This window comes from Kogia breviceps, chromosome 1 (genome assembly GCF_026419965.1).
Source record: "Kogia breviceps isolate mKogBre1 chromosome 1, mKogBre1 haplotype 1, whole genome shotgun sequence".
Taxonomy (NCBI): Eukaryota; Metazoa; Chordata; class Mammalia; order Artiodactyla; family Physeteridae; genus Kogia; species Kogia breviceps.
In genome coordinates, this window is record NC_081310.1 from 103120526 (window position 1) to 103264704 (window position 144179).

The window sequence follows — 144179 nt, forward strand, 5'->3', positions numbered from 1 at the left end:
AACGCTGCTGCTTCCAGCAATCATACCTTCCGCATTTCCTGGACTCTGGAGCTTATCATCCCAGTCCTTCCAGAGTCGGCCACCTGTGTCTTCTAGCTTGGCTGAATTTCCTGAACCCCTGACACATTGTCTGACCATAGATCTCTACCAAAGCCTTCTTCCCAGCTGCTACTGTGTACTGGGGCAATAACCCACTTCAATAGGTTCAGTGAGCAATTATAGTGAATACTTGCTAGCATAAGTTGAATTCTTTTTTATTATTTTGAAAAATTTATAATCACTGATACATCATTGGTCATTTTGAAATGATGTGTGGTGACTATAAATTTAGCTTTAAAATCTTTTAAATATGTTTATATAATAATATTTTGATATAGCTGACATTTGTTTAATTTTCAGCTCTATTAAAGCAATTTTGTACTATTCTCCATATATATGAGATGGTTGCTAAGGAACTCTTCAATGTAAATATCAGGTAATTCAGGTTTGGGCTTCAAAGGTCAAAGAGCTAAATTTGAGAGATCAGGGGAAGATAATAGCAGTTTCTCTTTTTTCCCCCCACTTGAAAATGCAGAGAGATATTCTAAAGTCTCCTTTTGTTTCTGTGCAAGATGAATCAGCCATGGCACCTGTGCCTTGCCTATCATGACACTCATCCCATCTTATGGTGATTGTTTAGCAGCTCTCCTCTAGGCTAAGTGTTATGCTATGTGAAGACTGCCTTGTGTACCCTCCTCAGTTTCCTGGCCCTGATAAATTCTTATTCATTTTTGCTTTAAATAGTCAATTATATTTTGAAGAATTTTTTTTTTTTTTTTTTCCGGTACGCAGGCCTCTCACTCTTGTGGCCTCTCCCGTTGCGGAGCACAGGCTCCGATGCGCAGGCTCAGCGGCCATGGCTCACGGGCCTAGCCACTCCGCGGCATGTGGGATCTTCCCGGACCGGGGCACGAACCCGTGTCCCCTGCATCGGCAGGCGGACCCTCAACCACTGCGCCACCAGGGAAGCCCTGAAGAAATTTTTTAAATGAAAAAAATATTTAAACAGAACACATATTTACCTTTTCCAGCACTTTTCATTTCTTTTTTAAGATCCAATTTCCTATCTAGAATAATTTTCCTTTTATCTGAGGAACATTTTTCTCATGGCACAGATATGCTGATAATTTGCTCAGCTTTTTTTGTCCAGAAAAGAGTTTCATCTTCCTTAACTTTTGAAAAATATTTTCTCTGGACATAGAATTCTAGTTTGAAAGGAAAATTTTTCAACACTTTAAAGATGTCATTGCAAATCAACTGGATTGCAATTTTTTCTAGTAAGAAGTCTGTAATCATTCTTTTTTTCCTCTGGCTGGTTTTAAGATTTTTCTCTTTATCATTGATTTTCCACTACTTGATTATGATGTGGCTTCATGTGGGTTTTTGTGTGTGTGTTTATCATGCTTGGTGTTTGAGTTCTTGAATCTGTGGGCTAATAGTTTTGATCAAATTTGGAAATTTTTCAGTCATTAATTTTTTCAAATATTTTCAGTGTTCCCTTCCAACTCAGAACTTCAATTACACATGTTTTAGACTATTTACTATTGTACGATGGGTCATTGAAGCTCTGTTCATTTTTTTCAGTCTTTTCTTCCTTCTTATATATCATTTTGGATAGTTTCTATCAATTTTTATGTCTTCAAGTTCATTGATCTTTTCTTCTGCAGTGTCTAAAAACTCCACTTAAACCCATCCACAAAAAGTTTTATTTCAACTATTATCTTTTTCAGCTCTAGAGGTTCCATGTGATTTTTTATTTCTTAGTCATGTATGTTATATGAAAATAATTTTATATAAAATAATCTTTTTATATCTTTTATTTCCATTTCATTATATTTCTGTTTTTTCTTAAATACTTGAGCATATTTATAATCACTGTCTAAGTAAATATCTGCTAAAACCCATCATATCTATAATTTTGAGGTATATTCCTACTGATTGATATCTCTCTTGTCTATGAGTCTCATTTTTCTGCCTGTTTTCATGTCTTGTAATTTTGTATTGAGTTCTGGACATAGCAAATTTTATGTTGTTTCATGTCTGTGTTTTGTTGTCTTTTAAAGAGAGCTGAATTCTGTTTGGTAGACATTTAAGTTACTTTTGGATCAATTTGGCTCTTTCATGATTTTTTTTGTAGTTTGGTCAGGGATGGTCAAGAGCAATCTTAACACTAAGGGCTTGTCTAGCCCTACTACTAAAGGATGACATTTCTGGGGTCTCTATTGAACATCCAGGAAATTCAATGAGGACTCCTTACTATGGCTTATTGGAACTCAAATATCTCCCAGCCCTGTGAGAGCAATGATCATTACTCAGCTTACAGTTTTTCAGTTATTCCTTGACCAGCTTTATGGAGTTTTATTCTATGCATGTGCAGCTCAGTATTCACCAGCAGACTCTAGGGTAACACTTGCAGACTTCTGGAGCTCTTTCTCTGCTCTCCTGCCTCTCCAGTTTCCCATCAGTTCAAATTTCAAGTTATTTAACCTCTCCTAAATTTGATATCTGTCACCTCAACTTAGTGAGACTGTCATATTGTGCTTTGCTTAACTCTTTCCTCACCATATTTCAGAAAGTGCCTTCAGACACAAGTTGGAGAGATCATAGGGCTCACCTCATTTTTTCCCTTTTCTCAGTCCTGCACTGTTTGTTGTCCAGTGTATGAAAACAGTTGTTTATTTATATTTTTTCAAGTTTTCTAATTTTTTTTTTTTAATTTTACTGGCAGGAGAGCAAGTCAGTTCCCAGTTACTCTGTATGGCTAAGGACACTAATGAGCCTAGCCTATATTCTCATCTGTGATTGACTTGTCTTGACTATTTACAAGTGAAGTTTCTGTTTTCCCCTGCTGTATTAGCCAAGAACCCTGATATCACTATATAGAAGTATGTTCAGTTTGATTACTCCTGAGAGCTAGAGATAGAACATAGCAATCTTAGAAGAAAAAATATAAAGAGTGGCCTACTCCCTGTGGACATTAATTCTGCGGTAGCTCAAGTACCTTTTCCATATTACAGCTGGGCCAGATGTCCAGACTGGTGAACTTTATTGCTACCAGGGACTCAGGATCTTGGCCATTATTTCTTAACTCGGTGATATTAATTTCATTAATATTCTTTAAACTATTTATGAACATTTGTGTATGGTATGGATGAAATATTTCACAATAAAAAATTAGAGTTTCATATTGCAATATAGTAAAAGACTTGGTAGATCAAGGTGAAAAAAAATGTAGTTTCTATCCTCAAGGACCTATAAGGTATGTGTGGTGGTATAGTTGGGACACCCAGGCTTACAGAGATGTTTAGAAAATAATAGATAAAAATGGGTGATGGAGAGCCCCGGGATATTATTACAGCAAAAAGGGAAAGATTTTTTTAGTGTAAGTGAAATATTAAATGACTCCAATAAAGTAAACAGAAATTAATTAGGCAAAGGACATGTGTGAGGCAGTGTGGTGTAGTGTGGGAAAGTTGGGAAGGTCATAAACAGGTGTAAACAAGGGCACTGAGGCAAGAATGACACGCTAGGTGCAGGAACTATTGGTGTCCTATTTGTCTGGAGCATAAAGTAGGAGACTGGGAGTGTCTGAAAATGAGGTTCGACACCATGAAGAGTTTGCATACCATGTGAATAAGCCTGGACTTTACCTACAGTGAAAAGGAGCCATTAAAGAATTTTAAGAAGGTTGGTTCCATATTCAGATCTGTCTTTAGAAAGATCCTGTGGAGTGTAGAGTTAATATAAATAAGAATAGTGGCTAGAAGAGTCAAAAGGTTATTATAGTAATTGAGTTAAGAGAAGATGCCTTCCGCTGAACAAAATTTAGTAATAGAGGAGGAGGGAGTCATTGAGAAATCAAGTACCTGGATGGTATAGCAACAAGGAACTGCAAGAGGACACTTCATCCTCAAAACTAGAGGAAAGGAGTAAGTGTGAATGGTTTATCTAAATTATTTCATGGGTGAGAGACCTGCAAGTTAAGAGAGATTGTATATTATGGCCTCAGTTTTCTCAACAAAAGTGGTCTGTGAGTGAATGGAGAATTTGATAAGACTTGTGCCAATTTGGAGTAGTAATTGAGGGAAAGGAGGCTAAGTATAACTCAAGGGATTAATAGGAGAAGCTGAGGATCTGATTGTTTTGAAAATATGGTTTTATGGTGGCAACATCTATAAGACTGGGAGATTTTTTTCACTGGTGACACTCAACTGTTCAGGTGTAGGAAAGAGAAGATGATAGACTGAAGCCTTGATTGGGGTTTTGTTGGGCTGAGTTGGGAGGATAGAGCTTTAGAGTTTTTTGAGTAGTGATTAAAAGCTTTCTTTAAATAATCAAAATCTACCTTTTAAAACTTCTCTCTCATACTCCTATAATGAAGAGGAGGAAAATGTATTCATCAGAATTCCTCTTGGGAAGAACAAAGTACAGTATTATCGGAAGAATTATTTCTTGGCATTTCGAATGAGTCTCCCCAAAGGCATGTTGAAGCAATAAATGATGCTCACTAAAACTACACGCCTGAGAGAGGAAGGACACTTTGTTTTGCTTCAACAGAGAGAAGAGAGACTACAAAATCAAGAAGAAAGAGAGAAGAAAAAGAAAGTTGTTGCAGAAGTCTAACCCCCTGCACAATATAACTCTTCATTCTCACCTCCAAATATTCAGGATTAATCTCATGAACACTTGGTGGAAACTGATTTATTATGTTAACTAAACAAGGGACTGAATTTCACATGTATGTTAGTGCAAGGTGTATTGATGAAGGAAATATAGACAGAGAAACTGGAGGCAAAGTAGATCATGAGAATCTAAGCTCCCAGGAGTGGCCATTGGTGATTCACACCAACTTTACGTTTAGTGGCAGGAAAGACCCCAATAGCTTCTCAAGGGCAGAATTCAAACTGATCCCTCTGTATCTCCTGTCTTGGCATACGCCTTACACATGAGGAGCATTCAATAGCTAAACTCTATTCTGAGTCATCCGTCTCAAGGATACCTGCTACCTTTTATAAGAGGAACAGGAGAGAAAAGAGTGACTGGATCTCTGACCTTTCACTGCCTTCAAATAAACAACCCAAAGCACAGCTCAGCGCTGTCATTTTCATATAACAAGGGCATGGCATTTTCAAACATCAGAGTACTAGGTTAGCACAGGTAAATTTTCTAAGAGAGGCTGGATAACCAGAAACATACTTGCATTCAGTACCTAGTGTAAATTTTTGTGGCTGGGCTGCAGGTAAAGCCACCCTTCTAACAACCCTGCACCAGAAGCCTTAGGCATCTATTCCTAAAGGTTAAGTGCTGGCTCTCTGTTCTCCTTTGGCTGGTCCAGGACATTCTCTGCAAAAAGCTTGTCAGGTTGGTTACTATAGTGGCTAGTACTGGATTGACCAATAATCAGGCTAACTTCATGCCTCGGATAAAAGCAAAGTAGGAGCACCATGGTTTTTTCCAGTGAAAGGCTTCCAAATAGTCACTAGAGGAAAATGTATTAGACAAGGTTTAGGTGTTTTTTTTCCCCTAAGTTTTGGATTAAATTGGGAGCTGGAAAGATGTGGGGGGAAGGAAAAAGTTTTCCTCAGCCCTCTTAGGGTCTCTGGATGGGTCTGAAAATCAAACTGACAAAGACAGATCAACAGGAGAAAAGCATACAACTTTTACTGAATTTTTACATGTACGGGGAGCCTTCACAAGAGAATGAAGACCTGAAGAAGTGACTAGAGTGGGAAGCTGTTATTCCTTTTAGACAAAGAAACAGTAAGTTTGTGAAGAAGTGACCAAAGCGGTTTGGGCTAGAGGTAATAAGTGGTGAAGAAATAACTAGGAAGGTAAAGGTGAGTTTAACAAAGTTTGTACAGATTTCTCAACCCCAAATTCCCCATCTCTGATAACAAGAAGTTGTCCTTCTTTCTGGTACAAAGAAAGTACCTTTCAGGTGGGAGTTTCAGAGAAGGGTGAGGGAGTGGTGGGACTTCAGAGTGACCTACCTGCTTCTGCCCTTTTCCCTAAATCCTTCAGCTTAAGATATTCAATATGCCTAGGTCACATAGTTTGAGTTAGTGTGCCTTGAACCCCATGAAATGGAAACCATAATTTTGTAAGTAATTATACCTTCAAAAAATCACTCAGGCCTACTTAGTGGATATTTTCAGCAGACATAATGTTGTTGCGTCCTAAGCAAAAAGGTACTAAACGAGAAGGGATAGTCACTGAAGAAAGGGGAAATGTCCAAGTTCATTTGACAAAGATGAAAGGCAGAAAATATTTCACTATTTCCCCCTATTCATTCTCTGTCAAGTCTTAAGCAACTCAAACTCTTCCAGCTAACAACATGTTAGCTAATAAAAATCCTTAGGGGACTGACTGAATGAATAGATAAGAATTATTCATAAATTAACCATAATTAGCATATCAATTGTATGTAAATTAACTACTTGTGAAGTACTTGAGAGTGTCGAAGAAATAGTTTAAAAACCTGTAAACTTAGAAATAGTTTACAGTTAATGTTACTTTAAACATTCTGCTTACACTTAGACAATTAAGTTGTACTGTTTGTAAGTAAGGAATTCTTTCAGGGAAGAAGAATGTTATTCAAGTCTGGCTCAACCTCAGAAGTTCTAAAATCCACAAAATCTGAATATTGTGGAGTTTTTTAAAAAAATGTTTTATTGTAGCTTTTAAATTCTCTCTTTTTTCTTTTTTTAGTGATTTTGGGAAGGAGATCCAGAAGATATGCCTACACTTGGTGAGTATAAAAAAAGGTCCAAAGATATATTTCATAAATTGTTAAAACCTTAGCTTAAAATATACCCTAATTGGTCACTTTGCATTCCAAAGCACATATAACATCAGAGTGGCCAGGCTGGCATCTTCTATTTAACTATATCCATGTGTCCGATGGAATGTAGGGAAGGAATAATCTCTTCCTCTGCCTATTTTAGGTTTTCCAACTAGGGCCTGTAAGTTAGACTGACAAAAGATAGATGAACAAGAGAAAAACAAACAGAAGTTTATTAACGTGTATATCCCACATATGCACGGGGAAACTCGGGGATTAGGAGCTCAAAGGGGTGGCTAGACCTTGGGTTTATACAGTATTTTAACAAAAGAATAATAAATTTTTAGGGAAGTAACAAGACAAAGGAAAACGACCTTGAGTCTCTAGATCTCAAACTGCTAGACGGTAAATATCTGGGTAACTAATGGTAAATAAAAGCTAGTCAGTAAACTTTGTTATGCTGATTCCTCACTTGCTGCCTCCAGGCTGATAAGGGTCTAAATTTGTCTCCAGTGGGGACATATTTGTAAACTGTTGTCTTGCTTTTAAACAAATAGGGAAAGAACAAAGAACTTTTCTTGTATCTGCTTCTTCTCAGTTGCCTTCAGCTCAAAATCATCCTTATGCCAAAGTGGCATATTTGGGGTGGCAAAATCTTTTACTCTTCAGGGGCAAGATTTTATTTGCTGCTGAAACCTCTCTGTATTGGTAGAAAACATGAAAAAGGGATAGCTTTTGATGAGATATAAATAAGCTATGCTTCTTGTTAATATCAAAAGAAAGTATTCGTCCATTGCATTAACCAAGGTAAAATCAAAATAATATCATATTATTAGCATTAATATTGTTACCAAACTCAGGTTAAGCGGCTCACCACTCAAAAGTCAATAATTTGAGAGGCAAGTGTCAGTAGAAAGGAAAGGTGCTTTAATCAGAAAGGCCTGCAAGCTGGGGAGATGGTGGACTGGCGTCCAGAGACCAACTCCGAAAGTTCTGCTCAGCCATGACAGTTTTTAAATGGGAAAAAGGGGGAAGAATCTCAGTTATGTTAAATAACTTAATTTTCATCAAGGCAGGAGGTTGAGTTCTGATCATTCTCCATTGAGTACAGACTGGGTGACTCTCTCTTCAGATGTTATCTTGTCTGAGTTATCTGCCTGCAGGATTCCTTAGGGAGCTGCTGGGAGTAGAGAGCTAATCATTCTTTAACTACTTAATTCTTCATTCTTCTTTTTATCTAGGGAAAGAATCAACAGGTTAGACAAGGCATGGTGTGCATCAGGAGAGCATAAGTCAGGAGTTAGTTTCAATTGCTTAGTGATCTCATTCCTATAATTAGGTTCTTTTAAGGTCAGAGAGGAATAGAAATGGGCAAACAGGAAAGGGGCAAAGGAGCTGCTTTCAATATCAGTGGAAAAATACCCAATTGGCCGATTATAGAAGCTTCAAATCAAAGACAGTTTCCAGGCTATACCAAGTGTCATGAAAGAGCTACTGACATAAATATCTTGAAGCTTTATGTATTTCAGTATTAAAGAGAAACGATGAATTCATTATATTGGCTTTTCCCCCCTCTTCTGAGATATCAAGAGTCTCAAGCGGGCAACAGTTTTATGAAACAGTCTTGTAACTTCCAAAAAGTTAAAATTGTAAATGTCTACCCAGAGTTTCTGCCCAAACATCTTGTAGGAACCTCATGTCCTCTGCTGCTTAAAACCTTCCAACAGTTTCCTGTTGCATTGCCTTTGGGATAAAGGTTCAAACTCCTTAGCTTCACATATACAGACATTTCAGTAACAGGTTCCCTCTTTACTCTCCATTCCTTACAACAAAATCTTCAACACCATTGTTACCTCTCTGTGTACAGGTTCCAAGCACTTCATGCTCTCTCCTGACGCCCTGTTTTGCACATGCTGTTTCCTCTATCTGTAATGCCCTTCCCTGTCTCATCTATTGGCAACTTGAGGATTGAAGCTTCAACCACCCAGAGACCCTCATCACCAACCTCTCCAACTCGCGTTCCCCCCAGAAATGTGTAGGGGGGCTCCTTTATGTTTCTGGTTAAACTAGAGCTGCACTGAATTTTATTTTATTTTTTTGCACTGAATTTTAATAATGGATTTTCCCATCTCCTCTCTCTACCAGAAGTCAAATTACTTGAGGTTGAGGACAGTTTGGTTGTGTTGTTTCTTTGCTTGTTTTCATTCTTATGGCTTCAATATCTCACACAGAGATTGAAACATGGTAAATTTTCGATAAGTTATATGTTAAATAACTTAATTTTCAAAAATTTTGAATAGCCACAGTCAACATATTTCTATATATTTACATATGGAGTATTATGCCTGCAGTCTCATACTGTTTTATCTTCTTTTATGTCTCTGCTTAAATCTTACTTTATCAGAATGGACTTCCCTAACCACACTTTTGAAATATATCACTCAATTCTCATTTATTACCCTCTTTGTACCCTGCCTTGCTATTTTTCTATATAGCAGTTATCATCTTCTCACATATATATGTATGTATACATGTGTATGCATACATGTATATATGTGTATGTGTATATATATGTATATATATATATATATATATATATATATTTTTTTTTTTACTGTCACTTCCTCTGGAATGTAAGTTCCTTGAGAGTAGTCTTTGTTTTGTTCTCTACTGTATTCCCAGTCCCTAAAACAGTGTCTGAAACATAGAAAGTGTAAATTCATTCATTTAACAAATACTTATTGTTAATAAGATTAATATTTTATAGATCCAGGTACTGTCCTAAATGCTTAGGATATATTGATGAGCAAAGTAAGAGCTTCCCCTTGTGAGTGTCGAGGGTGAGAGACTGTTGAGGAAGGAAGAAAGACAATAAAAAATAAACATAATACATAAGGAAGTCGTTTACTATATTGGAAGATGTTATGAAAAATGAAAGTAGGGTGAAGAGGATCAGGTGTGCTTAGGGGACAATTTACAATAGTAAATAGGATGGTCAAACAAATATTTATGAATAAATAAAAATGTATTGTGTGAATACATACTTGTTTAACAAATGAATGAATATCTCTTATTCCATGGGGTCAGCTATTTTATTTATATTTAAGCTTGCATTAGTTAAATAACTTTGGCTCACCACCAGCAACATGAATGGTAACTTCTAAAATGGAAACTTATTTTTGTTTGAGCTGGATATTTCACCTCATGCAAAAATGAACTGAAAAATCTATATTCTTAAATAAGATAACCTGATTAGAATCTTTATCGATCATAGAATCTGTACACCTCTAGTTATGTCATTTTGCAACATTTCTTTTAGTGAAAAGTAGTTAAGTGATACATCCCACCCAGTTTAGGCAACTGACACAAGAGCCAGCTCTCCTGAACTACAGATCCAGTATTCTTTCTATTATCTCAGCCTGGTTCAAATCCAAATGTTCATTCTGAATCGAACTACTAGCCTGTAAAAATGCAACACACTTTATATCGGTAGGTAAAGTCAAATTGTTTTTCTGTATTTCAGTCTTCTAAACTATGAAACAGGATAAGGAAGCAAAGATTTGCCATCTGTTGTGCAGGCAGATCACTAGAAGTAATAATGTTCCTAAGTAAACTTTCTTTTAACTTCCCACTTTAGCTCATTTGTCTTATATATCTAATCACTTATTCATATATTCAAATATTTTTATTGAGTGTCAATTCTGGTCCAAGTACTGTGCTAAGCACGTACAATAGAGAGATGACTACCACTTGATTTAACAAAATCTATTCATTAATTCATTCCATAATGATTTATTGACTATTTGCTTTGTGCCAGGTATTGTTCTAAGTGTTGGAAGAGCAGCAAAGGACAAAAAAATGCAAATTTATTACCTTCATATAGTTTGCATTTTGAGAGATGAGACAAATAATAATCAATTAAACATTTAGATATGCAATATAATGTTACACTGTTAATTCCTAAGAAGAAAAAAAGAAGTGAGAAAGGGAATAGAGTGATGGCAGAGAGTGGCTATTTTGCCTTTCTGAGGGACGGGGGTCACTTCTGAGCAAGACTTGAAGGGACAAAACCATGCAAAGGTGCCAGAGAAGAGTGATCAAAGCAGCGAGCCCAGCCCGAGGTTGATGTGCTTGGCAGTGTGTTCTAGATACAGCAAGGTGGCCTGTATCAGTGGTGTGTTGGAGACACTTGTACACACCCTCAAGAGCCAACTCTGCTCACCTCTTCCCATATCCATGTTTAGTCATGCTTGTAGCTTGAAATCAGCCATGGAGGAAGAATTTAAGTCATGCAAATCAACAAACATGACCAATGAGAGCTTTCTCCCAGTATTCTGTCTCTGTTCCCATGCACTGAGTCAGGGGAGAGTAGTAGTGGTGAGATCATCTCAGGGGACAGATCTGACGTCTATAAGACTGGTTCACATGGTGGAGACCTGGCAAAAAAGTGATGCTTGTTTTCTTATGTAGCCCTACAATCTCCCCCAACCTCAGCCCCTGAGGTGGAGAGAGTATCCCTTGTAGTTACTGCTCCTTGTAATTGGCAGGCAGTGTCAATGAAAATTCCCTTTGTCCCACCCTTGCACTTATGTACACTTATGTGCCACTCCTGCTTTTTAAAAATGTTTAGTCTTTAACACCTATTTTATCATTTCTACAGTACCACCACCAACAACTAAATCTGAAAGAATAAAAAAGCTAAGTTGAGGACAGGAACAGAAAATGCTATTGATAATACCACCCAAAGTAAGTAGGACATAAGAATGGCTTTAAGGTTCCCAAATTGAAATACATAGTACATTTGTAAAGTTCCAAAATACTCATTCTAGAACTGTTATCACATTTTTAAGAACTTTATGTCAAGCACTAATATGATGGTGATAAAGGTAAAGTAACTAATGCATTGCAAAAAATGTCATACTTTTTTTTAATTGACAGTGTATGTAGTTCCAATTAATGTGTAGAAAGAATATTATCTTTACCCTTTATATATAAATGGTAGATTTCCTTTATTACCCCAGAACCTATAAATGCAGATAAACAGTGGTTAAAAGAAAAATAAATGTTTATTGGGTGTAAGTAACAGAAAGAACCTGACTAGCTTACTAGCTTAAGGAGGGAGAGAGAGAGGGAGGGAGAGAGGCTCAAGCGTAGGAAAACCACTGGGCCTTAGGAATGACTGGAATAGAAACTGGAACGCCTGATAGTCAGGCAGTATAGACCCCCATTAAGTTTTGCTCTGTTTTTGCATCAGCTTCATTCTTTTATTCCCTCTACAGACCAGTTATCTCTGCTCATTAGCTCATATGGTAGAACATGGTTGTCCATTACTTCTGGGTTCAGATGTTACCTTTCTAATCACGTAAGAAGACCAGCTGAGAGTCTTTTCTCCTATCTCCAAATTTCTAGGTGGAAGGATCCAATTGATACAGTTTGCTAAGCTGCCCATTCCTGGTCTAATCAGTTGTGGCCAAAGGCACTGGGCTCTCACAATACAAATATGGCACATCAGAATACTTCAGACCTGATTCTAGAGTAGAAAAGAACTCAAAACATCACTGAATTCAATCCACTGCCAAATGCAGTGATCTCTTCTGTCTGCTCTCTGACCGATGGCTATATTCAGCCTCTGCTTAAACACTCATAATAACAGAGAGCTGACTAAAGCATGAGGCAGCTCATTCATGGGTGAGGCAGTTTTATTGTTAGAAGGTCCATTCTTACACTGAGCTGAAATCTCTGTAACTTCAATCCATTATACTTTGTGGAACAATAAATAGTATGCCTAATTCCTCTTTTTACTTGAAAGCCCTTTATTTATTAGAAGATAACTAACATGTTCTTCACTGGTTTTCCCCAGTGTAAACATCTCCAGCTCCTTCAAACGTTCTTTCTCTGGTAAGAATCCCCCATCCTTCCCTATTTTAATAATTAGTTTGCTTTCAGCTGTCTAAAAATGATATTTTTACTCCAAAGCATAAAGCAGTAAAGGAACCACCTTTGCTCACATCACTGGCAAGTCCAAAGTCAGTCTTCAGCAAGTGGGTGGTCCAGCAGCTCAGTTACACATTCATCCCTTAACAAATGCTTAGGGAGCACCTACTGTGTGCCAGACATCTGTACTAGGCATTCGAGGTATGTCAGGACCCAAACAAACTGCCATTCTAGAGCTTATATTCTAATGGAGAGAGACAGATGGTAAACAATAAATGTTTAAAAAATAAACAAACTATATAGAAGTTTAGAACGTGGTAAGTGCTTTTAATAAAAAAAAGTAGAACAAGGAAAGGGGGCTGAGATTGGGGGTGGGGTAGCAGGTGGCTGTATCAGGGTAACTTTAATTGAGATTTCAATAAAGACTTAAAGATGAAGACTTTATTGGGGGTGTACATAGGAAGTGGGAAAGGGGATATTTGAAGGAAGAGCCAAGAAACAGCTAAAGAGGAGACCCTAAGGCGAGACAGTGCCTGGAATATTCTAGGAACAGCAAAGGCCAGTGTGTCGGCAAGAAATGAATATAAAAAAAGAGAGTTATCTCGGATGAGGACAGAGAGAGGGCAGGGGACCAGATCATGTAGAATTTATAAACCTTTGTAAGGACCTTGCCTTTTACTCAAAATGAAATCAAGCTCCATTTCAGGTTTCTGAGCAGAGGCCTGACATGGTTTTGCTTACATTTTAAAGGAATCTCTCTGGCTCCTATTAAAAATAGATTGTTGGGAGGCAAGAGTTTCTTTCTGTCTTTCTGTAGGCTTTACGTTTAGGTAGGCTCCTGTTGTGATTTTAGTGTGGTTGCCAGCAATGATCAGAACTACATGCTTCCATGTTTGCCTCCATCAAGAGAGAGATGATCATTATTACCAACATCAAATGATGGTAAATTTCGTGCTGACAGACCCACCCTTGAACCAACACCTGGGTTCAAGGGAGTGCCATGCTCTGATTGGCCTTAGGTCTGGATTACCTGAAATTATCACTATGGAAGGGGGGGATGATTACTTTGATTGGTTTACCCCTGACCAAATTGCATGGCTACCTCATAAGAGAATAGAGCTGCTAACGATATTGCTCTCCACAATTATCCTGGTATAACTGCTATTTTTTTTTAACATATTCTAACTAAACATAATCTGTGGGGAAAATTTGAGTAGGACACAATGGAACTATTATATGGTTAATTCAGTACTTTTATTTCATTAACAAATCCTAATACTGTAATTGCTTTGGGTCAATGCTTCATGATTTCTTTATAAGGTGTATCATCAAACCGTGTATCCCCTAATATGCAGAGCATTTTGCAACTGATCTTTAAAAATCTAAATAGGAGACTCTACATTTATATTCCTGTTGCATTCCTTTCAGTATCATTTTGAATGCTGATTCTATCTTCCTAATATAAGTTATCTGTCATTTGCAAATTTGGTAAAAATACTTCATCATAAATATTAAATAAGGACAAAATCATATTCATTTCCCCTTTCTTAAAAAGATACTTTATTTCTCTAGTAGAAAATGGGTATAGGGGGTGAGGGAATTATAGACTGAAGTGACGATGCTCCAACAGAAATATCTATTGGCAAAATAATTAAGAGATTTAACCAAACCTGAACAATTTTCAGCTCTTATTTCTCAGTTTTTCATTGCCGGTGTTAAGGAGCAAATGTATTCAAATTACTTTGAACACTCTAGAAATATTAAAATATATTTTGCAAATGCTGATGGCTTCCATTTTTTATTTGGTTCCTTTCTGTGTGAAGTTATCAAAGAAGAATTTAGTTTGGAAGAGTTACTTATTCCAGGAATGAGCTTAAAAGCTTTATTTTTATTTGTAGATCACTTGTCAGTTATCATTTGTGTGGTTATTTGCATAAAGTCAAATAAATTATAATGTGGATTTTATAATACATTTATAGCATTTCATAATTTATATTATAAAGCAAAATGATGTTGTTTCTTTTGTATTTAGCATATTTTTCATCTTTTACTTTTTTCTTTACTTTTCTCCATTCATTATCCTAGTTTAGTTCTTTATGCATGATCATTCTAAAAACTGCTGATCCACTCAAACTATTGTGTTCTCTTCCAAGAATAATCTTTATTAAATGCACAGTATAGGAAGGACAGCCAGCTATGCTGAACTTTTTTCAGTGAACAAGTAGATAAGCAGTCACTTTTGCAGAATACAAAAGAGCAATATTTGTGCTAAAACAGTCCTTTGTTCACTGCCATCTAATCCTTTCTTTTTTAATGTAAAATTTATTTTTACCACAGTAACACATGCACAAAGCTTAAAAAATAAATAGTTCTGGAAGATTTATCATGAAATAAACAAACCCAAACTATACTCTTCTGTCTCACCCTTTTCTTTTCCCTAAGTATTATATCCCAGAAACAACAACTTTAAACTCTTCTTCCTGATTTTCCTGGTATTTACCTCCATGTTTCTGATTAATATGTTCATCTGCCATTTTCTCACCTATCAATTCTAGACATTATGTATTGGCTTCCTACTTAGGAATATGAGAATTTGTATTCCCATCACACAGACATATGCACACATCCCTGCTTTATTTCCATCCTCTCATGAAATTGTTTCACATCTTAATTTTATTAATATTCAGTGTTTACATTTTTATGAAGATGTAACTATTTTTATAACTGATCCACAAAGTGTACATGATTATATCTCCTTAAAACTTTATTTATCTTGAAGCTAATCTTTTAAAAGTTTCCATGTATCTTTTTTTTTTTTTCCATGTATCTTTTATTATTTTTTCCCCCTAAGTTTGCCAACAGTACTATAAAACTCTGCTCAATATATTCAGACATTTTTGGTCTATAAGTTCCATGTTTTTCCTTGGAGACATGTTTCCTGGAGCCCTCTGGTCTCATATTGCATTGGAACCCAAGGACTGATATATGGCTGTATAGCTGTTGGCCTAGGCCTTAATTCATTGATATCTAATTTACTTCTCTTATATGTTTGATCTCCGGTTTCCTGGGTACCACATCTTTACTGATGTATTCCTTCATTGGGACATGCATCTTCCAGAAGATTTCAAAGAAAAAGTACATAGGGAACAAACTTTTCTACATTTAGTGTATCTAGAAGTATCTTTATTCTATTTTTGCACATTGATAATTTGGAAAGGAAACCTTCTTCTCAGTACTCAGGAAGATTTGTGCAATGTATGCCTAAGGTGGAGGGGGAGGTGGGCATTGACAGGTGAAAAAGAGAATCTTAGTACAGTTTTACTTTGGATGTCTCTTATTTTAAGTGAGGCTGAACATTTTTGTTCTTACTTTTCTATAATGTTTGTTCATATTTTATTCATATGTTTTACCCCTGTTTAAAAATTTGGTTGTTGGCCTTTGACTTTTTTATTTTTAGGAACTCCTTGTATATTAAAGAAATCAGTGCTTTATTATGATAAGAATTGGTAATATTTTCCTGCAAGGACTCAAGGACCTGGAGGGTAATTTGATAGCATCTTTTAAAATAAAAAATGCATTCTACCCAGAAATTTAATTTCTAGTATCTATCCAGCAGATATATTCATACATGTGAAAAATGACTTAGAAACAGGGATATTCATCAAAGATTTGTTTGTAAATAGCAAGATTGGAGGCAACCTAAGTGTCCACCAATAAGATCTAGTTAAATAAATCATGACTCTTATTTGGTGGAATATTTTGCATCTATATATAAAGAATAAGATATTTCTAAATATACTTACTGATAAGGACAGATCTCTAAGATATATTTTTAAGTTAAAAAAAGTTACAGGACAGTGTGTACTGTGGTTACTACTTTGTAATAAAAACTATGTATGTATGTAATCAATTTATGCATTAGAATATATGGGGAAGAATATACAGTAAACTGGTCCTCAGTAGCTGGAGAGCAGGAGTTAAAAATATGTGCTTCTTCTTTTTGAAACAGCTTTATTGATATACAAGTTACATACTATGAAAATCACCAGTATTAAGTGTATAATTTGATGAATTTATCATATTTAGCATATTTACACCTATCACCACAATTTAGTTTTAGAACATTTCCATTAGCCTAAAAAGAAAATTATGTCCATTTAGTTATTCCCCATCCCCATTCCCAGCCCTAGGCAACCACTAATCTACTTTCTGTCTGTCTATGTTTGCCATTTCCAGGCATATTGTATATGCTTTTATATACTTTTTGAGTTTATATTTTCCATTGTGAATTTATACCCATTATTCAAAAATACATACCCCTCAGAATTATCTAATTGATCCTATGATTATTTCCTCTTCTCATAAGAAGAAAATGCAGCATAAAAAAGTTAAAGGAAGTCTTTAGTAATATAAACAGACAAGAAGTGAGGCTAGGAATAAAATCAGAGCATTATGAAAACGATCTTATCTCCTATTTTTATTGCATCAGTATTAGACCTCATTTTGGCTTAGCATACACTGAAATTTAGGTTTAATCATTGTTCACATAAATGTAAATCTCTGTAAAAGGTCAAAACATTTACCACTCAGAAGGGAAAGAACAAATCATTATACTGAAAAAAGATATGGGTATGAAAGTAATGCTGTACAGGCACTTCACTTTTTATTGCCTTACTTTGTTAGAAAGCCATAAACACTAATATAATCTTGTCATATATTACAAAGGTTGACCATCCGCTAATGTTGAGATTAATAATCTACCCCATGGTTAACTCATAAAATCATACAAATTTAGATTTGGATGAAGTTTTAGAAATTTATCTATGACATTTTCCCAGATTTATTCCACTAGATACCAGCCAATCTAATTATGTTAGTGGTGACATGTTTAACCTTTGTGAAAGTCTCTATATAGATTTATTTACATGAATATTGTTGCTGTTAAAAAATCCAAGGGCCAAATTTGTGACCTGTTCCTTCTCAAGTAAAAAATAATACTTAATAACAAAAATAATAAGGATGATGATAGCAGCCTTTATTGAGTATTTACTGTAACCCATCACTGAGCTAGAGAAGTGCTTTATGTACATTATGGCTTTTAGGTTTCACAATCACCTAGGATGAAGGCCCTATTTTTAATCCCATTTTCATTTTCAGGAAAGGAAATCCCATTATTTTCAGTAAATGAAATTTATTCCTGGAGGTTAATGAACATGTCTAGTGTCACACAGCTACTAAATGAAAAGAGCTCAGATTTGAACCGTCTTTAATCATGCTTTTGTGATATACATTGTTGCATTAGCCTCACTCCTGACTTCATGTTGTATTTTGTCCTTTTATTTCTTATTTCACTTTTTGTGTCTTGACTTGTAAAGAACCTTAAATCTTCTCTAGAAAGTGGTGGGGTTTAAATAGGCAAGCATATTGACTACTGTTTGTTTGTAGTCTTGTGCTTTATTAGGAGAAAAAAAAGAAAAATATGTTTTTGTGAGTATTATATTTTCTTTTGCCTCCTAAGGCCAGGTTTCCCCCCATGAAACAGTTTTTGCCAGGATAAAGCAAGAGCTAATCAATCAACATTGATTTAGTCAATGTAGGGAATACAAAGAATTATGCTAGAGCTCCTGCCCTTTGGGAGCTTACATATTTAATTGTTGAGTGAAAATACATGTATAAAACCACAAACACGTGAAAAGTGATTATTAATGGCACTGATAATGGGCACTTTATGTATCATAAGTCAATGATTAAGGCAAAGAAGGCATTGTAGGAAATGTGTTTTTGTTTTTTTTAAGGAATCCCAATCCCTGAACCAAATCAAGAATTTTTAACATTTGAGTGCTTTGAAGAGTTTTATTTGGACAAGATGCTCTATAAGGTTTGCCCAAGTTAAAAATAATATAATTTTATGAATCATACAGAAAGTACCATTTAGTACAGTGAAACTCCAAATAGTAAAAGGATAAGAGGTTTGTATGCAGGAGATACAGGAAAGCCCATAATAGGCATTGAGAATAACTGGAGACACAAGGGATGTGTGTGTGTGTGTGTGTGTGTGTGTGTGTGTGTGTGTGTGTGTGTGTGTGTGTGTTGTGGTTGGGGAGGAAGGGTGGAGGAGAGAGAAAACTGCTGGCAAAGCAGTTATCCACTGAGCAAATTTTTCAAAAATGGATGTCTTTCAAACGTTGTAGAGCCTCTGATAAAAACATTTTAAAGGAAATTTCCAATATGTTATTAAAAATAAAACGGAGACCATGAGAGATACTGTATAGAAAAGGGAGTCAGTTTGAGTAGCCTTTCTTAATGCTTCTTCCATCTCTAATCAGTGGTGAAGAGGGAGCTACCACTCCCATCCCCACTTGCTCTTTCAAGCCCCCAAATGGTAGATCCTACCCTTGGTACCAGTTTTTGTACCAACTCTTTAATACATCGCTCAACCTGTGTTCTTTTCCATCCAGGTATTGTGAATATTTCCTACGGGTCCGCACTAACCATCAACTGAGGTGAGAATCACATCCTTCTCCACTTGGAACTTCAAGTATCTGGAAGAAAAAGCGTATGTTTCAATCTGATGATGTCTACTTGCTTTGGAAATACTGTTTTTACTAAGCAGTGGTCTTGGTTAACGGGGTAAAGTGTCTATTTTTTTTTTAAGAGTATGGAGAGGTCTGTAAATAAAAGATGGCATAGAAAAAAAAGCTATAAAATAGTTTTTCCTTGGCCCGTCTAGGTCGAGGGGAGCCAACTTGGAGCTTGATTTGGAGGGAAAAGTGGAGGCTGCCTGGGGGCAGTCCTGCGGTCCAGTGACCACGCTCCCGAGGTCCAAGGCAGTGGGTGTGGAGGGTTGCGCGGTGTCGCACCCACAGCGCCCTAGGAGGTCAACAGGGACTTCGGAGAGGAACGTACAAAAGAAACGGAGCACGCCACACTGCACAGCAGCAGGCCCGGGCCCACGGCGCGGAGGGCGGAGGGCCTCATGCGCGCGGCGGCGCGTAGGAGGCGACGGCGGCGGCGCCCACTCCCCCTCGTCCCCGCGCCCAGCAGCTCGCCGCCCGCAGCCGGGCGCCGGCGCGCTCGGCTCTTTCCGCCGCCGCCGCTGCCGCGCGCTGCCCCGTGCGCTCCGGAACCTTCGGCAATTTCCGTCGGGCCCTGGCCGCCATTTTCTCTCCGCTTGTGTGTCTCGCCGGCTGCGTGGCTCGGTTCTTGTGAGCGAAGCTTTGTCCGGTTCGGCAATGGACGGGTAGGTAACGAGGCCGGCGAGGAGGTGTGCGAGAGGGGAGTGGAGCCCGCCTTCGGCCCGGTCCGGGGTCGGGCCGAAACCCACCGGCGGTCCCTCGCCAGGGCTGGGCTGCCGTTACCCAACCCCCGCCCCATCGCACACACCCCTCCTTGGGCTTCACCCTGGCGGGCTCTGGTCGAGAAAACGGGAAGAAAGCGGGCTCGTGGACACGGCAGGCGTTGGGGATACGGCGGGGCGACGACCCCGGAGAGGCAGCGGGCCCCGGCGGGGCGGCGGGGGATGGGCTCTGGGGGTCCCAGGATGTCTCGCCCGGCCCTGCCCCCTCTAGGAGCCATTTCGATCCGTAACCTGGGACCCGGACCGCGGGCGACCGGCGCGGCTCGGAGCGGGTGTAACGGACGGAGAGCGAGGCCTGCGTGGGAGGCTCCCCGCGGAGAGGAGAGTCCCCCCCACTATCTAGGCCCCCCCACAGCCGTCCCAAGCCTCCCGGGTCTCGCCCGGCCCTCCCCGCCCCGACTGGGGGAGATGCCGGTGGCGGGAGCTCCCGGGAAGGCTGAGTGGGAGCCGCGGGGGAAGGGGGGGCGGGGAGGCGTGCGGTGGCGGGAGGAAGGGGGAGGGCAGATGTCACACTCCTTTGTTTTCACTGGAGTCCGCTAGTGGGGGCGGGAGGCTGAAAAAACGCCTTTCTGTGTGGCCTAAGATCGTTCCAAGCTTGGCAGAAGGGCCCAGCAATTAAATCATCTCAAAAACGAAGTGTTTGTGGTCGACATCAGTCACATGGGCAAAGGCTAAGAGCCATGGCAGAAACAAGAGTAGATAGTCAACACAGGGCCATCTTTTCAGCTACTTTGACCAGTTTCTGGAAAAACAAAAACAACTCCAAAAAGCCAGAGCCGTGCTGCATCTTTGAGGCTGGCGATAGAGTGCTGAGTGAGGTGAGGCAAGGGCTTCGGGAAATGATACGGACCAGGGTTTCCCTGGTACTTAACGCTCCACATCTGAAAGGACTCTTTAATAATTTAACTCATTGTTAGAAAGGAGGCACCCTTTAGGGCGAAAATATAGCCATATTCATCCCGTTTGGGGGCATAGGAAAACAGTATCACTTAAAAAGTACGTTTATTGGAATCATTGACAGTATTTGAAGGGTCAGAAGTAAAATGTGAGTTTATTTTAAGTATCTGGAGTTCGGTATTTTGTGAAGAAACTAAGTGCAGGTCACATAAAAGTTAACAGGTTAACAAAATTTGAATCTTCCTAGAGGTTCTCTGGAGATTATTTTCCAGATGAAACAAATCTAGAGAAGTTCACTCTTTCCCCCAGATCAATATGGAAATAGATGGCAAAACTTGCCCTGGAATTCTTGTTTCCTGTTTCTATCAAGATTACTAAAGAGTTGAGTTAAGTTTTAAATTACTAATCAAAGGGTAAAGGGGCATTATAGGCTTTGGGGTTTTGTTCAGTTTGCTATTTGAAGTGTTAAAAAATACCAAAAGTGTGGTGAGTTTCGTCACACCTTTGAAAGTCATTTCTAGAAAGCCAAGTTGATTATGTGCCACTGACCATCTTTGTTTTCTGTCTGCATTGTGAGTGGAAAATTAATGAATGATGAACTACCCTAAAAAGTTTCAGTCAAACAATGACCATTTGAAAAACAAGAGGTTGAAAAACAAGAGGTTGAAACTTGTTTTTTTTCATTACAGAATTGTTACTGAAGTTGCAGTTGGCGTGAAGGTAGGAAAAAAGTTTAATGAAAACTGGATTCCTCAATCAACTGAGTATATTATCATCATTAGTGGAAACTTTGTTGGCTTTTGAAAACTAAAATACAGCTTACAAAATTCAAGTGTAAAGTGTTTTGTTCAATTTTTAAAGTTGGTTTATATAGATAGTTTTAACCTAAATAGACAACGACCATAAATTTTTTTAGAAAGGCAGTCTGTGAGAATAACATTTAAAAATAGTTATGAATGGTGTTCAAGGAATTAAAAAAGCTTTCAGACATGGCTTCTTGTGAATAGAAAATAACCCAATTTTCTGAGAGGAAATGATGGTTTTAAATGGACAGATAAGTGATTTGACCTAAATCATATAATTTTTGTAATCTAAGATTTTTTTCGCTCTGCTTTTGTCTTAGGAAGACTAAAATATTTTTGCCAGTAATAAGCCTCATTAGAAATCAGTTACTCTGATCTTTAAAGAGAAAAGAAACTTGTTTAGGCAGTTAGCTTCAAATTTGAGTCAAAAGTTATAAAGCTGGTTTGTGTGTCTGTTAAAGAAAGATAGGCCTTATGGTAGAGATTGTTTGAAATCTTTCCTCACTCACTATGGCCAGGAAAACTACTCATACTTTAAACCTTAGTTCTAGTGCTTAGGCCTTTCATTTCCTTGAATCCTTGCATATTTTAACATTGTGATGTATTATAAATTTTTGTTTGTAAGCCTTTCTGCCCTGTTAGGGCATGGTTCTTGTCTTAAATCTTAAATTTTCCAAGCCTGACACAACATCTTCCAAGCCTAGTACTAAGATACTTGTTGGATGCAATGACATTTCCCCCCTTCAAGTGTGAATAGTCTTGAGAGGCTGTGTGCTTAGTCCAGTTATGCTGACTGTTCCAAATAATTTTTGGAATTCTTAAAATTTCATCCATAACTGTGATATTATTGAGAACGCTTTTGGAGATATTTTGTGGTTTCTTATTTTCTGTCCTCTGTATCTAGTAAACTACTTGTCCATGCTTTAATATTTAGGCTTGTCAAGTTCATATTAATTAGATTGAGGGAGAAATGATGAGCTCTTTGTGGGAAGGTGTATTTATTTGGCAATGCTGTTTTCTAAGTTGAGAGTGCAAGATGTAGATATTATAGTTACCATCCAAACAGCCTCTGGAAGTGAATTTTTTTAAAGAATAAATGATTCAAGTGTGAGTTGTCAACTGTTATTGGATGAGGAGAAAAGGAACTCACAGGACCCCGAACAAGCAGAGACAAATGAGGATGCCTGGAAGAGGATGTACAGATTTGGTTTATTGGCAGTTTTCTGTATTAGTAGTTTGAAGAGAAAATATTAGAGAATGATATAAAAGTAATTGCTAGCTAATTTTTTGTCCAGTTTTTAATATAAAAGTTTTGATAACTAAAGTTATGTTTTAAATAATTTTCTAGGATAATGGTTAAGAGTTTTTGCTTTGGCGTCAGACTTAGGTACAAGTAATTAAGCTTTTATGAAATTAAAAAAAGAAAAATAATGTGCATGGTTAAAAAAAAATTTAAAGTGATAAGTATTTCTCCCTGATATCCAGTCCTGTTTCTTAGGTGTAGACAATTATGTTAACATTTTTTTTGGTGCGTTTTTTCCTGAAATTATTGGTTTATATATTAGCACACATATAAACATCCTTGTTCAGCAACACATGGATTCGTGCCGTGTGTACTGGTCCATATCTTGTCTTTAAAAAAAGCTTTATTGAGATACAATTTGACATAAACTGCATATATTTAAGGTATACTAGTGTTTTGAGATGTATACATCTATGAAACTATCACCACAATCAAGATAATGAACCCCAGAAGTATCATTTTGCCCTTTTGTAATCTCTCCCATCTGCCTTTCTTTCCCGAAGCAACCACTGATCTGCTTTCTGTCACTATAGATGAGTTTGCAATTTTTAAAATTTTAAACAAATAGTCATACAGTATGTACCTTCTTTTTGCCTGGATTATTCCACTCAGCATAATTATTTTGGGATTTCACCCATGTTGTGTATCAATAGTTCATTTATTTTTATTGCTTTGTAGTATTGCATTGTATGGATATACAGCAATTTGTTTATCCACTCAACTCTTGATGGACATTTGGATTGTTTCCAGTTTGGGGCTATAATAAGTAAAGCTTCTGTGAACATTCCTGTGCAGGTCTTTTTGTAAATGTGAGCTTTCAGTTCTCTTGGGGAAATACCTGTGATTGGAATGGGTAGATCATATGGTTAGGCATATGTTTAACTTTTTAAGAAACTGTAAACTATTTTCTAAAGTGGTTATACTATTTTACATTGCCACCAGCAGGGTATGAGATTTCCAGTCCATCTACATCTTCTCCAGTGCCTGTTGTCTGTTTTTCTTGATTATAGAGATTCTAGTGGATGTGTAATCTCTTTGTGGTTTTCATTTGCATTTCTCTAAGGTCTTTGGTGCTGAACATCTTTTCATGGGCTTTTTTGCAAGCTGTGTATCATCTTTGGTACAGTGTCTTTTTAAATCTCTTGTCCACTTTTTAAGTTGATTTATTTCTTTGAGTTGTCTACGTTTCTGGTTACAAGTTCTTTATCAGATATATGGTTTAAAATATTTTCTGCCACTTGTGTTTTCATTCTCTCCACAGTGTTTTGAAGAGCAGTAGTGCAGCAGTTTTTAATTTTGATGAACTTTAGTTTACCAGGTGTTCTGTGGTGTTTTTTTTTTTTTTTTTTTTTTGGTTTGGTGTGGTTCATGCTTTTGGTCATACCTAAGCCATCTTTGTGTAACCCAAGGTCACGACGATTTTCTCCTCTGTTTTCTAATAGAAGTTTATAGTTTTTAGTTTTGCATTTAAGTCTTTTCTGAGTTAATTTTTTGTAATATGGTGCAATGTATGAATCAAGGTTTTTTGGGTTTCGATATGGACATTTACTTTTTCTAGCAACAGTCATTGAAAAGACTTTTTTTCATTGAACTGGCTTTGCACCTGTGTCAAAAATCAATTATGTACGTAGGTATGATTCTATTTCTGTACTGTATTGTCGTCCATTGACCCATTTTTGTCTACCTAGTAGCCAAAAACGTACTGTCTTAATTACTGTAGTTTTTATATTAAATCTTGAAATCAAGTAGAACTTTTTTTTTTTTTTCAAAGTTGTTTTGGCTCTTCTGGGTCCTTAACATTTTCCTATGAGACAGTTTCTACAAAAAGGCCTGCTGGGATTTAATTGAAATTAACTTGAATCAGTAGAGCAATTTGGGGAAAATTTACATCTTAAAGTTGAGTTTTCTCATCCATGAACACAATTTATCTTTCCATTTACTTAGGTCTTTCATTTCTTTCAGCATTGTTTTAGTATTCACTGTATAGATTTTATATTTTTTTGGTCAGATGATTTATCCTAATTTTGTGTTTCTTGGTGCTATTTTAAGTAATATTTTAAAAAATCAAATGTGTATTTGTTATTAATATATAGAAATACAGATTATTTATGCCCATTGCTCTTGTATTCAGCACCTTTGCCAAACTCATTTATTAGATCGAACAACTATTTGGTAGATGCCGTCAGATTTTATATATACACTGTTCATCATATTTTTTATCTGGATGCCTTTTGTTTTTCTTGCCTATGGCATCTAGTATAATATTTAAATGATGAGAGCAGGCCTTCTTACTTTTTTCCTGATATTAGGGTAAATACCTTAAATCATATATTTTTTTCTTATAAGTTTGGTACAGTTCACTAGTGAAGCTGTGTGGGCCTGGTGTTTTCTTTGTGGGAAGGTTTTAAACTACACATTCAATTTATTGAATAGATACAGGACTATCCACATTATTTATTCTGGAGTGAGCTTTGGTAATTTTGTTTTCATCGAATTAGTCTGTTTCATCAAAGTTGCTGAACTTATTTGCATGGTTGTTTGTTGTATTACATTTTTATATTTTTAGTATCTGTAGAATATAGTGATGTTGCCTCTCTCATTCCTAGTATTGATAATTAGTGTCTTCTCTTTTCCCTATCAGTCTGGCTAAAGATTTATTGATTTTATTAATATAAAACAGAAATCAGCTTTTGGTTGCATTGTGTTTTCTCTTTCCATTTTATTGATTTCGGCTGTCTTAATGTTTTTCTGCTTTGTATTTAGTTTGCTCTCTTCTTAACATTAAAGTTGATGTAGTTGACATATCTTTTCTAATACAGAGAGGTTTAATGCCATGTATTTTCATACAAGTGTTGCTTTCATGGCATCCCTCAAATTTTGACATTTATACTTCTTTTCATTCAGTTCAAAATACATTCCAATATGTTTTTTTATTTCTTTGACTCATGGGTTATTGAGAAGTATGTCATTTGATTTCCAAGTATTTGGAATTTTCCATGTATTTTTCTGTTGTTTCTAATTTAATTCCATTGTGCTTAGAGAACATATTTTGTAAGACTTGAATCTTTGTAACTATTTTATTGTTTTATGGTTCAAATATATATCCTGTTAGGTTTTGTTTGTTTGTTTGTTTGTTTGTTTTTCAGTATGTGGGCCTCTCACTGTTGTGGCCTTTCCCATTGCGGGGCACAGGCTCCGGACGCACAGGCTCAGTGGCCATGGCTGACAGGCCCAGCTGCTCCGCAGCATGTGGGATCCTCCCGGACTGGGGCACGAACCCGTGTCCCCTGCATCAGCAGGCAGATTCTCAACCACTGCGCCACCAGGGAAGCCCTATATCCTGTTAGTTTTAAGTGCATTTGATAGGGATGTGCATTCTGTTATTGCTGGGTGAGGTGTTCTATACATGTCAGTTAGGTCATGTTTATTGGTAGTGTTGCTCAAGTGATCTGCCTTTCCTGATTTTTTATCGTTCTGTCATTTATTGAGAAAACGATATTGAAATCTCCTATATTGTGCATCCGTTTGTTTTTCCTTGCAGTTCTACCAGTTTTTGCTTTATGTTTTTGAAGTTATAATTAGTACATAAATGTTCAGGATTACTATGTCCTCTTGATTCATTGACCCCTTTATTATTATGCAGTGACCTTTTTTATCCCTGGTAATCTACTTTGCTTTAAAATTTTTATAAATTTCTTTGCTTTTTTAAAATTTCTTTGCTTTACTTTTTCTGGTATTAATACAGCCATCTTGGCTTTCTTTTGAATACAGTTTACATGGTATATCTTTTTCCATTATTTTACTTTCAGACTATTTGTATCCTTAGATTTTAAAGTGTATTTCCTGTAGACAGCATAAAATAGAGACTTGATTTTTAAATCCTGTCTTACACCCTCTTTTGGTTGTTGAGACCCTTCACATTCAATACTGTTATATTAATATGGTTAGTTTTAAAAGTACCACTTTGTTGTTTGTTTTCCATTTGTCCCTGTGTTCTTCGTTCCCTTTTTTTCTTTCTTTTGGATTGAGTAATTTTTTTAATTCCATTTTAATCTCTTCAGCTGATTAGCTTATAGCTGTTTTGTTATGTTGATAGCTGTTTTAGGATTTATAGCATCTTTAATTTATCACATCTTAACTCTAGTAGTATTTATGCTACTTTACATATACTATGTGAATATTAGAATACTTCTCCCTCTTTGGCCTGTGTACTATTATTATAACATTTTACTTCTATGTGTTATAAATTCTATACAGCATTCTTTTTATTTGTTTAAACAGCCATTTATCTTTTTAAAAGATTTAAACAACAAGACAAATAATCTTCTACTTTACCCTTAACATAGTTATGCACATGCATTGTATACTCAGGGGGGATTCTCTGCAGATTTCCAGAGTTCTCTCCGTGTAACTGTCTTTGGAACTTTGCCATACAAACTCTAGTTTCTTTGGTCTCCTTGGATTCTTGCCTCTTTCTTAACTCTCAGGGAGTTTTCCAAGTTCGACCTGGTTTCCTTATCTGAGCTGTGCCTTGACCTGGACTTTTTCTCAAGTGAGTAAGCTGGGACGATGGCAGCCTTACCCCATGGTTGTTTTCTGACTCTCGGGGATCATTGTTCATCATTGTCTGATGTCCAGTGGTCTTGAAAAACATTGTTCTATATATTATGTGTGATTTTCTTTTTCTTTTATTTTTTTCTCAGTTGGGCAAACTGGCCCATGTTATACTTTCTTGGCCAAAAGTAGAAGTTCACTTTTTAAAAAAATAATTACATAATATTTCTGCAGTAATAGATTTATCTTATTCTTTGTTCTATGGATGCACCACAGTGTTGTTGCTTGACATACCACAATTTAGATCCACATTGATGAACATTTTGGTTTGATTCCCTTTGCAGTTAAAAACTGAGCATACTAAAAATAGAAGTAAAAATGCAGTGTTAAATGAAATTTACAGTTTAAAAGTTTGTTAAAACCACAATGCCACAAGTTTCCTTACTCATTTGTTTTCTACAGTTGTGTATGGGAGTGCCTGTTTTTCTACACTCATACCAATCCTGGGTCTTAATAAAAGCTTAGAATACGAGCTAATTTCACAGTTAAAAAAAAGGTTTGTAATTTGAAATGGGTGAGATTTTTAAAATTTGACTTTCTGTTTCTGTGAACTGCCTCTGTGTATGTGATCTATTTCAATGATTTTCTTGTTTGTTACAACTATATAAAAAGAAAATTGATTCATATGCATCATAGGTACTTTTTCTTACAGTTTATTACTTTTTTACTTCGTACAGTTTTGGGCATCTAGGTGTGTTTGAATTATGAAGTAGTATAATTTTTTTGTCTCTTTGGTACTTAAACATTTTTAATTTCAGTTTCTTTAAAATTGAGATTATAAGTTCTGAAGATTAAAAGTGATTATGCATAAAAAGTATTTTCCATGAATTAGGTCTTTTGTTAATGTTAACTAGTTTATACTACATAAAGAATATCCAATTTTTATAGCTTTAGGGTATGTTGAAATCTCATTTTTCATTATCCTTATAAACGTGCTGTAGACTTACTCAGTTCTCAATGATTTTAGACTCCTTTCTATTTGGTCAGATCAGTGAGACTGTAAAATGAGAGGAAGTGTGAATTTTTAATATGAAGTTTATTGCATTTGTTTAAAATGTTTTTTTATGTTCTTTGTAATTTGTTTCAGAGGCTTCATTTCTGTACTCTTAACCATTTTGCTTTTGAAATTCTTGCAGAGTAATGGTCCCAAGTAGTTAGCTTTTTTCAAGTTAAATTTCACTAGAATTTTGAAAGCACTGGTTGTAAATTGCAGAATGCACAGACATTTTTAAGTTGTGATATGGCTATTTTATTCATCATTGGCTTTCCTACACAATTACAGTAAAATAATGCTAAAGAAAACATTTTTTGTAATAGTTGAACATAACTGATTTATAACAGGTAGGTTAAGAAAAACTGTGTTGTTTGGGTTTTTAGATTTTGAGTTTTCTTAAAACATTACATAATGCTTGCTAGGGTATTTGTATTAGAATTTCAAATTAGAGACATTAGTGTGTCTGCTGAATGTCAGCACTGTGTTAAAGACTGGTGATTCAGAGACATTAAGAATAGAATATATGCGTCTTGAGGGCAGAGGCCTTTTGTTTCTGTGTTATCAGTAGTGCCTGTTAAATAGTACATACTCAGTTTATATTTAATGACTATTGAGGGGTCTCTGGCTTCAACATGCTCATAATCTCATGAGCCACTTATCAGTAAAAAGGTAAATATCAATTTTATTGCACAACATTCTTCCTTTTTGCTGGAGATCCGAAAGAGCTGTATCTTCTAGAATCTCATCTAGTTGAAGAAATAAATATACAAGGTTTAAGCAAATGCCCTATGGCTACGTTAGGGAAGATTGGTTGGTAGAATCAGAGTAGATTTCATGAAATCATGGATTGTGACCTGTGTATTGTAAGTGTTTGGGAGCAGAAGTGAGCAGTATATGCTGAGGGGAAGACGTGGCCAAAGTGTTGTCAATAGGCTGGCACAAATTCATAGCCATTGAACAATTTAGCTGAATGATACGGATTTTACAGCAAAGGGTTTGTGTAATATATGGGAGGGAGAGAAAAAATAGAATGGCTGATAGGTTGGAGAAAATTTCAAGTATTTTATGTGGTAGGCAGTATTCCATATATCTGTAAGCTTCCATACATGAAAGTAGCTCATTATTCTGCTCTCTTCAGAATGTGGAGATTGAGCTGCAAAATAGTTGGATTTGGTACTGTATGGAGCACCATGAATTAGAATATAGTTGTTAGCTATTCTAATCTCTTACTTGGTCCATTTGTGTTCCTAAACTGTAATAGCTTTCTTAATTTAGTTTCAGACATACTTCATTAAGGGCTAAGGTGGTTAGGTAATATTTTTATTTTAAAAGTAATAAAATATAATAGTTATGAAAGGTATGTGTTTTTGAGCAATGATTCGTCTTACAACTGTTATGGTGAATTTTAAACATTAAAAAAAGACACAGTAGTATCATGAAGCGTTATTTATATGTCACTCAGTCCCAACAATCATCAACGAACAACACATTGCTAAAACTTAGGATATCCACACTCTACTTTTCTCCTTTATTATTTTGAGAAAAATTCCAGGTTATTTGTTTCATCCATAAATGTTTTGGTGTGTCTCTTTAAAAGATAGGGTTAGTCCTCTCTCTCTTGCTGTTTTAAAGAAATACAATCATAGTACTGTTAGTGGCCCCCCCCCAAAAAAAATAGCAACAATTGCTTAATTTTTTTTTTTTTTTTTTTTTTTTTTGCGGTACGGGGGCCTCTCACTGTTGTGGCCTCTCCCATTGTGGAGCACAGGCTCCAGACGCGCAGGCTCAGCAGGCATGGCTCACGGGCCCAGCCGCTCCGATCCATGCGGGATCCTCCTGGACTGGGGCACAAACCCGTGTCCCCTGCATCGGCAGGCAGACTCTCAACCACTGCGCCACCAGGGAAGCCCCTTAATGTTCTTAAGTGCCAGATTTGTGTTAAGATTTCTATTTGTTTCATGAAAGTCATAATATTTTTGCAGAGTTCATTTTTCTTGGTGGGGAGGGATCAGGATCAAATAAGATCAACACATTATAAATTGACATGCCTTTTAAATTTCTTTCAGTTTACGAGTTATTTTAGCACTGTGAGGTTTTTCATAATTACATTTTATTTTTGAAGAAAACTGGTTGTTGGTCTTACAGAGTTGTCCATATACTGATTGTGTTCTGATATAATTATTATGTTTTCCATATATGTCAATTGGTAGATGGATCTACAGACCATCAGGTTCTCTTTCTGTTTTTAGTAATATTTTATAAGTGGTGATATGTTTTTCCATTAGAAGATATATGATATCTGATTTTTTTTTGGCATATGTCTGTGTGATGTTTTTTCCAAGAACATTTTTTGTAATAACTTTTTCTTCAGTTGGTTTATGCTCAGCATAGTTTGCTTAATAGACATGTTTGTCAGTATTCTTAAAGGATATGTACAAAGAAGTACATTTTGAAAGTCCAATTAAATTTTCTATAATAGAAATATAATATTAAAATTGAACATAAATTGGCATTACTGATGGTGGACAAGAAATTTTTTTTCAATGAAGGGCTTGTCCAATTAAAAGCATGTGATTTAGAATTAACAGACTAGAATTGGCCTGTAACATTGAACAAGGTAACCTCTGAGTTGGTTTTACAACTTTTAAAATGGGTTTAACAGGACCTACCTCAGAAGTTATGTTGAAGATTAAATAATATGTAAAAGATTTAGCACAGAATGGCCGTAAGTGCTCAAATGATGGTGATGCTTGGTATTGTAGTTCTTTAATTTGTAAATCCTATTTAGAAGGAGCACTTTATTAGAAGTCAACTTTGAAGTTTTTATTTTTTGTTACTGATTTCTAGGAGTTTTTATATATTGTGGGTACTAAAGCTTTGTTAGTTACATATGGTACAGATAAATTCCTTCCTGTCTGTGGCTTGTTTTTTGGCATTGAAGAACAGAATAGGAAATTATAACATTAAATTTACATTTTAGTTTTAAGAAATCTTTCTTAAACTCAAGGTTTTATACTATATAGTCTTCTGGATTTTATTTTGAAAATTTTTACATTTTGATTTTCACATTTAGGGCCTCAGTTTACCTGTAATTTAATTTTTGTGTCGTGTGTAAATAGCTAACAAATCTGGTACAAACTCAGTTGAATGGTTCATGTTTTTCCTACTGATCTGCAGTGTTAGTTGTCATGTTTCCATATATGTGTGAAACTTTCTCTGGGCTATCTCTTCTGTTTCATTGTCTATTATTGTCTTACTACCCAAATGTCTTAATGTGGCATCACAGTAAGTTTTGGAATCTTGGAGAGTGAATTTTGCAACTTCAAAATTGTCTTGGCATTTTCTTCAATGTATATATATTTTTAAGATCAGTTGGCCAAGTTCCATGAAGACTTTTCAGGTTTTGATTATAGTTGTACTAAATGTATAAGTTAATTGGAGAGTATTATATTTGTATTATGAAAAAAACAAGATGGCAGAGCCGGAGAGAACAGTGATATTTCTTTGAAGAATTTTTCCCTTCTCCATACTATTTTGTTTAATTATAAAAGACATGCTTAATGCAGAAACTTAATGCTTTAGGCACAAGGAAAATAAATTAATTCACTGATCATTTTACCAAAGCTAATCAGCATTGTATGTACTTCCATCATTTTCCCTACATGTTAGAAGGATTTTTAAAAGCTTATGTGTAGGCATGAGGAAAGAGAGATGCTTCTTTGCCAGTTTGATTTTTTTCCAAAGTTATTGATTTATTCAGTACTTACCTATTTCTCAGAATTTTATAACATTTTTTAATTCTCCCTTTTAAAATTTTCATTACAGTACACATTTATATTTCATCCTTTTTTTTCTTATCAAAGACCTTATTTTACTGGTGTTTTCAAAGTACCAGCTTTTGTTAATTTTGTTTGTTTCATGATTCACTAATTACTGTTTTTGTCTTTTTCTGCCCACGCTAGATCTATTTTACTGTATTATTATTTTTTGCCCACTTTAAATTACATCCCGAACATGTTTATTTTCTTGTTTAAAAATGCATTCAAGGTGAAGAAAGATCAGTTGATAGTTTGGGCAGTAGGCTTTGACTTTTAGAGTTCCCTTTTTTTTTTTTTTTTTTTAAGATTGAGGTGTAATTGATGTAAAAACATTGTGTTATTTTCAGGTGAACAACATGAATTGATGTATGTATATATTGTGAAATGATTACCAGAATAAGTTTAGTTAACATCCATCACCACACATAGTTAAATTATTTTCCTTGTGATGGGACTTTCTAAGATTTATTCTCTGCAACTTTCAAATATACAGTATTGTTAACTATATCAGCATGTGGTACATTATATCGTCAGGAGTCATTTATGTCATAACTCCAAATTTGTACCTTTTGACCACCACTTTCACTAATTCCTACCCCCCCTCAGTCCCCTCCCCCAAAAGGCCTGGCTGTGCTTCTGGATACCACTGTTCTCTGTATCTGTGAGTTCAGTGTTTTGGGTTTTTGTTTGTTTTTTTAAGAATCTACATATAAATGAGATCATATGGTGTTTGTCTTTCTCTGACTTGTTTCACTTAGCCTAATGACCTCATTTGCATGTTGTTGCAGATGGTAGGATTTTCTTCTGTTTATACCTGAATAGTATTTCATTGTATAGATTAACCACATTTTCTTCATGCGTTGATGGAGACCTAGGTTGTTTCCATGTCTTGACTGTTATAAATAGTGCTACAATGAATACAGGGTGCAGATATCTGTTATAGATAGTGATTTTATTTCTTTCCGGTAAATACTTAGGTGGTATTGTTGGATCATACAGTTGTACTTTTAAAAATTTTTTGAGGAACCTGTTTTCCTTGGTGGATATACCAATTTACATTCCTATCATAAGTGCACAAGTCTTCCTTTTTCTCCACATCCTCGACAGTGCTTTTTATTTCTTTTTGATAATATCCATTCTAACAGGTGTGAGGTGATATCTCATTGTAGTTTTGATTGGCATTTCCCTGATGATTAGTGATGTTGAGCACATTTTCATGTTCCTGTTGGTCGTTCGTGTCTTTGGAAGAATGTCTATTTGTGTCTTCTCATTCTGTAATCATACTGTTTTTTCTGAGTAGTATGAGTTCTTTAGTTTTGATACTAACTTTCTATATATGATTTGTAAATATTTTCTCCCATTCAGTAGGTTGCCTTTTTCATCTTGTTGATGGGTTCCTTCGCTCTATAGAAGCTAAAAGTTTGATATAGTCCAAATTTATTTTTGCTTTTGTTGTCTTTGCTATTGGTGTCAAAGCCAAAAAGTCATTGCTAAGACTGATGCCAAGGGGCTTAGCTATACTAAATCCTTAGCTTGATAAGGATTGCATTGAATGTGTAGATTGTTTTGGGTAGTGTGGACATTTTAACAGTATTCTTCCAGTCCATGAGCATGGAATATCTTTCCACTTATATGTGTTTTCTTCAATGTGTTTCATCAACGTCTTACATCTTTTTCACTTTTTTAAGCTTTGTGAAAGCTTCAAGGTATACGAAAGTAGGGTGAATGGTATACTTCCTTTGCTTTCCTGTGGGAGAATATTAAAGCAAATCTCAGTGATTATTTTATATCATTCCTAAATACTTCAATATGTATCTCTAATAGATACAGTCTCTTAAAGATGACATTTATATTATACCTAATAAAATTTTAAATAAGTTTTTCCCTTTTTTTGAAGTATATTTGACATACAATGTTACGTTAGTTTCAGGTGTATAACATAATGATTCAAAATTTACATACATTACAGATTGATCACCATAACCATCTGTCACTGTAAAAAATTATTAGAATATTATTAATTACGTTCCCCAAGCTGTACATTACATCTCAGTAACTTATTTATTTTGTAACTGGAAGTTTGTATCACTTAATCTGCTTCACTTATTTTGCCCAATCCCACCCCATCACTAAAATAATTTCTTAATATCATCTAATGTCTAACAGTAGTCAAAATTTCCCAGTCACTTTAAAGAAGTCTTTTATATTTTCTTTTTGAATCAGGGATCAAGGAATGTCAACATGTTGATTTGGTTCTTTTAAGTCTATTTATAAGTCAGTTTCTTCTCCCTTCCCCTTTCTTGATTTTCTTTGTTAGAGAAACTGGGTCATCTATTCTGTACAATTTTCAGAAAATTATAATTTTGCTGATTATACCTCCATGTTGTCATTTTGTGTGTTTCTCATGTCTTGTATTTCCTGTGTACTTGTAGTTAGATGAGGCTTGATCAGATTCAGGTTTCATTTTTAGCAAGAATATTTTATAAGTGTACTCTGTAATTTCTAATGTATCACACCAGGAGGAACATGTCTGGTTACCTCTTTGTGATGTTTTATCAGTAGGTTCAGTACTGACATTTATCATAGATTCAGGTGTCCTCAGCTTGATGCATCCAGTGTAGAGTGCTCTATCATCCTTTCACCTAGTGGGCTTTAGTAGCTGATAATTGAGTAATTTCATTGGGTATTGCAAAAATGGTGATATTATTTTTTTTCTCCTGCATATATTTTAAAATATTTTTCTGTTGGAAGAACTTTTTTCATCAAATATTTGGTCATACTGAAACACCCTTATTAAAAGAAAAGCAGGGTAGATTTTCAGTTAAAAAAATTTTCCTCATGAGCTGCTAACTCCAGTAACTCCAGTGTAATGTGAGTTTCTTAGCCTTGATGTTAGGTCGTTGTGAAGGCAAGGATTTTTATGTTTATTCCAGTCTTATTGCAATGATCATTCCTTTAAAAATGTTTAAGTTTTCTTATCTTGGGCCAGCAGCAGCGCATAATACTGGTAATTTTGATACTTACCTAAAAGTATCATTTCTTTCTCCAAAACTTCAATTAACCATATCTTTAAGACCTGGTCCTTAGAGACCACAGTAATGTGGGTGCAAAGGTGCCAATTGCTCTTAGGTTGTTATTGTTTCAAGATTTTTTCAATTCACAAAGATAACAAAAATTTTTTGAGACAAATATATTTGAACTCATTTATTTCCTGTTCGTATGTAATTTTACAGTTTTTCCTCTTCCAGTTTTTTGTTTGTATCTCTTGTATGTTGTAAACTCTTGCTTGCTAATGTTAACATAATTGCATATATACTAGTTTCTTTACAAAGCAACATCAGTGTTAATGATAACATTGTAATACAGTTTTAAGATGTTTGCAGTTTGTATTTCTCAAAGAGTGTATAGTATAATCACTGAATTTTTAAATCTATTGAGATAATTCTGTGTGTGGTTCTACCACCAAGCTAATAGTTAGGTTTATTTGTTACATTTTGGTTTTCACTTTTAGGGAATTTTTTTCATGTTGAATAAATTTTCCAAAGTCAAAACTGCAAAACAAGCTACATTTATAGATGTCTAGTTTTTTCACTCCTGTCTACTGCTTTGCTTTTTCTATCCCCTTATAGGTATCTATTTTCACTAGTTTTTGGTTTATTCTTTTATTTAATAGAGGTAAATGTGAATTTCTTTTTACGTGCTCGCCCCCACCACCTTAGGGAAAAGGTGGCACAGAATACACAGGGTTTAATATCTTACCTTTTTTACTTAATGATAAATACAGTCTGGAAATCACTCCATGGGTATATATGGAAAATCTTCTCATTTCTTTATACCACTGTATAGAAAGTATGCAAGTGCCTCCGTTCCCCCAGCCACAGTATAGTATATTGTCAAATGCTTGGGGTTTTGCCAGTCTGAGAGGTGAAAAATGGCATATAAATCTAGTATTAATTTGAATTTGTTTTTACTGTGAGCAAGATGAAACAACTTTTCTGTTTAAGGATAATTTCCATTTTGTGTGTGCTGAAAACTAATCTTATCTCTTGCCTATTTTTTTATGAGTAACTGGTCTTTCTTTCTAAATATTCATAGGAATCTGTATTTGAAGTTTTGATTCTCTTTTTGGCTCAGGTTTTTAGGATGTTTCAAAATTTTATGTGAATAAACTACAATGATTAGATTTTGTTCTATTTTTTCTTATCTCTCATTTTCATTAAAATATGTTTATTGTGTTTGACCAGATATTACGATCTGTACAATTTCTTCTCTATGGAACTTACTGAGGTATTCATTACATAGTATGTGATCCACTTTTGTGACTTACATACTCATATATAAACATAAAAATATTTTCTTCTGAAAAATTTTAAAGTCTTATCTGTTGCGTTTGTCTCTTAATTCATCAGAAAAAAATTTAATTCATTTATTGTACGAGGTGGGGATCCAATTTCGTTTTTCTTCTTTTTTACTCTTATAGAGATAGCCAGTTAAAATATGCAGTGTCATTTTTTTTCACATTACAGACATATATATTTTAGGGTAAAGCCTAAGCCACTATAACAAAATGGAAATGCAGAACATAGTGGTGTAAATAACCTGGAAGTTGATTTTTCGTAAGAAAAGTCCTGCAGTTGCAAGAAAATGGTGTATCAGTATGCTCCATGAGGTTATTCACTGGGCTAAGTTTTTTTCATCTGGTTTTTTTCATGACCTAATGATATATAATTATGCTTTTTTTGTTTTCCTTATTTAATTCTCACCCAAAGTTTGTCTGTTCTGTTATCTTGTTTTCAAAAAATCAAATTTTGGTTTTATTGATCCTCTTCGGTGTGTCATTATATGTATTTTATATTTTTATTGGTTGTATGAGTTTGTGCTTTCACAGCTTTTAGCAGGTAGGTAGCAATCAGTCCACCTCCTTTGTAGCACCTTTGTGTTCGTGGAGGCCAGAAATACATGAGTGAGAACCTTCCTTTCTGAGAATCTAATTTTCCTCAGGAACTTGATATTCACATCCTTGTCCCATGTCTTTCTGTCATGGTTCTCTCTTCTCCAGAGGAGAAAGTTGTTGGGCTAGTCTCAGTCCTGAAACCTTTCAGAGCCCAAGGATTGTGATAAGATGTTATCTCTGTTTTTCAAATGAGTAAGTTAAAGTTTAGAACAGGTACGTAATTTACCAGTGACATAGTAGTAGAAGCTGAACTACAGAATCCTTTTTCCTAATGCCATATGGCATAGTTGTCATAGAAACAAAAAAAACTAGGTTAATTCATCACATCAATCAAAGAAAAATCATATGATCATATCACTAGATGAGGAAAAAGCATTTGACAGAATTCATCACCCATTCATGATAAAAATTCTCACTAAACTAGAACAGAGGGGAACTTCCTCAACTTGACAAAGAACATCTACCAAAAAACCCTACAGCTAACATGTTAATGGTGAGAAACTCAACACTTTCTCATGAATATCAAGTACAAGGCAAGGATGTCCCTTCTGACCACTTATTTTCAACATCCTCCTGGAATTCCTTGCTGATGGAGTAAGGCAAGAAAAGGAAATGAAAGGTATACAGATTGAGAAGGAAGGTATGAAACTTGTTTGCAGATGACATGATAGTCTATGTACAACATCCAAAAGAATTGACAAAAAATTTCATGGAACTGATAAGTAGTTATTGCAGGATTGCAGGGTGCAAGGTTAGTATATTAATAGGAAAGTAAATTGCTTTCCTGTATACCAGTGGTGAGCAAGTGCAATTTGAAATTAAAAACAAAATACAGTTTACATTAGCACCCCCAAATTTGAAAATCTTAGGTATAAATCTAACAAAAATACATATAAGATCTACATGAGGAAAACTACAAAACTTTGATAAATGAAACCAAAGAACCAAATAAATGTGGATAGATAGTCCACGTTCATGGATAGGAAGACTCAGTATTGTCAAGATGTCAGTTTTTCTGAAATAGATATATAGATTCAGTGCAATCCCAATCAGAATTCCAGCAAGCAGTTATATGGATGTCAACAAACTGATTCTGAAATTTATATGGAAAAGCAAAAGACCCAGAAAGCCAACACAGTACTGAAGGAGAATAACAAAGTTGGAGGACTTGATGCTACTCAACTTCCAAGATTTAGTATGAAGCTACAGTGATCATGACAGTGTGGTTTTGGTGAGAGAACAGACAGGTTGATCAGTGAAACAGAATAGAGAGCCCAGAATAGAACCTCCCCCCCATAAATATAGTCAACTTATTTTTGAAAAAGGAGCAAAGGTAGTCTCTCCAACAGGTGCTATGGAACAGCTGAACATACATGTACAGAAGAATGAATTGAGACACAGATATTACACTCTTCACAAAAATTAACTCAAAATGGATCATAGACCTAAATATAAAATGCAGAACTATAAAACTCTTAGAAGAAAAGTAAGAGAAGATCTAGATGAGTTGGGTGTAAAGATGAATTTTTGGGTACCACACCAAAGACATAATCCATGAAAAAAATAATTGATAAGGTGGACTTTTGCAAAAGATACATGTGATAAAGTGCTGTTATCCAAAATATACAAAAAACTTTTAAACTCAGCAATAAGAAAACAACCCGATTAGGAAATAAACCAAAGAACTTAACAGACATCTCACTAAAGAAGATATATAGATGGCAAATAAGCATATGAAAAGATGCTTCACATCATATGTCATTAAGGAAGTGCAAACTGAAATAACAGTGAGATACTGCTACACTGTCAGAATAGCCAAAGTCTTGAACACTGGAAACCATAAATGCCGGCAAGGATGTGGAGTGTCAGGAATTCTCATACATTCCTGATGGGAATGCAAAATTATATAGCCACTTGGGAAAACAGTTTGGCTTTTCTTGCAAAACTGACCATACTTGTACCATACAATCCAGCAACTCCTTGGTATTTATCCAAAGGAGTTGAAAACTTAGGTATACACAGAAACCTGCACGTGGATCTTAATAGCAGTTTTATTCGTAATAGCCATAACATGGAAGCAGCCAAGATGTCCTTCAGTAGGTGAATGGATTAATAAACTGGTACGTCCCAACAATGGGGTATTTATCAGCAGTAAAACAAAATGAGTTATCAAGCCATGGAAAGGCATGAGGGGTACATGGTACCATAAATGCAAATTACTAAATGAAAGAAGCCAACTGAGAATGCTACATACTATGTGATTCCAACTATATTCTGAAAAAGGCAAAACTGAGGAGACAACAGAAAGATCAGGGGTTGGGAGGAGTTTGGATGAATGGGCAGAGCACAGAGGACTTTTAAGATAGTGAAGATACTATGTATGATATTATAATGACAGATGTGTTATTACACATTTGTCCAAACCCTTAGGTATTAAAATGTAGTGTTAAATCCTTAGGTAAACTGAACTTTGGGTGATTATGATGTGTCAAAATAGGTTCATCCTTGGTGATAAATGTACCAGTCTGGTGGAGGATGTTGATAATGGGGGAGGCTATGCATCTTTGGTGGCAGGGGGTATATGGGAAATCTGTTCCTACTTCTCAATTTTATTTTAAACCTAAAAGTGTTCTAAAAATTTTTTTTTAAATACTAGGAAACATTTTTGTTGTTGATAGTGAACCAGTAATGGATGTCAGCAGTTCTTAAACTTCAGCATACATTAGAAGCATCTGAAAGGCTTTTTAAAACTTAGGTTGTTGGATCCTGTCTCCATGGTTCTGTTCAGTACATCTAAGATGGATCTGAGAACATATGTTGCTAAGGAAATTTCCAGGTCTAATGCTGCTCTAGGGACCACACTTTAAGGATCTCTAAAGTATCTAATTCTGTATATCATATCATGTCCTTATAAAACAATGCCATGCTGAATCTTCCATACTTTGATTTAAAAATTAAATATATAAGTATGGTATTAACGTGACTTGATACTATGTTTTTATGTTTCTCTATTTCTGTGAACTTGATGCTAACAAGTAGAAAGCTTTTAAAAAGGGGGATGGCGTATAAATATTTTTTCATCACTGTGATACTTATTATAATACAGAGTATTAAAGTATGAGTTTAACACAAGTACACATAAATTTTATGGTTAATTTGGATTGTTTTGGACTTTCTAAAATGCTTTGGTAAATTATCTCCTTTGTACATTTTTTTCCACTTTGGTGGTTGCATTCAACTTTGTCCTGATTGTCTAAATCAGCTAGTGTTGATTTAGTTATTTTAAGTATTAATTATTGATGTATGTGAGTATACACATACTTAAAATATGCAAAATAGTTGGTTTAGCTATTTAAAATATTAGTCTGCTCACACATACTTTGTATATACACACATTTTTAAAATAGTTGAAACAACATTGGTTGGTTTGAACAACTGCAGTTCTGAGAACATACGATTTATAACCTTTTCTTTAAAGGATTTAAAGACATGATTCAGTCTCTTTATATTGGTAGAAGGAAATTTCTCATTCCATAGATTTTTGCCTTTGTTTACAGTGTTGTAGCCATTGGAAAATATACCTAATTGTTTAATTTTAATGATTATGAAAATGAATTGTCCAGCTTATGTAAGTGAGTTGTCCAACTCACCAGTGTGAAGTTTTCATTTTCTAAAGACCTGAGTTATCTGGATGAGTAAAGGGCTATGAGGCTGAAGGATTCACAGAGTGTCTGTGAGACAGTCCAGCTGCTGTGGCATTAGTTTGTTTATTTAAAAAAATGATGTAATTCTCCAAGGCTTCTGATTATGAATCAGTTTTCCTATTTATTGTCTGTTGGACTTGGGTGAATGGAAGGAAGGAAGCACTGTTGGCTTTGTGGAAAAGGAAGAGATGGATAGGAGAGTAGAGTTAACTTTTTATTTTAGGGACTAAATTTTTTATTCCAGTAGTGTAACACCTGACATTTGTTTTTCAGTGACACGGTTTGAAAAGTTACCAGATAAGTGACAGACTTTCAGATTAATATTTTTAAATGTAAAGGGGTCTTAAGCTAATTTGTTCTTGTTTTAACAGAGAGGATCTGACGAACTACTCTCAGGCAGTGTTCTCAGTAGTCCAAACTCTAACATGAGCAGCATGGTGGTTACAGGTAAGTGTTAACTCTCTTAACAGTCTCATTATTTGCCATTTTGCAGAGCAGAATGTTAAAACAAAAGTTTAGTGTGTTTTACCAGAATAGCCTTTATTTTTAAATACTCTGTGTTGAAACAGTTTAGAGAAGTTTTACTATAGTGTGTATGTGTCAAGTGAAAAAACCTGAAGTGGGTGATTTGTGGGCAAGTAACTAAATCTGATTGCTGTTTTTTTAATTTAAAAAATGTAACCTTTTTTTCTTTCATATTACAAGTTCCCTCATACTCCTTTTGTACTTTTGTGCTTACCTTCTATTGTGTGTCATAAAACATTTTTAAAGTATTTCTTCTCTATCCCACAAATCCTAAAGCCCAAACTTTAAAAAAAAAAACAAATACCATAAGATTCAGTTGCATAGCTGTTTTTTTCATGTGCTTTAAATCTTTTTTCTGTGTGGTTATAGTATTTTTAACTCTTTGGATTGGTTTCCTTTATTTATTTACTTGGAAATATAAAATGATTTATTTAATCTTCATAGTTAGAGTGTTTAAGCTTTATATGTTTGAAACATTACTGTTGGTTGGTTGTAATATCTGTCTATAAATAAATATAGACTAATTTTTAGAGCTTAGTTTTATGGCCAGTGGACCAAATTTGAATCTGATGATGACTGAATTAGTTTGCCTTATAACCCTGCATTTTATATTATTACCTAAAGCCAAAGTTTCTTTTTTCTAAACCCTTTTCTGAATTACTTGTGTGAGGAATCATATTGGGCAATATAAAGATTGTAAAAGAATGGAAGCATTTTGATTTCCTTCAGGTAGCCATGCTTGTGTGTATGTACACCTCAGTGCACATGTACACATCCCTGACAATTAAGTTAAAATTATAATGAAATATTTTTCAAATATAGTTATAATGATGTTAAGAGGAATTTTTCTGCACATCATCATCACTGAGTTTTCCATGTCATGATTACAAAGCAAAATCACTAGGCTATGATTTTGATAGTCAAGGTACCATGTACAAATAATTGAAAAATAAGGCTCAAATGTCTGTATCTCTGCTTTGCCAGTTTCATGTTTTTTGAAATAGTACATTTAATGATTGATAATGGAAATGTTTTTTAAATTAGTATGTAGGACTATGCCAGTACTGGTAGCAGCCTTTCCTTCTTTCCATCTTTCCCCAAAATCAAAAGCTGCAAAACTGAATAAAATATATGGGACAACTGTTGTCTGGAACTGATGAGTAAATAGTACAAGATAATGAAATCTGAGATAAGGGAAACTTAGAAGTGAGTCTCATGAATACTTTGGCTTTTCTGCTTTGGGGTACCCTACTATAGTAGCACATGGAGGTGGAGCCGAAGTAAAGCATGGAGGTATCACTCTGCTGAAGAGACTAACATTGGAATTCATAGCTGCTGAGACATTTGGGATTTATGGAGAAGGATCCTGAAAAAGGAACTTGTCCAGGGGTTTGGGCATAGGTTGGAGGGCAGGATTTGGTGTGGGGATTCTTACTTAATTCAGAATTTTGAATAATGGCTGGGCTGCATATGTGTAGGTTGAGACTCTCCTGGTCTATCAGAAATGACCAACTGTGGGTCAGAGCTAGAATGGTGATTCCATAGGTTGTGCAGTGCTCTGAGACATTGGAGTTCTGGGTAGTTAGAACGCATATGTCTTGCAGATTACTTCAGACATTCTGTTTAGACTGCAAAAAGCTCAGGCCTTAAGAGAAAGGATCATACACTATAGTAAGTGATGGCTGTAAGACTAAGTTAAGAAGCCCTGGTAGTCCAGCCTGACAAGACATGAAGGATTCACCAGTAATTGAATTGCCTGCCTAAATAAAACAGTGTGCCCTAAGGAAGACACCATGATTCAGTCTTCCCACAACTATCATCCACAATATCCTGCATACCATCAAATTTTACAAATCCTGTGAAGAAGCACTCAGTAAGAATAGACCTCAAAATGACCTTGATATTGGAATTAGCAGAGAAGGACTATAAATATTTTTAAAGCTATAAAAGAAAATATTGAAATAATGAACATGAAAGAATGTGTTGAGAAAAGAACTATAAAGAAAGCATATAGAAATGCTCTAATTGAAAAATACAAAATTTGGAATGAAAAATTCACTGGTTGAGACTAACAGCAGTTTGAAGACAACAGAAGAAACGTTAATGAACTTGAATACAGATTGACAGAAATTACTCAGTTTTCCAGAGAGTGTAAAAGTATATGTTTGGGGAGATCAAGCAGTCTAACATACATGTAATTGCAGTTTCAGAGAGGGAGTGAAGAGAATGGTGCCAAATATTATGTAATTGAAGCAGTAATAATTGAAAACCTATAAAATTTGAAGAAAACTGTCAGGTAGGATAAGTAAAAAGAAATATACCAAGGCACACAATAATCAAAATATTGAAAACTAATAATAAAGAGATAATCTTATAAGCCAGCAAGAAAAAGATATCTCACAGGAGACTCACACCTTGCATTAAAAGAAAAAACGTTCTTTAGGCTGAATGGAATAGCACTAGACAGAAACTTGGATCTGCAGGAAATAACAAGGAGTACCAGGAATGGTAAATAAATCTGTGAAAATTTTAAAAAGCTATCTCTTTTACTCCTTTAAACTTCTTTGAAAGATTGTTTAGGTATACAGAAAACCTTTGAATTATGTGGTTCATTCTGTACATAGATGTTTATATGGCAGTGATTAGCACAAAGTGAAGGTAAATGGAATTTTATAGTTTAAGGTTTTTATATTTTACATGAAATGATAGAGTATTAACTCTTACATAAGAATATTCTGGTAAATTAAGGTTGCATACTGAAACAATGTCTTTAAAAAGGTACAAAGACTAATATTCAAAAGCAAATAGAAAGTTGAAGGGTTGACTCCTGCTTTTAAAAGTTATTGTAAACCTTACAGTAATCAAAACAAAGTCGTATTAGCATAAAGAAAGATAAATAGATCAATGGAACAGAATAGAGAGTCCGGAAATAAAGCCACACAGTTATGGACAATGGTTTTTGACAAAGGCACAAAGGCAATTCAGTGGAGGAAAAAAATAGACTTTTCAGCAAAGGATTCTGTAACAATAGGCTGTCCATATGTTGCCAACAACAGCAGCAACAAGCTATCGATACTTGGATCTATACTTCATACAAAAATGAGCTCCAAATGGACTTTGATGTAAATGTAGACCCTAAAAATTATAAAACTTCTAGAAGAAAGCATAGTAGAAAATCTTTGTGACCTTGGGTTATGCAGAGATTTCTTTAATGTGACCCCAAAAGCACAATCTGTGAAAGAACAAATGGGACTTCATTAGTTTTAAAAACTTACATTATTCAGAAGACATTGTCGGGCTTCCCCGGTGGCGCAGTGGTTGAGAGTCTGCCTGCCGATGCAGGGGACACGGGTTCATGCCCCGGTCTGGGAGGATCCCACATGCCGCGGAGCAACTGGGCCCGTGAGCCGTGGCCGCTGAACCTGAGCGTCCGGAGCCTGTGCTCCGCAATGGGAGAGGCCACAACAGTGAGAGGTGCCCGCCAACCGCAAAAAAAAAAAAAAATTCTTTAAATTTTAAAAAAAACAAAAGACATTGTTAAGAGAATGAAAAGATAAGCCATAGAGTGGCAGATCTTTACAAAGATGTCTGATATATATACATATATATAGCTGATAAAAGATTTTTATCCAGAATATACGTAAATTCAGACTGCATATATAAACTCTAAAACTCAACAATAAGCCAGTAAACAACCCAATTTGATAAATTGGCAAAAGTAATTGAATTGGTCAGCAAAAAAGATATACAGATGGCAAGTAAGCACATGAAAAAGATGTTCAGCATCATTTGTCATTAGAGAAATGCAAAGTGAGATAACATTACACATCTCTGCAACAGCTAAAATTTAAAAGACTGATCATACTAAGTGTTGGAAAGGATGTGGGGGAACTGTAACACTCATACTGTTGATGGGAAAGTAAAATTGTAGAACTACTTTGGAAAACAATTTGGAAGTTTCTTAAAAAGTTAAACATTTACTGTATGATCCAGCTATTTGTTTCCTAGGTGCTTACCCAAGGAAAATGAAGGCATATATTCATTAAAACAGTCATATGAATGTTCATAGTAGCTTTATTCGTAATATCTAAAATCCAGAACAACCCAAGTGTCCATCAGCAGATGAATATATAAAAAGATAGCTCTTTTGGTCTTGAATTCCATTGCATACAGTGAAATACTGCTTGGCCATGTAGAGTGACCTATGTTACATGCAGCAGCAGGGATAAATCTCTTAAATAATTATGCTCTGAAAGATGGGGAAAAAAAAAAAGAGTATGTCCGGTATGAGTCTATTTATATAAAACTCTAGGAGATGCATATTAAAGCAAATTGGTGCTTGCTTGGAATTTAGAGGTGTGTAGAGCAAGAGAGAGGGTTGTAAAGGGCATAAGGAAATTTGGGGGTGATGGGTATGTATATTCCCTTATTCTGAAGGTTTCACAGATGTAAATATATGTCAAAACTTGTCAGATTGTAACTTCATAGGCAGCTTATTTTATGTGAATTGTACCTCAAAAAGACTATTTAAAAAGAAAAGCCCATAGAGGAATTAAAATGGAATACTATCAAATATAGCAAGAGAAGAACAACAAAACACTGGACAGTTAGAAAATAAAGAGCTAGATGTTAAACCCAGTCATAAACGTAAATGTAAATTGGTTAAACTAACATAGTTTAGTGCAGTAACCACTAGTTTTGTGAGACTATGGAGCATGTGGAATGTGACTACTCCTAATTGAGATGTAAATGGGTTTGTGTGTTGTTCAAAGACGTACTACCAAAAAAATAACACAAAATTATCTCATTTTAAAAAATACTGTTTTATATGTTGATATGGTAATATTTCAGATATATTGGGTTAAAATATATTATTAAAATTAATTTATTTGCAACTATATGCCTGTAATATGGACAACCTGGAAGAAATGGACAAATTCTTAGAAAAGCACAGCCTTCTGAGACTGAACCAGGAAGAAACAAAATATAAACAGACTAGTCGTAAGCACTGAAATTGAAACTGTGATTAAAATTCTTCCAACACACAAAAGTCCAGGACCAGATGGCTTCACAGGTGAATTCTATCAAACATTTACAGAAAAGCTAACACCCATCCTTCTCATACTCTTCCAAAAAATTGCAGAGGAAGGAACACTCCCAAGCTCATTCTACGAGGCCACCATCACCCTGATACCAAAATGAGACAAAGATACTACAAAAAAAGATTACAGACCAATGTAACTGATGAACATAGATGCAAAAATCCTCAACAAAATACTAGCAAATAGAGTCCAACAACACATTAAAAGGATCATACAACATGATCAAGTGGGATTTATGCCAGGGATGCAGGGATTCTTCAATATATGCAAATCAATCAGTATGATACACCATATTAGTAAATTGAAGAATGAAAACCATATGATCATCTCAATAGATGCAGAAAAAGCTTTTGACAAAATTCAACACCATTTATGGTAAAAATGCTCCAGAAAGTGGTCATAGAGGGAACCTAATATAATAAAGGCGTATATGACAAGCCCACAGTAAACATCATTCTCAATGGTGAAAAACTGAAAGCGTTTCCTCTAAGATCAGGAATAAGACAAGGATGTCTACTCTTGCCACTATTATTCAACATAGTTTTGGAAGTCCTAGCTGTGACAATCAAAGAAGAAAAAGAAAAGGAATCCAAATTGGAAAAGAAGAAGTAAAACTGTCACTGTTTGCTGCAGATGACTTGATACTAAACATAGAGAATCCTAAAGATGCCACCAGAAAACTAGTAGAGCTAATCAATGAATTTGGTAAGGTTGTAGGATACAAAATTAAAGCACAGAAATCTCTTGCATTCCTATGCACTAACAAAGAAAGATCAGAAAGAGAAATGAAGGAAACAATCCCGTTCACCATTGTAACAAAAAGAATAAAATACCTAGGAATAAACCTTCTAAGGAGGTAAAAGACCTGTACTCAGAAAACTATAGGACACTGATGAAAGAAATCAAAGATGACAAACAGATGGAGAGATATACCATGTTCTTGGATTAGAAGAATCAATATTGTGAAAATGACTATACTACCCAAAGCAATCTACAGATTCAATGCAATCCCTATCAAATTACCAATGGCATTTTTTACAGAACTAGAACAGAAAATCTTAAAATTTCTATGGAGACACAGAAGACCCTGAATAACCAAAGGAGTGTTGAGGGAAAAGGGAGCTGGAGGAATCAGACTCCCTGACTTCAGGCTAGACTACAAAGCTACAGTAATCAAGACAATATGGTACTGACACAAAAACAGAAATATAGATCAATGGAACAGGATAGAAAGCCCAGAGATAAACCCACGCACCTCTGGTCAACTAATCTATGACAAAGGAGGCAAGGATATACAGTGGAGAAAAGACAGCCTCTTCAATAAGTGGTGCTGGGAAAACTGGACAGCTGTGTGTAAAAGAATGAAATTAGAACACTTCCTAACACCATACACAAAAATAAACTCAAAATGGATTAGAGACCTAAATGTAAGGCCGGGCACTTATAAAACTCTTAGAGGAAAACGTAGGAACAACACTCTGACATAAATCAAAGCAAGATCTTCTTTGATCCACCTCCTAGAGTAATGGAAATAAAAACCAGAATAAACAAATGGGACCTAACGAAAGTTAAAAGCTTTTGCAAAGCAAAGGAAACTACAAACAAGATGAAAAGACAACCCTCAGAATGGGAGAAAATATTTGCAAATGAATCAATGGACAAAGGATTAATCTCCAAAATATTTAAGCAGCTCAATATTAGAAAAACAAACAACCCAATCAGAAAATGGGCAGAAGAACTAAATAGACATTTCTCCAAAGAAGACATACAGGTGGCCAAGAAGCACATGAAAAGCTGCTTAATGTCACTAATTATTGGAGAAATGCAAATCAAAGCTACAGTGAGGTATCACCTCACACCAGTTAGAATGGTCATCGTCAGAAAATCTACAAATAACAAATGCTGTAGAGGGTGTGGAGAAAAGGGAACCCTCTTGCACTGTTGGTGGGAATGTAGATTGATACAGCCACTATGGAGAACAGTATGTAGGTTCCTTAAAAAACTAAAAACAGAATTGCCATATGACCCAGCAATCCCACTCCTGGGTGTATATCCAAAGAAAACCGTAATTCAGAAAGACACATGCACTGCAGTGTTCACTGCAGCACTATTTTACAATAGCCAGGTCATGGAAGCAACCTAAATGCCCATCAACAGACGAATGGATAAAGAAGATGGGCTATATATATACAATGGAATATTACTCAGCCATAAAAAGGAACAAAATTGGGTCATTTGTAGAGACGTGGATGGATCTAGAGACTGTCATACAGAGTGAAGTCAGAAAGGGAAAAACATGTCGTATATTAACGCATTTGCAGGGCAGAAATAGAGACACAGATGTAGAGAACAAACGTATGGACAACAAGGGGAGAAAGTGGTGGAGTGGTGGTGGTGGGATGAATTGGGAGATTGGGATTGACATGTATACACTAATATGTATAAAATGGATAACTAATAACCTGCTGAAATTCAGAAATTCAAATAAAATTAAGTTTACTCACTTTTACTTTTGATGTTGTTACTAGAATACTTAAAATTTATGTGGCTTGTAGTATGTTTATTTTGGACATTCGTAGTCTAAGAAGTCCAATTAAAAGGCAAAGAATATCATACTGGATTAAAAAGTAAGACCTAACTACAGTGTCTACTGCTGTAGTCAGGTTGAAGTACAGAGACACAAGTTGAAAGTAAAAGGGATGGAAAATAATATTTCATGCAAACAGTAAGCACAAGAAAGTTGATGTGATTGTATTAACATCAGATGAAGTAGAATTCAAGACAAGGAGTATTACCGGGTATAAAAAGGCATATTTCTTAGGGTCAAAAGAGTCAGTATATTGGAAGATATAACATTCCTTTATTTGTATATTAGTAATATAAAAAGGCATATTTCGGGCTTCCCTGGTGGCGCAGCGGTTGAGAGTCCGCCTGCTGATGCGGGAGACACGGGTTCGTGCCCCGGTCCGGGAAGATCCCACATGCCGCGGAGCGGCTGGGCCCGTGAGCCATGGCCACTGAGCCTGCGCGTCCGGAGCCTGTGCTCTGCAACGGGAGAGGCCACAACAGTGAGAAGCCCACGTACCACAAAAATTTAAAAAAAAAAAAAAAAAAAAAAAAAAAAAAAAAGGCATATTTCTTAGGGTCGAAAGAGTCAATATATTGGAAAATATAACATTCCTTTATTTGTATATTAGTAATAACAGCTTCAAAGTACATTTTAAAAAATGACAAAATTAAAAGAGAAGCAGAGAAATCTACAATTTTAAATTTACAATTGGCTATTTTAACATTCCTCATAGTAATCAATAGGATGAATTGATCTTAAAAAAACAATACGTAGAGGATTTGAACAATGCTGTCAGCTTGGCTTAACTCACATTTACAAGACATCCAGTAACTGCAGAATAGCCTCTTAAATGTACATAGGATATTCAACATGATATTAAAATAACTTAAAATAAATTTCAAATGATTGAAGCTCATATAGTACCTGACTGTAGTGGGATTTACAGAAATCTATGAAATTACCAAATATTTAGAAATTTACACAATTCTGAAAAGCACATGAATCACAAATCTAAAGGGCATATTTTTGACTGAATGAAAATACATCATATTTTAATCATATGAAAATGAAAATCAAATGAAAACACATCTATATTTTCTTGGAATATAGAAGAAAATATAGAAATATTTTCCCCACAAGAAGTGCATGGGGGGAAAATAGTTCTATACCTATATTAGTACTTATCTACCTACATTGGAAAATATCTGTAGTAGAAAAAAGAAAGGTTTAAAATTTCTGTCAAGAAAGAAAAAGAAAACATAAATTACCAGAATCAGGAATGAAAGTGGAGATATCACTACAGATCCTACACAGTGCAATAGGACAGAAAGACAGTATCACAAGCATCGGTAATGCAGATAAATTCAGCAACTTAAGTGAAATAGACAAACTTTTATAAATCTAGTGAACCAAAACTGATATAATAGATTACCTCTATTATATTATAGGTATAGATTACCTTTATCTCTATTATCAAAATTGAGTTTTTAATAATAAAAAACATCTTTTCACAGAGATTTCTCAGGCATAGGTGATTTCACTTGGTGGTGGTTTTCACTTGTAGGTGGTTTTACTCAGGCATGGGTGGTTTCACTGTTGAATTTTATGAAACTTCAAAGTAAGAAATAATAGCCGTTTTTTAACCTTTTTTAGAAAAAGAGAAGGGGGATACTCCCTAATTCACTTCATGAAGCTACCAAAACCAAAATCTAACAAAGGTAATATAAGAAATCAGGATTTCACACTAATATTTTTCATTAACATAAATGCAGACATTCTTAACAAGATATTAGCAAATCACTTTAAGCAGTATGGAAAAGGTAATTCATGATGACTAATTGAGGCTTACCTCTTGATTGTAAGGTTCAACAGTTGAAAAGGAATTCAGTGTAATTTATCACAATAGAATAACGGAGGGAAAAAATCATCATGTTAACAGAAGCAGAAAAGGCATTTGACAAAAATACAGCATCCATTCATGATAAAAAGTTCTCAGAAAACTAATAAAGGGGAACTTCTACAGGGTAGACAAGGGGCATCTACTAAGAGCCTACATTATAATGGTGAAATATTAAATGTTTTCTTCTTTTTTTTCCACTTTAAATTCAATTTTATTGAGGTATAATTTCCATACAATAAACTGCATCCATTTAAATTGTACAGTCAGATAAGTACTGAAAGATGTATGTACCCATGAAATCACTGACAGTCAAAATATATATCCATCACACATACTAGATTCCTCATAGCTTTGTAGCCATCCCTTCCTGTTTTATCCCCTTCCCAGGAAATCACTGATCTGCTTTTTGTCACTATTAATTAGTTTGAATTCTCTAGAATTTTGTATAAACAGAATCATGTACTATGTACTCTTTTGTGTTGTACTGCTTTCACTTCCTTTCCTCTTCACTGCTGAGTAGTGTTTGCGTTTTGTTTATTCATTCAGCCATTGATGGACATTTAATTTCCCTTTGGGGACTATTATGAGTAAAACTGTTAGGAGCAATCATGTTCAAGTCTTTACGTGAACATCCACTGTTAATTCTTTTGAGTAAATGCTGAAGAGTGGAACGCCTGTTTTGTATGGTAGGTGTATGTTTAATTCTTAGGCACATTTAATGCCAAACAGTTTTCAAAAGTGCTTATACCATTTTACATTCCCACCAGCAGTATATGAAAGTTCCAGTTGCTCAACATCCTCAATTTTATCTCTTCTAATGGGTGTGTAAGTAGTTTCTCAAGGTTTTAATTTTCGTTTTTATGACTAATGAGGTTGAGGAACTTTGCTCTTTTTTTCTAATTGATAAATCTAGAGCTTTTGTGTTTCCAGGTAAATTTAAGTAATTGCTTAATCATTTTCTTTAAAACAACAGTAACAACAACAAAACATGCAGGGGTGAATGTTTTCTTCTTAAAATGAGGAATGAAGTAAGGATATCTTTCCACAATTTTTCTAGCTTTTGCTTACATTAAGGCGAGTAAAATAAAAAAGCATAAAGATCAGAAGGGAAGAAGTAAAACTGTATTATTCACAGTCAACATGATTTTTAAAATAGAAAACCCAAAGGAATCTAAATGATTTTATAATGGTTACAGGATACAGTTCACCATACAAAGATAATTATTTTCTGATTTTATTAGCAAAGTTTTGGAAAATGAAATTTTTAAAAATCTGTTTATAGAAACATCAGAAAGACAAAATATCAAATAATAAATTTAACAAAAAATGTGAATGATAACTACATCAATAACTGCAAGGCATGGCAAAGAGAAATTAAAGACTTAAATAAGTAGATACACCATGTTCATGAGTAGAAGGCTCAGTGTGTTAAAAGATGTCATTTTTCCCCTAATTGGGATGGAATTTATAAATCAGTCATGCTGAACAGGCATTTACATTGAAAGTGATGAATTGATCTAAACTTTATATGGAAATAAGAAAGGACCTAGAATAAAGCCATTTGAAAAAGAAAAAAAGAGTTGGAATACTATTTGATTTCAAGAGTGAAGTAATCATAGCAGTTTAGTATTAGCATGATTAGTGTTACAGAACAGTATTTATAAATAAACTCCTACATTTAATGTCAGTTGATTATTTACAAAGGTCCCTTGGTCATTTAATGGCGAAAGGGAAGTATTTTTAACAAGTGGTGCTAGAACAGTTGTATACACATATGAAAACAAACAAACAAAAAATTAGAAACTCAAACCTTACTTCATGCCATACAGAAAAAGATGAATTACATACCTAAACCTAAAATGAAAATATGCAAAGCTTTTAAGAAAAAAATTCTAGAATGTATCCTCAACCTTGGGGTAAATGAAGATTTCTTAGAAAAGGTACAAAAATACACTAACCATAAAGGAATACTTTACAAACTAGAGTCCATCTAAATGAAAACCTTCTCATCAAACAACATTATTAAGACAATGAAAAGGCAAGGCACAGGCTGAGAGAAAATATTAGTATTCATTCAGATATCAACACATGTCTGACATATATAAATACTTATATCCAGAGTATGTAAAGAATACTTCCATGACAAATACAAAGAGACTAATTTTTTAAATGGACAGAAGAAGGTAACACGAATGGCTAATAAGCACATGAAAAGATTTATTAGTCATAAGGAAATAACAATTTATAACTAATATGAGATACCACTTCAGACCAACTAGAATCTCGGCTAAAATTAAACAAATCGGTAATGCCAAATGTTGATGAGGATGTGGAGCAGCTGAAACTATATGCCATTGCTGGTGGGAGTGTAAAATAGTTTGGAACACAGTTTGGCAGTTTCTTATAAAGTTAAACATAAACCTGTCCTGTGACCCAGTACTTCCATTTCTAGTTGTACAAATGTGCGTATAAAAAACTATCTGGGCTTCCCTGGTGGCGCAGTGGTTGGGAGTCCGCCTGCCGATGCGGGGGACGCGGGTTCGTGCCCCGGTCTGGGAGGATCCCACATGCCGCGGAGCGTGAGCCATGGCTGCTGGGCCTGTGCGTCCGGAGCCTGTGCTCTGCGGTGGGAGGGGCCGCAGCGGTGAGAGGCCCGCGTACCGCAAAAAAAAAAAAAAAAAAAAAACTATCTATACTGGTCCCAAACTTGAAACAATCTGAATGTCCATCAACAGGAAAATGGATCAAGAAGCTAGTCATGCAGTGGATTACTACTCATTAAGAGCAAAAGAATTACTATTAATACATGGTAGCAACACAAGTGAATATTAAGAAACATTATATGAAGCAAGAGAAGCCAGACGCAAAAGAGTATATGTGATTCCCTTTCTGTAAAGAGCAGATAATTTTCAGTATAGAAACCAAAATAATCGTTGCTTGTGGGTGTTGGGGATTAATAAATATTAGGACGTTTTCTGGAGTGATGGACATGTTCTTTGTCAATGAACAAAGCTGTAAAATAAATAACAAAATTTATTTGAAATAGTAGGCTACCTGTGGAAACCTATCAACTACTTGTAGAGTTCTTTCTGCAGTGTAAAATGTGAGAATGGGAATGACTAAAAAAGTCCTGGTGGGCAGGGGTCTGGATATAGGATTTGATTTGTTGTACTAAGGAGATTGGACTTCACGATATTTACACTTAGAAAGGATTTTTGTTCCATTTGCATTTTTTAGGGGGCAGAGGGGGGTTACTACTGTACATAGGACAGTTTAAAACTTTACAATAATCTGCTTTAGAGACACCGAGGTCCTGAATTTTAGAGTCTCAGAAGTAGAATATGGAGAGAATGATATATGAAGAAATTAGACAATTTCTGAGTTATTTGGAAGTAGACTTTGGTAGAAGTATTAAGAGTTTCGGCCTAGAATCACTGGGTTGATGGATAGTAGTTCCATTAACAAAGGGAGCAAAGTAGAGAAAGTGATTTGTTTTTGTTGAAAAGAAAGAACAGTCTGTTACTGTTTTCCTTTTTTTTTAAGTATGTTTAGGAATGATAATGTACTTTGTGACTAAAGAATGAATCAAGTGTTTTTGTAGTGATGGAGTAAAATTTCTTAAAGCCTGTTTCAACATAAGAAGTTTATATTGATTCAATTTATTTTACCTTTTTGAACAAAGGAAACATTGAGTTTTAAATTTTTTCTGTGTTTTTCCTAACATAGAAAGATAAGAGTCTGTGTATCTTCAAACAGACCCCAATTTGAATAATAAGACCTTTAAAAACCAGTGACTATACTTACCTGGAAAAATATGCAGTTGTCATCCAGATGTCTCAAAAAGGGACTTTCACAGACAATATTATAAGGACATTTTTATCATTATCAGATACAAAACAATTTCATTCTTATATTCCAGCTTTTCCCAAAATGTTTCTTCTAATTGACTTCACTAGAATTCTGTTTCCAACAGCATCTATCTCAACAGCCTTTCCCTGTCCAGACTTTCTTTCTCTACACAGACTTTCTTTCTCTACACGTATATTTGTGTCAAAGAAAAAAAGAATTTTAGAAGTGAGAAAAGTTAATGTCATTAGAAACTTAGTCTTGGGGAAATAATCTTATTCAAAACTATTTTGTAATAAACTAGTCCTTCTTTAGAAGCGCAACATTTCAAAGACACAGCTAGCTGTAACTAGTATTGTAATTGGATTTTATTGGAAGGAATTTTTAACTCTTTGGAAGTGGGGAGGAGGCTTGACAATTGTAAGATACGGTCTCTCTTGAGTCCATTTTTTTTTATAGGTGTGGAAATGGAATACCTCTTTAAGTTAGGTATACATGTTTCTGCCAGTGCTGCTGCTTTTCTTTAATATCAGTATTTATTATTGCTGAAAGTATGACTTTTTCTCTATATGAAAGAACTGAAATCATTTTATAGATTTTGTTACGTTATTCAGAATTCTCTGAAATTTCCAGTTTTTACATACAAACATTTTTGATATGTTATTTCATTTTTTTGTAATACTTTGAGACTGTTCCAGCACGTTGTTTCAGTTTCAGTGTTTAGGAGGGTCCTAACAGCATGTCCTCTTGCATAGAGGTGTAGAGGTAATGTGAGCTTTCCTCTAATTTAGTGTAGCCTTCCATATTTTTCCAGCTCATGCATAAGTTACTTTTGGCAACTAGGCTGCTATGCAGCTACTCAGAAATGCAGAGTTACAGGCAGCTTTTACAGTGAACCTAGTAAGATTTTTTTCTGTGTGCGGTGACTGTTGGAGTTAACTACAGTATTAACTACAAGTATTCTCTACCTGTATATACCTACGTTTCTGGTTTAACTGTTCTTTGAAGTTTCTGTTTTCCCATATAGAATGCAAAGAGCATGAGCATTCATTTTTCTTAGCTCAGATTAACTTTATTTTTTTGTTTTTCTAAAGCCAGCAGCTTGTATAACACTGTGCTTTGCCCTGAAGTCTAACTAAAATTGCTTGAGAGTAAAACTGCTTTGCCTCTCAGTTATGTTTCGATAAAGGAAGTTACGAGTGCTTTTTATAAATGCTTGAGTCTGGAAGACTTGGAGAATGAGAATATACTTATATTTTGTTAAAATAGTTTTCACTGGACAGATGAAGTAAAAAGTTTTGAGATGTTCAAGTTGCTATATACAGTTGAAAGTATATAGAACTAGAAATACTGGTGAATGAGTGGGACTAAAATAATAGACTTATAAAAATAGAAGTTGATTTTTGAAACCCCTTACTGGAGTGTCTATATGAGCAAGTAAAGATGGGAACGACTTGAGACCAGAACAGGTTGGGGCAGTCCAACCGTTTTGGGAAGTAAATGAGTTAGCAGAGGGGTCAAAGCAGGTATCAAATGAGTCAGGGAAGTAAGGAAACTAGAAGTAAGTTATTAAGGATGCTGTGAGAACAGAGAGATTTGGTAAGGTTGAGAGGGCTCACAGCTCTTCCGCCACAGGTGGACTTAACAAATTACCCAGGATCTTGGTGAGACCCTTTTGTGTGAAAACTACAGGTAAAAGCTAGTAGAAGACAAAAGTCAGTCAAAGAGAAAAGAGATGGACTGGGACTGTTCAAAATTGAAGATGTTCACTTTAGAACTGAGGTAGAAAACTTTTAAGTTTGTATTGGAATGTTCAACTAGAAACAGTTTCTATGTCTTGTTTTGAATTTGTGAGTAGAAGAACATCCTCCGTACACGAAAGGCTTTTTAAAGAAGGCATAAATGGAAGATAGTATAAAGATTTCTACAATTTATATGCAGCTTACATACATGAGTAAAAGCATTACTACATCTGTTGTTGAAAAACAGTCTTTAAAATTCTTCAGTTTTACATACCTAAACCAAAGTTTCTGTCTGGAATTACCTGGAAAGTCTGAGGGAAAGGATTGTGGAAAGAAGTCCAAATTATAGTACTTTTTCTCCTGAAGAATCATAGATCTGTAACCCAGAGAGACCCCATCTTCGTTACTTCTCTAATAGGGTCATAAATGGCCTACATGTTTCATAAGTTGAGGCCACACTTTGTTTTATTTATTTACTTATTTTTGGCTGCATTGGGTATTCATTGCTGCACGTGGGCTTTCTCCAGTTGCTGCCAGCAGGGGGCTACTCTTTGTTGCAGTACACAGGCTTCTCATTGGATGGCTTCTCTTATTGCAGAGCATGGGCTCTAGGTACATGGGCTTCAGTAGCTGTGGCATGTGGGCTCAGTAGTTGTGGCTCGCAAGCTCTAGCGTGCAGGTTCAGTGGTTGTGACGCAAGGCTTAGCTGCTCCGCGGCATATGGGATCTCCTGGACCAGGGCTCAAACCCAAGTCCCCTGCATTGGCAGGCAGATTCTAAACCACTGCGCCACCAGGGAAGCCCCAAGGCCCCACATTTAGTGCCCTTTCTCTTTTCCAGGGTTGGGGTATTTTTATATATGAAAGTCAGCTTAGTTACATTTAAAGAAATCATCATTTCTCAACTTTACTTTCTCATAGTATCATTTTTTAAAATTGAGACTTTCATAATTAGCACTAAAATACGAATATTTAATAACCACCCTTTCTGAAGCGATTAACTGAGAGGCGTATCAAGTAGTGTAAAGACGAGTGTAAATGTTGTTAGTTACATGGCATTTGGGAGAAAAGAACAGATCATCTCTAGGCCATTATATATTACCTGAAGTTTGTCTTTAGGGTCCTCCTGTAGTAGTGGGTTGAGACTACAGACTATGGAGTCATACTCCTGAGTTTTAATCCTTTTCCTGCCATTTCCTGTCTTTACCTCTTAGTAACTCTGACCTTGGGCAGCTTAAGTACCTCTGATTTATAAATGGGATTGATGAGTTATAATAGCAGTCTTATGAGTTGTAAAGTGCCTAGCATGTAGGTTACTTTCAGTGAATATTAAATATCAACGCAAAAGAAAAGTACCTTCTTTTCTATAAATATTAAACAAACAAGTTATTTATCGTCTTCTTTATCGGGACAGTGAAAACTGTCCCGTCTACCTTTTTACTCAGTTGTTTTACTCACCATCCACTGTCAGATCATCCAACACAAAATCAAAACAATAAACTCTTCTTTTAATAATAGGTTTAGGGCCTTCCCTGGTGGCGCAGTGGTTGAGAATCCGCCTGCCGATGCAGGGGACACGGGTTCGTGCCCCGGTCTGGGAAGATCCCACATGCCGCAGAGCGGTTGGGCCCGTGAGCCATGGCCGCTGAGCCTGCGCGTCCAGAGCCTGTGCTCCGCAACGGGAGAGGCCACAACAGTGAGAGGCCCGCATATCACCAAAAAAAAATAATAATAATAATAATAGGTTTAGGCAGGCTTTTGTCTTTTGGGAATCATATTCTAAGAATCATTTGAAAAGGGAAGCGTTTTTTTTTTTCCCCTGTATGTGTAGTGATGGGTAGTATCTTTATTGTGATTTTTTTTCTTGCCTTTTTCCCTAAAGGAAAAACAGAAATTTGCTGTTTAAGTTTCCTGATATCATAACCTATAACTCATGGGACTATAGGTTGGACTGTGAAGTATTCGTTCTTGTTATTCAAACAAATGAATGAACAAGAACACAATCCATCAGATTGCTTTACCAAGTAAAGGCATTTGTATGTCAATTTTATGTCAATGTTTTAAGGTATATGTGTATTTTTTGATTCCGTGCTTTAACTTACAGTATCATTTAACAGACCCAATGATGATTTTGTTAAAATAAGATGCCACAAAATAGGAAATTCAGCCTGTTTCTGATAGGTTCAGGTGCCTGTGCACATACATGTTTTCCTTACTTATGAAAGGAAGTGTGGAGAGCTTTTTGTAGTTCTTATTTTTGGAATGATGAAGAACTAACCAAGATTTTTCTGGTAATATATTCAGAAGCCATAGCTTACTACTCTTCTGTACAAAGTCAACTTAAGGGGATTTTTAAATGCATTGGCTTGTTCGTTCATGTCTATAAACTTGAGTGAAACTGTTAAACTATGACTTAATTGACACTTTAAGTTATACTTATCAGGTGAATTCACATATTATCTCTGATCATCCAGTAAAATCACTACCACATCACCCTCTTCCAGTCCTCTGCTAAGTCACTTTTAATCACATTACTGTGCTTTACTTTCTCCATAGCACTTAATCACTATACGAAATAATCTGGTTCATGTACTGGGTAGTCCATCTCTCCCACTACACTACAGGAGAGCATCAGGGATCTTACTGCTTACTGTTCACTGCTGTACCCCCAGAACCTAAAAATGTGCCAGACATATTCTTGATACTCAGTAACTGTTTAAAGAATTAACGTTTGAATAAATTTTGAAGGCACTTAGAAGATCCCGATGGTGTTAGAATTTTATAGATAGTATTGAATGTTTTCTGGGGGTGTACTGTAGAGTACCAAAAATCATATCAAAATGGAGTATACATGCATATTTCTCACTGTGTACGGATTCTTCAGGTTAGTTAGATTCTCAGAAATATCCTTGAGTTCTTAGAAGATTAAGAACCGCCAAAACATCACCTATTTTATTGCATCTTTAGTATGTTTTTTTGTTTTTTGTTTATTTTTTGTGTTTTGGTAAAGCTTTGGAATAAAAGCAGGCAACTAATTTGTTGTTTAAAATATATCACTTTAAAGCTCAGAGTAAAGAATAAGATAATCAAGTCCATGAGTGATTTATAGTAGATTTTGATAGTGACAAAACATTTAGGTAGAGGAATGTGACCCATAGTGTGGATTGACTGCATAATAATTTTTACAGCATTGCCTTCTTTGATTCCATTTTTTAGCACATTTTTCAAATTGAACAATTTAGAATTTCTCAGGTAAAATTATAATTTTTGCTAAGTCAAAATTTTCACTTTTTTGTATTTTCCTTAGTCTTAGACTAAGTCTTAGACTCCTTATTAGTCTCTAGTAAGACGATTGAATTGTAAGATAATTGTGTTCTATAGCCATTGACCATTTCTTTATGAAATTGCATTTTAATGTTTTTGATTATCGCTTGCTACTCTTTACATATGCTATCCAGAAATATATTTACCCAATAGTAATCTTAATTGATGATATCATTTAGTAGTAATTGGTGGATATGATTTTCTCTGTTACTTTGCGAACCTGGTTTTTGAATTTTTAGGAAGTATCCCAAGTCTGCTCAGCTCTGTTTTTAAGTTCTTTATTAAATTTGTTTTGTGATTTCTTTTTATGCAAATAAGGAAAATCAGTATACTAAAGACTGTTTCTTTAATGTCTTTCAGCCAATGGTAATGATAGTAAAAAATTTAAAGGAGAAGATAAAATGGATGGTGCTCCTTCTCGTGTACTTCATATTCGAAAATTACCTGGTGAAGTGACCGAAACTGAAGTTATTGCTTTAGGCTTACCTTTTGGTAAGGTGACCAACATCCTTATGCTGAAAGGAAAAAATCAGGTATATTTCTTTCAGGACTTATAAAATGTTAAGCCCCAACTATCCAGCAGGTGTGAATTAGCTGTCACCTGATGAAAGGATAGTATATAGTAGGTTACTTTTCTTAAAGAACATGACAGAAGTCTTACTCTGACTTTTCCTTGTAGCTGTGTTTGGGAAACGAATGCTAGGGAGCTAAAATGAATAAGTCACCATAGTTTTCAAATTTTGCCTTTTAAGTTCCCTTTAGGACTCTAATTGCACTATTGGTCAATGAGATTGTGGGAAATACAGATGAAATACTTCTTTAATTGTGGCTTTGCTCTTTGTAATATCGGAAATCAGTAAGAACACTAGGACCATCTTATCCTTTAAGCTTATCCCAGGGAAATATTTATCTGATAGCATTAGAAGAAGATAGTCATTAGTCCCAGATATTCTATATTGAATAGTTATGCCTGTAGCAGTAGGGTCCAGGTATATTAAAAATCAAATTTTGTTTTAAAGTTTCTAATGGTACCATTAGAAGAATTTAGAGAAATTTAATGTTCTCTTAAATATAGTTAATATCACTAATAATATGACATTAATTTTTTTCTTTGTTAAATTGTAAATGCTTTAAGAATGACTTGGTGCTCTCTTATGTTTTCTAGGTTAGGAGTGGTAAAATTCTGGTGCTGGAAAACGTTTAGATTTTATTTTCTCTAGCCTTTGTTGAAGTGGGTACATTTGTAGTATATGGAAAATCAGAGGTGGAAGTACTTTGTATTCTAAGAGCTTTCTTCTGAGTTTAGCTTTAATTGTATCTCTGAACTTCAGTAAGGGATTTCTAATTCTACCTACTAAAGCATCTAACTGTAACTTGAAAGGTTATATTCTAGATACTGATTTTTCTAATGAGCCAAATCGATTACACATATACTGAAGTTTATTTGAATTCATAATATTAAGATTTTTGCTATTTAAATTTTCAGGCATTTTTGGAACTAGCAACAGAGGAAGCAGCTATTACTATGGTTAATTATTATTCTGCTGTGACACCTCACCTTCGTAACCAACCGATTTATATTCAGTACTCCAATCACAAAGAACTAAAAACAGATAATACATTGAACCAAGTGAGTATGTGTAGGTACATAAATAAAATGGCCTAGAACGTATTAAGAATCTCATAAACATATTAACAGAAAAAAATTTTTTTAACCATTCAGAAGATTTTTCTATGAGCATTTTCTTGTATTTTGTTTTCTGGGTTTTTTTGTGGCATTTTCTTGTAGCATGTTAAATATTAACCATTATGTTAATTTACAGAAAGTATGTGTGATCTATTATTTTCATATTTTAAATTAATACTGGATAAATTAGTTAAATAGCATTTTTTCAGTGCTTTTAAGGTTCTGGTCAAAGTGTTCTTTTTCTTTGTGCAAATTAAAGTTTTTGTATAGAAACTGTCTGAGGTAGGACTTAACCATAAACTGTTTATGCAACTCTGCTGCTTAGACTTCAGTGTACGAAGTTCAGTCCCTTTAGTTATTTGACTTTTTATAGGTCTTAATTTCTTATAGAAAAACTCCTATTGAGGATGTGTTAATGGTTTTCTGGGGGAAAAATGTAAGAATTGAGAATATGTGTTGATCTTTTAAAAATGTGATGTAGAAGATATTAATTATCTAAAATTATTTTTTTAGAAAAAGCGTAAGAATGGTTTTAGATCTAAATACATAGGATTGCAATAAAAACTGGTCTAAAAACTTCAGGTCTTCAAATGTAGTTTTTAGCTAATTATATCTGTTTTAGTAAAATCTAAACTGTGGCTCTTGTCTTACCAAAAATTAAATGGAAAATATTCCTCATAGATTATAACCTTTGTAAAAAATAATTTAAGATCATTTTGATAGTTCATGGAAAATAAGCTTGTAAAACTTTTTGCCTAAAAGATAAGGCTAAAATTTGTTTTTTTAATTTGATAATTTTCATTTCTTTTGAACCAGAAGTTGTACTTCTCAGAATTTATCATGAGGAAGTATACCAAAAGAAAATATCTATTCTGTTCTTTTTACTTAGAGTTTAAAATGGCATTTAATATCCCAATTTTATTTTACATGTTAGTATTTTCAGTAATTAGTGAATGCATTCTCATTTAAAGAGATGAAAATGATGTGGAAAGAATAAAGATAAGGCACATATATATATATATATATATAAGTATATATATATATATATATATGTAGGGGAGGGGAATTGGTAATTTCAAATAGGATAACCAGTGGAAGCCCAACCAACAAGTGACATTTGAGTAACAAACTTCAAAGTGATTAGAGAATAAGGCACTTAACTGCAGTCTTGGTTATATTCCAGACATAGGGAGCAGTCAGTGCAATGTTCCTTATGTTGAAAAAAAATTTTTTGACAGCCATATTTTTGATTTTCAAAAGTTCTTCTTCTTTGATACCTTTTTTACCTTGCAATTGGTCATTCTTTACAGTTACTAATTAATGGTATTTTAAAATACTTGACTGGGGCTTCCCTGGTGGCGCAGTGGTTGAGAATCCGCCTGCCGATGCAGGAGACACGGGTTCGTGCCCTGGTCCGGGAAGATCCCACATGCCGCGGAGCAACTAAGCCCGTGAGCCATGGCCGCTGAGCCTGTGCGTCCGGAGCCTGTGCTCCGCAACGGGAGAGGCCACAACAGTGAGAGGCCCGCATAACGAAAAAAAAAAAAAAAAAAAAAAAAAAAAAAAAAAAAAAATAAAATACTTGACTGTATCTTTTACTTTCTTTAGTATTAGCTGTTATGTTTTTCTTGTTCTCTCTATTCTTCTCTTCCTCCCACCCACCCTCATTGTCTGTTTATATTTCAGAATGGACAGTTAGGTTTTATTGGACTTACGTGCTTTCCTCTAGAGTAAGGTAATGAGGACTTGGATACTAACCTGGGATACCCCCAAATGCCAGAGGTCTTTATTCTTGGCCTTCAAAACTCCTTTTAGAGTTTCTCTTCTTTTAAGGGAGTGTTTAGTTGTTAGTTTTGTTTTTATTGTTTAATTATAAGTTGGTTGATGGTGAGGAGGAAGAGGATGTTTGTTAGCCATACTTTCTGTTAACCCTTTTATTTTCACATTCTCCTTCCTCCTGTGTACCTACCAGTTCCTAATTTGATTCCTGTGGCTGCTACCAGTGCAAACACTGTTTGCTATGTGTTCACTATGTCTTCTGTCCATGTATTTTCTGAGTTCTGGAATTTGATAAAATTATTCTGAGCTAGTGATAACCTTCTCTCTTCAGTATCTGCATTTATTCCATTTTGTACTTATTTATAGTCATTTTAATAGTGTTTTATAATAGAAGAGAGACGAATGTGTGTCAATCATGAATTCTTCCAGAACCTTTCATCAAATCAGTAAGTCCTGTGAATTCACTCTTTTCAATATCTACCCAGTTTTCTTCTTTCTTGCTACTTCATTTGCTCAGACACAATCATCTCTTGGCTATATTACCTAATAGCTTTCTTTTACTATCTTTCTTAATTTTTGTCTTCAGTTCTTTCTCCCTAGTATAGCCGCACGCATGTGTGTGTGTATGAGTGTATCTCTTTCTAAAATGACAAATCTAAGTTACTCTCCTGCAACAAATCCTTTTCATGCTCAAGGTAAACGCCCTTTCTGAGATGAGTACTGTTTCAGTCTTATGGCTACTCCCACCCTGTTTTCCTGTGCTTCTATCCCAGTAGTAATTGTAGCACCTATAACCTGGCATGCTTTCTCTTATTTTGTCTTTGGAGGCCATTGTGTTTCTGTGCTGTCACTTTTACCTGGAATATTGTGGCCTGCATGCCTGCCTTTGTACCACCTTTCCATCCCTCACTTCACATGGCCACTTGTTAGACATCTTCAGGTTTCCCATTAGTTAGTTTCTTTGAAAGCCATCCTCTGATCCACAGAGTGGATTAGGTTTGGATTAAGAACCCTTAATACAAATGAAAATCACAGTGAGATACTGCCATGTATACCATACTGGATAAAATTAAGACAGGTAATACCAAGTATTGGAACAATGTAGAGAAGCTTGAACTTCTGTAAATAAGTGATGAGAATGTAAATTGGTAGAATCATTTTTAAAACCTTGAAATATCTACTAAAGCTGAGCATATACATATTCTTTGACTTAGTAATTTTTACTAGTCATGTATCTGAGAAAATACATATGTGCATGGAAAGATATGTATAAGAAAGTTCATGGCACACTGTATGTAATAACCCAGAGCTGGAAATGATCCACATGTTCAGCAGCTGTAGAATGTGTTGTGGTATATTTATTCGTTGGAATACAGACTGGCAAAAAGAATGAACAAGCTACTGGTGCCTCTAGAACTTGGATGAACATCATAAAAATTATGTTTATTGGAAGAAGCCAGATCAAAGTAGAACACATACTATATGGTTCCATTTATATAACCGGGAGAAAGCATGTGTGTGGCTTTTGGAGTGTTGTAATGTTCTATTTTTTTATCTAGATAGTCCTTTCACAGATATGTTCTTCTGTGAAATTTTATTGAGCTGTATATACTTAAGATTTGTGTCCTTTTATGTGTATATTATTGTTTCAATATGAAGTTTAATTAAAATCTAGGTTGGCAAGCCAACTCTGCTCTGTGAATTTTTTTTAAAAACGTATGAAGAAGCTTCCCTGGTGGTGCAGTGGTTAAGAATCCACCTGCCAATGCAGGAGACACGGGTTCGAGCCCTGGTCCAGGAAGATCCCACTTGCTGCAGAGCAACTAAGCCCGTGCACCACAACTACTGAGCCTGCTCTCTAGAGCCTGCAAACCACAACTACTGAGCCCACATGCCACAACTACTGAAACCCACACGCTTAGAGCCCATGCTCTGCAACAAGAGAAGCCACCGCAATGAGAAGCCTGTGCACCGCAACAAAGAGTAGCCCCTACTCGCCACAACTAGAGAAAGCCCGTGCACAGCAACGAAGACGCAGTGCAGCCAAAAATAAATAAGTCAGTTTATTTATTTATTTTAAAATGGGGGAGGGAGATGCAAGAGGGAGGAGATATGGTGATATATGTATACGTATAGCTGATTCACTTTGTTATAAAGTAGAAACTAACACACCATTGTAAAGCAATTATACGCCAATAAATATGTTAAAAAAAAGCTACACATAAATGGGACAAAAAAATGTATGAAGTTACTTGTTAATGATAATAGAGAACGTAATTGTTAAGGTAAAAAAGGAAGATGGAGAACAGTGAATAGTATTGGAAAGAAAAGTATGCAGTAGATAAGTACTTAACATGTTTGTATGGAGTACATATATACATATATGCTTGTGTATGTAGGGAAAGCAGACACGGTGACTGGGTTGCAGAGGAAACTTAACTTTTTATACTGTTTGGATAGTACACCATGATCATGTGATTCCTATTTTAAGAAGACGTTCCATTTAAAATAGCAGATGTTAGAGTTGTTCTAAGTTGTGATATTTCCATGCTTATTATAAGTGTATATAAAGACATGTTCACAAATGAAGAAAGTGAACAGTGAGCTACTTGCAGTGAGCTACTTAACATTTAGATATATATATTGGGTTAAATATGTTCAGATGTTTAAATTAACAAACATTGTTCTAGAAATCTTTTTATCCCTCTTTTTTTATAACTATATTCTTTATAGTAGTGTAAATGTGCCCATTGTATTAAATATTTATTGTATGTTTCAAAATGTTGGATTTGAATTAACAAGTCACTTTAACATAAATTTATAGGTCATTTTATTTAATTAGCATTTAGATGATGAAGTTTGACTAGATGAGTGTGTGATCTCTTTGAGTACCAAGCTATATGATTTCCTGGTTATATAATATTTCAGTGAAATTACCATCTTCCCACCTTTTTTGAGATAAAATTCACATATACATTGTGTGGGTTTTAAGGTGATTTGATATATTTATATTTTCCAAAATGATTACCACCACCACATTAGTTAATAGGTCCAGAAAAAATGTGATACTTCATGATTTGGGGGTCATATTTGCATAGGGCCATGCTAATCTGTGTTGTTCCAGTTTTAGTATATGTGCTGCTGAAGGGAACACTGATCAATCCTTATTATCATAAGTGTTCTTATTCTTTTGTATCCGTCTTCCTTTTCATTCATCACTGTGCTCTGTTTATATTCCTGTTCATCTGCCAATTCAACTTTTTCAAACTATAAAGCAGTGTAGAGGTATTTGTCCTTATTATATCTAACAGTTATTTGCCTTTATATAGATTTTCTGACCCCAGATAAGGTAGAAAGAAATTATTCCTTATCAGTGAATCTGTCAGTAATAATAGGAAAGGCATAATAGTAATAAAGGCAGTCTTTTTGGAACATTTAACATGATTTAGTTGACAGATTTCCCCAAAATACTGTATTTTTTCAGTTCCATATATATATTTTTTCACATTTTAAAATCTCAGAAATCAAGATGTGTCTTATAATAGTTGATCTGTCATGGTTCAATTATCAATATCTTACTAGTCCTATGTAAAATAATAGTGTATTAGATACCATAACATGTATGGAAAATATTCTTCATATTTTATTTTGAAATATTCCTGAAAATTTTATGGCTTTGTAGTATGGTATACATCAATATCTATTCTAAAAATTTTGGTTTCAGAAGTTATGCTAGTATGAAAAAAAGACTTAATTTGTATCTGAATATTCTTCTTTTAGGATTTATTGGAAATAATAAGGTTTATGGGAGTTCTTTTGGATAATCTAGTAATCCCCTTGTTAAGGTTTACTATGTGCCTTTTTTATGGAATGAATAATGTTAAAGTTTCATTGTTCTCTAAAAGTTTCTGTTTAAAACATTTTCTGAATCTGTCAGACTACATCTTGTTGTTTTGAGAATAAATTATACTGACTTTCTTGTTCCATATTGGTCCCAAACCCTAGATAATTGTTTTGAAGTAAATACTAGTATAATACTTGAATTATAATCCCTGGCTCATGGCAGGTGCTCAAAAGTATTTATTGAGTATTAAATTTTATTTAATCTGTATGTGATCTAGAAAAGAATTTAATATTGTAATGTGTAGCAAAGTATAGGTGAAAATAACAGGAATGTTTCTAAAGTGCTTATGTTTCATTTTTTAGCGTGCTCAAGCGGTTCTTCAAGCAGTGACAGCTGTCCAGACAGCAAATACTCCTCTTAGTGGCACCACAGTTAGTGAGAGTGCAGTGACTCCAGCCCAGAGTCCAGTGCTTAGAATAATTATTGACAATATGTATTACCCTGTAACACTTGATGTTCTTCACCAAGTAAGTTTAGTTTTAATTTGCATGTTTATCTATAAAATTGAGAAATAATACAGTAGATAAAATTTGTTTTGATTTTAATGTTTTAACAGATATTTTCTAAGTTTGGTGCTGTATTGAAGATAATCACATTTACAAAAAATAACCAGTTTCAAGCTCTTCTCCAGTATGGCGATCCAGTAAATGCTCAGCAAGCAAAACTAGTAAGTCTAGCTTTTTTTTGAGATAGCGATAATTTTCAGTGGCAGATATGTATATGTATATACACGTATATATGTGTAGCTAATGTTATTAATACTGACATAGCGATACCATATAGCATTTTAGATGGCACACATTATTGTCATTAAGATAATATTAGAAAAGCTTAGTATTATAAAAATGAAATGTTTATTTTTAACATTAGTCATATTTGTAGTTATATGTAATATAGGCTTATATTTTGCATTTTTGTTTGATTTAGGTCCAGAAGTTTTGTGCTCTTGAGGATATAGCAGGATTGTATTGTGCATGCATACCTGTATAAGATTTTACATTTTCCAGTGGGAGTTTCAAAGTAATTAATTTAGCTATAAGATAGTTTGGCTGAAATACCTCAGTAGACATGTGGCTCAATGCTATGATAGGCTCTCAGTCTATTTCCAGTATTCTTTTTAAGTATTTTTTTAAAAGCTAGGTTTTTTGAATAAGTTCTTAGTCTCCCTTTTATTCACATTACTTACTTTTTTGTTGTTGTTGTTATATATGGAGGGTAAGAAACTGTTCAAAGCAGTAAAATCTACCCCTGGTCATAGCTGCCACTGAAAACTGCATACCACATCTTTGTTTCTAAATGCCTGATCTTCTGTTTGTGTATCTTATTTAAATCTACCTTTGTCTATCTCTTTAACTTCTTGTGCTGTAGTATCTCATTTTTATTCCATTATTAAAACATTAAATATTATTAAACCATTAAATCAACTGTCTCTACTTATATTTGTCTTACCTTTTTTCTCTTTTCACACTTTTACTTTCAGACTAATTATGATCTATTACTTCAATACTTCCTCCAGATCAAGATAGCTTGTATGAAACCAGGCCATTTTTAATTATTGTTTCATTTCATTCCATCCTTAGAATCTCATTTGGGGAGCAAAAAATAGCTTCAGGTAGCCGAAAGGCTTTACTAGTAATAATAGCATAATTGAAATGGTTTACCAAGTGCTGTTATTTCATATTTTTCTGACTACTCCGTGTTATAAACAGAACAGTAATTTTTCCTGTGTTACAAGGGGACGCTAAGATTTAAAGAGGTAAATTACTTATAATGTACACTATCTGTAAAGTTGACATTTTTTTAGTCTACTTTTCTCCAGCGTGTTGCTGCTCACTGGTTCCCAATTGCATGATCTAATCATATTATGTTTCCCTTTTCAGCAATTAGAGTTCTTCTTTAAAAAAATAATTGTCTTTCCTAACATGCCCCAGCCCTCCTACTTTGGAGATATAAATATTTAAAGAGTTACCAAAATCACTGTGGTATGAAGTTTGATTAATAGCAGACAATCTAGAAGCCATGTTCTTGATGGCACTTTTCACAGCTTCAGACAAATTTAAATATAGTGCACATTTTTCTTAATATGGAATATTTTCTTTGTCATTCCCTTCCGATCCAGAGGAAGAGTATTTGGTAAAGGACCAGTGAAATGGAATTTGATTCAGAATTATACTGCATTTGGGCTATACAATTCAGTGGGGAAAGTAGTTTATATATATTTTTCAGTATTTGATAGCTTAACCAGTCTTCTGTGTACAGAAAATAAGCATTAAACTTGGTGTTTGTGAATGTGTTCATATACGCTCACTCAGTTCTTCTCTACAAAGATCTACAATTGTAATTCTAAGAAAGTAGGTAATAATTAAGCTTTTATTCTGGTATCTGAGCTCAACTATATTTCACGTATTAGAGAAGGAGAAAGGAGTTTGTTTCCTTAAACTTGCTTGTCCCATTATCTTGTAATCCAGATTCCTTGTTTAAACATATATTTTTGATGACTTCAGTCATTTTTCTTCATGCCTTTATCTGGACTGTAGACTATACCTAGAGAATATCACATAATCTAACCAATTGGTACTAATTTAAATTCTTCAGCATCAACTACAAATAGGCCCTCTGCTTGCAAAATCTTACCACATTTCTTTGGTCTGTTCTCCCATTTTCCACAATGACTATATCGGATAGAAATTTCTCTTTCCACCAAGTCTCTCTTCACTCTTTCTTATGACCTTGCCTGCTGCTTCTCAGAAAGAATAGAAACTATCAGATGGAAACTCCATCAGTATTTCTCACAAAATCTACTTATACCCACACATATCTGTCTATTCTAAATAAAAGGCATAGATATTTCTAAGACCAGTAAACACCATATACCATCCTCTTCTGCCTCTTAAGAGCCTTTGCATTTTCATCTCCTCTTCTCTTGTATTTTTCTCTTTGTTGGTTACTTCTCACCAGTGTTTCAAGTGTGTGTAAGTGTTCTCTCATTTTTTAAATGAATTTACCCTTAATTCTATATTCCATATTTCTGTCCATCTAACACCTTGTCTCTCTTTCCTTTCTTCATTTATAACTAGACCTCTTAAATAAGCTGTCTTTATTTGCTGTTTATACTTATTATCCTCTTCTTATTTCTCTACTTAGAGTAATTTGGTTTCAGCCCCTCTTTATCCATATTTTTCTCCCTCGTGTCACCAGTGATCACTAGAGTAGCTAAATCTCAACAGAATTATTCAGTCCGTAACTAACGTTAGGTAACATTTGACATTGAACCTTTCTTTCCCTTTCTTAAAATCCTCTTTTCTCCTGGTCTCTGACACTTCTCACCTAGATATATCCCACCTCTCTTTCCCTTCCTTGTTATATTCCTCCCCTTCCACTACGGAGACCTCAGCTGTTACACACAGCTCAATTACACCTTTGTGATTCTGACTACTCACATCACTTTTTCTAGCTAAGACCTCTTCTAAGAGACCCAGATTAGGAACCCATGGACCATGGGGCACCTTCAAACTTAGCGTGTTCAATTAACTCCTGTCACCACCACCCCCCACCACCAAAAATACGAAAGCCTGTATTTTCTATGTCAGTAAAGGTCAGGGTACTATGAATCTAAGAAACAAGCCAGAAAACATTGAATCTTCCTTTATTCCTCTTTCTTTCAGCTTATCACCAAATAGTACTGATTCTAGATCCTAAATTTCTGTTGAATCTATCCTTTTTTCTCCAACTCTCTTGCCATCACCATAGTCTAAGCTAGTGTCATTCAAAGTGCTAGTCTTTGATGCTACAAGGAGCTTGTGCCAAAATACAAATCAGCGTACTTTTAGCTATAGTTTGTGTAGTGTCAGTGTTGATAATAAATTTGGACACAAACTTCTCTTCATGCAGAGAGTGACTTGGGGTTGCTAGTCCATGAACCACAGTTTGAGTAGCACTGATCTAAGCCATCATCTCTTAAATCTGTGCTTCATTGGCCTTCTGACAAAACTCACCACTTTGAGTTTTAAGAATGATCTCAAAGTCATATTTCTTCCTTTCTCAGTGCCCTTCAGTGACTGATTTTTGTCCTTAATATAAAATCCTCCTTCCTTAACATAGCTTATAAAAACTAAATCTTGCCTCTCCAGTCTCATTTTCCACCTCTTTAACCATATTGGACTTCTTTAAATGCTTGCATATGCTATATATTCTCTGATCTCATGGGCTTACAACTTGGTATTCTGTTTGCTAAAACTGTTCTCTCCATCTCTTTATGCCCAACTCCTACCTCTCTTTCAAATACCAGTTTAGAAGTCTCAGAGAGGTCTTTCATAACCTTTCAGCTAGATTGGATCCCTTCCTTTCTTAGTTCTCACCACTGCACATCAAACTTATAATTACTTGTTAAGTATCTGTATTATCTGTTGGACTGTAAGTTATATATGAGTGGGTATCATGTCTACTTTGTTCCCTGCTACGTTTTTAGAACCTAGCATAATGTATGGTGTATTACAGGTATTAGGGCTTTTTCAACCCATGTCACAACTTTCCCAGCATCTGGAGTGCTGTAGATCCTTCCAACCTATCAAACTTCCATGTACATCTCAGTGTATTATAAAATGAGTTGGTTCTAAACTTTGTAATTCAGTTGTTATATTTTTATGCTTGTTAAAACAGTAGAGATCATGTTAAATTTATAAGTAAGGAATAAGAATTTGGGAAGAGAATCTCAAGCCTGCTGCTCCACTTCTATAGTGATTGTTGTTCAGATGAATGAGAGAATGACAAAATATTGCTTATGCCCTGGGAATTCATTTAGCAGGCATAGTGTACCTTTAGGTTTGGGGGAAGAGAATTATAGTATTGTTTAAAGTATGGTCCAGAGCCCATTCTTATCAGACTGTGGTCCAGATACATTCTTATCATATAGATTGCTTATACAAAATGGGACTCTTAGGCCATTGTGAACTAACAGTTCTAATCTTTGGGGTTTGGAGCCCCCTACTCTGTTTTGTTTCGAATGCCCTGGGAATCACTGCCATGTAAAGGCATCTTGAGTGACAGAGCCAACCAAACTTTCCATATACTAGTTATGATCTTTGGCAATTATTTTCAGTTAATTGGAATTCTTTCCCCCTAGCATTTTGCTTTATAAGAGAAGAGCAACTTGGAAAAAAACATATTAACAATGGAGTTTTATTAGTGAGGGTTGGAGGGGAAAAATGTAACCATCTCCTGAATTTGTCCTGAGGTTGGCTTTAAAAACCTCTTAAGTCAACAGAAAAGGTAATGTATATTGAGGGTTGACATTTAGGGTGGTAATCACAAGTCACTGTAACAATCATAATTGTCAAGTAAAAAGTAAATTGTTTTAAATGATCTTCACATTTATTTAAAAAAATGCCCTAACGCCTTTTTCAAAAATCTTGTTTATTGGCAAGCAGTATATTGGGCAAAGATATCACTTACTGTGGCTTTCTAGTTCAGTTTCTACATTTTTGAGAAATAGAAGTAATCTCCTTTTCACCTGGACTTTTAAAAATTATTTGTTTTATACAACCCTGAAATTATAACACACATGGTAGAAAATAGCTGTTTTTGTTTTTATGTTATTAGAGACAGCTTTTCAGGTGTGTTATCTATTTCTATTAGGAATGTGTACAGTTGACACTGGACAGTAACACTGTGTCTTTTGGAAATCCTTTAATATGGTCACTCTGTTTTAATATGCAAGTGGATTGTTTCTCATTAATGATTCCTTCCAGGAGGGTGTATTTCATTAGTTTCATTGGTGGCTTTTCCTTTTTTTAATCCATATGCAATGTTTTATTGTGTTGTTAACTATACATTCTGTATTTAACATCTTTACTGAGTTTATCATGTTTTTGCCATAAATCTTATACTTAGTATGAAAGTACTTTTTCCTGATTGTTTTTGTGTACTCCAAACCTTCCCTTTGCATAGACACATTTGAGAGGCATTTCTGCAAATTAACTTGAGCTTTTACTGTCAGAAATCTTTGCTCTAGCAAGATCACTGCAATCCCGATTGCTGAACACAGACTGACTTGTGTGCTGCCATTATTTCCTGGAATTTTGCAAACACGAGCTTGAAGTGAGCTTGCATATATAGTTTAATTTGATTTTTCTCCTTACCTCATTTGTAGTCATCTTACCTCAGCCAGCTATTGAAAGTGCCTGGATTTCTATTCTCATGTATCCTCAGCTCTTGTTCCTCTCGTATGTTGCTAACAGGTGATTTTAATTTACATGTTGTTTCCTGATTTCTCTAGCTTTTGTATCTTAGGTATACTTGTGTATCTTCCATCTACATAAAGATTTTTTTTTTTTAATTAAAGAAAGAATGTCAGAGGCTTCTAGAGGGCTTTCTAGCAGTTAGCATATTCAGGGTAGATATTTGGCAGTCAACCTATTGAAAGAACTCAGCCCCAAAGAAACTCTGCTTATTGTGAAGTTAGTGATATTGTGTCAGTACATTACTTTTTGCATTAATTTAGATAATATGACCCAAAGCCAGGTCTTTTCTTACAAGATATCAGATTTTTTTGTATGATGTTATTGAAATAGTCACCTAAGAGTGAATTTTGCTACTCATCTTTTGACGTTCATATATTGGGGAGAGATACAGATTCTATTACTTGGCTCAACATTTCCCCTATAGGAATGAGTAAATGAAGACCTATTTTCAGTGCTTTGTTTGTCTTTACAGCAGAGTACTGAATTAATACTTATAATATTCTGGCTGAGAGAGTTGATACTTGGCATTCATTCTCATGTGATGATAGGTACATTGCCTAATTCAAATATAATTCAAATCCTGATGTGTATGTAGTCCCTTTAAGTGAGTTTTCATCAGTAATTATTGAAATTGGTGAACTTGGGTTGAATTGTGTTTTTCAGTTAGTTTTTAGCTTGGTAAATATATTCACATAAATCTTAACTTTTTTTAGAATTTTATTTTATTTTTTTATACAGCAGGTTCTTATTATCTGTTTTATACATATTAGTGTATACATGTCAGTCCCAATCTCCCAATTCATCCCACCACCACCACCACCCCCAACACTTTCCCCCTTGGATAAATCTTAATTTTGTATATTAAAGGAATGGGTTTTCTTTTTTTAGAGTGGGAATATTTTAATTATAAGCTTTATATACATAGGGAGCTATAGAGGTTTACTTCTTCCATAACAGGGCACTCTTGATTATATTTAAGTCTGTTTCAGTTACTGTCCTTCTTCAACAATGTGACAATTAAAATAGTCATACTGAGGTAATACAAAAATTCTCTTTCAAACATCAAATGTGAAATATATGTTGGTCTACTATTAATATAGTTTTGGTTTTACACACTTAATAGATCTTGGTCTGCGTAGATATCAGGCTTGATCTATTTATGTATTGTTATCAGAAGAATTTCATTTTTGAGGTGAATTATAGAGCTAAACATGTTCTTCATTTCTGGACTGTTATTTTATACAGTAAATGTTTATTCTTCTAATGAAAAATTAACAGTGTGTTCCCCTGTTCTTTAGTTCATTCCAGGTTTCTATCCAGTTGGAGTAGCATTGGTGATTATATAGGAACAGAAAAAAACATAATAATCATAACAGCAGCACAGTCCTTTATAATTCATATATTTTACATATGTGTAAAATGTACATATGTGCTTTCACATATGTGATCTTTTATCTGATCCTCATAATAACCCTGCAAGGAAACATGGCAGCCATTGTCATCTCTGTTCTCCAGGTTCAGAAAGATTCTGAGATTCAGAAAGGTTAAATAACTTGTTCAAGATGACCTTTCAGCTCTAGAGCTTGTACTCCTTCTATTCCAGAACTTTCCTGGGATGATGTTGAATTTGCTTATTCAGCAAGTTATTCTGATTCAGGTTGAACAACCTAGGTTAAGGAAGATAATATTGGGTTGGCCAAAATGTTTGTTGGGGTTTTCCTTAAGATGTTATGGAAAACCCAAACGAACTTACTGGCCAACCCAAGAGTTTTTGCTCATTTCATGGTAGTTGCTATTATGCATCATACTGATATTTATTTGTCTTGAGGCACCTCATTTAATGTGGCATCAAACAGAAGTTACCTTATACCTATACCAATTTTTATAAGTTACCATACAGCAAAAGATGTGTATAATAAAATTAACTTTAAAGTATTGTGCAGACTATTATGGTACTACTTTGGCAGGACTGACTATATTTGTGACCCTTGTTAATTTTTTTAAATTAAAATATTTGCAGATTTTTAAAATTAAAAGTATTAGCACATATGTTTAACTGGTTGTATTTTTAGATTTAGGTAACACTTTTCTATTTAAAGAAGATAGTATTTGTGGAAACCAATATATGTACAGCTGGGATAGTAAAGAACAGGGTATGGAATTTGATCCCTTTCCTGGCAGCTTTTATGTGCAGTTTTTCATTGTTGAGTTTTATTGTCAAAGTCATACTTTTTCTAATTTTTATTTCTTAAGATTGCTGATATATTTTGTTCACTTTTACAGGCCCTAGATGGTCAGAATATTTATAATGCTTGCTGTACCCTAAGGATTGATTTTTCCAAACTTGTGAATTTGAATGTAAAATACAACAATGATAAAAGTAGGGATTATACTCGACCTGATCTTCCATCTGGGGATGGACAACCTGCATTGGACCCAGCTATTGCTGCAGCATTTGCCAAGGAGACATCTCTCTTAGGTATGATTTTTATTGTCTATACCACTTTCTCCCATTTTGCCAAATGGGAAAGTGCCTGTTAAACTCCAGTAAGTATAATGAATCTCCCATTTTGGAATGTAAGAAATTATGTTAGGATTCTCCCCCCATCAGGTAAGAAAGCATATATGACTGCTGTTGGAAGAAAACCCTAAGTTCATAAGTATAATGAAAATTGTATCAGTTATATTCTTTTTCACCACTCTCATCTTCTCTCTCAGAATAGAAGAGGAAAAGCTCTAATGAAGAAATACTGTTGAGTTCTTAATAAAATATTTACACTTTAAATTGAAGTCATGCTGTCTAGGGGCCCTTGAGCATATTCTTTAGGGCCAATCTAATTGTTTCAATTTAGCACTGCACAGACAATGAAAAGTTAACAGATGCAACATATAATGGGAGTAGGTGTATAGATTTTTTCAAAGCATATTATACTCTCTTTTAAACAATTTTAACTAGAAAGAATTTTTTATAAAATTTATTTTGGTATTTATCAGTATTTGCATTTTGTCTTAATCATTGTATTTCACCTCATTCTACAATGGATTTGACCCACCTAATCAAAAAACAAAACAAAAAAATTTGCAACTAATAGTTGACAGAGTGAAGATGAAGAAAAAATAAAGGAAAATGTTTTTTTGTAAGTAAAATAAGTGATTTATAATTTAAGATGAAATTTTACAGTTTTCTTTTATTTGATGTATTCAGGAAATTCTTGGTTTCTGAAGTTTGTAAGATTATCTTTAAATGAGTGTTTCTATACATATGGAACCCAAGATTGATGAGTCACAAACTAGTTCTTACAGTTTAGTTTATGTTTATCAATTAAAAAAGAGAAAGCATTATAATGAAGTAATTTTGGGAAATAGATATTTACTTACTGTGAATATGTAGCATGTGTTATCCATTTATAAATATGTAATATAAGTGATACATCTATGAACCGAGACATACTAATGCACAAGAGAAGCATTTGATATGTGAAATTATTTCTGGTAATTTTAGACAAAACTGACCCTTTATTCTAATTGTCTAATACATCTAGCACAAGTCATAGCAGTTTATCATGACCATAATAGATTCTTTAGGTTGGTAACATTTTTGAGAGAACCTCTTATCACTGTGTGGGGCTAATTTAAGGCTTTATTCCCTCAGCTTGGCTTGTAAGTAGATAATATTGACTATTTCGTGGCGTACCATTTTTTAAAGTCAAGAGTGAGACAATAATGAGTGATACATGGCCTTTGCTTGTAATTGTTACTGTGAATTCTTAAATTTTTTTAACTGGTAAAAATTATTTTATAGAAAAGACAAAAATCAACATTTACTGAATAGCTTCTATGTCATAGGCATTCTGCAAGTCACTTAGCAGATACATTATTTAATCCTTAAAATAACCAAAGTAGAAGATGACAACAGGATTTTTTATAGTAGTTTCTAAGAAGTTTAAAATATTACATGCAACTCATTAAAGAAACAAGGGTAAAATACCAAGAAACTTCAGCTAGTGTCAAACAAATTACCATCATAATCACTTTCTTGGACCCTAAGAGCTATGTGTTTGCTCATTTGGGTGTAGTTAGATGAGTTTTTATGTGTTTTTGATTCTGGGTGGAGTCATGGTTAGAGGGAATTCATCATCGTTTTCCTTGTAATCTCATGGCTTTGATGGAATTTTTTTAAAGTAATAATAAGCCTTTCTCATAAAAGATTATAAAGTTACACCATAACTAACTTCTGTCTTATTCAGTGCTTTTATCATTTTTCAATGTTCTACATTTTTGCATTAAAAGAATATGAGTAAAATTGCTCAGTTCTTAGTAAATAAATTTGGTGTCTACTTCCAGCTCTGTCTTGAATATTTTAATATAATATGCTGGCATACTTTGTTTCATTGTGCTTCACAGATACTGTTTTGTTTTTGTTTTTTAAAAACAAATTGAAGGTTTGTGGCAACCCTGCATTGTCAGATGATGGTTAGCATTTTTTAGCAGTAAAGTATTTTGTAATCATATGTACATTTTTTTTAGACATAATGATGTTTACACACTTAATAGACTACAGTATACTGTAAACATAGCTTTTATATGCACAGGAAAACCATAAAATTTGTGTGACTCACTTTATTGCAATACTTGCTTTATTGTGGTGGTCTGGAACCAAAGCTGCAATATCTCCAAGGTATGTCTGTATTTTTGTTTCTGTGCTCTGCCTGATAAGAACAAGGAAAGTATTTTGTGGTGAAAATATGTGAATTCACCTTCCTTTACTAAATAACTTCATTGTTTACCTGTTTTAATGTTTTTACATCTTATAACTGGGTTTTTTAATTTTAAATGTCTGCAAATAGTTTTTGAAAGGGGGTGAGTTATAAGTTTTTAAAATCAAATAATGGAATTTATAATTTATGAGATTACTTATATTTTGATATTTTTTTCTTATTTTCTATGTAAATACATATTTTGTACAAAATTAGAATCACACTATTTTCAGTTTTGTTTTATTTGAATTATTCTGAGAATTTTTTTGAAAAATGATAATTATAATAGCTTCATAACATTCTAGTGGATATATAGTACTTTTGGAAGTATGTTGGACATTTAGTCTACTTTCATACTTTTCATTAGTATAAATGGCGCTGTGACAGACACCTGTACATAACTTCTTTGTCTCTTATTAGATTCCTAGAACTAGAATCATTGGGTCAAAGAAAATGTTAAAGCCTTCTGAATCTTGTTGCAAGTTTCTTTGTACAATGGTAATATTAATTTAAACTAACATGAATGGTATATGAGGCTGGCTATTGTACTTTTTCCTCTACCAGCTTATTATAATTGTTATTATTTTCTGAACTAGTTTATAATTTTCAATGCTTATTAGGTACTTCCAAGTCTCTGAATTGGTTGTTTGGATTCTTTCTATTAGGATGTACAAAACTAATATAAATGTACAAAACTTAATATAAAATGTATATTAAGGATATCATGTTCATACTCGGTATGAGCTAAGCATTCAACTTTATACTTATATTTTAGACTGGCTAGTTATGGAAAAATATTTTAAAATAATTCATCACAGGGCTTCCCTGGTGGCGCAGTGGTTGAGGGTCTGCCTGCCAATGCAGGGGACATGGATTTGTGCCCCGGTCCGGGAAGATCCCACATGCCGCAGAGCGGCTAGGCCCGTGAGCCATGGCCGCTGAGCCTGCACGTCCGGAGTCTGTGCTCCACAACGGGAGAGGCCACAAGAGTGAGAGGCCCGCATACCATAAAAAAAAAAAAATTCATCACAATCCAAACGTTTCTGTTTACAGGACATAAAGGTAACTTCTTTTTACCCTCCACACCTTTGGTGGGTATTGTTATCTTTATGAGGAACCACTTACTGTTTTGCTTTTTAAAGTAGTCATCAAACACTCTTAATAGTGACATACACTGTTGTGTTAGTGATGTCATGCCTTCTGGAATGGTGACTAAATTATTTTCTCTTGTTTATTTGCTTCTAGTGATATTTAGTAAGTCAGGTCACTTCAAAGTACAACAAATTAATATTGATAGGATCCATTTCCTGCTTGAGTCTTCCTCAAACAGTACTTGTCCAAAATGAAATAATTGCTCAGTATCCTTTTATTTCAAAGATTCTGTAAGAACACAGATACTAGGTGATAATTCTTTTCTGCTAAATATTTAGGGGGATTCACTTTACTTTGTATGATTTTTTATATTATATCTAAGCACTTGACTAAATTTAATTAATTTGGAATCAGTATTATAAATTTTAATTGGTTTATTTTACACAGTAATTTTTTAAGACTAGCATTCTCGGCTTCCTTTTTTTTTAGTGCTAAGGGACCACAGTGTCTCCAAAAATGTAATTTATTCAAGAATGGAGACTGAGTGCTTTGTAATTAGTTAGAAATCTGACATTTAAATACATAATCACAAACTTGGCAGACTATTAGTTACTCACATATTCTACATCAAAGAACAAGGTGATCAAAAATCTTTGAGATTATGAATTGAGATGTCATTATAATCATTTTATCATGTTTAAGAAGTGTAGTTAATTTATTAAGGGGTGGGTCACTTCTAGAAAAACTGCTAGAAGTAATTAATTTTTCATGATCATGTTGTCTACATTTTAAAAATTAATGCAGATAATACATACAAAGAATACTTACTTTAGAGCCTTCTGGGTGGGTTTTTTTGGTTTTTTTTTTTTTTTTTTTTTTTTTTTTTGTGGTACGCAGGCCTCTCACTGTTATGGCCTCTCCCATTGAGGAGCACAGGCTCCGGACGCACAGGCTCAGCGGCCATGGCTCACGGGCCCAGCCGCTCTGCGGCATGTGGGATCTTCCCAGACCGGGGCACGAACCCATGTCCCCTGCATCGGCAGGCAGATTCTCAATCACTGCGCCACCAGGGAAGCCCTTTCTGTGTATTTTGAGTTAATAAGTAGCAGGCATTCTCATTATACGGTTTTAACAGAAAAGCAAAGCAAACTTTGTATAGGATATCTTTTGAGGTGAAAATAATTGAGAACAGATATAAAAACCATTTATTCATAAGGGTAAATATGTAGTTCTTATAGATCAGTGTTTCTCAAACTTTCCTGCACATCAAAATCACCAGGTCTTAACCCTAGACTGAGAATTCCTAATGATTAGTGGGTTTTTAATTTTTTAAGATTCCAGGATTCCAAGATGTAGTGGGAGTTGAGAATTACTGCTATAGAGGAAAGTTTGTAATTTTTTAGGTGCTTTATTTTAGTTTTTTAACAAAGTTATTAGTGTTCTCATAAAAACATACTTTATACCTATTGAGCCAGTATTCTAATACTTTACTCATGCCATGTAAATCTGTCTTGGTATCGGTACAATTCCACTGATACTGTTTAGCTGTTAAATTGAATTTGGTTTTCTTTTCTATGTGTTTATGATGCATAAAATTAACAAGTAAACTTGTTTTTAAAATATTTTTTAAAACTTACTTTAAACTTAATATTTTAAAATTTATTATTAAATGACTTCTGAAAGCTTTTGGTTTTGTTACTTTTGAATGGGTTATTTACATGGTGTGGTTTTTTTTTTTTTAAGTTTTTATTATCAAAGACTTCAGTTATCATATCCATTATCTCAATTCACTAGTTCCCACATTTGTTTTATCTGTTCATTTTTTCTGTTGTATTTTGAGGCAAATCCTTAACATCAGGTCATCTCAAACATTACCATAATTTCTCTAAAATAATGACATTTTCTTAACAAGCATACCTGATCAAAATTGATTAAAACCTGATTATCATACCTATCAAAATTGATGATGATTTCTTAATGTTGTTGAATAGCCAGTCAATCTTTCATTTCCCCAGTTGTCTCAAAAAATGTTTTTTAAGCATTGATTTGTTCAGAAGAGGATCTTCTCAAGGGCCACACATGGCATTTGGTAGTTATGTCTCCTGAATGTCTGTTACTCTGTTAAAGTCCTCTCCCTCTGCCCCAACCCTCAGTTCCATTGACTTATTGTGGAAACCTAGTTATATTCTTTTAGAAAATGCCACAATCTGGATTGGTCTGGCTATTTATTTCCTTATAGTGTCATCTTTTTTTTAGATCATGTGTTCTTGTGTATTCATATTTATTTATTCATTTTTAAAAAATATTTATTTGGCTGTGTCGAGTCTTAGTTGTGGCCTGCAGGCTCTTAAGTTCCCTGACCGGGGATCGAACCCAGGCCCCCTGCATTGGGAGCACGGAGTCTTAACCACTTTCTGTCTTTAAAATGTCTCTTTTAAAGAGGAAGTTGCAAGAGCTGGGGTAGAGTTGTTCATTTTAAAATTTGGATAACATTTTTACTTGTGAATCATGAATTAACTTGAAGCAATAAGCTTTAAAGAATTTATTTAACTCCAAGTACATTTTATATAATATTTGAATTAATATGTTTTAAATCTGGAAATTTTTTTGTCTTCTCAGCAAAGGAAATAGTTGGTGGTAATTGCATACTTCATACTTTGGAGGTATAACGGGCCATAAACATTAGGAGAAATACATTATTACATCAGTTCATATTTACTTATTTACCAGCCTTCTCAAATGGAATAAGCTTATAACTGTAGGACTAAAATGTTATTCGTAGGCTGCTTTTTAACTATCCAGAGTACACATTTTCATTCATTTCTTAATGGTTGATTTTATAGTCCTAAACTGATTTGTTATGGTCATCCATTCTATTGTTCTCAGCTATAGCTTTAAGAAATTTCTTTTATTCCTACGTTTACCTCCTCCTTTTCCATAATACCCTGTCATATATTTGAAAACCTTATATTTATCCTGGTGTTCATATTTTAAAGCTAAACAGCTAAACAACAGTTGATTGAGTGGTAATCAACTTCAGCCTTTAGATGTAGAAGACAAATTTAAATTAAATCATACTGTAGATTTAATCTTGAAAATTTTTTAAGTGTTGACAGTTATGTTTGTGGTATGGCTAAAACAAAGTAAAGCCTTCTAAAGTATATTACTGCTACCTCTGCAATTAGTAGAAGAAAAACAATGCATTTGTGACCATAGTATAAAATGTGCCTCTATCTGAAGGAGGTAAAAATTATGCAGGAAGTTTTCAGTCTCTAAAGATGCACCAAGAAAGCAATAGATACATACAGGAAATTTTAGTGTTTGTTTTTTTTTTTCTGAGTTCTTCCTAACTTCATATTTCTCTTCCTTTTAATTTCTGTATTTTTTCTTTTTCCTGTTAATCTCGATTTTAATTTAAAAATGGTATTCTGTCTCTGAATCTACCTCTCCTTTTTGCCCCACTTTCTGAATTTTTCTTATCCTCCTTAAGTAATTGCTGTGAGCTTTTCACATTCCTAGAAGGAGTCTACCTCACCTCAGTGGCATCCTGCTTTATTCATTAACTGCATTTTTCAGCAGTCATTTTAGCACTGTGCTGGGTACTGTAGGGGCTCAGAAAAATTACAAGGTTTCTGTGCTTGTAATCTTGTTTATACTCTGGTGGAGGCATCATATGTCTGAATATCTCTAATGTGAGGCAAACTGAAATATATAATAGAGTTTAATGTAGTATTAGAGCATAATGAAGTGAGTAATTTATCATCCGAAGGAGAAAGTGGAAGGGCTTTATGGGCCAAAGGCATTTGATTTGGATAAGAATAAAGGATTTAAAAAAACACAGCATGAGAAATGTGATGAAGAATATATCTTGCATGTTTAGAAAGTGACAAGTATTCAGTTGTGAATGAGGCATAGCGTAATTGGGAAAACATGAAAGGCAGTGATGTCAGAAAGAACTAGTTTGAGAGAAGATCTTAGAACTGATGCTATCCCAAGGAGTATACTGGAGACTATTAGTCTACGTAAGGTAAAATTGTGAGTCTAAACTAGGGACAGAAATGAGAATGGAAAGAAACATGGGAAAAATTAAATGTAAAAGTAATAGGACTTGGCACTTTATGATATGATGACTCATGCAGAATTAAACTTGTGGAAGAGTCCACCTAGACAGTAGGAAATTCAGCCTAGGACTTAGGCAAGAGTTCTGTGGGGTTGAGAATTTGAAAGGCCAGAACCCATGTCCCCCTAAAACTTTGGTTTAGAGAGATCAGATTTGTAGTTGCCAGAGACAGGGCTTGGGGGTGGGGAGAAATTGGATAAAGGTGGTCAACAGATACAAACTTCCAGTTATAAGATAAATAAGTACTAGGGATGTAATGTAACATGATACATATAATGAACACTGCTCTATGTTATTATATATGAAAGTTGTTAAGAGAGTAAATCCTAAGAGTTCTCATCACAAAGAGAAATTTTTTTTTCCTATTTCTTTAATGTTGTATCTGTATGAGATGATGGATGTTCACTAAACTTATTGTGATAATCATCTCATGGTGTAAGTCAAATCATTATTCTGTACACCTTAAATTTATACAGTGCTGTATGTCTATTATATCTCAGTAAAACTGAAAGAAAAAAAAAACTTTGGTTTAAGATTCTCAGGTATAAGAGAGCAAGAGGGCTAAAGACTTGAAATTGAAACTTTAAGCACTACACATTTATGTTGTGGGAAAGTAAAGAAGTAAGGGGTTGAGGGATGAAATAAATAGGGTTAAAATTAGAAGTGCCTGTTCAGTTTAGTAGTTATCCTAAAGTTTATTCTTATTCATAAGAATGAGTATAAATCAAATTATAATGGATTAGGAATGTAGATTTGATAAGAAAGTACTTACTACTCTTTGAATAAGTGCTTTAGGAAGGAAGGAGAAACAGGATGGTAGTTGAGGAGCAAATCAGGGCCCAAGAGGAAATGTTTACAGTGAAGAAGTATGCATAATCATTAAGAGTATGTGGTCCAAATCCAGACATCCTCAGTTCAAAAGCTGGCTCAGCTTCACTGTCTCAGCTTTCACATTTGTCATGGATATAATGATAGTAATCCCCATGTTCTAAGGCTAGTGTGAGGATTAAATGTGTTAATACATACAGAGAACTTTTCACAGTGGCTGGCGTAGAATGAATGCTAATTTCATATTAGGTACTATTTGTTTTGAAGGCTAGCTTAAGTCCTAGAATTGATTGTAGTAGATTGGATCAAGAATATAGTGGAAATGTTGGGGCCTATGAAATATGGAGATATTTTTCAGGACCATTGTGAGAACTGGAAGGAATTTTTATCAAGCTCACATAGAGATTTAGGGGCAGAGCTGGAGCCAGAACTGAAGTCATCAGCTTTTGATAGCCCATATTCTTTATTCTCACCATTTGTATCTTTATGAAGAAAGGGGAACAGATGAAAGAAGGGAGGACTTTTGAATTTGATGAAAATTTTGAGGGAATTCTGATCTCAGTCTTACAAGATACTTGCTGAACATAACAAGGTTGAGAATAGTGTATAGGACTTAAGTCTAGTGGATTTTTAGGGAATTCTTGAAAATAGAATAGGAAATGTGGCTAACATCAAGTAACAAAATGTTTGTGGAATCAGTTTGGGGTTGTAGGGTGTGTGTGTGTTTTCACTCTAATATTTTACAAACCTAGATGAAAGCATATCCAAAATATAAGATTTGATTTATCTAAGTCTGGCATTGTAGAGCATTAATGGATTAGGAACAAGCAAGCCAAAATGCTCTAGACATAATATAGTCTAGCCAAGGGAAAATAGAAAGGGAAGTGGTTATATAGGCTAAAAATGGGTTGGTTCAGTGGCTGGTATGGGAGGGAGTAGGAGGATCTATAAGATGGAAGAATGAAGTCAGGAAAGGGGATGTAATGTTAGAAATGAATGACAAAAAAGAAAAAAATCATAGATGTAACAAAAGAAGTTGGTAAAACAGACTGATAAGTAAAAACCATCAAAGTAGAAGTCTTTAAGAAATAGTGAGACCAGTGTGTCAGATCACAGGATGAGGACAAGAGCTGAGATAGAAGGAAGAAATAAAGCCAGGTGCCAAAGTCTTAATGTAATGAGAGAAAATGTCCCAGTGACCTGATGGCTGTTTTGATGAGAAATGATTGCACGGTACGACCTCGAAGACATTCTAATTGGTGACGGCAGAACAGCAGTCTGAAAGTAACATTGGGTGGTGGGATAGTGGGATGAATAATGCACCCTTTATTTTCCTTTGGGGAAGGGTTTAGGGAGGTAAAAATGACTTTTTGAGAGGGTTATAAGATAAGTTTCATTAGGACCAAGCAAGCTTTTAATTAAAAATTTTCTCTAAGGAACACATTGAATAAAATGCAGTTGTTAATGATAGAAAAGAAAAATGGGTTCTAGAGGGTAAAATAGAAATTGAAGGGAAGGTTGGTGGAAGAGAAAGAATGGATTGTTTGAGGAAAAAATAGCAGCTGTCATTCTTGTCAAAGGTAAAATGTTTATTTTCAAGTCAGGAAATAAAATATTGTAAAAACTGCCCGCCTCACCCAGGACCCTATACTACATGAATTATAACAGGCCTCAAAGTCCCACCACCAATCCTCTGTTCAGTTATATGTGAGAGTAACAACCACCAGATGTCTTGAACAGGGAAAAGAAGTGTAAGACCAAAAACAGGGAAAGAAGTATAAGACCAAAAGATATGATGTAATTGACTTTGGATAGATGTTTTAGAATAGGAAATGAAAGGATAAAACAAATTCTGCATCTCTAAAAAGCATGGATAAAACTGTTGTAGTCAAGAGGAGCCTAAGGAGGTATGACTAAATCTAATAATGGCATCCTGAAACAAAAAAAGGACATTAGATGCAAGTTAAGGAAATTTGATTACTTTATGGACCTTAATTAATAATAACATTAATACTGGCTGATTAGTTGCAACATATACTGTTGTATGAATTAAAGTTATTTCTACAGCTAAAAGTAATCCATTAGAGCCAATGTGCATAACGTGTTTTACATGTTTTTTTTTTTACAAAGGGAAGATAGTAAATGTATTTTCTCTCACAGCTATGAGTTAACATTAATATGAAAAATACAGTGCAGAATTCCTTTTCAGAATTCATTATTATGGCATAGATAGTACATCATGAAATACTCCATAGGTTTTTATATTTTTGTGTAGCAGACAACACTGAGATTAAACCTAAAAACAAAAATTACCTTATTGACAAAATAATTTTTTAGAGAAGAGTATACTGAAGGAAATTGTGGAAACTATCCATAGAGGCTTTAAAAGTCCAGTAAAAACCTCAAGACTTGGGCTTCCCCGGTGGCGCAGTGGTTGGGAATCCGCCTGCCGATGCAGGGGACACGGATTCGTGCCCTGGTCCGGGAAGATCCGAGCGGCTGGGCCCGTGAGCCATGGCCGCTGAGCCTGCGCGTCTGGAGCCTGTGCTCCTCAACGGGAGAGGCCACAACAGTGAGAGGCCCGCCTAGCACAGAAGAAAACAAAAAAACAAAAAAAAACCCCTCAAGACTATTCTAGTGATTTGTAACTGTGAAAGATGACTGAAACAGTTTTTCTAAGTTACCAGACTAGGAGAAGAAATAGTGGAAGAGAAATACATGCTAGTGTCACTAAGGACAGTGACTACCCTCATCTCTTGAAGAGATGATGCCCAGAGCATCATGCTCTGGGCTGCCTAAAATGAAGAAAGATCGTTTGGCAAGAGGATAGATCATCTGACTTAGTAAGCAAGTGACCCAGAATGGTGAGAATAAATGGAGAAGTAGGGAGATTATGAAGTAGCATTTGGATAGTAGCAAGAACAGTGGGGACCTCATACCTTACATTCCGCATTTTGCTGAGCTTTCCATTATCTCCTTACTAGAAGAAGATAAATTGTATCTACTTGGAGCCACAAAATTTCACGAATATTTTTACGAGAAAATTAAGTGTCTTATTTTTACTAACGTGTAATGTTTATTAAAATATGGCATTCTTTTTTTAAAGTCTTTCACACTTCAAAAAGGGCTTTAGCCTGGTCTCTTAATTCTTAATTACCATTTTAAATTAATTTTAATTATTTTGATTGTCAGTGATTATTTTTCCATGATGTCTTGATGTTTTAAATAATAATGTGCCACCAAGGTATCTCCATTACAAATCCCATACTTAAAAGTTTCTTTGAATAAAGTTTTCATCATCTTTGAATATTTTGGTGAAGTATTATGATTGTTTAATTGTATACTGGCATGGTAGAGTTGTATTTTAGAAGAAACCATTTTCTGCAAAAATGAAGTGTTAAGACTGTTGTGTTTAGACTGATACATCAAATGTTTTGGTGTTTTATATGTGTTTCATGAATTAGTAATTTTTCTTGAAATATCAACGGAGAAAGACAAATGATAAGTAACTTAGAACTGTTAAGTTTTGGAATCTAACTACATGTCTAATAAGAGTATGCAAGATGAAAATGGCTGTGAGTACATACCTAGGAATTAGGAATGTATCTTACATTGGCAGCATTTTAAGATATCCATTGAATGTTAAATGGAAACAACCTATCAAATGTAATGAGAGCTATGGTATTTAACATTGAGAAGTTGGTAATACCATAGAATAGTTAAAGTGGTGGATCCTAAAAGGCACTAAAGTCTATTATGCATGAGTAATTATTAGACATGAGAAGTTTCTATTTTAAAATTAGATCCTTATTTTTGGATTTACTTTAAAAATAAAATCGGTGAGTAGATACAACACGATTGGCCATGAGTTAATAATTGGTAAAGAATTGTGATGGATACATGGGGGGCTCATTATTCCAATCTCTACTTTTGTATATGTTGGAAATTTTCCAAAACAAAAAGTAAAATCTAAAAAATAAGTGAAGAAATAAGAAAAAAAGATGGGGGGAGGGAATCCCCAAAAATGGTATGTGGAGTGGTGGGGCGGTACTGTAAAATAAACTCACACAGAGCAAGAATGTAAATGAGAAACACCATTCTACTGATGGGGGAGGTACTCAGAAAAGATAAAAGGAGATTGGGAGGGAAAATTTTAATAAGTCAAAAACTAAAGAAGTTAAGAATTGTCAGTCTTCAAGAACCCTTCACCCTGCCAATGAAAGGTCATAGTAGTTTCTGTAAAGTAAAAAGATAATCAAACTTGGCTAAAAGAGTAACATCTGAAACCAGAGGTAACAGTACATCCTTATGACATATACAAGAAGTCTGGAAAGAGAAAAAGAAGAAATAAAACATGAACTTACGGGACAACAGTACTAAGGGCCAGTTCTACCCAGGTATGTCATGAATTAACTTCATGTAGCTTGAATGTTTGTCGCCTTTATCATGAGAAGGAAAAAAAAACATATAACTCATTTCTTTAGTGAACTAATATTTATTGAGAAATAAGCTGGTATGTAAGAATTTAAGGGATGAAAGGAATCCGAGTTTATTGATAATTGAAATATGGATAAAAGATGCTGAGACAAAGGGAATTCTGTGGAATAAATGAAGAATCCTGAAGATGACAGAACAACAGTAAGACTGGAAAGTAGAACAGTAGAAATAAGAAGGAAATGTTAAAACTGGTAGGTAAAGGATAGGAAAATACTGAAAGAGAAAGCCTGTGTGATAGAGACTTTTTCTCATTCTTTCTCCGGGGGAAGTGTTGTGATTGAGAAACTTGTGTTATACCTACTTGAGTGTGGAATTGAAAACAGATTTTGGTAAGATTTTCTTTAGGTCACTTGAATGAATTCAATAATGATGTTCAGGGTGATTTTGTCTCTAAAAGTGAAGGACTTACTATATATGTTTTGTAAGCTGTAATTGTCTAATTTCAAGCACGTTTATAAAGAAGATAGCACTTGCATAAAGTGAGTTACTGTTATGTTGAAGGTGATTTTTTTTTTAGATTTGGCTCCTCACTATGAACCATGGAAGTGAATTTTTCAAGTCTCTGACTTGGAAGTATATTCTTTGTGCTGTGTTTGCTTTTCCATAGGAAATGGAATGTTGTATATTTAATTTTTTTTAACATAACACAGGTATGTACCTTAGTTCTAATATTTAATGATTTCATTGAAACCAATTAATTTTATCTACTACTTATCAGCAACTAATTTTTCTAAATGTTATAAAAATTAACTTTCAGGAACCATTTGGAACGGTCAGCCCTAAGCCGTGCAGCCATCGTGCTTAAATTGGTTTTTGTAAACGACTTGTGTGTGTTTCGTAAAATATGCTTTATTTTAAAATTAGGGCTTCCTGTTGCAGCTGTTCCAGGAGCTCTGAGTCCTTTGGCTATTCCAAACGCTGCTGCAGCAGCTGCTGCAGCTGCTGCTGGCCGAGTGGGTATGCCTGGAGTCTCAGCTGGTGGCAATACAGTCCTGTTGGTTAGCAATTTAAATGAAGAGGTTAGTAAAATAATTTTCTAGTGTTTATTTTTTAACTCCATTTCATTTGTGAAAGTTTTTCATGTTTATTTCATTTTGCACTTGCCTTTCTTTTTATGTACATTCATTAGTCAAAGTATTTTCTATATGTTTCTACTTCCGAATAAAATCTATGTACTTATTTAGGTAATACTTTATTTCCGTAGACAGTCATATCTCTTTATATATATATATATATATTTTTTTTTAACCTAACTACCTATTTTTCCTAAGAAAAATATGGTGAAGTACTGTAGTTTGGCTTTTTATCTTTTTGTTGTTCTCAAAAGGCAAATGTGATCTAATTTGCAGATGTAACTGTAAAACAATTTTGCTCTTTGCCTTTTCTAATTATTTGCTTGTTCATTTCATGCTTATGTGTCATTGCATTTTTTTAAATCTTATTTTATGTGAACTACTCTAATACATTTTTCTTTGAAGGTTCTTCCAAAGATCTTGACGAGGCACTCTTCCAGTCTTTCTTAGTAATTTTTTCTTTGCAGTTATTAGTCATTGTCTTCTAAAAATATTTTTCAACTTTACCCCTCCCTGAACCCCTCCCACCCCGTTAAATAAAGTTTATTGCTGAGTTATTTTCTTTAGTTGTACATTTTATGTCTGGTATATTTTATTTTGATTGCTATGGAAGCTGGTATGAAATGTGGGAAGCTCAGTGTATCAGTTTATGATGTCTAATTTGAATATTTGTTTCATTTTTAATTGGCCTCTGTTAATACGAACATTAAGCTATTTTATCATTTAGTACTATTGTCATCCACAGTTCTGCATGCTGAAATGTTTGAATCAGAGTGCCTTTGTTTTTCTCTTAAGAATTTTGCCTGCATTTCATAACCAGCCATGCTTATGCAGTTAAAGTTCAAAGTTTAAAATTCCTGTGCATGCTTTCCTTCCCTATGTTGAGATGAAATGCTGTAATTTACTCTGATATAGATGTACTTTACCCATATTTGTCTTGGATGACTACATTTTACTCAGTTTTTCTTGTACAGTACATAAACCAATCATTTTCTGACCAAATCCTGCATTTCCTATGTACTGACCTATATTTTATTTTTTTTTTGTTCCCCAATTCCTTATTTTTTTCTTCTGCATTGCTGTTTCCCTTCCCCATTTCATCCTTTTCCCTGTGTGTTCACCTTCCCTTTCCTTGTCTTTTCCCAAATGCCCATTCCCTTCCCTGTCTTATCCTTTATTTTCCTTGTCCTTGTCTTCATCCCCTGTCTCCATTCCCTATGTTCATGCTTCTGTGCTTGAACAAATGTTCCTCGGACCAACTTGCCCCAATTAACCGCCTTGAACCATGATCCATGACCACCTCACCATTCTGCGGGAACCACCCTTCGTTATGGATGATCTGTTCATCTCCGCTCTTCCTCGACTCTTCTCTCTTCTTGTCTTACGCTGCTTGCTCTTCTCTCCTTCTAAAGATGGTTACGCCCCAAAGTCTGTTTACCCTCTTCGGTATGTTATTGTTAGCACTATACTTTTATTATTGATTTGATTTTTGTTTCACCTTAATTCTTATTTGTAGCTAGCACTTTGGCTTAAAGTTGAATAGTAAATCTTTTGCTATTTTTCTTTGCTATTTAAAACTCTCCATAGACACAAAATTTGTTTTAATGCATGCTGATTTATTTTGCATGGTCTTTAATTTAATATCATTCACATAGCTTTGAGGGTTTATCAGAGATTATTCTTTTCAAAATTCACTGTTCAAAATCTTGATCTTCTTTATTCATTTGTGAGAATGATGAGTTTGAATGAGTGATCATGTTGATGTCTGAATGTTTCATTAATATGTCAGAAAGATAATCTTTAGCTCACTTGCACATAAAATTAATTCCATTTTTGGATTACCTCTCTGTGACTCCAAAAAAAGGTGTTTATGGAGATGTGCAGCGTGTGAAGATTTTGTACAACAAGAAAGACAGTGCTCTAATACAGATGGCTGATGGAAACCAATCACAACTGGGTAAGATTAAATTATATTATCTATACATCTTCAAATCTGAAATCAAATATATAATCTAAACCTGTGAATAAAAACTAACTCTTTATATTAGTAAGAAGCCATGTATTAATAGCCAGGGTTCAAAATGTCATGTTAATTTTCATATTTTAACATGAATAGTTGTACATGATGAACATATTTATATTTTTCTTCTGTCCTCTTACCATTTCTTGTGTGGAGTCTAAGGAAGAAATGTTTTGGCTTCAAAATTACAATAACAGTTTCACATAAGAATTATGACATATGTATTAAAGATCCTTAGTCTTTTTCATTCCTGGATACTCCTTGTAATCAAAGTTAACGGTTATATATAGTCCACGGAATCCTGATTAACACCGTGTTATTTTAATTCTTCTAAAGTCATTTGCAGGTATTTAAACTTAGTAAAGAGTCACATGGGAAATGTATTTTAGAGATACTAGGTTCTTATAAAATGAAAAACTTACACCAAATACCCCACTGTTAATCCTTCTTGAAATCTTAAAATGTACTTCAGACAAGTTACACTTATACTATTAGATAAATAATTGATGACTTAATTAACATCTCGTTTGACTTCATGCACAAAGCCATATCAATCTAGAATGTAGCTGCATATTCATGGTGTGATTGACTGTAAAGTCAATATGTTCTTAGTTTATAATTCTGTTAGTTGAGATTCGGGGATGATGGTACTTTAGACTGGGTGTACTCACATTATTAATTTTGAAATTTGCCATTTTTGGTATAAAAACTAGTGTATTTTTGCTATTATATCCAGTGAGACTCACAAACTAAGAACATGATGAACTAGACCTTTTTAGCCTTTGGAGTCAGATAGAAGTAAGTTTGAAATTCAGTGTTTCTTACTAGCTATTATCCATCTTTAGTGGAAGTTATGTAAAAGTGTTGATGATGTCATAGATGCTCATTAAATCTTTTCTTCTTCCTCTGCTTGTGTACACTTCTGTACTCTGGTGGGTGTAGTCATTGCCATTGTTTTTATAAACTTTGTAAGTAGCATTTTACAGTTTTTGTCTCATAGTTGACAAAGCATTCTTAAATGTTCGGTTTTTTTCCTCATTGTGTGAGCTGTGGGTGGCATTACCCTCATGTAAATAAAGGATACACAATCATTACGGTTGAGAAGTACCTGAGGTAGAATTTAACCAAATTTTTCACGCTATTTTTGGTTTTGTTTTATGTAAGGACTATTTAGATAAGTGATACTTTAATTTTTGCTATACTTGTATTAGTCTGCTTGGGCTGCCATGACAAAATAACACAGACTGAGTGGCTAAAACAACAGAAATTTATTTTCTTATAGTTCTGGAGGCCAGTAGTTAGGTGCCAGTAGATTTGGTTTCTGGACTTTCTTCCTGGCTTTCAGACAGCTCCATTCTCCAAATGTCCTCACATGGCCTTTCCTCTGAGGCTCTGATTTCTCTTCCTGTACTTAAAAGGACACCAGTCTTATTGGATTAGGGCCTCACCCATGTGACCTCATTTAACCTAAATTACCTCCTTAAAGACCCTGCCTCTAGGTAGTCACATTTAGGGATTAAAGCTTCCGTATAGCACTTTTGGGAGAATACAGTTCAGTGCCTAACAGTACTTACATTTATAAATCTTTTACCCCTATTTTTTATAAGATTTTTTTACTAAAGCTTTGACTTACTAATAGCATGATTTATAGGTTTCAAACTGTATATAGTGGCAAATAATTTATTATTTCTCATTGCTGCCAGGTTAGATTTTGCTTTCTTGAAGTATATGTCCATAAAAATACGTACTTGCACCATTAATTCCTTTATAGCACACACACAGACACACAAATCCTATACAAAACTACGGTGTGCTATTGACAAAAATCAGTGAATTTTTTTTAAATGTAGTATGCTTGTTTTATGGGCTCTGTTCTCATTCTTTTTGATGGGACTGTTTGGAAATACTCATTGTTTTGTAATACAGGCAGATGTTTTTATGCTTAGGAAGTAGTATGGGAGAAATAAACGGCAAGGTATAGTCAGTAGCATACCCAGTGTGAATGGGATTGTTGCAAATCTTAGAGGCCATGTTAAATTATTTTCGACTAGAGTTTTAAAATTTGCAAACATTAAGATGTTTCAATTTCTACCATAACCTATTTAATTGATACTGGAATTTTCTTAAATTGGATATCTTAGGAATAATATAATTTGTAAATTATGTTTTGAAGTAGTGTACTGATCTTCAACGATTGAAGTAAATGAATTCTAAGGAAATGTCAAAAGAGTAGTTCCTTGTTAAAATAATTATCTTGTTTCTCCAATTCATATTTTCAAGAACTACTTACAAGAAAGCCTCAACATTTTTATTTAATATGTAGCTGCCATCTCAAAAGTAAACTTACTTACTTCTTCTTTAACTACTAAATTATATCTAGTGAAGTGTGCTGTAAAGGGAGGAGGAATCATGTAACTCTGGTTTTGTGATATTTGAGCAATTTTTAAGTATGTGTATACATTGGTTTTCACTTCTTCATTACTCTGAGTAATGGAGAACTCTAAGTCGCACTTTAAGGTATTGCTGGTCTCATAGAAGGGAGCTCTCAATAGCCCTTCCCCCAAAAAAAACAGTCAAAAGAAAGGAGGGGAAAATAGCAAATGATATGGAGAAAATGGGGGAAAATAGAAATTTGACAGTAATGATAGAATCAAGTCCAGATGTATCAATAATAACAACAGATGTAAAGGAGTAACTTCATCAATTAAAAGACAGGTTTGATTTTTTAAAAGCCACCTATTTGTTCTTTACAAGAGATGTGAGGTGCAAAGATGTAGAAAGATTGAAAGTAAAGGGATATAAAAAGGATAATTGACAGGTAATAAGCAAAAAAAAGCTTACGTACCTATATTCATTTAAGATAAAGATTATTGATAAAAGACTTATTAGTTCATCAAGAAGATGACAACAGTTTTATGTGTATGTGTGCCTAATGAAATAGCTTCAAAATGTGTAAATTATAAATGGATAGAACTGCAGAGAGAATTGAGCAAATTCACCACGGTAATGGAGGTTTTTATACACCTTGCTGAATTATGTCAGGTAGACCCCTCCCCCCCCAAAAAAAATCAGCAAGACGCAAATGATACAGCACCATTACATTAACAGAATTACACATGTATAGAATTAGGCATCTAATAGTTATACATCCAACACATTCTTTTTAAGTACACAGGGAATGCTTACAGAAATTGATCACAAACTAAACTATAAAGCAAGCTTCAGTAAATTTCAAAAAGTATCATACAGACCAAATTCTGACTACTGTGCAATTAAGTTAAAGAGTTAATTACAGAAAGATACGTTTAAAATCTCCAGGTATCTGGAAATTGAAAAATAATTCCAATATCTCATGTCTCAAAGAAGTCATTTTAATGGGAATTTTAAAATATGTAAAACTAAATGATAATAAAAGTACTATACATATTATTATGTGTGGTACAGTGAAAGTGATGTTTTACAGAATGTTTTAACTATTAAGAATAATGGTATAGGGACTTCCCTGGTGGCACAGTGTTTAAGAATCCGCCTTCCTGGGCTTCCCTGGTAGTGCAGTGGTTAAGCATCTGCCTGCCAATTCAGGAGACACAGGTTCAAGCCCTGGTCTGGGAAGATCCCACATGCCGAGGAGCAACTAAGCCCATTCGCCCTAGAACCCGTGCTCTGCAACAAGAGAAGCCACCGCAGTGAGAAGCCCACGCACTGCTGTGAAGATACTGCCCCCTCTTGCTCCAACTAGAGAAAGCCCACACGCAGCAACGAAGACCCAACGCAGCCAAAAATAAATAAATAAATTTATAAGAAAAAAAGAAAAAAGAATCCTCCTGCCAATGCAGGGGACACGGGTTTGAGCCCTGGTCCAGAAAGATCCCACATGCCGGGGGGCGACTAAGCCCAAGCACCACAACTATTGAGCCTGTGCGCCACAACTACTGAGCCCACGTGCCACAACTACTGAAGCCTGCACGCCTAGAGTCCATGCTCTGCAACAAGCCACCACAATGAGAAGTCTGTGCACTGCAACAAAGAGTAGCCCCCTGCTCACTGCAACTTGAGAAAGCCTGCACATGGCAACAAAGACCCAACCCAGCCAATAAGTAAATAAATAAATAGAACTTAGGAAAAAAAGAATAATGGCATAAACCCAAGGAAAAGAGATAATAAAGACAAGACTAGAAATCTAGAAATCAATGGTATAGAAGACAGTTGAGAGAAAAAATAAAGCTAAAAGTTGGGTCCTTTGACAAGACTAATTGGATATTAAGATTCATTTTTTTTTTAATGGGAGAGGCAACACAATATTTTTAATTATAAAGGGGATAATTATTGATATAGCTCCAGTTCCACATTATGTAAACTCCTGTACGTATCTTTTTTTTTTTTTTAACCATCTTTTAACTTCTCATTATTCATTACTATCTTCAGAGATAAAGGGAGAGGTAGAAGATAATACTCAACCAAAAATGACGTTTCCACTACACAGCATTGACTTTTTTCTTCTTAATCATTGATTGCTTAGTTCATTGATGCCATATTTCTTGGAACAGATTTCAAGATATTAGAGTCCTGTTATTTAAACTTGATTCAATAAAAATTATTCTAATCATTTCCTTCTGCTTTGTTTAATCAATATATATATATATATATACCTCCATTTTTGACGAGCTTTTTATTTTTTAATACCCTTAAAAGCCCCGGTATTCTAATTACCCCTCTCCTTAACCCCCATCAACTTTAAATTTATTCACATTCTTTTATCAGCAATCAGCTGACTAGAATCTCCCTTATTACCTGGTTACTTTCTGAGTTAGCTGTTGGTTATTTTGCTTTATATTTAACTCCATTTCTCTATCATCCATCTCCTCTTGGTGCAGTTACTATGCCTAGGGCCTCTTGTTTTGTTATTTGTGCCCTTCAATATCTCAAAGCTCAACTGTTTGTGCAGTATTTTTATAACTTCTCAAAGCTGCACTAAAACACCTTTTCTTATGACAACCTTAGTCTACTTCTTTATGCCACTTTATTCCCAAAACTCATTCCTTATAACACATTTTGTATGAGGTAATAGCACTTTATCATAAGCAAAGTTCTGTTCACTTAAAACAACAGAATTAATAGAACCTTAAAAATATAATTCAAGTAAGCTTTATTATAAAAGGAGTTTACATGCCATCACTATGGATAATTGAGTTGATTTTATAAGTATATGCAAAATACAGTGTAAGAAAGTTAAGGCCTAACACCTTATTTTTTTTATTAGCCTCAGTTGAAAATCTAAGAAAAAACTATTACAAATGTATAACACTGCAGTAAATCAGGAAGAGTAAACATTTTTCCTTCCAGTTTTGCGATATAATTGACATACAGCACTGTAAGTTTAAGAAGTACAGCATAATGATTTGATTTGTATACATCATGAATTGATTATCACAGTAAATTTAGTGAACATCCATCATCTCATATAGTTATAAAATTAAAGAAATAGAACATTTTTTTGTGTTAGAACTCCTAGCGTTTACTCTCTTAACAACTTTCATGTATAACATACAGCAGTGTTAAAATTATATTTATCATGTACGCTACATCCTTAGTATTTATCTTATAACTGGAAGAGTAAACTTATTTTTACAAATTAGGGAAGCTATAAATGAAAAAGATTTGTGGAATGGTACCTTATACTTTCATAGCATTTTCCTTTTCAGACCTGTTTTATATTTAACTGGTTTATTCTATACAAGTAAGTATGACAAGATGCATGGATTTAACAAATTCTGGGTATCTCCTGTGTCAGACTGTGTACTGTAGTATACTAACCAAATTAAAAACATTTGAGAGTAGGGATTTTATTCTCAATTCCCTGCTCTTCCATATTGCCTTTACCTCTCTGTTTAATACTCTAATACTTTGATTTGAGTAGTCAAATAGACCTTCAGTTTAGCTAAACTATGACTTATGATATGGTTTTCTTCAGTTGTGACTAGTGAATAAAACATAAAACGTATAACTGTTCTCTACTCTCAGACCAGTTCTTCTAGTTGAAAAGTAACCCAACTGCTACCTCAAGAAGTAGCTATGTGATGTTCTGTGTTTAGGCACTGTGCTGTGTGCTGTGCGGAGAGACACTGGTTCCTGCTTTCGTGTATCTTACAGTCTGAAGGAGGATATAAATAATTAAAATGTAATGAATTTATAAAAATAAGTAAAGGGTACTGCATGGGGGAATATCTAGTGAGGTTCTGAACCTTTTCTAGAGGATGAAGAAAAGGCCCTCTTAAGGAAGTAACACTAAAGGATAAATAGATTAGGAGGGATAGTGAAGGAGATAGGAAATTGTTATAAATAGAAAAGCATGCACAGGGGGCTAAAGGTAAAAAAACTAGTGTTTAAGAAAATACGTTTTGGGGGCTTCCCTGGTGGCGCAGTGGTTGAGAGTCCGCCTGCCGATGCAGGAGACACGGGTTCGTGCCCTGGTCCGGGAAGATCCCACGTGCCGCGGAGCAACTAAGCCCGTGAGCCATGGCCGCTAGGCCTGCGCGTCCGGAGCCTGTGCTCGGCAACGGGAGAGGCCACAACAGTGAGAGGCCCGCATACCGCAAAAAAAAAAAAAAAAAAAGAAAAGAAAATACGTTTTGTACACCTGGAACATTAAGTGCAAGGAGTACAGTACTAAGATACTGTAGGTTCCATGAGGAGAGCTAGCATGGTTCTTGTCATACCACTTGATTCTCAGCATTAACAAAGTGGTTAGTATTGTATATCATCAATAAATGTTTATTCAGGGAGGCTTAATAGAGATGTTAGGGTCAGACTGAGAAAGGCATAAGCCATGTTAAAGAAAGAGTAAGTTTAGACTTTATCCCTAAGGCTTTTAAGCAGGTAGTGACATAGATTTGTATAGAATGGATTGGAGAAAATTAGAGAAAAATCCAACAGGACAAATTAGGAGACTGATTGAGTTATCCAGATAAAAAAATAATGGCAGTGAAAAGTGTAGAAATAGAAGATGAATTTGAGAGTAGTTAAGAGGATGGGTATGGTAGGACTTGGCAATTAGGATATGGATCAGCAGGGAGAAAATGTTACAGATGAGTACTAAGTTTCTTTCTCAGGCATTTAGCAGGACTGTCAAGGAAGAGAGACTCACAATTTGGATTTTCATTCTGTGAAAGAAGCTGGCTTTTTTGCCTCAATGCCTTGTCTAGTGCAGATGAACTTGTTTTGTCACCAGTGGCTATTGTAAATTCATGATTTATTTTTAAATCAATAATTCAGATATTTCAACTATTCTAAAATGAGAATTATTTTTGCTTTGAACCTTGATATTGTTTTTTAATAGGCATTCTTCCCCTTTATAGCCATGAATCATCTTAATGGACAGAAGATGTATGGAAAAATTATTCGTGTTACTCTGTCTAAACATCAGACTGTACAACTACCTCGAGAGGGACTTGATGATCAAGGGCTAACAAAAGATTTTGGTAATTCCCCACTGCATCGTTTTAAGAAACCTGGATCCAAAAATTTTCAGAACATTTTTCCTCCTTCTGCAACCCTTCACCTATCCAATATCCCGTAAGTATTAAAGCTGGAGTAGTTTATTAAGGATATACATTTTAGGAATAAAATATAAACATTTTTTATTAATTGTTACTCTTTTTTTCCGTCTAATTTTCCCAGTCCTTCAGTAGCAGAAGAGGATCTACGAACACTGTTTGCTAACACTGGGGGCACTGTGAAAGCATTTAAGTTTTTTCAGTAAGCAAGCTTTCTTGTCTTTAAATTAGTGACTTGATAGAAGTAAAAGTTATCTTCAAGTAGTTGTTCTTTTTGTTTCTAGACATCTTTGATTCTGGAATGGGCAAAAGTTAAGTATTTAAGCCCTTTGTAATTTTTATGAAGTATCTAATTTCATAATTTTGTTTCAGAAGAGATCACAAAATGGCTCTTCTTCAGATGGCAACAGTGGAAGAAGCTATTCAGGCCTTGATTGATCTTCATAATTATAACCTTGGTGAAAACCATCATCTGAGAGTGTCTTTCTCCAAGTCAACAATTTAAAAAAGGGGAGCTGAAGATTGGCGGTGAATTGTTTGGTGTCAACACCTATTGACTGTTCAGAAAAGTGGGGACCAGAGTTTGATTTTTTTTGTTGTTTTCTTTTTTTTTTTTCTTTTTTCCCATGCTGTTATCATTCCTTGGTTATAAAATGAAATGGCATATGTAAAGGCAGAGTTATTAACTGCTCTCTTTCATCTGTTCTGTAGAGAAGCCATTTTTATTGTCTGTTTAAAATTTTAATTTTACTTTCCTTTTTCAACTTAGTTGACATACGTGCCTTAAAAAGGAAAACTAGTGTTGCTATTGTGCATTTACTAGAAGAAAGGAATTGGTTGTCTAGGGCACATTGTTAAATGGGAATTAACAATATGTTTAGGCAGGGGTGTGTAAAAAGGTTAAGTTTTTGTTTCTCCTGCTTGGAACTTATTTTGAATTATTGGCTTGTCGCATTTCTTTCTATTTAATCAAATAAGATACATGATACTGAAAGAATAAAGCAGCATTTTTTTTAGTTTTTACTACCTTAGGCTTTATTGCTTTAAAAAAAACATTGGCCTTTTGTATCTCACAATTCTGGTCTAGATTCAGTTATGAATGTAGGCATTAGTTAAAATTAACAAGATGCAGAGTTAATTTCTTAAGACAACAAAGTGATTTCTGTAAGTTTGAGCCCTATGTGGAAAGCATTGTGGAATCTTAACCTTTTTGTACACACTCTTGTGGGACGTATCATATAAATGTCAGCACTAAGTAACGTCTTGTTTGTGGCTGAATATTTTTCGTAGATGTTTTTGAAGTTGACATGATTTATGTGCATTTAAATATATATTGCCATCCTTAGTTTGTAATTAAGATTTGGAATACGGTTGTGGATTTCTGAGCATGTGCAGACTGGTCTAGCTAGTTCAGGAACTGGTGCATGTATTTTTCAAAGATAAAAGAAAGTGTACTGCGAAAATTTGCAGGAAGATTAATTTTGTGGCAGTTTTCTAAAACTGACAACCAGGTGGGACCAAAGTTTATGTGCCTTTAGTCTTAATTTACCTTGCATTGTAATATTCAGTTTTAATAAATCTTCAAAATATTTTGTATTTAGGAATAGATCTGACTTTGACTTTAATAAAAACATGGCTCAGAATCTACAGGTCAAATTAATTTGAACAGTTCTTGTCAATCTGAATTGTTTATTCTGTTTAAATGACCAATACTTTTTCAAATTGATGTACTTAGTTTCCAGGTTCATAGATTCTGTTATCTATGTAGACAGAATGGTCATGTATATTTTCTATTAGTTGAGTTTTTACATCTTTAGAAATGTAAAATTCAGTATAGTTTGAAAGCGGCACAATTAAAAATTAATTTTCTAACAAAGTTGGGAGGTTTGATGGTTGTTTAATTTCCTTTTGTGTGTACTCTGCTTACCTCTGTAGCATGCTCAATAAACACTTCTGTAGCTCTGTATTCACCTTTTCTGTCTTTCTCTGCTGCCTTTTCTCTCTCTTCTTCTTTGTTTTCACTCCACTGTGCTTCTGAATTCATGTTTATTCTCTGCCAGGGTGGGAAAGGAATAATAATATTACAATTCTATGGCTTTATACCATAAATAAATCTAGATGCTGTGAAAATATACCAGCTGGTTTTTTTTTAATTTGAAAGATGGTAACTGCTTTTCAGGAGGACACATATTAAACATTTCCCACCCTGTTATAATCTACTGCTTTAAAGACATAACTTTTATTGTATCTTGTTAATTCTTTCTATCTATCTCTTTTGTTGTTGTTTTTTTTCCAGTAGATTTATGCACTAATAGATCTTTTGGATTTGCCATGCTCTCTTGCTGCAGTTTCATCTTTCATCTTTTGTGTCTGCTAAAGGTTTCCTACCTTGTGAGTTTTAACAAAGGGTACTTGATGTTACTGGGAAGAAACAGTATCATACCATCTGCTTTTGCCTTGGGTGGGAAGGAAGATACACATTTCAGGTATTTAAAAGTTTAAGGGTAATTTGTGATGTAACGATTTTCACTTTTTAAAGGGTTTCGATTAGGGTGCTATTTGTAGTACTCAATACTTTTTTTTGGGGGGTCACCTTTTTTTTAAACAGGCATTTTGGTGTCTGTTAACTTTAGTTATACATGTTCCTTAAGTTTGTTCTGTTATAAAATAACTGACAATTATGCAAAACTCATACATTAGGAAAGTTAAAAACAAATGAAGGAGTATGCAATTCATTTAAGTGTGCTATATTAATAATTCAGTCACGTGCAAGAAAGAAAGAATATAGTAAATAATTGTTTACATTTGGGTCGACATGGGGGTGATTTGGAAGCTATCTCAATTTTTTTTCTTAAAATAGCATTGTAGTACAGAAGAACTCTAGCAACAGCACATGAGCCTAAAAAGTCTGTAAAAAACCCGTAACATGAAGGAATAGTAATAAAACAGTTTTCTGTAAGTGAAGTTTTTCTCAGTATTGGGTGGTAGTTGAAATATCTGAAAGTAGGTGCTATATCTGTTTTTCAGGTAGTTGCTTGTGGCTGGGATTGGCTTGGAAGAAGAAACAGAAGTTCTGAGATGTCTGTGGGAACTGGGGTTGCTCCAATTACTGAGCTAAGAAGAGTTCCCAGTATTTCTGATGGGGGAGTGACCAGAAACCCAAGTTTTTCCTGCCTAGGGAGTGGCAAATTCCTCAGTCTGTTAAGAGTGCACTCCAGTGCAACCTTCCTGCCAAAGCACAAGTCAGTGAAGTGAGAATTTTGACATTTTGGGGTGCTTTAATTTTCACACATTATTTTAACCCAGTCCTCAGCATATAGTAAATTGTTTAATTAGGTGAAAATAATAGGTTTGTCATCATTATTATTATCACCATATGCCTCAGTCTTATCTCTCAAGTGAACTAACTGTGTTCTTAAGATGCAGCTGCTTGTTAATAGAGGTCTTACCTTGAATATTAAGAAAGATAACTTGATTATTTTTTCCTACAACTGAGAGAGAAACTGATTTTTTGACATTAAGATTTATTTTGGAAAACGGGTTTCAAAATACCTACTTAAGGAATGGATTCATAAAGTTTACATTTAATGTTAGAAATCTAATTTAATATTTGAAAGCAACTAAGAACACCCTGGCTTAACCAGGAATGATAAGGAATCAGTTACATTAGGGATATATTAACACTTTTGAGGCATTTAAAGTTCAAAATATAAGGTTATTATAATCAGATTGTGGTAATTGGTTTGTTATTTCTATTTTTGGATCAACATATAGTTAGCAGAAAAGGACAACTTACTTTTCTAAGCCTCAATATCCCTTGTGTATGGGAAATGTAGGCAGTACTGCTCTTCCCACCTCACAGGGTACTGTGAAACTCAAATAGTAGGAATACAGAAATGCTATGCAATTGATGAATTGCTATGTAGGAGGAAAAGTTGCAATGTCAGTTTCATGTCTGCCAGATCTTAGTTATCTACAATAAATAATATCCCGATATCTCTTTGCTACAGAGGATTTTTTCTTAAGTTTTTAAGTGTTAACATCTACTAAAGCAAAAAGATGTAGAATGCAAGTCTATAATGCATCCCAAAGCCAAATGAAAGGAGAATCTGGATTTAGCCTTGTATTTTCTGTTTGAACTATTTGATAGCCTAGTAACACAACACTGATACATTTATGGACTCCATTTAAAAATGAGATTTTCTGTGTATATACCTTTAAAGGTTGCTGTGAAACTGAGAGGTAATTTTAACAAAGTCTTCGGAGAATATGAAAAGAAAGGACGTTCTCCTGAGTAGCTTGGGACTTCAAACAAGATTTCCTCACTGCCTTATCATTTTTAAATAGAGCAAAAATCTGAAAATGTTTTTTCATTCAGGAGGAAAGGGTATGGAACTGTTTAGTGAAATTGAACATACATAGGTTTCTATTTTGGCTAAATATTTGTTTCAAGAAAATCTGTTGGTAAGAATTCAGTAGAAAAATCTCAATTTTAAGCCACAGTATTAGGATATGTGTACCAATTATCAAAACCCTTAATTTTGGAGTTATTCTTTATTCTCCTAAGTATACTTATTCCCTTTATCTTTTTTTGTTTTAGGTTTTGCAAATAAAGTATTAATGTTAAAGTTAAGTGTCAGATTGCCCACATTAAGGACAAAATGAAGTGTTCAGATACACAGAAAAATACAAAGAACATAAACAGCTATGCACTATTTCACCACCTAATACTTGCTATACTTTGTGTAATTTTAATCTATGACTTAAATAAAATATTACAGATTGAACTGACATCCTTTATGTACTCTCCCTGATCTTAGCCCCTGTATATCCCTTCTCCACAGGTAATCGTTAAATTGAATTTAGTATGTTTTAAATTCAGTGGTGGTTTTTCAAAGAGAATTTTGTTCTGTATTCTGTAGTCTAAGTTTCTTTTTGTACCTAAAAAAATACTGCAAATATTTATGATGTTTATTAAATGGTATGATATTTTGTTCAACACACTTTAAAATTTTGTTAAGATTAGGATGTCTGGACATTAATAACCCCCTTATCAAATCTCATGACATTTAACCAATTTTAAGGTTATTAAATCAATTCCTTTTCAATAAATACCATATGAGTTGTTTGAGTCTCAAGTTTTTCCTAAGGCAAAGATGTAAAAAGTAAACAAGGAGCTATCGTTAGTATTTTAAAAGCTGAAATTATGTGTGAGATCCTCAAATACAAAGATATATCCTTTCCAGCTTCACATTATAGCCACCCTTCGTGCAACTTAATGCCTCCCTCCCATTTCAGTGGACAGAAAGAGTATTCCCCTTAATTGGTGTTAGTGCTTAGAAAATAACCTCCCTCATTCCGCTTCAGTTACCAACATATAACGATCTTTCTTGTTCCATAGTATCACCTCCCAGATGTATTTCATCATCAGGTTTTCTGGAATGTTTTCCTTACAGTGTTTTATTCCTGGTCATAGTCACTATTCTGCAACAATATCTGGGCTAGCCTACCTTGTAGGCATTACAGTTTGTTCAGATCATAGAACCTTGCTACTCAGAAGTCAGTCCCCCAGACTCAACAGCAATTATCACCTGGGAGCTTATTAGAAACTCATAATATCTAGCCCCGCCTCTGACCTGCTGAACTACATTTTGACAAGATTGGTAGGTGTGACCCATTTGGACACTCAAGTTCTATGCTAGTAGAATTTTTTTTTCAGTTCAGTGAAAATCAGCTTAAAAGTTTTTTCTAATTTTTTTGCTCAGTATGAACATTGTTACATTATCTTGGTAATTTCAAGTTATTCAAGAGATATGTACTGTTAACACTAAGGAATAACTAGAGCTGAAAAGGACCTTATGTATATAGTTTTAACCTTATTTTAAACTGTTCTAGATAGGTCAAATGAACAGTTCAGCAACATATTTATATTGACTTACCTGTAATTAGATTACAGGTACCTGGGTTTCCAGTTCAGTCCTGTAATGTGTTTAATTAAAGGAAGTAGAGGACTGCCGTTATTCATAAAATTACAAGATAATAGGTAAATAGCTAATAACAGAAATCAATACGATTTTTTATTTAGTAATAAGTTTAGCCTGACAAGGAAAGGACTTCCACGTGAATTGATCTTGTAAAATGACTGGAAATTAACACTCTTAAGCCCTGTCTCTGTTACATCATACTTTATAATAAAATGACCCTTGGGTCATTTTTTTAAATAGCTTTCCTATTCACTGAATGCTGTTTCAGTTCCTTTCCCAACTCCAATTGGATAGCACAGTTCTAAAGCTGCAGTACCTAAACTTTACTATTGATGCTATAACTCTTGAGTTAGAGCTGTGATAAAAATAGATTTAGCTGTGCCGTATTATGCCTTCAGTGACTTACTACCCATATCCTTAGCATAGTTTTTCATGTTCTTGTGGCTAGCAGTTTTCTCTATTGTCCTGTCTTGCTGAGTATTTCCTGTTTACCACTCCCACTGCTCTCTCTAAACCTTGTTGCTGCTTTAGCTATCACTTTTATATTGTTTTTCTCTTCACTTTTCATCCATCTTCTCTTTGCAGTTAATTTCTTGCTCCTGTGACTTACATTTTTATAACCACAACCAACCAGTTAGATGAATCCTTTCAGCTGGTTAATGAACTGATAAATGATGGTACAAATTGTAATATTCAGATGTTTTTCTATTTTTGTCTGGTTCAGCTTAAAATCCTCCCTTTTTAAAAATTGTTTCTTAATTTCTGGTATTGTAACAATTCCAGAAGGTAGAAATCACTAAAAGGCTCCAGAAACCTGAAGTATTAATGTATTTATCACTAGTGTGTTCAATGCTAGTGGAGAGTTAGTCAAAGAATTGTGGTTAAAAAGCTCCTATGCTGACACTTGTAAAGTTCTAAAAGGTGGTTCCAATTCACTTAGTAATGATTCATAGAAGTTAAAGTACATATGTTCAAAGGAATAATTACTGCTGTTTTTTAAAGATGTAAGTAAAACAGCCCCAGGGAGACCATAGTAACATTGCAGTAGTTGTCTCTTCCCTGAGTTTGGAATTTTATAATGTATATTATAAATTATAAATATTTTTTGTTCTGGAAAAAGTATAGGCATTGACATTAGACTGAACTGTATTCAAAGACCTTATTCTGCTACCCAGTAGAGATGAGACCTTTCAAAGCCTTAATTTTCTCATCTGTAAAACACTGCCTCATGTTCACTCTGAGGATTATGTGAAATACAGATTCATTCCATTGGTAGTTATTTTTTTTCTTGCTTGGGGAAGATTCTTGGCATTCCATTTATAGAAGTTTTTTCCCCCTGAGTGTTAATTTATATGTTTTCAAAAGACGTTTGTTGGAATTTGCTATTTGCATTGTAGGGAATTAAAGAAATGGAACCACAGTACACTCGGCTCTTTTTTTTTTAACTTTGAAAATGCACATTTGTTCCAACATATTTGATATATTAAGGAAGAATTTAAGTGTTACGTGCATTTCTCATTTAATGTGCGATTTCATCATGGGAAACATGGAAAGCAGAAAACTGCACCCAGCTAATTCAGGCTGTTTAGAAATACACCAGGTGCACACACGTATACACTTCAGACATCTGTCAGCTACCTACCTCAGCTCTTCACGTGTTAGGGGGCACACTTACCCACATCTGGTGTTAACAACTTTCTGTCCAATTTCATACAATCCTTCCAACACTTCACGGTGACTCAACAAGCTACAACACTTCCAACACCCACTTCCACAAGCAAGCTTTCAATCTTTTTTAAAATAAGGTGTCATATTTATAGTACTTATATATTTCTTAACCATTTAACATGCAAAAGTGTGCTGCCATTTTTTTAATTTCTGTTTTTGTGTGATGAAGTTTTTGAGTGTTGTGTCCCATAAGCCCTGTGGTTTTTATTGTGTGATTTTGCATAATGTGGCAGTTTCTGGAAATGCTTATGTTTTGTTATAGTAGAGTTGTCTACTCTCAAGGAGCTTCTAGGCCAATTCACATTATGACAGAAGGTATATAGCAAATTGTGATGCTGGACATGAGAAAACAGGGTTTGAGGTTGGGCATCACCATTTATAGATCATGGCAGCTTGAACAAGCCATGTTAGTCTGAGCCCATTTTCTCGTCTATGGCCTTTCCATCTTGTCTATGCTGTTACAGGAATCATGCTTAAAAAGATAATGCCCAATATGTTTCTTTTCTAGTTTCTGTTTATCATAATCTCTTGAGCATTAGTTTGTAATCTGGGCATGGTATTTATTCCTTTTCTGAGATGATAATAGTATTAATTTCAACCAGCCATGAATACTAAAAATATTGCACTCTATGTAACCGTAGTATATTTATTGCTAAATTAATGTATAGATTAATAGCATAGGCAACAAAAATGGCAAATATTAAAATATTTTCAAAATAAAAATTTTTAGTTTCAAACAAAATAATTTATGCAAGCACTTCATAAAATATCAACTGCTGTAGAAATACAGTTTGGGAATGTCTGTAGTGATAGAAAAAAGAATCACCTTTTGAACCAATTTTAAGGTGAGATTATTTAACAGTTTTCTGAACGAATGGAGGTAATTTTTGACCTCAAAGCCCATGGCTCTTTTCTCTCTACACCACAATAACAAAATGATATAAATTATTTGTGGTTAGTTTTTTCCCTTTCCATTTTTGTTTTGTTAGATAATAATTGAATTTATAAAAATTACAAGAGAGCACATGAAGAGGTAGATTTCGATTTTAAAAGACTGTCAGTATAAAACATCCAGTGTAATGCTTTCAAATGAACCACTAACTCACTCCTCAAACTGGATTTCTACGAACTAGAAACATAAGCCATACTTACTCGCTAACATCTTCATTCTGCAAATACTACTACATGCTAACTAGAATCAGCATGAAACACAGTTCCTTCTTATCAAGGGGCTTTCAGTCTGGTGTGAAATAATAGCAGTTGTATAGTTTGGTAAGTTTTATGCAGAAACTACTGGGCGCTATTGTAGTATACTCAACCTTTACCCGTTAGGAAAGGATTCTTGGAGGTACAGTTGAACCTCGAATAATGTGGGGGTTAGGGCTTATAACTTTATAGTCCTCCCTTTGTACCCTTGTTTCTGCATCTGGGGATTCAACTGAGGATCCTGTAGTACAGTACGTATATATTGAAAAAAAATCCATATTTAGGTGGACTCGTGTAGTCCAAACCTGTATTGTTCAAGGGTCAACTGTAGTTACAGTTGAGAGCTGGGTCGGAGGGATGAGGAAGGGAAGTGTTGAAGACAGAACAGTTTGTTTAAAAAAAAAAAAGTACTGAGTCAAGATTATGGCACCCTGGAGAAACTAAAAGTTTAACGTGGCTAGGTCATCAATTATGAGACAAGGAAGCAGTAGAGAAATGTGTTTGGGTATGAAAAGGTCAAATTATGGGTCACGCTAAAACATTTGGACTCTATTCTAAGATCCGTGTTTTTAAACAATTATTGGTAAAATGGATTTAAGAGGAGGGTCAGGGTTGGAGTGACAAAACTGATAAATTTACCCTGCTCATTAAAATATCCCTTTTTAAATATAGAGGGTTATTTTTTCCTAATTCTAAAAAAATCACAAGTATTAAGTTTGTTTAAATCTGTCCATATAAGAACCTCAAATAAAACTTGATTCTAAATTCTCCTAAAGAATATAAAATTAAGACTTCCAAAAGTATCTCGTTGAGTGCCATTAAAAGGAAGATCCTTACCCTAATGATGCATCATCCTCTGACGATTTAAACCCCATGACCATACTCTGGTTTCTCTTCAAAACGCATAAACCCCATGACCATACCTTTCTAATTATATGATAAGGGTTAAAGAAATCCATGAATCAAACATGATGCATGGTTTTGGCATTGTCTTTTTTTGTAGTAATTTAAAAATATTTTTCCATTAAACATGGACATATCAGAAGAATGCAAAACATAAAGCATGTAAGTGACAACAGAAGATTTAAAATGAAATTTCAAAGCCATTTTAGCCACTGTACTTTTAGGACCATTTTAGACTTTGATTCAAATTCCTATAGGAATATTGCCTCAACTGCCTAAGCTGTTCATGCTGCCGTTTTGGCTTGAGAATTCTAGAATCCCTATTCTTAAGTAATATAGAAATTTTAAATCTGAAATATCAGTTTTGTTGAGTCAAAAGACAATGTAGTTGAGCAAAGACCCCTTTTAAAAAAGACCCCTTTTCAAGTCCAACAGTAAGCTTAACTATTACTTGCTAATAAGTAGTATGTTAACCATGATTTGTCTTTCAGCTAATTCAACCAGAATTATACGTGCAATATATTCTTGAGTTTACCACCACACTCAAAACCAGTTTGATTGAAAAAATTCAGCATATTTTTCTTCACCATTTGTGCCTCTAAATTTGCTCTCTAGCTTATTTTGTATACAAAAGTCATATGTGTTTGAGTTTAATGAGAATTCTTTGAAATCAAGTAGACAAGATATCTTTGGGAATACTGTGCTTTATATTAGATAAATAGAGCTGCCAAAAATATTTGTTATCATTTGCTTTCTTTCTGATCACTGAATCACTATACGTAACCTAAAACTCTACAATTTCCTTACCAATATATTGTCTCCCTCAAGTATATTTTCTGTGTCTCTCTTCTTTATTCATCATTCTTAACTGTGATGATGTATGGAGTTGATAATTTAGGTCAGATCCCACTTTAGAAACTCCAAAGACTGTCAAATTTTTTGACACATTAAATGAATTGTTATTAAACAGATGTAATTTAGTTTTAATTAGTTTAATAGTGTTTGACCTAAGGAGAGCAAAGAACTCTTATTCATTCTGTATTTAATATATTTACTGCATAAGTATCATACAATCTTGGTCTAACTTATGGAGTAATAAATTCAAAATAATTGGCAAAATTAATCCAAATTTTGTTTTCATTTGTCACCTATTTTTGCTAAATTCTAAATGTGAACATGATATACACAGGTACTAGTATACTAGTACATGAGAGTTTGATTTGTTTCTTCAAGAGTAGTTAGGATGCTGTCTTCTGTTAGGGTAGGAGAGCTTAAGTCTGTGGGTCTTTGCAGATTTGTTGAAGCAAGTGATAGGAGACAATTCAGATGATAAGACACAGAAAGCAAAGTCATATAACATTTAACAGGATTTCTGAAAACGCAAACATGGTTAAGTGTGTCCTTTTCCTCTTTTGTATTTATACTCAACAATGAACACTTGTATAGAGATCTGTAGTTACAGTGTACCCCTTTCTTTCCCTGTCTTCCTTAAGGGGGAAAAAAGTATTTTGTGTTCTCTAAAAACCTAAATTTATACTTTTACATGCTATCATAAAGACATGATCAAAATCAATCATGGACCTAATCTAGCTTTGTTAGATTTGTAGTGCCAGAAGGAGACATACTCTTTTAATTTGACTATACAACCAACACTAAAAGCAAACTATCCACATGGTAACCCTTCAGTCAAAGGAAGATGAAAAGATCTTTTTTGAATCTGATTCTTCTTGGTCCTGGTTGATTATCTATACACCTTTTATCCCTGACACAGTTTTACATTACATAACATTTCTTCTGTCCTTTGGATGTAAATCTTGTACATTTTTATCATAAGATCTTTACTTTTTAGTGCATTTTTGTACTAGAGAGCCAGAACTTTCTCTTTGCTGTCTTCTTTCTCCTACAGGATAATGATGAAAACATCTGTTTTTCTTTTTCAGATAATGGGGGCGGGGGGAAGGGTTGATAAACCTTCAAGAAATGACACACATGTTGGAGCAGTGGCAACAGGAAACACAAATCTCGTGTGCTGTAGGTCTGGATTTGCAGTTGTGGTCCTGTAGTAGGTAAGAGATAGAATTTAAAGAGTATTTGATAGTAATACTTATAATGCTGAACCCTGTACATATTTGTACATTTAATTCCTGTGGCAACACTGTAAGGCAAATATATATTATTTCCATATTAGAGAAAATGAAGCTCAGTAGATGTTACTACCAAAGTCACACAGTAAACAACAAAGACTGAGCCCATGTTTTGTTTTGTTTTTTTAACATCTTTATTGGAGTATAATTGCTTTACAATGGTGTGTTACTTTCTACCGTATAACAAAGTGAATCATCTATACGTATACGTATATCCCCTCCCTCTTGCATCTCCCTCCCACCCTGTAGGTGGTCACAAAGCACCGAGCTGATCTACCTGTGCTATGCGGCTGCTTCCCACTAGCTAGCTATTTTACATTTGGTAGTGTATATATATCAATGCCACTCTCTCACTTCGTCCCAGCTTACCCTTCCCCCTCCCTGTGTCCTCAAGTCCATTCCCTACTTCTGTGTCTTTATTCCTGTCCTCCCTCTAGGTTCTTCAGAACCTTTTTTTTTTTTTTTTAGATTCCATATATATGTGTTAGCATATGGTATTTTTCTTTCTGACTTACTTCACTCTGTATGACAGACTCTAGGTCCATCCATATCTCACTACAAATAACTCCATTTCTTTTTATGGCTGGGTAATATTCCATTTTATATGTGCACCACACCTTCTTTATCCATTCATCTGTTGATGGACACTTAGGTTGCTTCCATATCCTGGCTATTGTAAATAGAGCTGCAGTGAACATTGTGGAACATGACTCTTTGAATTATGGTTTTCTCAGGCTATATGCCCAGTAGTGGGATTGCTGGGTCATACGGTAGCTATATTTTTAGTTTTTTAAGGAAGCTCCATACTATTCTCCATTGTGGCTGTATCAATTTACATTCCCACCAACAGTGCAAGAGGGTTCCCTTTTCTCCACACACTCACCAGCATTTATTGTTTGTAGATTTTTTGATGATGGCCATTCTAACCGGTGTGAGGTGATATGTCATGGTAGTTTGGATTTGCATTTCTCTAATGATTAGTGATATTGAGCAGCCTTTCATGTGTTTGTTGGCAATCTGTATATCTTCTTTGTAGAAATGTCTATTTAGGTCGTCTACCCATTTGGGGATCGGGGTTTTTTTTGATATTGAGCTGCTTGTATATTTTGGAGATTAATCCTTTGTCAGTTGCTTCGTGTGCAAATATTTTCTCCCATTCTGAGTGTTGTCTTTTGGTCTTGTTTATAGTTTCCTTTGCTGTGCAAAAGCTTTTAAGTTTCATTAGGTCCCATTTGTTTATTTTTGTTTGTATTTCCATTTCTCTAGGAGGTGGGTCAAAAAGGATCTTGCTGTGATTTATGTCATAGAGTGTTCTGCCTATGTTTTCCTCTAAGAGTTTGATAGTTTCTGGCCTTACATTTAGGTCTTTAATCCATTTTGAGTTTATTTTTGTGTATGGTGTTAGGGAGTGTTCTACTTTCATTCTTATACATGTACCTGTCCAGTTTTCCCAGCACCACTTATTGAAAAGGCTGTCTTTTCTCCATTGTATATTCTTGCCTCCTTTATCAAAGATAAGGTGACCATATATGTGTGGGTTTATCTCTGGGCTTTCTATCCTGTTCCATTGATCTATATTTCTGTTTTTGTGCCAGTAACATACTATCTTGATTACTGTAGCTTTGTAGTATAGTCTAAATTCAGGGAGCCTGATTCCTCAAGCTCCCTTTTTCTGTCTCAAGATTGCTGTGGCTGTTCAGGGTCTTTTGTGTTTCCATACAAATTGTGACATTTTTTTTCTAGTTCTGTGAAAAATGCCATTGGTAGTTTGACAGGAATTGTATTGAATCTGTAGATTGCTTTGGGTAGTATACTCATTTTCACAATGTTTCTTCCAATCCAAGAACATGGTATATCTCTCCACCTATTTGTATCATCTTTAATTTCTTTCATCAGTGTCTTATAGTTTTCTGCATACAAGTCTTTTGTCTCCTTAAGTAGGTTTCTTCCTAGGTATTTTATTCTCTTTGTTGCAGTGGTAAATGGGAGTATTTCCTTAATTTCTCTTTCAGATTTTTCATCATTAGTGTATAGGAATGCAAGAGATTTCTCTGCATTAGTTTTGTATCCTGCTACTTTACCAAATTAATTGATTAGCTCTAGTAGTTTTCTGGTAACATCTTTACAATTCTCTATGTATAGTATTATGTCATCTGCAAACAGTGACAGTTTTACTTCTTTTCTGATTTGGATTCTTTTTATTTCTTTATCTTCTCTGATTGCTGTGGCTAAAACTTTCAAAACTATGTTGAATAATAGTGATGACAGTGGGCAACCTTGTCTTGTTCCTGATCTTAGTGGAAATGGTTTCAGTTTTTCACCATTGAGAACGATGTTGGCTGTGGGTTTGTCATATATGGCCTTTATTATGTTGAGGTAAGTTCCCTCTATGCCTACCTTCTGGAGGGTTTTCATGATAAATCGTTGTTGAATTTTGTCGAAAGCTCTTTCTGCATCTATTGAGATTATCATATGGTTTTTATTCTTCAATTTGTTAATATGGTATATCATATTGATTGATTTGTGTATATTGAAGAATCCTTGCATTCCTGGGATAAACCCCACTTGATCATGGTGTATGATCCTTTTAATATGCTGTTGGGTTCTGTTTGCTAGTATTTTGTTGAGGATTTTTGCATCTATGTTCATCAGTGATATTGGCCTGTAGTTTTCTTTCTTTGTGACATCTTTGTCTGGTTTTGGTATCAGGGTGATGGTGGCCTTGTAGAATGAGTTTGGGAGTGTTCCTCCCGCTGCTGTATTTTGGAAGAGTTTAAGAAGGATATGTGTTAGCTCTTCTCTAAATGTCTGATAGAATTCTCCTGTGAAGCCATCTGGTCCTGGGCTTTTGTTTGTTGGATGATTTTTAATCACAGTTTCCATTTCAGTGTTTATGACTGGTCTGTTTATATTTTCTGTTTCTTCCTGGTTCAGTCTCAGAAGGTTGTGCTTTTCTAAGAATTTGTCCATTTCTTCCAGGTTGTCCATTTCATTGGTATATAGTTGCTTGTAGTAATCTCTCATGATCCTTTGTATTTCTGCAGTGTCAGTTGTTACTTCTCCTTTTTCATTTCTAATTCTGTTGACTTGAGTCTTTTCCCTCTATTTCTTGATGAGTCTGGCTAATGGTTTATCAATTTTTTTTATCTTCTCAAAGAACCAACTCTTAGTTTTATTGATCTTTGCTATTGTTTCCTTCATTTCTTTTCCATTTATTTCTGATCTGATTTTTATGATTTCTTTCCTTCTGCTAACTTTGGGGGTTTTTTGTTCTTCTTTCTCTAATTGATTTTGGTGTAAGGTTAGGTTGTTTGAGATTTTTCTTGTTTCTTGAGGTAGGATTATATTGCTATAAACTTCCCTCTTAGAACTGCTTTTGCTGCATCCCATAGGCTTTGGGTCATCCTGTTTTCATTGTAGTTTGTATCTAGATATTTTTTGATTTCCTCTTTGATTTCTTCAGTGATCTCTTGGTTATTTAGTAACATATTATTTAGCCTCCATGTGTTTGTATTTTTTGCAGTCTTTTTTCTTGTAATTGATATCTAGTCTCATAGCATTGTCATCAGAAAAGATACTTGATATGATCTCAATTTTCTTAAATTTACCAAGGCTTGATTTATAGCCCAAGATATGATCTATCCTGGAGAATGTTTCATGAGCACTTGAGAAGAAAGTGTATTCTGTTGTTTTTGGATGGAATGTCCTGTAAATATCAATTAAGTCCATCTTGTTCAACGTGTCATTTAAAGCTTGTGTTTCCTTATTTATTTCCACTTTGGTTGATCTGTCCATGGTGAAAGTGGGGTGTTAAAGTCTCCTACTATGAATGTGTTACTGTTGATTTCCCCTTTTACAGCTGTTAGCATTTGCCTTATGTATTGAGGTGCCCCTAGGTTGGAAGCATAAATATTTACAATTATTATATCTTTTTCTTGGATCAATCCCTTGATCATTATGTAGTGTCCTTTGTCTCTTGTAATAATCTTTAAAGTCTATTTTGTCTGATATGAGTATTGCTAGTCCAGCTTTCTTCTGATTTCCATTTGCATGGAATATCTTTTCGCATCCCCTCACTTTCAGTTTGTATGTGTCCCTAGGTCTGAAGTGGGTCTCTTGTAGACAGCATATATACAGGTGTTGTGTTTGTATCCATTCAGCCAGTCTGTGTCTTTTGGTTGGAGTATTTAATCCATTTACATTTAAGGTAATTATCAATACATATGTTCCTATTACCACTTTCTTAATTGTTTTGGGTTTGTTATTGTAGGTCTTTTCCTTCTCTGGTGTTTCCTCCCTAGAGAAGTTCCTTTAGCATTTGTTGTAGAGCTGGTTTGGTGGTGCTGAATTCTCTTATCTTTTGCTTGTCTGTAAAGCTTTTGATTTCTCTTTTGAATCTCAATGAGATCCTTGCTGGGTAGAATAATCTTGGTTGTAGGCTCTTCCCTTTCATCACTTTAAATATAATGTTCCACTCCCTTCTGGCTTGCAGAGTTTCTGCTGAAAGATCAGCTGTTAACCTTATGGGGATTACCTTGTATGTTATTTGTTGTTTTTCCCTTGATGTTTTTAATATGTTTTCTTTGTATTTAATTTTTGATAGTTTGATTAATGTGTCTTGGCATGTTTCTCCTTGGATTTATCCTCTATGGGACTCTACAGTTCCTGGACTTGATTGACTATTTCATTTCCCATATTAGGGAAGTTTCCAACTATAATATCTTCAAATATTTCCTCAGTCCCTTTCTTTTCTCTTCCTCTCTGGGACTCCAATAATTCGAATGTTGGTAGGTTTAATGTTGTCCCAGAGGTTTCTGAGATTGTCCTCAATTCTTTTCATTCCTTTTTCTTTTTTTCTGCTCTGCAGTAGTTATTTCCACTATTTTATCTTCCAGGTCACTTATCCATTCTTCTGCCTCAGTTATTCTGCTATTGTTTATTTCTAGATAATTTTTCATTTATTGTGTTGTTCATCATGGTTTGTTTGCTCTTTAGTTCTTCTAGGTGCTTGTTAAACGTTTCTTGTATTTTCTCCATTCTGTTTCCAAGGTTTTGGATCAACTTTCCTGTCATTACTCTGAATTCTTTTTCAGGTAGACTGCCTATTTCCTCTTCATTTGTTTGGTCTGGTGGGGTTTTTACCTTGCTCCTTCATCTGCTGTGTGTTTGTCTTCTCATTTTCCTTAACTTACTGCGTTTGGGGTCTGTTTTTGCAGGCTGCAAGTTCATAGTTCCCATTGTTTTTGGTGTCTGCCCCCAGTGGGTAAGGTTGGTTCAGTGGGTTGTGTAGGCTTCCTAGTGGAGGGGACTGGTGCCTGTGTTCTGGTGGGTGAGGCTGGATTTTATCTTTCTGGTGGGCAGAACCATGTCTGGTGGTGTGTTTTGGGGTGTCTGTGAACTTAGTATGATTTTAGGCAGCCTCTCTGCTAATGGGTGGGGTTTTGTTCCTATCTTGCTAGTTGTTTGGCATGCAGTGTCCAACACTGGAGCTTGCTGGTCATTGGGTAGAGCTGGGTCTTAGCATTGAGATGGGGACCTCTGGGAGAGCTCTCACCAATTGATATTACATGCGTCTGGGAGGTCTCTGGTGGTCCAATGTCCTGAACTTGGCTCTCCCACCTCAGAGGCTCAGGCCTGACACCCGGCCAGAGCACCGAGACCCTGTCAGCCACACAGCTCAAAAGAAAAGGGAAAAATAAAAAGAAAGAAAAAGAAATTAAAAATAAAAAATATTAAAATAAAAAAATATAAAAAGTAATAAAGAACAAAACCAGTAAACAAATCCACCAATGATAACAAGTGCTAAAAGCTATACTAAGATAAACATAAGAATCAGAAACTAGTCTGTTGCATACAGAGAACCTGAAGTCTACAGTTGCTCCCAAAGTCCACAGCCTCCATTTTGGGATGATTCATTGTCTATTAAGGTATTCCACAGATGCAGGGTTTATCAAGTTGATTGTGGAGACTTAATCCACTGCTCCTGAGGCTGCTGGGAGAGATTCTCCTTTCTTGTCTTTGTTTGCACAGCTCCCAGGGTTCAGCTTTGGTTTTGGCCCCGCCTCTGCATGTAGGTTGCCCTCTGGCATCTGTTCTTTGCTCAGACAGGAGGGGGTTAAAGGAGAGGCTGATTCGGGGGCTTTGGCTCACTCAGGCTGGGGGGAGGGAGGGGTACGGAATGCAGGGTGAGCCTGTGGAGGCAGAGGCAGAGGTGCCATTGCAATAGCCTGAGGTGCACTGTGTGTTCTCCCAGAAATGTTTTCCCTGGATCACGGGATGCTGGCAGTGACGAACTGCACAGGCTCCTGTGAGGGGAGGTGTGGACAGTGGCCTGTGCTTGCACACAGGATTCTTGGTGGCTGCAGTAGCAGCCGCAACTCACGCCTGTCTGTGAAGCTCCTTTAGGTGGTGTTCTGAATCTCTTCTCATGCACCCGGAAACAATGGCCTCTTGCCTCTTTGGCAGATCCAGACTTTTTCCCAGACTCCCTCCCAGCTAGCTGTGGTGCACTAGTCCCCACGCAGCCAACCCCAGTCCTCTCCCTGGGATCCAACTTCTGAAGCCTGAGCCTCAGCTCCCAGACCCCACCCACCCCGACGGGTGATCAGACAAGCCTCCTGGGCTGGTGAGTATTGATCGGCACCAATCCTCTGTGTGGGAATCTCTCCACTTTGCCCTCCGCACCCTTGTTGCTGCACTCTCCTCTGTGGCTCCGAAGCTTCCCCCCAAACCCCACCCCGTCTCTGCCAGTGAAGGGGCTTCCTAGTGTTTGGAAACCTTTCCTCCTTCACAGCTCCCTCCCAGAGGTGCAGGTCCCGTCCCTATTCTTTTGTCTCTGTTTTTTCTTTTTTTCTTTTGCCCTAGCCAGGTATATGGGGGAGTTTCTTGCCTTTTGGGAAGCCTGAGGTCTTCTGCCAGCGTTCAGCAGGTGTTCTGTAGGAATTGTTTCACATGTAAATGTATTTTTTATGTATTTGTGGGGAGGAAGGTGATGTCCGTGTCTTACTCCTCTGCCATCTTGCAGGTCCTCTGAGCCCATGTTTTAAACACCAATCCTTCCACTATCATCTCAGCGCACAGACCTTTAGTGATAACATTTTATCATACACCTCCATAAATATGCATAGTTTGCTTTTGACACATTTATTCTTTATTGTCTTACTGCCTTCCCCAGGCTCTAGGGTTTAGAGCCAAGTGATGGGACAAATAAACACAAAACTAGGCTCACTTTCTGGTGGGAGTGTGTTATCAGAGACCAGGTGATGGTATTCTTTGCTCTTGAGTCTTTAAGTTGGGCATTTCTGTTTTTATTGACATCAATGTACTGAGATCTCAATACACTCTGAGTTTCTCAATATATTGGCCTCCATGTCCACCAAGGACCTATTCTTGACCTGGCTTCAACATCAACAGATCAGACCTCTGATTTCCCAGCATGTCAGCCTATACTTACTAACTAGCTCCATTCAACTTCCAACACTTCCTTGGGCTTCAGCACATTAATAATAACTAATAATTAAGAATTGCTATGTGCAAGCTCTACACGAAGATTTTACATAATTTCCAAAGTCGTAGAGTCTGTAAGTGGTAAAGCTGGAAATCTAACTTAGGAAGTCTCTCTAGAATCTGGACTCAACTGTTGCACCCATGCTTTTTGTAACATTTTGAGTCGACTAAATACACTCCTTGATTGCTGCCCAAAATGTAATTCCTCAAGTCCTTGATTGTTTGCCATACACTCATCCTCATAATTTTCTGTGCTTTCTCTTTCTGAACAAACTTCCCACTGCTACTCTTTCTCCTTGACCTTTTCACAGTTTGTGGAACCCTCACTCATCACTCCGTGGTGAATAAAGCCCTTAGAGTGTTCGCATAATGCCTTTCCCACTTCCTTAACTAAACACTGATTCTTCTCATTTTACATATATCCCATGGGATTAGAAGGTAGGGCAAGCTTTTTTCTCTCAACTACTGCTTCTCTCCATCTAGTTTCAAGTAAATATTCCTACTCCAGTGATACTTTTGCGTCTGACCACACCTTTCTTCGCCCAGTTTCATCTCTACAACATAGCAACCTCCTGTTCACTCCTTCACATTCATTGAAGACTTTTGCACCTGCCTTTTTGTCTTATTACCCAAGTGCTGACAAATGTTTTGACTGATTTCCTACCCATGTTTATGATTTATGGAATATATTCTCCTTACAGTTTCTTGCTCTTCTAAACTCCAGTGACCCATACCTTCACAACACTTCAGTCATCCCTTCCCATGTTAGCATATGCTCTTTGTATCTTCCAGAACTGTTTTACCCCTGAAAATTTGAACTTCAACAAATGTTATGGGGATTTTTGTCTTTTTTCTTCTGCTGTATCCCCAGTTCCTAAAACAGTATTTGGCACATAGTAAGTGCTTAATAAAGACCTATTTGATCCATAAATTACAACTTTCAATGTTTCAATCTCAGTATATCTGGTTTTTGAAAACAGAGAGCCTATGTTCCTTGATTCTTCCCAGTTCTTCTACCTAGTCTGGAGCTAAGAATTGTCATCTGAACCACTCTCATTAAAATCTTCATTTCCCTTATATCTATCATTTATGCCACACCTGACCAACAAATCTCAACCCAGATCAATATCAAAATCTATGTTCTTTGCTTGAATTGCTAAGTACAGTTGAATAAAATCTTACATCCTCGCAAATTAGCTCAACTCTGAGTACTTCGCACCATCTTAAAATTATTTTAAGGACCAAGGTCAATTCCCTTTTTATGTTTCCCTTAGCCTATATATACATATTTCCAACTTTACCACTAGCAAATACTTAGGGATCAATGTACATAACATTACTTTTTGTACGTTTGTCCTTCTGCCTATAATGTTCTTACTCCTCTCTTTCCTAGCCTGCCGTTTTGTACTTATTCTTAAGAGTAAATTGTGTTACTGGAATCCTTCCCTGATTTCTCAGCCTAGACTTGGTAAATTGTCTCCCCTAACAAACTGTTTATCTGAATCACTGCACTTGCCAAAGCCGTTCAATTCAAGCAAAAATGACTCACAGTCTAGCAAAGAAAACATAAAACAACCATATTGCCATGGTTATAATAGAGATGTATATAAAATTGTGCTATGAGAGCACATGGGAAGGATAAACTAATGCCACAGGGAAGTGACATTTGACTAGAGTACTAAAGGCTAAGTAAGCACTTGCCAGAAAGAGAAATGTATAAGGAAGGTATCTTAATGCAATAAAAGATATGTGCAGAGGCACAGAGTAATGGAAAAACATTATTTTCAGCTCATATGAATAGTTCAATATTGATGGAATATAGTATGGGAGGTGGGAGTGCGGAGAGATAAGACTAGAGAAGTTGGTAAGTCTTGTGTGTCATGCTGAGGATTTTAGTCTTCCCTATAGATAGAAATTGTGAATACTTAAATAAGGTCTCTATGTGATCAGATTTGTATTAGATAACTGGTAGGAATGATGAGGATGGATTGCAGGAAGAGACCCTGGAGTAATTGAGATTAGTTGGGGAAATTCTTGGAACAGAGCAAGCCAAAGATAATGCTATGAATTCTGGCAGTGGAAAGGGAGAAAATCTGAGGACTGTTTCAGAGATGAGCTGGGAAACTAATTAAATGAGAGGATGTGAAGGAAAAGGAAGATTTGATGACCAGAGTGTTCTGCTATTATTATTTTTTTTTAAGGTGGAAAAAAAAGTAGCTCTTGTAGTGTAGTTTTAGAGCAACAGTTTAAAGGACTGTTGGAACATTCAATTAGATTGTAAAAGAGGTCGGAGTGGAGATAATGTCCAGGGAGTCTTTGGGCCATACCATATAGATAATAGTTTAAGCAATAGGAGTGGGTAAAGTCATTTATAAAGAGTGGGTAAAGATTTTTATTTTTATCTATTTCCTATTCTAACAGTCCTCTCTGCCCAAGTAGACTGTGTGCTCATTGAGGGCTAGGATTGATTCAAATTTTATTTGCTTCTAAGAGCCCAGCACAAGAAAATGATACTTTCAACAGGAATGAGTATTTGCTAAAGAATTTTTTTCCCTCTTTGTTTTCTTACCTTCGAAGCACTTTTCCTTCCTTGCTTATGTACTCTCTGTTCAATTCAGCACAGAGAGTAATTTGGAAAGTAATTTCTGGTGAGGTGTATAATATAATGAAATATCACCATAGGGAAAAATTTGAATGTTCTGTGGAACTTGCTATATAACTCCAGACACAGTTTCACCTTAGAGGCTTTTTAAGAACAGAAATGTTATTATTATTTTTTTTTTTGGAAAGTAATGTTAATGATAATTGTTACTTCTATTGTTCTCCTTTGAAGTTTAAAAATATGCTAATCTGAAAGGCTACAACATACAAATAGGTCTATGTACTGTATGTTTTTCACAAAATATATGAAAAAGAGCTTAGAATATCAATGCTTATTCTGTAATGATATAAGTTACTTTTAGATACACTATCACAGAATATTTACACAATTCTAAATCTACATATACACTCTTTGTAGATAGGCTGAATCTATATTTGTTGATACTTGATAAAATTTTATTCCATTGAATTTGGCATTTTTTTTCTTTATATTTTCATCTACCTGGCTTAGTGGGTTTTTTTTCCCTCTCCTCCTTTACTCCCTCCTGCCTGCCCCCCTTCCTTGTTCCATTAGATTCTCAGAATTAAATAAGCAATTTTCTAAGATGTCCTTGTCAGGCAACATTATGGAAATTATTTGAATATCATTGCTAAGCCAGGTGAGCCATTTAAAAATGTAAATAATTTGCAATACCATGAATCTAGCTGATGAAGAGCAACCTTAATGATGATTGATTTATTAGAATCTTTTCCTGATTAGTAATTGCTTCAAAATCTCTTTTCTATGGTTCAGTTTATCATTTTTGTGCCAGTTCTTAATATAAATCTGTATAACTATCAAGTCTGTAATAAGCACTTCACATCATTACTCTATACTTTTCAAGCCAGTAATAGAGGGCAGTAACTCTATATTTCTTATAGCTATTGACTACTTACAGTGTTATTTGATATTATTAATGATCTGATTTATAAAATATTTGAAAGCTTTGCATTGGTCCGACTCAACACTATTTTGTTCCCCAGGGTGCTATATTTTCAAATATATATTATGGCACCAAAACAAGACTTTCAGGTTTTTATCCATTCTTTAAAAGTATTTTAAAGGAAAAGATATAGTCATGACATTGAGTTATTTCAAACTCGAGCTTTGTTTAAAATTCACAATCGTGATTGTAATTTCAAGAAGCACTGTCTTAAAGTCGTCTCATTGCTGTAATGAAGCTGCTAGAAATTTCATTTGTTCTCACATTAAATCTCAGGAAACCTATTTTATCATAGGAAATAAGTCAGTGCTAAAATACTGCTTTGACTCTAAGGTTCAAATTTACTCATATATCTCTTGAGGAATGCCTATCAGTCAATCACAGAAGTTTTATTGCCTATTATATTTATTTTTTAATATAAATTTCAATTTAGCATTCTCTGAGGGTAAGTACTCTGTGTATTGCTACTTTCATCACATGTGTATCTTCATTTATTTAACTATACATACATCAGGAAGCTTACCATGCTCTACATACCACAGAGTTTAGATGTGTAGTGATAGTAAAAGGATTTGAGTATAATATATATTAACTAAAAAATCTGTGATTATGGCTGATTTTCAGCTATCTATTTAACAGAGATAAGAGAGTGTACTATGTGCTATATAAGAAGCATTTCCACTTTGGAATTAACTTTACTGTGAAGTAATTTTGGCTGCTGTGATTTTCATAACAACCATGATTTACAGATGCAAATCTAATACTTGATATATCCATGAAAAAGTTAGGACATACATTTACTAAAACAAGAACAAATACATATCTCAAAACTGTTCACATGTAGCTCAAATACTTATACACTGTTTTGTTTCAAAAAATACCCTTTTGTGGAAAGAAAAACTCTTCATTTCTTTTAATTTCTCAAACTATAACTACTTTTTGTTAAAAGAGCATAATTATATAAAGAATTTGTGTGCTTATATCTGTTACATTTAAAGTATTTTATTCTTAAATGGGGGAAGCTGGAATCTAACATGTTTCAAAATTCCAGAAGATATACACCAATATACTGCAAATAATATAGGACTTCTTTTTGCATATTCATCTAAATGTTGAATTGTTTTTGCACCTAGAGGCATGTCTAAGTTTTTTGCTAAATTCTAAACCTTTCCTTATGAAATACAGGTTATTTCCATTCCATTTACATTTGATCTAGCAAGAATTTTTGAGACCTAAAAAGACTACTTGTTTGAAATAATACAATATTAGAGATTAAAATGAACATTTCATTTCTGAAGTCAATGTGGAAGAAACGATGAACTGGAAGGATCCTACCTAGAGTAAAAATGCAGTGCATTATTTACCAGAGATAGTTGTGTTAAACTAAGCCTTTTCTTTCAATTGATTAGATAAGATATAGTTCAAAAATGATCAATTGAACTTATGTTAATAAACCTCCTAAATAAGAATAAAAATTTATTTATTTAGACATTTAATTTGTTTATACTGGTCTATTTATACAACGTGAAGACTTTGTAGCCCCCAATTTAATACAATTATTTAGTTCAACTGTATTTTTTCATCTAGAAAATGTTTATTCTATCATGAAAAATTTTTAGATTTAAAACTGAAGCTTAATATATAAGGGAAAACAGATTCTGTCTCAGTCTACAAACATTTCACTTTGCATAAAACACACACCTCTGATCTCATGCCCCCTTCTGTGATTTAATCTCACTTCCCCTTCACATTCACACTTTTACAGGGGTAGTCTATACTCACTATTTCACAAGACTTAATCCACTCCAGTCAACTGCAGTCTGACTTCTGCCACCAATATTCCACAGAAATTTCTCTCATCAAATCATTAATGTCCATCATTAATGACCTTCTAACTGCCAATTTACTAAGCAAATAGTTTCCACATGTCACAGCATTTAATTTGCTAACATCCTATCAAGTGTATATTCTTATCCCAGTTTTAAGGATGAAGAAATCCACTTCCCATAATTCTTCAAGTTTCTAAAGTTAGCCTGATAGGATCAGCTTGAGTCACATACCAATTGATGAGATCATCACTACAAAATTTCTCTGACTAGGCAAGTTGGGGTTGTATGCCTACCTATGAACCAATCATGGTAGTCAGGGGAATTGAATGCTTTGATTGGCTAAGATTGAATCAGTTGCTCCATCCCTGGAGTCTTTGAGCACTTAAACTAAGAATAGGGAAAAGGTGCTTCGCTAAAGGAAATTCTACCACCTTTATGTTTATGTGTTATGGTTTTTGTATTCTATGAATATTTTTCTACCAAAAAGGTATTTTCTGCTTTTTTTTTAAATAGTAGGAGAATATCTGTAAAAATAATATTCCTTAATTCCAAAAACATATGAAACTTATACTATGTCTTAAGCATGGCATTAGATCCTAGGAGTATAGTATACAATCAAGACATACATAGCCCTTACTATAAAAGAGCTAATAACATATAACTGTGGTCATTAGTATTTTATGCTCATGTACCTCTTAAAACAATTTTGAAAATGTGTGTACCCCTTGGTATACCTTAAACTGACATCAAAAATTTTTGTTATAAATTTGAATAAATTTAAATAAATGATTTGATTTCCAGAATATTATAAATGTTTTTTAAGAATAAAACTGTGTGTTTCTTTAAAATAACACTAATGGTATTTAAAACCTATAATCATTTGATACCCACCATCTTCCATCTAAAAACTTTTTTTTTTTTTTTCTTGTCTGCACCGCACGGCATGTGTGATTTTAATTCCCCGACCAGGGATTGAACCCATGCTCCCTGCATTGGAAGCACGTAGTATTAACCACTGGACTGCCAGGGAAGTCCCTAAAATCTATTTGTAACAGCTTTTCTTTGACATTCAAAAATTAAAAATTTTCCTTTTACTCCCTCACTTTGAGTTTTTATTCCTTTTTCCAAATATTTCTGCCCTTTTTACTGATTCTCCTTACATCATCATATGCAACCAAAATATTTATAAAAATGAAAATATCAACTGTATTCAATTTTTATTGTTGTGTAAAAATTACCACAAGATTAGCAGCTTAAAATAACCCATATTAATTATCTCAGTTTCTGTGAACCAAGAATCCAGGCCTGGCCTAGCTGGGTTCTCTGCTTAGGTTCTCACAAGGATGTAACTGAGGTTGAAACAGGTTCTCATCTGAAGGCTCAGCAAAGGACGAATCTGCTTCCAAGCTCATTCAGATCATTGGCAGAATTTATTTCCTTGCAGCTTTATGACTAAAGGGTCTAGCTTTCTGCTGGTTGTGGGCTGGAGTACCCTGGAATGTCCTAGAGGCTGCCTATGGCTTCTAGAGGCCTTTTGTACTTCCTTGCCATGTGGGTTCCTCAATATGCCTGCTTACTGTATCATGTTAGCAAAGAGAATCTCTCTCTGTCTTCTAAGGAGGAGTGAGTAGTCATGGAAGTGACATGACACCACATTTGCCATAATCTGTTAGTTTGAAGTAGTCCCAAGTGGTGCCCACACTCAAAGGACAGGGCACCAAGAGGAACAAAACCATTGGGGTTTACCTTAGGGTCTGTCTGCCACATCTACATTTCACTACTTCTATCAATAACTCTCTTTGCTTTGCTTCCTTGAGACCTTCCCCACTTCTATGAAAACAATTGGAAGACAGAAGAAACAAATATCTGGATTCAGGATATCCCAACATGGACCAAAATTCCACATTTCTAATACAAGCTTATCCCAAGTAGAATATATAATGATAGGAAAATAGAAGAATTTTTATGGACCTATGGCATCTTGATTAACTATTGAAAGGTATGTCTCCCCTTTTTTTGGCAACAGATTTTCAAACCTCCAGCAATAAATCATAGTAATATTTAATGTGTGGGAGAGGTATGCATTACCTGGTAAAGGGAAGAAGGTCTTTTATGAACACAGGCAGGTCCTTAGGCAAAAGAGTACTATGGAAGCTGAGGGCAGAAACTGATTTCCTTAAGGCCATTCATGCTCCTTACCCCCTGGAAAGTCTTTGCACACCAGGAGTGTTTATATCCTTCCTTGAAAGATCTTATACTCATGTAATCCTAATAAAACTGATGCCTTTGTCACTCCCTTTATTTTCTGAGTCCCACATACACAAAAGAGAGTACCCCACCCACTAAAGTTCTAAAATTATTTTCTATAGAAATTTCCACTGGGACCTTCAATATACTAATCTATTTCAATATTTTATTCTCTGAACATCCATAAATAGGAAAAAAACTGTGCTATTCTAACAGGGCTATCCATTTCTATAAAATTTCTCCAGTCTTTTTGTGTTTGAGGACCTTTCATTGTGTCAAAAAACAATCATGATTTCATGAAAACTCCTACTCTTAGTACCTTTTGATTGAGAGAGTACATAGTAGTAGAAAACTATGATTTTAAATGGATCTGCTACTGTTTAAACCACATGTAACTAAAAATATTTCAGTATACATCACAATGCTTGTATAATTTCACACCTATACACCTATACAAACACACCTATAATAACCACCAGGACTCTGTGGGACTCAGGGTGAGAAGCACTGAATTATGGTATGCCCACTTCCAAAAGGATTCAAAGCAAATGAGGCAGTGAGTGTTGGTTATTATCAGAACAGACCACATGGTGTTTATTTTTGCCACATCTTGCCCCAGAAAGTTTTAAAGGCAGAGTATAAAGATATATTACATGACAGATAGCATAAGGAAAAGTGAAGGAAAATAAAATCAAAGATGAGGACAAAGTAGAAGTAGGATTAAAAGCCACATTGTCCATTTTACGTGTCACTATCTCATTTCTCATACGTAAATTCTCACACATAAAAATGCAAGCCCCATGTCTATCTCCTCTAGGATTTGGATTTATTCTTTAATTTAAAATTGTATTCTTTTTCTTTTCTAATTGTCCTATTGATTGAGTCAAGTTAACTTTTCCTTTGTCTTTGCTGTCATCATCCCCCTGAAATCCATCTCCTTTGTTACCTCTTTCTAAAGTTCCCCTTTCCAGCTTTCTCTTCTTACAGTGTCCCCCACTGTCCAAAGCAGCTTCTGTAACATTCATTTGGGAAAATATTACCCAATTTAATATTGGGGTTTTTTGTTTGCTTGTTTGTTTTGGCCGCACAGCTTGGCATGCGGGATTTTCGTTCCTCGACCAGGGATTGAACCCATGAGCCCTGCAGTGGAAGTCTTAACCACTGGACCACCAGGGAAGTACCCCCCCCCCTTTTTTTTTTTTTTCATCCCAGACCTTTGACCCATTTTTATTTGTCTCTGTCTCCTATTCTGAGATACTTTAGTGCAGGGGCATAGATAAGGAAGCACACCGGAAATAATAAGACACTATATAAATGCAAGATAGTTTCTTTACCCCCAGACAGGAACCCAATCATTTTTAGAGAAGGAACTACTGTGCCCATTTCTAAACAGGAGCCACTCTCTGTGATATGTAACATTAAACTCATGCGATATCTTCAGCCACATGTATAATGTAACTTTGGTTATACCTGTTTGAGAACCGTGGCAAGACTCCCTCTGCCATGGTTTAATTCACAATCATTTTTTCCAGGCTAAACCACACTCTGCTGATTTTACTGAACTGTTAATTCATCACTATCCAGTTTCCCATCACGAAGAAAATGGGCAGAGTGTCTAGGTGATATCATTTTAGAGTTTCTACCTGCCTCCTTTCTTCTGATACCACCTCCAGAAAGAGTCAAATTTCTCTTCTGGTCTGTAGTCCACACCTAAATTCTTTCTTCAGTTTGAATCGCAGGAAACGTTCCAGTTGGCCCCAACCTGAGTTAGTGAAAGGCCTCCATGTCATGGTTCACAGAGCTTTCATCCCAGGTGAAGCAAGACCTCCTGGGGACCCCACTGTCATAGTGTACTCCCACAGCTACTCCACTGATGGGCTGCCTGAACCTTCTTTCCTTTCCTTCCCTGTCTCCCCAGGAACCATGTTATAATAAAAAGCTAATGACAGTTTGAAACATTAGCTGATATTTCCTCCTGGAATATCCTATTATGTTTTTACTTTCTCCCAACTGGACCAATAAAACATCATTTCCTCAAGAAGAATAGGTAAGAGAATCAAATTCTTGGCATTTCTTCAAGCTGAGGTATAAAAATAAAGTAATAGATTTGCAAGAAAAAGTCATTGGTCAAAGCCGGCTTTTTCCTGTCCTCAAGACTTTATCTTGGGAGAAAGAAATGACTAAAGGAAAAGTAAAGAGCTTAGAATGTTGGAAGGGCTGAGTAGAAGTCATATATCCTGCTCCCCAAAAGTGGGCTGAGACTTGAGGGGAACTGATTAAACTTTGATAAATTTGTGAATCCAAGAGTAGGAAAGGTCCAAATTTTATTCTCTAGGGAAGCTGAGGGCAGGGTCAGCAAACTCTGACTGTCCCACGTGCCAGCTGCCTGTTTTTATAAATACAAACCCATGCGTTTATGTACTGCCTATGGCTGCTTTGATGTTATAATGGCAGAGCTGAATCCTTGCAACAGAGACCTTATGGCTTGCATAGCCAAAAATATTTACTACCTTGTCCTTCACAGAAAATGTTTGCCAACACTTGGCCTAAGGCATTGGCAAATTCCAGTTCCCCAGGCAGAAGTGTGGAGTGTTGTCTGTGAGTAGAATGAATGGCTAGCACGCTTAGGCGGATAGGCTTAAAACAAACAACTAGAGCTAATCAATTAATTTGGTGAAGTAGCAGGATACAAAATGCACAGAAATCTCTGGCATTCCTATACACTAATGATGAAAAATCTGAAAGTGAAATTAAGAAAACATTCCCATTTACCATTACAACAAAAAGAATAAAGTATCTAGTAAGAAACCTATCTAAGGAGACAAAAGACCCGTATGCAGAAAATTATAAGATACCGATGAAAGAAATTAAGGATGATACAAATAGATGGAGAGATATACCATGTTCTTGAATTGGAAGAATCAACATTGTGAAAATGACTCTACTACCCAAAGCAATCTACAGATTCAATGCAATCCCTATCAAATTACCACTGGCATTTTTCACAGAACTAGAAAAAAAAATTTCACAATTTGTATGGAAACACAAAAGACCCTGAACAGCCACAGCAATCTTGAGACAGAAAAAGGGAGCTTGAGGAATCAGGCTCCCTGAATTTAGACTATACTACAAAGCTACAGTAATCAAGATAGTATGTTACTGGCACAAAAACAGAAATATAGATCAATGGAACAGGATAGAAAGCCCAGAGATAAACCCACACATATATGGTCACCTTATCTTTGATAAAGGAGGCAAGAATATACAATGGAGAAAAGACAGCCTTTTCAATAAGTGGTGCTGGGAAAACTGGACAGGTACATGTATAAGAATGAAAGTAGAACACTCCCTAACACCATACACAAAAATAAACTCAAAATGGATTAAAGACCTAAATGTAAGGCCAGACACTATCAAACTCTTAGAGGAAAACGTAGGCAGAACACTCTATGACATAAATCACAGCAAGATCCTTTTTGACCCACCTCCTAGAGAAATGGAAATACAAACAAAAATAAACAAATGGGACCTAATGAAACTTAAAAGCTTTTGCACAGCAAAGGAAACTATAAACAAGACCAAAAGACAACACTCAGAATGGGAGAAAATATTTGCACACGAAGCAACTGACAAAGGATTAATCTCCAAAATATACAAGCAGCTCAATATCAATAAAACAGACAACCCGATCCAAAAATGGGTAGAAGACCTAAATAGACATTTCTACAAAGAAGATATACAGATTGCCAACAAACACATGAAAGGATGCTCAATATCACTAATCATTAGAGAAATGCAAATCAAAACTACAATGAGATATCATCTCACACTGGTCAGAATGGCCATCGTCAAAAAATCTAGAAGCAATAAATGCTGGAGAGGGTGTGGAGAAAAGGGAACACTCTTGCACTGCTGGTGGGAATGTAAATTGATACAGCCACTATGGAGAACAGTATGGAGGTTCCTTAAAAAACTACAAATAGAACTACCATACGACCCAGCAATCCCACTACTGGGCATACACCCTGAGAAAACCATAATTCAAAAAGAGTCATGTGGGCTTCCCTGGTGGCGCAGTGGTTGAAAGTCCGCCTGCCGATGCAGAGGACATGGGTTCATGCCTCGGTTCGGGAAGATCCCACATGTCGCAGAGCGGCTGGGCCCATGAGCCATAGCCACTGAGCCTGTGCGTCCAGAGCCTGTGCCCCGCAATGGGAGAGGCCACAACAGTGAGAGACCCGCGTCGAGTCATGTACCAAAATGTTCATTGCAGCTCTATTTACAATAGCCAGGACATGGAAACAACCTAAGTGTCCACCATCGGAAGAATGGATGAAGAAGATGTGGCACATATATACAATGGAATATTACTCAGCCATAAAAAGAAACAAAATTGAGTTATTTGTAGTGAGGTGAATGGATGGACCTAGAGTCTGTCATACAGAGTGAAGTAAGTCAGAAAGAGAAAAACAAATACCATATGCTAACACATATATATGGAATCTAAGGGGAAAAAAAAGGTCATGAAGAACCTAGGGGTGAGACAGGAATGGAGACGCAGACCTACTAGAGAATGGACTTGAGGATCTGGGGATGGGGAAGGGTGGGCTGTGACGGGGTCGGGGGGTGGCATGGACATGTATACACTACCAGGTGTGGAGTGGATAGCTGGTGGGAGGCAGCCGCGTGGCATGGGGGGGATTGGCTTGGTGCTTTGTGACCACCTAGAGGGGTGTGATTGGGAGGGAGGGAGGCACGGGAGGGAGGAGATGTGGGATTGTGTGTACGTGTATGACTGATTCACTTTGTTGTAGAGCGGAAACTGATACACCATTGTGGAGCAATTGCACTCCAAAAAAGATGTTAGAAAAATAATTTTAAAAATTTTTAAAAAAAGAAAACAAACAAACAACCAGCATGGCACATAAAAGTCAAATGCATCTGACAGTTTCCCATGCACTCAAAGTGGCAAAAAGATGGATAAAAGGCTAAGACAGTCCTAGTGAGTTTTTTGCAACTTTTGGGTGGTATGGCAGCAGCAGAATGTTGACTATACAGAAATAATCAAGAATGCCATCAGGGCTTGGAGGAGCCAGCACAGACAAGAACAAAGAAATGACCCGTTAGCATCCTTCAGGACCCAATGGCCAAGGACCCTAAGGGATGACTGATGTAACAGATGTCAGTCTGAAATGTGAACCTGCACTACAGACCAGGTGTCAATGCATAATCCCCTTCAACAAACTTCAGGAACCAGAGGATGGAGACCCTACATCCATTCTTTTGTCCATTCATCCATTCCACAAATTCTCACAGAGTACCTATTCATTTTCTATTATTGAGCTAGACCTGGGAAACACAGAAATAAACAACAATGTTGATTCTCCCCAAAATATCACCAGACAACCTGTTAATAAAGCAAAGGTAAACTTATTAGAACTTGCTGAGGTAAGGGAGAACACCACCTTGACGGAGTTTTAACACATTATTGAACAGGGGATTTTTGCAGAAACTAACGCCTGTGGCCATAATATGTGTCCGGTCAAAAATGTGTTACGAGTGTTTCAGAAAGAAGCCGAAAGTAAAATGTTATAGGACTTTGGGGTCTGAACTCAAGTAGTTTCAGGAGGGTCTTTCAAATGAAGTTGGAAAGAGATTGTGACATAATCTATCAGGACTGGCCAACATAGACAAGTGAGAGTCTTGAAATGAGTCTGCTAAGTAAACCATGGTTGATGAGCAAAGTGTTTGTCCAGGTGAGCAGGTCATTGTCTTTGATAAATTGTTCTGAGGGAATTTCCTGAAGTAAGCAGTGAAGTTATTTATTGGCTTACAGCCATGCCTTTTCTGGGCAAAGGTTTTCTGTAACAAACAACTAAGTCAGGCTGACATAAGTGGTCTACACTCATTGAAGTCATATAGCCACAGGTGGTCTCCATTCTCAACCAAGTCCTCATGGGGCTTCCATTCTGTCTGGGGAAGACAGACAATAAACAAATTCTATATAAATCAAATGTGACAAATGCAATGGAGAAAATAATAAAGCCAAACAAGGTAGAGAGAGATTGGAATAGGGTTGTGAGTGCTCTTCTGTAGAATGTGATCAGGAGAGGCGTCCTTAATAAGGGCTCATTCGAGCAGTTCCTGCCGAGTGTGTGAGAGAGAGTCACAAAGGCTGGGATGGGGTTGGCTTTGAGAGCATCTCTACCACATTCAAAATAGGGGCTCAATAATTAGTTCAGCAAGAGAAAAATAACAGTTGCATTTCTTCCTCACCTGAGTTGACAGACTCAGATTTATACCTCTTCTAACACAAAAAAGCCAACCTGCCATTTCTTTCTCTCCTTCCCTTCCTACTTGGGATTCGCTGTCCTGCCTCAACTGTTGATCTTTGTTCTGGGAACATCATACCTGCCTCAGGTCTCCTGCTGGAAAAGCAGCTCTGGGCTTGCAGACCCCGTGTTTCTCCTTCACATTTCACCATGCCTGACTCTCCTCCTTCACTTCCTGAACTTCCTGCAGGCTTTCTACACAGGAAACACTCCTCTCTCCCAGGGCACAAGTAGCCTCCTTGCCTGTGCAGACCAGTGGGAGGGGCAGTTGAAGCCAGGGCACTCTGGAGACAAGAGGAGACCGAGGCACAGACTGGTGAAAGAATTTCCCAGCACACAACATTAGGGCTGCAATAAGCAGCTGAGCTCTCCTGACACCTAGCTCCCATCCCTCCCAAGCTGTGCGTGGTATGTGCAACCTCGCTCTGAGAGCTGTTTACTATGGCTTTTATCTTGTCAGGGATACCTCAGATTCTCAGGTCTGGACTTTTTATTTAAAATAATTACAACTTACATCCATGTGGTTCTTTGTAGTTTGCAATGAATTTCTTCAATCATCTGCGCTTTACACAGGCCCAAGGTAGTCTAGAGGATGATGACGATGGTGATGATCAGAGCAGCTAACCTTTAATGGACCGCTAACTATGGGTCCCTGTCAGTTCCAAGTGATTGAAATCTGCTATCATTTCATCCTCACAGAATCCCCTATGATGGTCACATTCCTGCTTTACTGGTTAGGAAACACAGAGAGAAGTTCAGTAACTCATCCCAGGTATGTTAGCTGTATGGGAATTCAGCCCAGAAGATCTGAAGCCTGCACATTCCCCACTCTGTTGTAAGCCTCTATAGGGTCCCTGTTTCACAGGTTTGGAAACAGAGGCTCCACCTCAGTGGTGGAGCTAGAAATATAATTCTTATTTTAGTGGTCTTTCCACCTCCTACAACCTCCCTTTTAAAACCTAGCACTTTTGGGCTAAATTCAAAATGGAATCCCTCAGGAAGCTGCTTTGTTTAACCTGGAAGAGAGGATGAAAATGGACTTAGGATGAAGGTAATTTTTCACTATTAAAGACAGTGTAGGAAGTTCCAGACTTCACTCTCCACCCCCTTTCATCTTTCCACAGCTTTTGGTCATGGGTCCCTGCTCACGTAAACTCCTGCATCATATGAGCTCTGAGTAAGGGCCAGCATCCCCTGAAGATGGACCGGTCTCCATGCAGTCCCGCTGAGACATTAAAAACTCTCTTCTCGTAGGCTGACATGAACGATAACGTTTCCCCTTGAGGACTGCTTGCTCTGTGACACTTAAAACCCTTATTTCTGCAGTTTCTCTTTACCTGACTTATAGACAGTTTGAATCTAAAAGTTTAAGCCAAAAAGCTGGGATATGAATAGATTTAATGGATTCATCTGGGCATTTGCTGTGGTTTGAAATAAACGGCTTCTCGGTGAACAACTTTATTTTTAGAGTTATCTATCTTATCCTCTTGAATATCCTGTGGCTCATCATGGCCTATGGGCGCTTATCCTTAATATGCGGCTTTCTGAGCAGCTAAAACGGAGTGAATGCAAAGGACGTAGAAACATTTCCGTGTGTGATTCTGCGTCTTTTCACGTCCTCTCTCTGCTGAGCCCTCTCACTCAGAGGAGGAAATGCTACCTTTGCCCATTTTCATCTTCAAAGAATTTTTCTGGAAAGTTGGTGATTACTCTTCATAACCCCCTTTAGAAGTGTTTGCATTCTCTCTGTAGTATGGGTGAAGAAACCCAGGTGGAAAAGTCAGGAGATTGAGACATTTCCTAAAGCTGGAGAGGTGTTTGAAGAGGGCTGAGATTAAGATGCTGCCAGATCTTTGCCTCAAGTTCCCTGCTCACAGCTCTCCCCCTCCATGAAAAACACACGCCACTTAAATATTTACATTTTGCTAACAGTGGCAGAAATAATGCCAACAAAAGTTAACTAAGCAGCCAGGAGATGATTAAAACACTGGTCTGGGCCTCCCCAGTGACAGTAAATCTATTAACATTTCCTTATTGACTCTCAGAAGCTTCACTGTGATCTGTCTCCATGAGCTGAAACAAAACAAAATTTCTGATCAAAGGGATTTGTCCCAGGGGGGATAAGGAAGTGCTCATCCCCTGGCTGGTAGGGAGTGTATGCTTATCTGATGGCAGCCAGTCATGGCAGTATGACTCTGAGAAAAGGATTTGTAGTTAAGAAGAGTAACCGTCAGGGGGCCAGGTGCCCACTAGGGCCTGCCAGTGCTTGCTTCTACTGTTTCTCCAAAAAGGGCCATCTTTGCTCGCTGCTTCCCCAGGTGAGGTCTCTATAGCTGCTGGCAGTCTTGTGTACCTTAACTGTAGCCTCAAGATGCCAGTTGAGTGTGAGAGTGTGTGTGTATGTGTGTGAACGGGGGTGGAGTGGGTCAGCTTGGCCTTCCCCCCTCATCCAGTTCTTTCTCTGTCAAGTTAGGAACTAGCTGCATCACCTCCGTTAAGTACAGAGAGGCAGGCTAGGTGCATTCCATTTCCTGTCCAGTGATTTTTTTTTCCCCAGCCCTTTTTTTTGCATTCCCATGGGTTAATACTGACAACTTTGCTTTCCTGCTCCCTCCTGCCCTCCCTGGCAAAGGTGCCGCCAGGACGCTTCCTTTCCTCTTTGAGGAAACTCTTGTGAGGATTGCTGGATGAGGGCCCCCTTTATGGCCTGGGCTTTTCCGCAGCTCTGGTGCACTCTCTCATATTTCCCACTTGAGAGAGTCTCTTTTTTGTCGCCTTGCTGCTCCCACTGAGAATTCAGGTGTGTGCATGGTAGATAGGCTGCCCCCAGTTTGCACACCAGGAGCTGACTCACAGGCTGGCCTTCTAGCTTCCCCTAAGGCCACAGACTCTTGTCATTAAAGGAAGGGGAGCCTTTTGAACAGAAAAGATTTCCGTTACTGGCAAGAATCTATAGAAAGAAGAATCGCAAAACAAGAAACACCTCCTTTCTTCAGTGCAAAAATATTCTCATGGATGTTGGAACTAAAAAGCCACCATGCCTACACCAAAGGAACTCAGAAGGTGGTGGAGGAGACATGGGTAGCCAACACTCACAATACAGAAGGTGAGGGCCCTGACAGATATATCCATAAAGGGCACCAAAATCAGACTGTTGAGTTCAGGAAGCCTGCCTGGAGGAAGTGATACTCAAGCTGAGTTTTGGAGGATAAAAGGTAACTGCAGGTAAGACTGTACATAGGAGAATGTTACAGTTATTAGGTGAGAAAGTCATCCAAGTGGACAAATTACAGCAATTAAGTAGAAAAAATATACAGGACCTGATGACTAACAGCCTTGGAGAGGAAGTGGGGTTGGTAGAGAGAGAGATTGAAACATTAGAAATAGCTGTCAAATTTCCCTTCTGAGCGTCTTGGTAGATGAAGGCGCCAGTCATCAAGATGGGAATACAGGAGAGGGATTGGGCTTGTTGGGGAGGAAATGAGTGTGGTTTTGGACGGTTCGCCTTTGAGGTGCCTGTAAGTCACCAAATGGAAACGACATCCTCCTCACCTGTGTGTTCCCCAGACCCAGCTGCAGACAGAGTAATTGCCAGGCTCTAGCAGGGCAATTTCCCGTTAGCAGAGAGTCTTAGCATTTCCTGAGCAGCAGCAAACTTTTTCAGGTTCCTATGGATGTGTAGACTTTTAGGAATGGAAGCACCTTTAGAGAACAACATCTAGCCTAATTTTGCAGATTTGTCTAACCTTAGCCACAAGCTTTGTGCACCCTTAGAAGAAAAAATGACTGACCAAACAAGGATTTTTTCTGCCCCTAATACAGAGTGCTATGGATTATGAGGTCCTTCTCTGCACTAATTCTGAGCCTACTTTATTCATGTGTGAATAAGAATCAAGAAAGCACATACTTACTGAACCATGTCATGAATAGATGACTTTACCTAGGAAAAAGATACCCTTTCTTCCCCTCAGCGCTCTGAGCCAGAAATCCTCAGTAGCCTATGATATCCATGACCCTCCTGGACAAGGTCAGGGAGAAATTGGAATCAGAATCTGAATAACTAGGAAAACCATTCGGTTGCTTCTGGCCTATAAGAAGAAATGCATATTGAAAGAAAACGTGATGACATAAATCCTTGACTTGTTCTGTACAACTTTCTCTCTCAAAAGGTTAAGAATGCAAAGAGAGGAACCCGTGCTTTGGGTCTACCTGTGAGAGACATACAGGGAAGAATCATTAAACTCACATTTTCCTTTCCTCTCAAGGAAAATTATCTTTAGCAGAAAATACTACATGAGACATATGTAAGAGGGAGTTAAGACCTGAGAGAAGGGAAAGCTGAGGTGTCCTGGTGTGGAGGGACTTCATCTCAGATTACTCTCTGAACTTAAGGGTACAACCCTCAAATGCTGCTTAGTGATTTTTGAGGAAATGGGGAGTCCTGGAGAGGCACCCCAAACTGAAGCAATAGTCTTGGTTTTCAAAAAAAAGGTCGGGGGAGAAGGGTTAAGTCTTTCAAGCTATTGTACAAGCAGATGAGTGTAATGGCAACGGAGGGCAATGTTCTAGACTGAATTCCCTTTTTAAAACATGCTTACAAATACTTAGAAGACGAAGCACAATTAACAGGAATCAAGCTTGTTAATGAAGAGTGAATCATGCCAAACTCACCCCCACTTCTCTTTTTGATACAGCCACAGCACTGATGCATCAGGAAAACACAGTAGACATTGTGTATCCAATTTATTTGGGAACAACATATGTGACTTTAGAACCACGATTCCAAAGAGTTTACAAGAACATTAAAAATTCTCAGAACAGAGCCCATTAGAGCCCATCCTTCAGGTGTAATTAAATTCCCATGTATTTGCAGTGTCCTAGGGAGGCTATTAGAGAGAGCCTGGCGGGTACTTTAGTTATTTATTCACTTTATCTCATACTATACTCTCTTTCAACTCTTCAACCTTTCCATTAATCTGTTAGCCTGTCTTCAGATTCTGTTTGCTTTAAGTTGCTTTTCTCAGACCCTGGAACTGATTAAGGAAAATATCTATGCAATTCATCAAAGCCAGAGGAAAAGTCAAGTGGTCTTTGAAGTTTTAAGTATAATGCCACCTTTTGCTTTGTCTCTACATTTATTAACTAGGTCAGGAAGTGGACGTGGCCCCTGAGGGTCTCCGTTTGACCTTGACAGGGGCCTGGCTGCCTTCAGAAAAACAAGCTGGGCTGAGTATAGATTGGTTTTGATTTGGGTGACACTAGATCAATGGCTTCCCAATTTTTTCCGTGTCTCATATTAGAGATGGCTTTTACAAGTGCACCGCACTCTCATGGTTATCGCCAGATTATAGGGTCTGCCAAGGATCAGACTGGGTGCGGTTTACATGCATTCTTGGCAGCCTAGTTCTAAGTCCACCTTTTTCTTTTTTACTCAAGAGAACACATTGAGTTGTGAGGGAAATTCATGTTATTACAGTGGTATAATTTTTTTTAATTTTTATTTATTTATTTATTTTAGCTGCATTGGGTCTTCGTTGTTGAGCGCCGGCTTTCTCTAGTTGCCGCGAGTGGAGGCTACTCTTTCATTGTGGTGTGCGGGCTTCTCATTGCAGTGTCTTCTCTTTGTCGTGGAGCACGGGCTCTAGGTGCACTGGCTTCAGTAGTTGTGGCGCACGGGCTTCGTTGCTCCACGGCATTTGGGATCTTCCCGGACCAGGGCTCGAACCCGTGTCTCCTGCATTGGCAGGCGGATTCTTAACCACTGTGCCACCAGGGAAGCCCTACAGGGGTATAATCTTGATTCTTGTCTAATGTTTATGAAAAACCCAATTGTCCCTATATCTTGGTATTTATTAAAGGTGACAAATTACAACAGCTCGTAACTGCATCACACAAGTGAGTTGTGACTCTAGGACTAAGAACTGGATTAGAGACAGTGATACAGCCAACAGTTTAAAACGTCGATTTATTATGTGGGGGAAAACACAGTTCCTGAAGACCTTTGTGCTTCTAATGATTGATATGTTCCCAGCAGACTGGTGAAAAATGTTGTCTTTGTCTTCCATGCTTCAGCTAATTGTTTTTGAGATTTAAACAAACAACAAAACCCTTCATGTATGGACTTATCCTACTTTAAGTACCCAATACCTTTGCTCCATTTTCCTTCCTTCTATCAAAATCTACACTCATCAAAAAGTCAGACATCATTCATTAGCATCGTAATATAAATTTCAATGTCCTTTGTTTTTCCAGTAAAGGAATATGGTTTGCATTTTCTGCCTTATTTCAACTGTACAATTAAAACAGCTTCTATTCAATGGTTGTCATTTTAAGTACCTGCCTTAAAATCAGAGAGTTTGCGGCTTCAGTCTGGAGTTACCCCTTTTTGAAATCATAGAAAATAGGCAGCTACCAAGAAAGGCAACACTGATTCCCAGCCTCCTCTGCCAGGTGTTTTCAGAGTTTGCTGGCCTCCATCACTCATTCCTCTCCACTCTGCAGCAATCTCTTAATCAGGTCCATTTCATTGAAATTTTTAAATTGCCCCTCTTTATAGGAAGAACAGTTTGATTCAGCCCACTTTCACAGACTAACTCTTTCAGATAAGAGTATTATAAATTGGATAATAAAACTAAATCTCAAAGAGAAAGAAAATCAAGGCTTTATATCAACTATAACCCATACAGAGACTTAGGATCCCTCCTCAGCAATTCTTTTGTAATTCTACCTACACTGTCTCTGAATTAGTTAAGTACATGTGGTAAGCAACTAATCCGGGTTTTGTTTCTTAATTAAAAATTAGAGCACGATACTGGGAAAAATCTCCCATTGACTAATCCAAGCGCTTAGGCCCTCAAATTCAGCTTAAATAAACCATATTCTGATTAGGTATTTGCTACATTTCAATTTCTTTAATTTGAAAAGTCAAATTGGGGATAATAATCATCATTTAAAATAAAAGAATCTAGAAACTACCACAGACATTTGTGAAGACAATAAACACAGCATGGAATTTTAAGGAGAAGGGATCAAAGTTTCCCTTCTGGTATGTTACTCTCAAGCCTACAGGCTCAAATTACAATCTGGTTAACATAAATATCAGGATTGTTTTACTGGCAGTGTTTCTAATCTGGAAACTCTACTCTTTCTCTCTTTAATGTAGTTATGTGCCATCTTCTCTGCGCTTCAGCCTTAAGCCTGTGGGGAACCCAGAAGATGCTGAGGCCTGGTTTCTGCTCTCATGGTGCCAGGACAAGCTTCCTAAACATAGATTTATTCATTACCTTTGTCTTAGCTCAGGCTGCTAGAATAAAATACCACAGACTGGGTGGGTTAAACAGCAGTTCTGGGGGCTGGAAGTCTGAGGTCATGCAGTCTGAGGGGCCAGCCTGGTTGGTTCTAGTGAGAGCTCTCTTCCTGGCCTGCAGACAGCTGCCTTCTTGCCGCATCCTCACCTGGCAGAGAGAGAAAGCTCTGTTCTCTTCCTATAAGGGCACTAATCACTTCATGGGGTCCCCACCCTTGTGACCTCATCTAAACCTAATTACCTCCTAAAGGCCCCACCTCTAAATACCTTCATATGAGGGCTTAGGCCTTCAAGATAAGAATTTTGGGGAGATACAAACATTCAGTTCATAACAACCTCCTCACTTAAAAGTCCTCAGAAGTATCTCCCATCTTGAATTAGAAACCTTTTCACACACTGCTCCCTGCCTCCCCACTGCCCACCCATCCCAGCTTTCATCCCTCACCTTACAGGCTGCCCCTCACCTATTCCAAACCACCTGCCATGTGTTCTTCTGATGAATTTTTTTCTATTATGTTCCATTGGCCTAGAATCCCTTCCTTAACTTGTCTACCTGAATAATTCCTACTCTGTTAAAACAGCAAGTGTAGCCTTTACCCTATGACTTTTCCTTATTCAGTCAGCTGGGGCATTTATTCTCAGCAATAAGTTGTCTCAGGCACTATTTTCTCAGGTAAAGCAGAAAACAAAAGACAAAAAAAGGTCCAACCTTGCCTTTTGATTTTTAAAAGCCTCAGGCCCTCAGGGGAAGAGAGGCCATAGGTTTGAGAAAATAATAAAGCATAAAAGCAGTTTTCCTCCATACAGATGAAGCCACCAGAGGTGAATTCTCTACTATTTGAGGAGGAAGGAGTTGGAGCAGAAATGAGGAATGAGAAGGCATCAGGGGAGATGGACAGGAGAAGCAGATCTTGAGAAGTGTGTGTGTGACTGAGAGCACAGCGGGCTATATCCCCCACCACCCCCGGGAAGAGACGCAGAGAGAGAGAGCGGGATATCACCCAGCTCTGCAGACAGCCCTGGAGCCCCATGCAGCAGCCCCAGTCCAGGGAACTGTGGTATCTTCGAATGATGTCATGAAAGTGCCACAGAATTTTAGCACCAGTTTCCCAAAGTATAGCAGCAGTAACAGCAGGAAGAAAGCTGCTGGAGGGATTTGCTAGATTGGAAGTGGTCTTTTATTGGATGTGAGGGATGAGCTGGATGTGACCTGCATGGACCAGCCCTTTGGAGCAGATAGGAGAATGGATGTACCTAGAGCTGCCAGCACCCCCAGCCTCACAACCCCTAGGCATTACAAACATTCCTAAAAGATGGTTCCTACTCCAAACGGACTGAGATGAAGATTTCACCATCTGGCAGAATGAGCATGCAAGATAAAAACTAAGTTGAATGAAAAACTCAAATCAAATCAAATCAGATGTATTCCACATCAGAATTTACAGACAGAGATTCGAACCCATACAAGTCCTTAACTCAGCTTTGACATCACTCTTATGAAACATATGATAACTCTCCTTGGGAAAGGGAGGAGCTCTTTCTTTTTAAAAACAGAAGAAAAAATTCCTTCTTTACAAGGTTATTATAAGGATTGATGACATCACGTTTATAAAAGGCTCAGCATAGTGCCTGATTCATTGACAGCCCTCAATATTTGATGGATTATATTCTAATTTGTCTGGTTCACCTTTGTTTGCGTGGTGCCTCGCACAAAACAGACACTCATATGTGCTCAGTGAATCTCACCATGCTCTATAATCTGGTTAATAGAAAAGATTGGCACATACGAAATATGTTTATTTATAGATTATATACCACTCTCTATATATTTATAGAGTGGTACATAACCTATTCATGCAGTAATGGGACAGAATAGAGGAAGAGATCACTTTTGTTAATTGTCAAGCTTCCTCAAATCTGAACAACAGGGAACAAGAAAGAAATCAGACACCATTTTCTGGAATATGAGATCAATTATCTTCATCTCTTGGACCATTGCAAATTTTGGCCCTGATTCAAGCTTAGTGAATGTACAATTACTCTCATGCTACTCAGTCCACACATGGATCTAGACACCCATCAAAATTATTTATCTTTATGGCATTTGGTTAAATTTGAAAATAATACCTAGAGAGGCCACTGAGAAACACAGGGCTATATCACAATAGGAGATGTCAGGGGCTGTTACAAGATGACAGGGAGCAGAACTTTTCTTTCTACAGGAGAAAGGAAAGGGAAGACTGCAGTTCACATGAGGAGGGAGCAGCCACCCCTTCTGGCTCTGAATCCCAGGTCACCCTACCTACTGGGCATGTCACTGGGACATCAGTGCAGGATGCTGGGCTCCTTGGAAAGGTCGGTGGCTGTGCCTTCTCAGCGACATTAAGGAAAGTGACACTCCCACCACTAAGCAGATACCTGGTAAGTGTCTATTCGCATGAGGTCAAAAATTAATCCGGGAGGGCTTCCCTGGTGGCGCAGTGGTTGAGAGTCCGCCTGCCGATGCAGGGGACACGGGTTCGTGCCCCGGTCCGGGAGGATCCCACATGCCGCGGAGCGGCTGGGCCCGTGAGCCATGGCCGCTGAGCCTGCACGTCCAGAGCCTGTGCTCCGCAACGGGAGAGGCCACAGCAGTGAGAGGCCCGCGTACCGCAAATAATAATAATAATAATAATAATCAGGGAACAGACCCACCATGAAGGTGTGAGACGACGAACGGCGTGACTCGACTGCACATGGCTAGAAAAAAGAAACTCTGTAAATTAATTGCCAAATGAGAAGGAAATGAAATGCTCTGTCTGACCCAGCAGTCCTTCTCTTTCTTTTCACCCCACCCTCTGCCCTCTCTTCATTCTCTTCCTCCTCCCTCTTTTCTCACCAACCAGCCTCCTCCGCCCCAAACAGCAGCCACGGGTTAGGGAACTTTTGTCCAAGGAGGACGTAAAAACCCCAAACTTTCCATGGGAGCCAAAAGGGAGACAAGGAAAGAAATGACTTCCATTAGAGGTCCTACACCTAGAGAAATGGAAATTAAGGGACTCTTCATGAGGCTGTAGTGCTAAGAAAGGATTGTGACCCTGTAGAGTGGTTTCTGCTGAGATCAGAACAGGGATCTATAGACCGACTAGAGTTGGATGGAGAGGGACACTTGTATTGGGGAAAACACCTCAACTTCACTGCGAGGCACTGACACCCAGGGAGCCATGATGTGTAGAGTCACTTCACTTGTCTTCCTGGCTGCTTTCTCTTTCTGGAGTATTTTTTTTGTAGTGTGGTGTTGTAAAGATTTTAAACCAGGGTTTCTCATCCCTGACATTATTGACATTTTGAGATGTGGGCCTGTCCTGTGTATGTGTTGTAAGATGTTGAGCAGCATTGCTGGTCTCTACCTACTAGATACCATTATCACTCTCTCAAGCTGTGACAACCAAAAATGCCTGCAGACTTTGCCACACATCCCCTGGAAAGCAAAATTCCCCATGGTTGAGAACCACTGCTTCAGAGGGTAGACTGATGTTGTTAGCCCTGTGATTTCTGGAGTCTAAAATGGAGCAGAAAACTTTCTGATAATGAACTGACACTGATTCCAGGTGTTCCAGTTTCCAGAGTAGGAGGGATTGAAATTTTATGTCACCTGTTGAGAAATTACTCGACTT

At 35.8% G+C, this 144179-nt stretch overlaps 1 protein-coding gene and 1 pseudogene across 4 annotated transcripts; one reads left to right on the forward strand and one right to left on the reverse strand.

Annotated features, from left to right (window-relative positions):
- The first annotated feature begins 19666 nt into the window (after window positions 1-19666).
- On the forward strand, window positions 19667-101720 carry PTBP2 (polypyrimidine tract binding protein 2). Of its 4 annotated transcripts, none has more exons than XM_059059849.2 (14): window positions 19667-19994; window positions 21698-21728; window positions 41570-41645; window positions 60566-60738; window positions 61692-61835; window positions 67878-68042; window positions 68132-68242; window positions 76098-76293; window positions 89973-90127; window positions 91594-91627; window positions 92046-92138; window positions 99557-99773; window positions 99879-99956; window positions 100130-101720. In XM_059059849.2, exons 1-14 carry the CDS (start codon window positions 19987-19989, stop codon window positions 100257-100259), a joined length of 1611 nt encoding a protein of 536 aa, XP_058915832.1. In that variant the 5' UTR covers window positions 19667-19986; the 3' UTR covers window positions 100260-101720. The 4 variants fall into 4 exon arrangements, with proteins under 4 accessions (XP_058915832.1, XP_058915858.1, XP_058915841.1 ...); XM_059059875.2 differs by having other exon boundaries at window positions 19789-19994; window positions 100127-101720; XM_059059858.2 differs by having other exon boundaries at window positions 19789-19994; window positions 89988-90127; window positions 100127-101720.
- On the reverse strand, window positions 66726-66825 carry LOC131746879 (U6 spliceosomal RNA; annotated as a pseudogene).
- Window positions 101721-144179: the final 42459 nt, after the last annotated feature.

Excerpts from the sequence above, each read along its gene's own strand:
- PTBP2 (XM_059059875.2), top strand. Across the intron at positions 21,729-41,569 it reads AAGTTGCAGTTGGCGTGAAG|AGAGGATCTGACGAACTACT; the intron begins GTAGGAAAAAAG and ends TTGTTTTAACAG. Across the intron at positions 99,957-100,126 it reads AAAGCATTTAAGTTTTTTCA|AAGAGATCACAAAATGGCTC; the intron begins GTAAGCAAGCTT and ends ATTTTGTTTCAG.